General features: G+C 41.2%; 1 long non-coding RNA gene across 1 annotated transcript; it reads left to right on the top strand.

The window, feature by feature from the left end:
* The first annotated feature begins 6985 nt into the window (after positions 1 to 6985).
* Positions 6986 to 83375, top strand: LOC144584186 (uncharacterized). Its single transcript, XR_013538283.1, has 2 exons — positions 6986 to 13308; positions 81792 to 83375. It is a non-coding gene; the product is annotated as an uncharacterized LOC144584186 (long non-coding RNA).
* Positions 83376 to 121896: the final 38521 nt, after the last annotated feature.

Here is a 121896-nt window from a genome sequence, read left to right as displayed (position 1 = left end):
AGTAGGCATGAAGCAGGATTTGCAGGTGTTGACCCAGTTTTTAGAAGGGTTTAACAGAGTCTCCTTTTGGACATCCAAGATGAACCTCAGGGCTGATTTCCAGGTCTAAACTGATGCAGCAGGCTCATTGAGCTTTGGAATTTATTTTATGGGTGGGTGGTGTGCAGAAGTATGGCCAGAAGAGTCGCATGAGCAAGGGATCACCTGGGACCTAATGTTCCTGGAATTTTTCCCTATAATAGGTGCATTGTGGTTGTGGGCGCACAAATGGGCTAACTCAGTTGTGAGCTTTTTGTGTGACAACTTGGCAGTAGTTTACATCATAAACAACCTCATTTCACATTCTGAATGTGTGATGACCCTAGTACATTGTGCCCTTTAAGATTGAACATGCCTAGTTCAAGCGAAGCATATCCCTGGTCTTGACAACAGCTTACCAGATGCCCTATCCTGCCAACATATTGATCAGTTCAGGGAATTAGACCCAGGAGCCAACGAATATCCAGAGACATGTCCCCAGAGGTTTGGCACATTGGCAGGATGATGCAGAAAGAGCAATAAGTTTGGCTTTGGCCCCGAGGACACGGAAGTGGTATGTGGCAGTGAGCATAGAATTTCAGGAGTTTAGAAACCTAATAGGTTTGGAGCTCATATGGCCCACTCCAGTCGAACACCTGCAGCAGTTCATAATTTATCTGCACAGGAAAGGGCTGTCTCCTGGTTCCATCCAGGGTAGGATGTCCATGTTAGCTTTTCACACCATAGTTCAGGGATATCAGGACCACACCTCTGACTTCCGTATTCAGAAGATGATTGAGGGATGGCATAAAGAAAGGGGCTGGGTTCAAGATATAAGGGCACCCATTTACCCAGCATTGTTGGAAAAAAATTGCCAACAATGGCAGTTTCTTTGTAGGGATGAGTATGAGGCAACATTATTTAGGACAGCATTGTTACTGACATTTTTTTTTTGGTGCCCTGAAAGTAAGTGAAGTGGCGGAAACAGGAAAAGGTGATGAGTCTAGGGTTGCATTACAGAGGCATGATGTCAGGTTAGATGGTAATAATGTTTGGATTCATATCTGTAGATCCAAGGCTGGTCAGCAGGGCAGGGGAGCCGACATTACATTAGCCCCATGCAGAATAGGGAATTTATGCCCAGTAAAGGCAGTAGAAAGCTACTTGGGAGTTAGGGGAGAGGAGCAGGGCTTGTTTTTTGTTCACAAGAATGGCTCCCCCCTAATGAAATACCAGTTCTGGAAATTGACAGATCTGGCCTTGCCAGAAGGTGGGAATACAAGGTTTAAAGTTTGGCACATATTCCTTTAGGATTGGTGCAGCTTCAACTGAAGCTGCCCTAGGTTATGATCCTGAGGCCATTAAGAGGTTGGGACGGGCCTCGGAGCCAGAGCCCAGATCGAATGGAAAGGCCATAGAGGAATGCTATGGGGTCAGTTTTGCAGGGCGGCTGCATTTGGCTCGCGGCATCCAGATGTGTTGCTAATACATCTTGGAGGGAATGATTTGGCCAAGTATAATGGTACGGCCTTGATGCTGGACATAACTGGGACCTCAGATGGCTGAGGGCAGCATACCCACCAATGCAGATCGTGTGGTCCAAGGTTATCACTCAGCTTGAGTGGAGAGCGGCCTGCCAGGCACAGTGTGTTAACACAGTGAGGAGGAGTGTTAACAGATAAGTGTGTCGGGCACTATGTGACAATGTGAGATTGGTGATCGATCACCAAGAGATCTGTATAGATAGGCCTGAGTTCTCTAGGAGTGATGGAGTGTACCTCTCAAATAGGAGCCTGGAAATATTCCTTAAAAACATCTGGGGGGGGCTGCTTTTGGAGTTAGCCGGGCATGCTGTGGCGGGTAGTGTGGATGGAACAGGTTTTGGTGAGTCCCCTTGCAATCACAGATAACTTATGGCTCATCTAACCTCCCAGCATTGCGGATCATGAGATTAGAGTGTGTGTGGGAGAAGATGTGCTGGGGCCACACCCGGACTGACGGTCACCAAGGGGAAGGTGGCTTGAGGTCCAGGGGTGGTCAAATTTGGGCCATCCGGGCTCTCGCTGTCTTCTGCTGATTTTTTTATGGTTGGCAGTGAGGCTGTTTCTCATTTAAGGCTTCAGACAACTAGTTTTCTATTAAAAAGCTGCTATAGAAAAATAACATGGAAAGGTACTTAACAGTCTAATACCCTGTTTTCCAGAAAATAAGACCTAACCTGAAAATAAGACCTAGTATGATGTTTCAGGGCACTCGTAATATAAGCCCTACCCTAAAAATAAGCCCCAGTTAAGTGAAACCCCGCCCTCCACCATTGCGCAGCAACCAAAAGAAGATGACATGACTGTATTTGAATAAATGTAGATTGTTGTACATGAAAAAAATAAAACACCCCCTGAAAATAAGCCCTAGTGCATTTTTGGAGCAAAGATTAATATAAGACCCAGTCTTATTTTCAGGGAAACATGGTAGTACAGAACATCAAAAATCTGAACAGTAGTTTTGCAAAATATATCATACTTCATATGGCAGAATGATTCCATAAGAGAGATCACCACATTTCTCTTTCCATCTGTTATTCTTTTCCCTTACTTTCAAATAATACATGCAGGAATTGCCTAATTTTTTGTTATACATAGTTATTTTTCTGTACAAATGCTTTTGAAAAAGATAATAGTCTGAACCATTAAATGAGAAAGCAGCTTCACTGCAAACCATAAAAAAGATTGGCAGAGGTGGGAACCTCATGCCCCAACTGCCTATACCACCAAAACACCATCTACAGGCATCTCCTTGTCTTTACAAGAACGTATCACAACAACTGCATGAGGAAAAACTCAGTTTGGCTTGAAAAGGTAGAAGGCCCCCAGCAGCGGAGGAAAAAAGCCACTTTGGGAGCAAAAAAATTCAAATCAACCTCTGCCTTAAAATACTTTTGATTTGCCCATTTTATAAGCAGAGAAAATCCTGCAGTATTTGATCATGTTTTCACACTCTTAAGAAGCAGTGTTTGAGCAGACTTGTCTGGATTTCAGTGTGTTCACATTGAGGTTATAGAAGAGTTTAATCATGTCTTTACTTTCTCTAACCAGTGGGTACACCATCACGTAGAGTAACAATGTGAAGACACTTTGAATTAATGTTCTTGGTATTGATCTATACACTATCAAGGCAATTCATTATATGTAAGGAAAGTTGAATAAACAAATGATCAGGAGTGTTGCAGAAGCATTAAGTACATACTAATGGGCATAGTGATATGGCTCTGCTACTCTCAGAGGGGATGGGAAATAGGACATTGACATGAAATAGCGCACATGTATTCACTGTGGTTGACCTTTCTAGATGATCTCCTACACAGTGAATTTAAAGCAATTACTTTTCTCTTTGCTTTTTAAAATCATACAACCGTGTTTCCAACAAAGTGGCTTGCAGGGGAACCATGGAGCAGCATGTGACAAACAAGGAATGGATTTAAGTAGAGAAGATTCATGTACGTACTCACAGCATTGCTACATACAGAGCAACGGTCTCAATCCGTGTATTCGCGAAGGCTTTCATGGCCGGGATCTGATGGTTGTTGTGGGTTTTTCAGGTTCTTTGGCCATGTTCTGAAGGTTGTTCTTCCTAACGTTTTGCCAGTCTCTGTGGCCGGCATCTTCAGAGGAGAGGAGTAGGAACTCTGTCCATGCTCTGTTGGTGTATATTGGATAGTTGAGTATTTATATCTGTGGGAACAGCTTTTTGTCTTTTTTTCAGGAGACAGAGTGATGCAGCCAAAAAAGCCTGCTTTCCTGCTGCCAACCTCCTCAGTGCCCGATGGAGCCAAAAAGCCTGCTGTGTTGTCAAATACCTCCTTGCCTCCAGTCCTCCTGAGGGCAAACTCTACTTCACTGGCAAATGTAATGTTGTGCTGAAGAAAAACTGAATGCCTCATGCGTGCCTCTGCCAAAGGGACCTCTCCTTCTGCTAGTGCCAAATATAACTCCCTCAATGCCATGGGCTTCTGTGCCATGTGGTAAACTCTCCAGGGGGGGACCCAATTTTTGGGTGAATAACTCAGTTCCGCTATCCAATCTTCACCAAAGTTATTAGGTGTGTTGGGGAAAGACATAGGAATCTCTGTTGTGATTCTGGATTCTCTAAGTACCTGGGGGGAGCTTTCCTGGGGAGTCCTCTTTGTGACTATATAACTCAGGGGTCCATGATCACCAAACGTTCAGCCATTATAGAAAAGCATTGGAGGAAGCTTCCCTGCAAATATGGTGTCTCTAGGTCATTGGGGGCCAGTGTTATAGCCATCTAAAGTGCAGGTGAATCGACAGATTGATCTGTCAATTCGTCAAAGAATATTTGTATAATTGTATTGGTTGATCCATTAACCTTGATGAATAACGCATCAAAACGAATCACCAGGGTTTTTTTTTTGTCCCCATCTCTAGTTTCAATCATTTCAAGATTTTGTCTCCACTGTTAGTCCCCAAAACTGCATTTGGGGAACCATTGTTTCATTGTTTTTAAAGCTATAGTAGTATTCATTTATTTTTGTAATGTCCTACACACACCTGACTGGCCTGATGAGCTTTAAAGAAATGCTCCCCAGCTGAAATCCTGGTCTGTGATGAACTGCATGTGATTCCAAGGGCAACTAGATCTTTTAAAAGTTTACACTCACCATCAGGGTGTAGTGGTGAATTTTGAAGTGTCGACACTCAATATGAATGGTCTCCCAAGTACAGACCAAAAATACAGGCAGTGGTCCTCACATATATTAATCAATATACATGTTTTATATCTATGTCCACCAGTAGCAGATTTTTGTAAAGCAAACAGCTCTTAATTGAAAAATCAGCCCCACCACAGTGTCTCCACAAGCTATTGTTGAGTATGACAGGCAATCAGAGAGTGTGTGGACAATCTGTGTGGAGGCAGAAAGAATATGTAATTGCTGCTGCTATAACCTTGTGACTAGAGATGGGGATGAAGTATCAAAATGGTGCTTTGTCTTGGTTCATGGGTCATCAAACTTGCAAAGGCAGTGGGGCTGGGGAATCACTTTTAATCCCTTTCCTCCTCTTTCAATCTCCCCATGGGGGCATAGCAAGAGGAGGAAAGCCCGACCTAAACCATCCTGCAGCCCCACTGCCTCTGGAAAGGAGTGGGGGTGGGGGATCACTTTGATCCTGCTTTGATCCCTTCCCTCCTCTTCCTATGCTGCACAGGCATAGGAAAAGGAGGAAATGGGAACCAAGCCATTCCCCAGCCCCAGGGGTGGGATTCCTTCCTGGCAGGCTTTAGCCTAATGTCCTAAGGGAAAACCCCTTTCTGCTTATGCCCCCGAGGAACAGCTGATCCGCGGGAGCATAAGCACATAGGGAATGAAGGGATGAATATAAAAGGATTATATTCGTTGTTTCATATTCGTCGAGGTCTCTGAACCCCAAAAATATGAAGCAATGAGTATCTGATGAATCAGGGATATTTGTTGAATATCCTGATTCATTTTTATATTCATTCCCATGTATACCTGTGAACACCGGAATCACTGCATCAATGTGAGGATTTTTAATTACGTTTTATGCCACCAAAGAGCCCCAAGGCCCTCCAAAGTGGCTCACATTTTGTGGAAAATCCATATGGCCACTAATAATTAGAATACGGGGTGTAATGATGGATTGTTATATAAGGCAGGTCCTTTAATTATAAAACTATTAATACAACTTTCACTAATATTACACCCTTTCAAAAAAAATTAATTGTTTTTTTAGATTCTTGCCCTTTCATCCCCCATATCCTTCTGAAGTGGCTCACAAGAATTAATATATACGCAACATTCAAGCATTGTGATAATACATCATGAAGCGATGCACATGCTGGCCATGAACCAGTGGGGCAAAAGCGTGCAGACCCGCTAGACATTATAATTTGTAAATTACTTGATGCTTCGGTTGCATGTAGCTTGTTCAGCCATGTCTGCAGCTGAACTCTATGAAAAGACCCAATCATGGTGCTAAGCAGATGAGCAGTGCCTTGCTCTTTCCTAATGCCATGTACAAAACAGAGAGCAAATTAGATGCTTCTGTTACTAAACATTTCAGCTCAATCATCCCAGTTTAGGGTAGCTTCACCTGCTGGCAATTTACAGCCATGAGCAGAATGCTATAGATATGCAGTGAGGTTTATTTGTTTGTTTGCTAGATTGGAAACAAGTCGTCTTCTACCATCATCCCTACCATTAATTGTTTTCACCTCACAGTGACCTGGAAGATCACTGTGGTAGCAAAGAGGCAGTGCTGTGTACTATCAGAGACAGCACCAAGCATGGCCATCCGCCACACTACCTTGAACACACCCAATCTCCTTTAATTTCAGAGGCAGGATCAAGGCTGGTCAGGACTGAGAAAAGGGGGGGGCTACCAGATACCTCCAGATAAGCTTAGGAAATAATCTCACTTGAACTCTGGAAGATCCACTGACAATCAAGTTGACTGGCCTAGATGAACCAACTGGCAATCTAAGGCCATTCCTTATGTTCCCTTAACAAAGAAAAAAACATCCACTGAACTCTTAAATTCTGTGCTATCCTTGGGCTGGACATTTGCTTTCACCATACTAGTGGTTCGAAAGCATGCAAAATGAAAAAATGTGAGTAGATAAATAGGTACCACCTCGGTGGGAAGGTAAACGGCGTTCTGTGTCTAGTCATGCTGGCCATGTGATCATGGAGGATTGTCTGTGGACAAACACTAGCTCTATGGGTTGGAAACGGGGATGAGCACCACCCCCTAGAGCAGTGGTGTCGAACTGTGGCCCTCCAGATGTTCTTGGACTTCAAGTCCCAGAAGCCTTCACCACCACCTCTGCTGGCCAGGATTTCTGGGAGTTGAAGGCCAAGAACATCTGGAGGGCCACAGTTCGACACCACTGCCCTAGAGTCAGACACGACTGGACAAATTGTCAAGGGGAACCTTTACCCTTACCTTTTTTTTATGGTTTACTTCACAGGGTTGTGGTGGAGATCAAGTTGCAGAAAGCAGCCTTGTAAGGCACCGAAACTCCTTGGAAGAAGCATAAGATTAAAATGTAATAATAATGACTCCCTATTTGAGAAGAAATGGAAATCTGTAGGTTTTCTGTATTACTTCAAAGCACTCTACCCATTAGAGTGCTTTGAGACTAAGTGATGTGAAAGAGCTGCAACACTTTAAAGCTGCAAGTTATGTAAAAATTGCCCCATTCATCTCATTGCTCTAATCCAGAGTCTTAAAAAAAAAGACCAGCTTCAAAAAATCATGTTGATTCTTGTTCATTGGTTTGATTTGGCACATAGCTCAATATGCAGCCATATCCTGAAAAATCATTCAGAAGAGCCTGAACAGAATATAATGTGATCCATATCCATATCCATATCCATATCCATATCCATATCCATATCCATAATCATCATCATCATCATCATCATCATCATCATCATCATCATCTTAGACGTGTTGGCGCTGTGGCGCAGAAGCCTATGCTGCAGGGTCAGAAGACCAGCAGTTGTAAGATCGAATCCATGCAACGGAGTGAGCTCTCATCGCTTTGTCCCAGCTCCTCGCCAACCTAGCAGTTTGAAAGCATGCAAATGCAAGTAGATAAATAGGAACCACCTCGGTGGGAAGGTAAACAGCGTTCCCTAGTCACGCTGGCCACGTGACAACGGAAACTGTCTTCGGACAAGCGCTGGCTCTACGGCTTGAAAACGGGATGAAAACGGCCCCTTAGAGTTGGACACGACTGGACTAAAAATGTCAAGGGAAACCTTTACCTTTACCTATAATCTTAGAACTGAGGAGCTGGAAGGGACTCTATGGAGTCCAACCTCTGTCAAGGAGGCCCAGTGGGGAATTGAACTCCCAACCTCAGACTCCATAGTCAGAGGCCTAAACCACTGAGCTTATCCAGCGGTTCTAGTGCTGTGCACTGTTTGCCCCCAAGTCTGTATCAAAATTAAGAACACAGTTTAAGACTCAGTTTACTCTCAGCCCTTTTGGCAACACTCTGACCTGATCTATGTGCAAGTATTTGTGTCTCCAGATATCTGGGGAAGAAAGCCATTATCTTGAATAGGGAAATGAATGTAACTTGGGGGAGGTGTTACAAAGCACCATTGGAATTAGTTTTGATAGAATTATTTTCCTACCTCCAGTTGAGAGAACTAGAGAAGGAGGAGTCAGCTAGGACGCCAACAAGAGGATCCAAAGGGAGAGGCAGAGGGGAAAGACAGATGATCGTAACATGAAGTTCTGCCCTAACTTCACTTTTCCAGATGCTAAACTACACACATTAACTTACAAATAACAGATTAAAAGTAGAGCTGTCTCAGCACTAAGTCTACAGGGCCATGCCAAAATATAATAAATGTTTTAAGCATTACTATTTTTCCAAACCAGTTGCTATCTGTTAAACAAACTAGAATAATACTACATTTATGAGTATCAACAAAACATTACATTGGAAGAAAAACTGTCTTTGCTAATTTATTTATTGTATTTATTTAAAATATTTTTACCCCGCCTTTCTCCTTTAAAAGGACCCAAGATTGCTTACGACAATGAAGCACAATATTTAAAGTTGAAAACAATGGGTATATAAGGGTGGTTAACATAATTAAAAGATTATTTTTAAAACTATGAACTATGAATGCGACGGCATCTTACATCATTAATAGGCAATATTAAGCAAAGATGAATAAGTATACAAAAAAATTAAAAATGTCACTTGAGAAATGAAAAACATAAAAATGGAAAACACAAGTAATACTAAAAATCCAGTCAAAGCAGTAATGCATAACAATCTATCTAAAACTAAAACAAGAGGTAGCTAGTTACTGAGGGAAGGCTTGCCTGAGGTGAAAGGTCTTTGCCTGCTTGCAGAAGGATAGCAAAGTCTGGCATCCTGTGGGAGGGAGTTCCACAGTCTGGGGGCAGCAACAGAGAAAGCTCTCTCCTGTGTTCCCATCAGATGCATCTCTGAAGGTGGTGGGAGAAAGGCCTCGCCTGATGATGTTAACACCTGAGCTGGCTTGTAATGGGAGATACAGTCTTTAAGATAGCTTGGAGCCAGGCCATTTCAGGTTTTATAGGTTAAAATCAGCACTTTGAATTGTGGCCAGAAACTGATGGGCAGCCAGTGGAGGTGCTGTAAGAGGGAGGTTATATGATCCCTGTAACCAGCCTCGGTCAGTAATCTTGGCCCTGTGGAGTTTCCTGGCACTTTCCAATGGCAGCCCCACATACAGAATGCTACAGTAATCTAGCCGGGAAGTAACCAGTGCATGTATCACAGTGGCCAGATGAAATCTCCCGAGAAACAGACATAACAGACATAACTGTTTCCATAATTTTAATTCTGCAAAGGCACTCCTGGCCACCACCAAGACCTGGGCATCTAGGTTCAGGGGTGAACCCCCAGGAGCACCCCTAAGTTGTGCACCTGTTTTTTCAATGGGCATGTAATCCCATCCACTACTGGCTGCATCCCTATTCCTTGATCTTTCTTTCGACAGACTAGAAGCACCTCTTATCTGGATTAAGTTTCAGTTTATTCACCTTCATCCCGTCCGTTACTAATACCAAACACTGATCTAGAGCCGAAGCAGCTTCCTCAGATTTAGGTGGCAAGAATAGGTAGAGTTGGGTGCCATCAGCATACCGGTGACGCCGAATCCCAAAACTCGAAATAATCTCTCCCAGTGGTTTCATGTAGATGTTAAATAACATAGGAGACAAAACAGAGCCCTGAGGGACTCCACAGGTCCCTCCACATGTCCCACAGGACAGGACTTTGAACAGGAGCCCCCAGCACCAATGTCTGAGTTCTCTCCTCCAGGAAGGACTGGAGCCACCCTAATACAGTGCCCCCAAATTCCATTCCAGAGAGATGGGTCATGAGGATACTGTGGCCGATACTATTGAGAGCTGCTGAGAGGTCCAGGAAAGCCAACAGGGACACAGATCCCCTACCCAGTTCCTGTCATAGGTCATCTACCAAGGTGACCAAAGCCACCGCTCTCCCATAACCAGGCCTGAAGCCAGATGGAAATGGATCATCCAGGAATCTCTGGAACTGATGGGCCAGAATCTGCTCTAGTACCTTTCTGTAGTAAATGTTATTAAAATTATTGAATGAATAACCCCAAGGTTGTATTGAATAGGGATGCTACAATAATCTATCAAGTTCAATTTCCAATGCATAGTATAATTCAGCTAGTACATAAAAGTATACCCCTTTTATCTTAAAATGCTGATTTCATGTCTATTTATTAACAAAGGAAAGTGTTGGTGGCTTAACTCAGAAACACTTGTGCATGCTGCTCAAAGAATTAGGTGCCTAGTCTCCTGTACCAACTCAGAGATAAACACCATGCAGAGTCCCAATGAAACAAACATGCCTTCCATGTATTTTAAATAAGCTCCTTCACAGTCCAAGTGAAATGAGTAGAAGTTTTCCATTTCCTTTTTATGATGAAGGCTGCATAGAGTGGTAGAGAAATGGCCAGATATACATTATCTGAGCTATATGGGATATTAGCCACATGTACAGTATTATGAATATATAATCAGATACATTGAGGCTTGCACATACATACATGCACACTCCAATAAAGAACCATGAATGCTGTTTGGGCTGGAAACCAGCACATTACAGCTGTAGTGAAGAAGTCAGAGTAAACTTTAGACAACAGAGCTAACTCACAACTTGTGATGGTCTCTTTAAAAAGGAAGCTCAGCTGTTAATATAGGGAGGCGCAAAGGAGGAAGTGAGTTTTCTTTTGAACTAATTCAATGTGTCAAGTTTCTCGTTTTTGTTTTGGGGTCTTTTCTTCCCAGTCTTTATAGTTTATCCAAATGGAGACCACCCAGAGCTAGAAGCATCACTTGCGTTGCCTGACTTGTGTACCAAGAAAACTTTTATGTCCTCTCTTCACATCATGCAAACATAGAATAATGGAGTTGGAAGGGGGCTAAAAGGCCATCAATTCCAACCCTTTGCTCAATGCAAGAATCCAAATGAAAGGAGATCTGACAGCATTTTCTCTTGTAATTGGTTCCATTTTTGTACTGTGCTAACAGTTAGAAAGTTTTTCCTGATAGTTGTTGGTTGTTGTGGGTTTTTCGGGTTCTTTGGCCGTGTTCTGAAGGTTGTTCTTCCTAACGTTTCGCCAGTCTCTGTGGCCGGCATCTTCAGAGGACAGCACTTCTGAAGAACAACCTTCAGAATGTGGCCAAAGAGCCCAAAAAACCCACAACAACCGTTAGATCCTGGCCGTGAAAGCCTTCGCAAATACATTTTTCCTGATATTCAGCCGGAATCTGGCTTCCTGAATTTTGAGCCTATTATTATGTGCCTTGCATTCTGTTAAGCTTAAAGGTGTTGCAACATTCTTTTCTTTTTTGCTTTACTGAAATGGACTAACAGAGCTATCTCTTTAAAATCTTTGTCTTGTGTAGAATGTAGAAGGGCATTGCTTTATGGAAGAGGAACAAGTTTATGGAGCCCTAAAGATGAGAGTGACATTTTTCAGTCCTATAATGTGGCTTGTGCCAACCTCTGAGTTCCTAGTGGGCTGTAGGAACTGTGTTTGCATCTTTGCTGTATCTTTTAATGTGACCCATGAGTTTGTTTTGGAGTAATAGTTCTCTGTAAGCAAATACAGGTCTGAAGCCCAAGGCCCATGAAAGGGAAGTATTGTCATCTAGGATATGCTCTATCTCACATTTAAGTCATTGCATAGAGGGGGCACCAGTGGAAAGTGAAAGCAAGCACAGCATGTATAATGTTGTATCATTGTACTATTTCCCCCTGATGTGTTAGTCATCTGTTCAGATGGAGTATTATTGTTGTTGTTGTCCAAGAGATGACATTAAAAATACTATCAACTTCTCCAAGGTCAATCAACTGTTCTTTTCCTCTCCTTTCTTTAATCTTTCCCCATGTCATTTTTTAGCATGCTGGTTTCCAGAATGAAGGGAGCTGTTTTCTTGTGCTCTTGGAAGCATGTGCCACTATCTCTTGCACTTGCATTGAACAAAGCTTTTTCACTGCATTCTGTGTATGTGCTTGTCTATTTTAAGATGTCCTTGTCACCTCCCGATGACTGTGAAATGGCCACTATTAAGAGAATCTGCAATGTTTTTACCTCCAGACATGAGCAGAAATATCTGCCTACTTAGATAACATGTTGTGGGTGCATATGAATAAGTGAACTGCAGCCCATGAAATAATATGCCAGATAAAACTTGTTAAAATTCAAAAGGCTACAAGACAGTTTGTCATTTTTTGCTGCAACAGACTAAGGGTGCGACAACATTGACAAATAATGCAGGAAATGATCCAGGGTTGGGACAGTCTGATTCAGATTATTTTCCATTGACTACATGGCATGAAGGTCAATGAAAATCAGCTAGGATTGCTGTACCCCCATCTATAATTTTACCCTCTGCCATTGGGGCTTCTACATTTATAGAATCAAATGCATTTGCATTTCTTCAGGCAGTGTGATTGCTTGAGCTAATGTAGAGAGTTTGTGCTATTGTACTTAAAGCAATTCCAGCCAGCTACAGCAGCAGTGAGAGAGGCAGGGGGAGAGAAGAATTGGCCACTGTACGAGTCCTCTCCTTACCACACCTGGTGCTGGGACTTTCTTTCACCTTCTCTTTCCATTTCTTTATTGTCCTTTGAATTTTTGCCTCCAGGTTGACTCCTGAAGCCTTTTCCATCTGTGGATATAGCCACAAGGCAGTGGAGGTTTGAAATCTGAGTTTTCCCTCTCCAGCCTTCTAAGGCTGATGAGCCTCACCTACCTGGCCTGCTCCCTCACAGCATGAAGGACGATGGTAGCGCCTCAGTGGCGGTTTGAAATCAGAATAAAATGAACAGTGCAAAGAAATAGAGGAAAATAATAGAAAGGGAAAAACTGAAGAAAGGAAGGAAGGAAGGAAGGAAGGAAGGAAGGAAGGAAGGAAGGAAGGAAGGAAGGAAGGAAGAAAGAAAGAAAGAAAGAAAGAAAGAAAGAAAGAAAGAAAGAAAGAAAGAAAGAAAGAAAGAAAGAAAGAAAGAAAGAAAGAAAGAAAGAAAGAAAGAAAGAAATGGAAGGGGAAGTGAAAACATACTCAGATACCAGGTGTGATGAAAGAGAGGATTCATATGGTTACCAAGCTGCAAACAAGGCTGATTTCCTCTGCTCTCTCTGCTGATTCCTGTGTGATTGGCTGAAGTGAATTAACCCGAGGAAACCCAGTATCCAAGGTGAGGCTTCACAGTGGATCAATGTATATTTTTCCTGCTGTGCAGTTGCACCCTAACACTGCTGCCCTTCGGGAAACCATAGAGAAAAACAATAGTCCATTACATTATTTGGCATTATATTTGTCAACTGTGTAGATGAGGCTCAGGGCTTGTGTGAAAGTTAGCCCATGCGTATGAAGTTAATCTGTACCTACTGCCGGTGTGCGTAGGATGCGTGTTCTTTTTTTTTTTTTTTTGGAAGTGTAAAAAGAATGTAGGAACTTATTATCATATGGGATGCTTGTTCTTGAAGGGCCTAAAATGCTTCTGTAGAAAGACTCATAAATCATGACATTCATTGTGCTTTCATTTTCATACGTTGCCTCCCTTTTCAGTATTCTTTTAAAAACATCTTAGAGTTGCTATATCTTTTAAGGAACATCTATTTAATTCCTGGTTTGCAATTTTCTTGATTTTGTCTGATTAACAGAGACCTTTAATGACATTTCCAGGTTTTTTTTCTTTTTTGAGGGGGGGGGGAAATGTGACAATTTAAGGTAACAGCCTGTTTGATATACTGAATGCAACAGAGACAGAACTTACTACATCTAATTATGCAGTTTGCAAATGTGACAGCTCTGATGTTGCTGGTGTGCAAGTCTCTGTGGTTAAATTAAAATTATAATGACAGTAATTACATTAATTAGCCCTTTTTGAGTTTGTTCCCAGCAAAGTTTTTTTTCCCTTTTGCATATTTACATGAGTAACATCTACTTTGGTTTCTCCTGGAAAAGCCTACTGTAACTAAGGAGCTGATTTATCATAGGCCTTTAATTCGCAAGATATGCTCAATGAGAGAAGGCAGATGCCAAAAAAACGTTAAAAAAAGAAAAGGGGGAAAAAAGAGGAGGGATTAACATCCCTACAGTTGTTTTCATAAATTATTGAAATGCACAGTCTGGAATCTGTTAGCACCTCAGATATTTAACCAGTCATGTAGTGGAATGTATAAAGAAAGCCACAGGCACCGTTGCATGTAGCTACATAACACACACAAATCTCCTATACGAATTTATGAAGTAAAACAGTGGTTTCTAATCTTGGGTACCATGATTGTTCTTGCACTGTAGTTCCAAGAAACCTTCGCCACCAGCTGTGCTGGCCAAGGTTCCTGGAAGTTGCAGTCCAAGAACAGCTGGGAACCGCTGAATTAAAATATGCATGAAAAGGTGTCTTGTTTACTTGTACCTGCATTCTAGTGGTTGGGAGGAAACTGACTTTTACCATTGACCTTCCAGTTTAATATTCAAAGGCTATCCATGGCTCCTGGAATCCTCCAGTCTTCAAAAGTCATTGGTGACGAAATGGAAAATCACACCTCCAAAAGATATCAGTGATTCTAGTCTAAAACACAGTGCACCCACACTCAATATCTTGCATGGAAGTCTGTGTGTATACTGAGGATGGAAGGCTGATGAACCAGCCTTTATCACTATTATACTGGCTCTGACAGCAGCTCCTCAGAGTTTCAGACATGAATCTTTCCCAACCTTAAGTAGAGACAATGAAGTTTGACCTTGGGATTTTCTGCATACACTGTTTTGAAATGTTGTGTGGCCTCCAAGAAGTTGAAATTGGATTAAAAAGAGGGGGGGCGGGGAAATGAACCAGCTAAATTTGCAGAGGGATGACTTCATTCTGCCCTTGCTCACAAACTCGAAAGCTTTTGCAGCAGCATCTATAGATCTATGATTTCACAGGCAGAAAATGACAGAAACTGAAAATAAAACAGTCAGATTGATGATTACTTCAGAATCCAAGAATTATAGAATAATTATGTAGGAAGGGACCTATAAGGCCATCAAGTCCAACACCCTGCTCACATCTCCTTTGCTTAGAATTCAACCCAGGAATCCTAATCAAAGGAGATCTGACAGGTGGTTGTCCAATTTTCTTCTTGAATGCCTCCACTTCCTGAGGTGATTAGTTCCATTGTCATACTGCTCTAACAGTAAAGAATTTATTTTCTTAATCAAATCGAATTATCAATTCAGTCCTGTCCAACCCTTGGCAATTTCATGAGCCAGCTTTCTCTGTGATTTTGTACAGCTTCCTTCAGTTGCTTTATATTTTGGACAGTGCCTGTTTTGATTACATCCAACCAAGCATAATGTCTTTCTCCAATGATGTTGATCGAATGACATGGTGGAGATAAGTAAGTTTAAGTTTTGTTATTTTGCCTTCCAGTGACATGTCTGGTTTTATGTGCTTCAGAACTTCTTTATTTGTTGTCTTTCCAGTCCATGGAATGCACAAGAACCTCCTCCAACACCATAGCTCAAAAAATTCAATTTTCCTTGGGTCCATCTTCTTCATCGTCCAACTTTCACAGCCATATGTACTTATGGGGAACACGATGGTGTGAGGTAATCTGCACTTTCCTGATATTCAGCCTAAATCTGACTTCCTGTAGCTTGTATCCATTATTACGTGTCCTGCACTCTGGGATGGTAGAGAACAGATCCTGCCCCTCTGTATGACTACCTTTCAAGTATTTGAAAAGTACTATTATATCTCGGAATTAAGAATTAAGATTGCCAGAAGAAATATCAACAACCTCCGATATGCAGATGATACCACTCTGATGGCAGAAAGTGAGGAGGAACTAAAGAACCTTGTAATGAGGGTGAAAGAGGAGAGTGCAAAAAACGGTCTTAAAATCAACATAAAAAAAAAAACTAAGATCATGGCCACTGGCCCCATCACGTCCTGGCAAATAGAAGGGGAAGATATGGAGGCAGTAACAGATTTTACCTTCTTGGGCTCCATAATCACTGCAGATGGAGACAGCAGCCACGAAATTAAAAGACGCCTGCTTCTTGGGAGGAAACCGATGACAAACCTTGACAGCATCTTAAAAAGCAGAGATATCACCTTGCCAACAAAAGTCCGAATAGTCAAAGCTATGATTTTTCCTGTAGTGATGTATGGAAGTGAGAGCTGGACCATAAAGAAAGCTGACCGCCGAAGAATTGATGCCTTTGAATTGTGGTGCTGGAGGAGGCTCTTGAGAGTCCCCTGGACTGCAAGGAGAACAAACCTATCAATTCTAAAGGAAATCAACCCTGAGTGCTCACTGGAAGGACAGATCCTGAAGCTGAGGCTCCAATACTTTGGCCATCTCATGAGAAGAGAGGACTCCCTGGAAAAGACCTTAATGTTGGGAAAATGTGAAGGCAAGAGGAGAAGGGGACGACCGAGGATGAGATGGTTGGACAGTGTCACCGAAGCAACCAACATGAATCTGACCCAACTCCGGGAGGCAGTGGAAGATAGGAGGGCCTGGCGTGCTCTGGTCCATGGGGTCACGAAGAGTCAGACACAACTAAACGACTAAACGAACGATTATATCTCCCCTTAGTCTTCTTTTCTCAAGACTAAACACACTCAGATCGTTCAGTCTTTCCTCATATGGCTTGGTTTCCAGTTTTATTGTGTTTGTTCATTTGTATTCTATTCTGTTCCATTCTATTTCATTTAATTCATCTTTAGAATATAGCGATGACCAGCATCTTGGACAGTTTTAAAAGATCATTAGGCAAATTCATATGACTGAGCGGTTGGCTGTGGCCATCTCACCCCCACAGATCATGGCTGATCTTGCCCTGGGATTAAGATCTGAAAAGGCCTGTGCATGTGTTAGATACAGTACATAAGAGTGGTCTTAACCAACCAGATAGGCGGGATATAAAATAAATAAATAAATAAATAAATAAATAAATAAATAAATAAATAAATAAATAAATAAATAAATAAATAAATAAATAAATAAATAAATAAATAAAATAACCCTCAGGTTCTAGATTATGCCTTTGCATCAAAAGCAACTTGAGCTGGGAAAGGTTCCAGTGGGCACAAGGAAAATGCCCCTGCCCACCATGTTTGCCACTTTGACATTATGCCAACTATGTTCTTAGAAAGAGGTTAAACAGGTGGTGGTTTTTTAAAAAAAGATTTAAAGGGGGTTTAGTTTTAAAAGAGGTAGCCATGTTAGCTTGTGCTAGCATATCAGACAAAAACAACAACAATCAAAAGTGAAAATAGAGAAGACAAAAATGTTGTGGTACCTTAAAGAAATCTCCCCTGCCAGTTAAGTATTATATTTTAATGTGACCTTTTGCAGACCAGTTGGTTAGAAGACTTTTATCTACCTGGGCTCTGCAGAAGTACTAGCACAGATTTTCATCTGCTAGTTTTAAAACAGTGTCAGTGTTCTTCATCTTGCAGTGACAGGACAGGTTTCCTCATTTTGCTTCCTTTGGCTACTTCAGTTCCAACCTCCCCATCCCCAAGTCCTCTAAAGGTTGCATTGTTCTCTTTTTTTCTTTTTTTGAGACTATACCAATTTGGCCTCATTAAGATCCACCCCTGTGAATGATGCGAGACCTGGGAAAACTTACTTTACGGGACTACTGGGCCAAGGATATCCCAGCCAATATTGCCAGTCTGAGCTGCAGTCCAGAGAAAGTAAATCTCCATCCCTCTGAATAGGGTTTCTATAAGTGTTTAATAAGAGAATTGGGGCCAATTACGGCTTTGTTTTTTTCACTCACTGTGCCTTTAGAATATTTATTTGGAAATCTGGTAACTCTCCAAGGTAATCTAAACTAATGCTTGATTCTGAATGCCCAGAAGGACCCCTACATCAAGCAATAATTAAGCCAACAGAACTGAAACAATGTATCTTTATCATCTGAAGCAAAATTTATCAGTAGGGTACACAGCACAAGCAATTTTACTCAGATTCATGCCTGTCAATTTAAACGAGAGATGAAATGCAACTGCAGGAAGGAGCCGGGACCTTCTTTTCCCTGAACACTCATAGAAAAAGCTAATCAGCAAAAGAAACATGTGTGGCACCAACTGTTTAGAAATTCAGGTTTATTAAAATAAAAAATGAGAATGGTCAGATTTAATAGGCATTTGTCTTTTTTAAAAGAACAGAATTATGAATGGCCCCCTCGAGGACTTTGTTTGCATCATTTGAAGTATATTAAAAACCACACATACCTATTTAATTATTTATTTCTCGGCAAACTCCTCCTGCCAGCACCGTGATTGAGGATAAAAAATGAGATTTTAAAATACAATGGCATCTGCTTCAATTGCATCTGGAGGTAAAATTTAGTTCCAAACAAGCTGTTCTGATTAGTTTCCTCTTACTTCATAATTAAATTGAATGATATGGTCATCAGTCATGGCAAATGCAACAATGTTGGAGTATAGATTGTCTCATACATGTCATATTTGCTACAAAGATTTTAACAGAGATACATAGTTACACTGCTGTGCCGAAATCAAGCACCGTGTTGGATCTAGACTTTTGGTTAGAGCAGATCCAATGAAATCAAAGGAGTGTAAGGGTAGGTAGGTATCGATCTAAGTTATGAATATCCTTGTCCAAGCTGAAGCTAATGTGGCTCTGACCCTCAGAACTGGCCTGTCCACTCACATGCCAGCACACCACCAATGACCCACTCTTCCCGCCAATTATGGAAGTAGCTTCATTGTCTCCCTGCCCAGCTCGGCACTCAGCAGCCATGCAGGGAGACTTGTCATCCTGCCCCCTGCCTGGAGTGGCCAGCCAAGCCAGAAGATAGCAGAGCTACTTCTGTGATTGGTGGGAAGAGCAGGTCACTGGTGGAGTGGCAACGTGTTAGTGGCTGGGCCAGTTCTGAAGGCCAAACCTGCATTATCTGTAGCTGGGACAAGGATATTCATATTTGCAAATGAATACAAATATCCCCATCTCTCTCTCTCTCTCTCTCTCTGTCTGTCTGTCTGTCTGTCTGTCTGTCTGTCTCTATGATTGCTTCAAAGTTATTATTTGCCCTTATTTTTGTGCAGGGTTTTTGTTGAGATAGTCACTCCTACAAAATTTCAAAACAACACACACACAATATTATACATGCATATTTCTGCAATAGCATTGGTACAGCACTGCACACAAATATCTTCTGGCAATCAGTCATTCATACAAGTATGTCAAGATTGTTTTTATGGCTTTAATTCACTGTTTTATTCAGCTGCCTTTGCACGTTGATAATTTATTGGTGGCAGGGAGTTATGAATGAACTGAAGGGATTGAAAGCTGCAGGAAAATGTAAAAGTATTTCAGTGTACACAAAAATTAGAAACAAACAAATAGTCCAGTGGGGAATTCCACACTGCAGAATTCCTGATATAGGGATTTGGAATAAGGCAAAGTAATTCAGGACTGCAAAATCATGGGAGAAATTTAGATGAGGTAAAAATTGGGACACATCCCGTAGTTCCACTGAATCATGCCTGTGATTTTGTAATGACCCAGATCTGCCATTTTTAATCTTAATAGGCTGGAATGCCCTGGTAATTTAGCAGTCCAAACTGACAGGATCATGAACCTACTGCATAAGCAGGTTTCTTCAAAGCCAGTATTAATCAAGCCAAACCAGAATACCATTGTCATGCAATGTCAGATTATTTCTGCCTGTCCACAGTACTGGATACCTGATGGCCAGCAGCATTGAATGTCAAGTCTTTGTGATGAGAACATTGGAATTTGGAGAGCCAATGTGGCTCAGTGGTTAGAATACTGGGCTGGGATCTGGGGGTGTCACAAATCAGTGAAAATCACAGGGTTGCAACAGGAATAAAATGTGGAGAGGTGACCTCAGTGAACCTTGGTTCACTTGAAGAAAGGCAATGTATAATTAACATGAGTGAAAGGACAGACACAGAAAGAAGCTTGCAGAATCACACTGAACACCTTACCTGGTACAGAATTGTGCTCTCCAAGTGGCCAAAAAGTCCCTGTAGGAAGTCCCATGTGAGCACAACAGGTCTGTTATCTTCATTTGTCCCTAAATTAAATTGCCAATGTGAACTAGAGTAGACCCATTGAATCACAATTCAGTGGGTTCCCTCTTGCTGAGACTAACGCCGATTTGCCAGATTGTTTGTGTTCTGTGACGTGGTGGCGCTGTGGGTTAAACCGCAGAAGCCTCTGTGCTGCAGGGTCAGAAGACCAGCAGTTGTAAGTTCGAATCCATGCAACAGAGTGAGCTCCCGTCGCCTTGTCCCAGCTCCTTGCCAAACTAGCAGTTCGAAAGCATGTAAATGCGAGTAGATAAATAGGAACCACCTCAGTAAAACGGCGCTCCCTAGTCACACTGGCCACGTGACAATGGAAACTGTCTTCGGACAAGCGCTGGCTCTACGGCTTGAAAAACGGGATGAGCACCGCCCCCTAGAGTCAGACACGACTGGACTAAAAATGTCAAAGGGAACCTTTACCTTTACCTTTACTTATGTGCTGTGAAAGAAATGCTTCCAGTTATCAATCCTCCAGGCAGCTTCACCGGATAACCCAGGTGTCCCCGTTATGATAAAGGAAAAGAACTTTTCCTTTTTTACTTTTACGGCACTACGTCCGATTTTATACATCTGTACCACACCCTCCCCTGGTTTTTCCCCCCATGGGCTTAAAAAAAAACAGATTTACTGTTAACAGAATACTTTTATTCTGTGAGCAAATTCTACTCAGTCTTTTTGCTCCTTTGGGAATTTTTTTTTTTTTTAAAAAAGGCTTGTTCATCATTTCTAGGGAAATAGGTATGCTCTCCAAACAGACTTTCACACACTCACAGTCACATATAGCTATGGAGAGCTATGACGCTCAGACGAACAGAAGGCAAAACCCTCTAGGCTCTTGGGTATGTAAGTAAGCTCAGGCCTAAGATTAAAATTTTATTTGTAATTCAAAACCCTGTGTCATCAAGGGAATAAAGATACAACTCCTGCTTAAAACAGAGAAACAATAGAAACTAGTAACAATCATTTGAACAAAATTGAAAATTTTTAAAATTTAATTACAGTAATAAAATTGAAAAAAGAAAGCAAGGTTGTAATAAGTTTGGCACGACTTGGGGAATAATCATGTTTCTTTTTTTACATATATATAAATGGGAACGTTCACACAAAAAAGGTTAAGAAAAATAAACATCTACAGAAAATAAGTGAAGAAACAGTAAAACAAAGTTAACTGTCCTGGTGTGAACTTCAGATATTTATTAAAGGATTTTGGAAAAGTCCCTTGTCTGACTAAAGTTCCCAGAGCATCCTGCCATTTTGGCTCAGAGACTTTGGGAGGTATAGTCCAAGAAAGGCATTCTTCCAAATTCTACTAATTAGCAAAAGGATTTAAACAGCATGGGCTGCAATATTGTAGAGTATTTCCCCCCCTACTCTTTTGATCAGCCCTACTACCTAATCCTGATAATGCCCCCTGGTTTACCTCTTGCAGTAGAAGCTGGTTTTGTCTCTATTCCTTTGAGGACTGGATCATGATGAGGGCAAATCTGGGTTGGCTAACATTTGTCTAGCACTAACCAATCATTCCTTCTCACCTCTGAACTCAAAGAGAACCTCACCTCTCTGCTAAGAGTTCTTTTCCTTCTCTTTCGTTTGTTGGAAGCAGTGAGTTTGTTAATTTGCTGTTGCTCTGTTCACAACTGTAAATAATGAGATGTTTTTCTTCTTTCTCATATAAGTGTCTCAGAGTGAGTTATTGCCAGTTAATGAGAAAGGGGTGGACCATCTGGGAACTTGTAGCTATTCTCCTATGTAGATCTCTCTACTTCTGCTGTGTAAGAAAAGGCATTTTACCAGAAATTCAAGAACCTGTGACAGGTCTTTTCCTAGGTTGTCCCACCTTTAAGTCACCAGGCAGCTGGTAATCAGGGATAGAGCCTTTTCTGTAGTTGTGGCCAAGTATAGAACTCTCTCTCTGGGATAGTCACTATTCATCCATTTTATTATCTTTACTGTTGTATCAAAATAATTTATTACTGTTAATTAGAGCAGTAATTTTAATTTGTTTTAATAAAAGCTGTCCTCTGTCTTTCTGAAAAAAAAATAAGAGTATCGGTGTTGACAAGGGGTCTCCCCTTCTTTTGTGTTTGGTTGCCATTTTGATCAAAATGCTAGGGAGCCAGGGGTGTTGATCGGCCCTAAGCTTTTCCTGTAAATCCTGCCCTCATTGTTCAAATTCTTGTTCTTTAGATGGGAAAGTGCAAACATTTTCTCCCAAGCTGGATTTCCAGGGATCTTTCAAAAAGCAAAACAATGGTTATAGATTGGACATTCAGCATTTTATAATGAGCAGTACCACCTATTCCTCTAATACCATATTGTTACTTTAGGTCACAGTATCTGACAGCCTACCCACAAATCCTATTTGCTTTTGTTTAAGAGTGGATTCAGTTACCCATCGATTCAGATTAGTTTGATATATCCACTTGATGCTGCTGCAATCTTGAATCAATCCCTCCTTGCTTTTCTTCCATTGCAGGATTATTTTCTCTCCTTTGGGAACAAAGTTTTATTTTAATTTTCAGTGCTTCCAGATCAGTTATCCCTTTCTGCTTTCCATCTTTTGACTATGCTTTGGGGGCCCACACAATTACAAATCTTTTGGCCAGTGATGGGAGTGTTCCCCTCATCATGAAGCAAAGCTGCCTCTGGCTGCCTGTCTAAATGGTGTGTGGAGTGTGGGGGGGGGGGGTCTCCCCAGCAGAGCTGCCTCTAACCTTCTGCTTCACACCTGGCAGGATTAATGTAGCACACTGTTTTCTCTCTTCTCTCCCCCCCCCCCTTTGAGCTAATGGTTCTAAGCTCTCCTTCAAATTCTGCAAACCTTTTTGCAGAGTTCTGATTTTTTGGATGAAATTCCTCTAGCTGAACTGCAGAGAGTCACAGGGCAGGAGAGCTTCATGTTTCTCAGACTAGCCCACATCTTTCTTTTATCAACTGGCTTTTACAGTTGATAAAACTCACTCTGACGCATTAGTAGGAAAAAGAATAAAAGCTTTCATCACTTACAATTGAATAGATCGAGCAGCAAAATCACAAACATGGCTGCTTTCAGCAACAGACTTTGACTTAAGAGAGGGAAAGGAGACAAAGGGATCTCTTTGAATTCAGAAGCAGGGAATGATTCGTGCCGGATAGATTGAAAGTCACCCTGGCAGAGAAAGGTCCCTCCCAGCCAAACCTACTAAAGGCAGCATCTGAGGATGCAAAACCACTAATAGACTTTTTTTTCAATGTTAAGAAAAAAGCAACACCTCTTCTTCACAAACTTTCACTACCAAATTGGGCAACATCAAGGAAGGGAAACAGACAAGGGGTCAAGACAGGGCAGTGAATAGTGAATGGTATGAGAAAGAAAGGGGAGAGAGGTGGGAAGATGGAGGAGGAAGGAAAGGGATGCCTTGTGGTGTGGAAACTTTTTATCTGGATTACGTTGAAGGAAAACTGATGAGAGGCACAGACGTTTGCCCCCCTCCTTTGGCACCGGCAGGGTCAGGGTCCCCCGCCAATAACTCCGGGGGTTCCAGCTCAGCGTCTTGGGTTAGGACAGCTTTTATTAGCGGTACAGCCTCACTCACCCCTGCCTTTCCCCCAACAGCCTCATAGGACTGAGTTATACTCTCTAGTCCGTTGCCAACTTGGGACCTCAGTGAGTTTCACTGGAGTTCCCCAGAGTCCAGGTTCTGGAAAGCAGGAGGGAGGGAGAGAGAGAGAGGCTTCATTCCAGGGTGTGCCCCTTTGAGGGAGGATTTGTAGAGACAAGTGAAAGAAGCCAAACTCTGTGACTGACCTCTTCTTGTCCCCTCACCTGGCACACTTGTGGTTACTTGCCTCTCCCGGGGCGGTGGTGGTGGCGGTGGTGGTGTCCAGGCACCCACTGCCACTTGCAAGCATGTGGCTGGAGCCTCCAGTGTCTGGCCTCTGTCACAAGCAACCCATCGGGGTGAGAGGAGTCAGCTTTCTCTTTCCTGGTTTCCCTGGTATCCTCCCAAACATCCTCTTCCTTGACCCCAGCCTCCTCCAGCTGTTCCTGAGCCAGATGTCTTTCCTTCAGCTGCATGAGCTCCTTCCCGCTGGCATGAGCCTGAAGAAACCTGCCCTCATCCTGGCTGTCCAATTCTTGTGCCTGCACCCCCTCACAAGTGGATAGTGCACGGATTGTGAGGGGAAGATTGTGTCACGTTCCCCAAACTGCTGGCTTTCTCATTCCATTCCAGACAAAGCCCTTGTCTGAACATACAGAGACACAGCCACATCCGGCATCGGAGCCGCATTGGGGGCTGGAGAAGTGGTCACACAGGAGGACGTAGGGGGAGGGCAGCGGCCACATGGCTCTGTGCTGGCTGCTGGCATGGGGGACATCTTCCCATTGGCCAGCTGAGGAGTCAAAATGTTGTCCAGGGCAGGCAGACTGGGGTGGTGCAGTTTCTGCTCTGGTCCATCCTCACCACATCAAAGCAGGAGCTCAGAAACTCTCCAGCCACTGTGGTTCGCCAGTCTTCCCTCCCTCCCTGCTTGTTTTTTTAAAATGCTTATAGATTTTTTATTAAAGAGGTGTTTTGGGGGTGATGGTGTAAGAAGTACATTATGATTGTAACAGAGTGTCCTTTTTCCTTTTGATTCATTCCAGCAGAACTTTGTGGGTGGCTGGGGCACTGGAGTGGATTCAGGTGGTGCCAGAGGTAGCAGTGAAGGACCTGTCACCTCTGGATATTAAGGGATCTCCTTAAGGGAAGCTAGGGATGGACCATGGCCTGGCCTAGCTCAGGGTTTAAAGACCCAGGGCTGTCCCCAGGAGGCATGGAGCCATGGAATAGCATGGGCCTGGGTGGCCCCCAGGGGACTGTCATCCCTGGTGTGATCCTCAGCAAATCGCTGATGGCTGGTGGTGTCATTGAAAGGCGTCTGGGTCTTTCGATGCACTGGATCCTTTCCCAAAGCTAGGCCAGAAAAGCTACTGCTGTAACCAATAAAACCCTGCCCTTTCCAAAAGCGAGTCAGTGCGTTTAACATCCTTATAGGTGTTTCATTGTGGTGCAGGCCTACTCAGCCCTAGGAAGTATACAAAGTATATTTTGCTCAAATTGCAAAACAATAGCAACAAAACAAAACAAAACCACTATGAAAAAGAAAACGTTTAGTATCTGGGTCTCGCCTCAGAGCTCAAATCTCTCAGCAGGGCTGAAAAAGGAGCCATTTCACGGGGTTAAAGCAGCCAGTCCAGACTAGAAGTGTAAGAGTGCAAAGAATTCTTTCTACCCTGTGCATATTCAAATAAGTAAATAAATGTTCCCTCTCTCTTTCCCTCCATGTTGCTGTGGGTGATTAATGAGCATTCCCATATTAGAATTCTGAACTCTTTCTTGAAACCGCAAGAAAACAATCAGAGCCGGTTCTGATCCTTAAAAAGAAAAAGAGGAAGGCGTGGATCATTGGATTTGACATTTGCCCGGTTTTCCTGGCTGCTTTCTTTTCCCCCAGGCCCTCCGCTTTCCCCATATACCGCACTGGTGTTTTTCTTTCAGTCTTTGGCAGGCATTGTTTTTCTCCCAGGGGGTGCCCATTGCCTGCACCCTTGGAGCTCAGACAAATCCGCCATTTGGCAAAAGTAGCCACTTAATGGGGAGAGAAAGCTCCTGTCCTGGGAATATGTATTAAGGCCCAGCAAAGCAAGCCGCCGCAGCAGCTTTATTATAGTGTTTCTGCTGAAGCTGGCTGAGCCAACAGGAGGTGCAAGGTGGTGATTAAAGCTCAGGGAAAGGAAAGAGCTGAATTTCGTCCTGCTCCTCATGGCTGGACCATTGCCGGCATAAGCTTTATGCCGTGTTGTTCCTGAAGCTCTGTGTTGGCTGACAAGCCCTTTACTGTTTGCCTGGCCCATCGATCACTCGCAACCTGACAGATCAGCAGAGCCTACCGAGTTGAAAGATTCCCTACATTTTACCTGGAGGCCCCTGACAGCTCCAACAGCTAGCGTCTTCCTAAAAGTCCTGCTTCCCTGCAATAACTGGGGCTTCTGCTGCTTAGAAGCTGCAATTATTCTATACAGAGCTCATTCTCTGGATAAACAGTGTTTTTCTTCTTCAGACTGTGCTCCCAGGCCAGGCTGGACCAGCTAGCTTTTAAATGGTATCATGCTCTTTGAGTCAGGGATGTCGTGGGTACAAGTTATACTCATGGTCAGGGAGGACTCTCAGATTGCTTCCCCTCCATGCAATAGGGAGGCCAGAAGCTTTAAAAGAAAACACCAAGCTCCCCATAGTTTGTGCAAAAAGTCTCTGCACAAACCAGTTTTCTTTTCCTTCTGAGAAGCAAAGTCGTGCATAGAATGGTTAGCCAATCATTTTTAAAGTCACTAGGAAATTACTCTGATGTTCCTGATCCTTGATTGTTCACAAAACTATGCAGCAGCAATTGCTGTTTTGTACAAATTCTGGTTTGTTTGTTTTTTTGCAATAAATGTGAAATACATTTATTTGGCAGGAAATCAATGTACAAACCCCCGCCCCCTGGAAGTATGCACAGGATTGCAGCCTGAAAGGCCATAAATCGAGGATGGAAAAGGTGCAAAGTGGGCTGCATGTTGATCTACTGGTCCCCAGCATCCTTGATTCCTTTGCCCTATTTTTTGAAAAAAACATTCATGCAAAGTGCCTCCTTCTGCCCCCCCCCCCCGACCCCGTGTTCCCAGACCTCTTTCCTCATTAGCGGAGTTTAGAAGTAACTCAAGTTGCTTGTAATTAATTGCTTTTCAAATGATGAGATATAACAAAGTGATATCACCACTGTAACCCTGAAAACATTTACCCATCCCATGCACACCTTTCATACTGGGATGTTTCAAGTGCCCTCCCCCCCGCCCCCCGAGGGAGGTCTGGAAATCTCCTACTCGAAAACAAGCCTTCTCTGTGGTGGCCGTGTTGCTTTTGAATTCTTCCCCATCAGAGGTGCAACTGGCCCTCCATGGTTTCAGGAGGCAACTCAAGACTTGGCTCTTTTCACCAGCCTTTTGATAGCCTTGCCCAGATTAAGCATTTTTTGACTGATTTTGATTAACTTTCATAATTTTGAAAGTTTGACTGGTTCCATTCTAAATCTGTGTGCTTCTCTCTGCCGGCCCCCTATTATTTGTATATATCATATTTCTGTGCTTAATATTATTGTATTTTTACCATGATCCTGTTTCTGAATTGTCTGACCTTTTTGTATTTTTGTTGTTGTTATTTCAATTATTATGCTATTCTGATGTTCCTCTGTTAGCTGTCCAGAGTAGTGGCTCTGCTCCTAGTTGTAAGGGACAGACAGGAAGGCAGGCAGGCAGACAGGCAGGCAGGGAGATAGATCACTTGTTGGGGAATATCCTCACTTCTTTTGCAGTGCAACAGTAACATTTTATAGTTGATGGGAATGTGGCCTTACTAAATGGTGAAGGAGTAATATCATATGATTGTTACTCAGATCCCCTTGACTTTCTAAATGAGAAGTACCCAAATGCTGAGGTTATAACTATGTGTTTGCAGTCTGTAACTCCTCATCACAAGTTTTCCCTTTTATCAGGGGTTGTCCAGAGGGAGATTCTAGAAAAGGTCAAGAGTTGTAGGCTTATTGCAAAATGTTTGCTCCATTCCCCTCTGGGTCCATCAAGCAATGCATGCCAGATTGCCTGGGAGGAAATGCCTTCGGCATATACCCAGATGTGCCTAGAAAAACAGCATGAGAGACGAGGTCAAAAACAAGGAAAGATTTGCCATGGGCAATGTGAGAGATACTGGATGCCCATTTGCTGCAGGTAAAATGCAAAAAAATATGCTTTCCTGGAATTTTAGGGACGGGGGAGACATTTTTGCTGTTTAAGAACTGAGGCTTTGCTACTTCTAAATATATTCTTCAACACACCTTGTTTTGATTAGTTCTATTCTACTTTTGCTGCATGCAACAGATTATGAAATGACAATTTTCTAGAAAAGCTGCCTAACTAACCTGGAATTTTAACCTGCTTGAAAACAATGCCGATTTATGGCTCTCCAGATCAGGGACTGGGAGGTCATTCAAAGCAGGAAATCTCATTGGAATCTAGAAAAGAGTTTCTTCAGATTTTACATACTTCCCATGATGCAGTGAAATAAAAAATGCACCTTACCTTGAGAACTCTTATCTTTGGGGCCTTCATTTCTCTGAAACAGGATGTTTCAGAGAAATAAAGTGAGCCTTGTGATATTTGATGTCAAGCAGGTCACTCTCCTTTGTGATGCGTGAATGTTCATTAAGACCTACAAATGAAGCCTGTGCTTATATTTCGGTGACTGAGTATAATTCCTCTCTATGGCTGCCATAGACACATTGTGTTCAATCTGACAGATGTTTGCCCAAGGAAGAAGAGGCTTCCCATTGCAATGGAGTCATTGGCTCAAGAATTGTGGGCAGGAAGAGGTGGAATCTGGATTTACCTGTCTCTCTAACTTTTTCAGCAAAGCACATTTTCATTCTCTCAGGGCAGCAATGGAAGATACGTCTTTTCCCTTTTGAAAACACAACAATGAAGGAAGATGGGGGCAGCACTTGCATAGGTACACTGATGCTTTTTGACACGCTGCCATTTCTCTGTATGATGAGAAACGGAGATGCATGATCATATGCCTGAAACAAAACCAGGAAAATGGAAGATGCAATGTTGTGAGAACTAATGCGCTTCTACAATCAGGTGTTCCAGAACCTGAGGGATCCTGCTTTTGAGATTAGTATAAAGCTTGCCTCTGCACACAGCAAAATCACTAATGGGAGATCTCTATACTTTCATCCTCAGAGGGATGCTCACCCCTGTTCATATGTCTGCAAAGAGAATCCTTGCATCCAAGCAAGCTGCTTTCTCCGTTCTATTCACACATCTCATGCAGGCTGATCCTTCCCATTCTCTAAGCATGTTTGAGTTCAGTTGCTTTTGATTTGTCTCTTGTTTAACACTGCATACTGGTTACCTCACAAGAAGTGTCCTCCCATATGATCTCTTTGCTAATTAAGGTCAGCAGATGGTTCCAGCTTGTATCCTTTCAGCAACTGTCCATATTCAGGTGTTTTTGTGGTATCACCAAGAAGATAAAATAAAATATAATCTTAGAACTACAGAGCTGAAAGGGACTCTATGGATCACTGAGTCCAGCTCCTGTCAAGGAGACTCAGCAGGGAATCAAACTCCAAACTCTGGCTCAGCAACCAGAGACCTAAACCACAGAGCTATCCAGCAGCCCATGTGCTTCATGTGAAGATCGTCTCTATTATTCTTTGAATGTGTATTGAATACCTTTGTTTGGTTATTTCTGGATATATTTGACTATTTAATATTCTACTTCTAAAATACATATATTATTAATTTCCTCTCATCTGCTGCTCTTTCTGGTGGGTTTGCTTTTTTGATATGATTGTCCAGAGTGCCATTGTCCAAATTATACCTGCAATAAGTTTTGGTTTTTGGTTAAGGGGGGGATTTTCGTTTCTTGACTAGAGATGGGCCCGAGCTGCAGGTTCAGCTAACAGCTGGTCTGTGGGTTTGGTGCCCCATCCCCTCCAGTGGACACTCATTTAGAGATGGAGCCTGGAAGAGGTGGGGCAGAGAAGCTGGGGCGCTCCCTCCAAGTGGCTGCCCAAACTGTCACAAACTGTTCAACTGGTGGTTCTTGCCAGTCTCTATTCCTGACTCTACATTTAAGAGGGGGAAAAGGGAAAATTTGAAGAAAACTCCTGACCCCTTCTTGTCTTCTCTCATTTTTGGAAGCAAGTTTTCATTTTTTTTAAAAAAAAAATTCAAAGTGATGCAGTGCATCAGTGCTGTCATAATACAGTTGAAAAAAAAATCTGGAGCTGAGGAAGTGTTTAGTTTGTCCATGTCATGAAGTGGTTGATCTCTCTTCTTAAGTGATATTGGCAAATTGACAGCAGAAGGCAAAGTGACAGCTACAGGTTTGCTTTACATCATTTCTAATGATCACACAGTGGAAACAAACCAAAATGGAGGATCCCATCACACCTAAAACGTTGAAGCCACTGACATGAACCCAGAACAAAGAACAAGTACAGAGAAGGCAACAAGGATGGTCAGAGGACTGGAAACCAAACTGTGCGAGGAAGGACTGAAAGAACTGGGAAGTTTAGCACGCTTCAAAATCTGGAATGGTTGTCTGTGGAGGAGGAGCAGAATCTGGTCTCGATCACACCAGAGTGCAGGACACATGATAATGGGCTCAACCTACAGGAAGCTAGATTTAGGCTGAATATCAGGAAAAACATCTTAACTGTTAGAGCAGTACAGTGGACCCTCAACTTATGGAATTAATCCATATTGGTCGAAAATTCCGTAGGTCGAGGGTCCATTTCCCATAGGAATGCATTGAAAACCATTTAATGTGTTCCAGCCAAAGAAAAAAAATCCTGAGCTTCCAAAGCTGCACCCAGTGCCCTCTGCCTTCTGTTCCCACTGCCCTCTGCCTCCCGTCCGTGCAGGGACAGGAGGCAGAGGGCACCGGGGACAGGAGACAGAGGGTAGCGGGAGCAGCTTTCAAAGCTTTCGGCTTGCAAGCACAAAGCTGCTATGCGCCTGCTGCCGGCTTTCAGGACTTAGAAAGCTGCACTCACTCCCCTCTTGTCTCCTGTCCCTGATGCCCTATGCCTGAGGCAAGAGGGCACTGGGGACAGGAGACAAGAGGGCAGCGGGGGGCTGCTTTGAATTTCCTGCCCTTTCCCCCTGCGTTTCGTAGGTCGAAGCTCCGGGCAGAAGTTGAACTAAAATTTTGTGGCCGGAGCTTTTTGTACCTCGAAATTTCCATAAGTAGGGACCTTCATAAGTTGAGGGTCCACTGTACAACAATGGAATCAATTACCTCGAGAGGTGGCAAGTGCTCGAAAGCTGAAGACACTCAAGAGAAAATTGGGCGAACATCTGTCAGATATACATTACTTCCATTTAGATTCCAGCATTGAGAAGGGGGTTGGATTCAATGGCCTTATAGTCCCCTTCCAACTCCATTATTCTATGATTCTATCAAAAAAGCTACTGTAGTGGGTAGAACATTGGACCAGGACTAGGACACCTGCGTTTCATTCCTTATGCAACCATAGAAATTTGGTGAAACATGGCAATCATAAATCACTCCTTAGCCTTCTCACCCCACAAAAATCTGTTAGGATCACCATATGTGACAACATTTTAACAACAGCAAGAATTTAATTAAAATACATTTTAATTTAACATTTAAAAGTAATAAAAATGAATACATTAAACTTCCTTTAACATCTTCTGTTTCTCTAGGGAGAAAATATCAGCATTTACAGTTGTGGAACAGTATCCCCACATAGAGACAATTCCAACATGTTGGTAACAAGCTGCTAAGATCTTTTTTTAAATCCTGAAGATTTTAACTTATAACCTAGAGTATTAACTGCTGGAAGTATTATTTTCTAGGGGGATTTCCTCTCCCGATTTTAGATTATTTTCTTTAGTAGCCCCTTTAAACAAAACAAAAAACAAAGCAATTCAGCATCTTTTCAGAACTATGAAACTCTGTGGCCAGCAGAACTCCCTAGATCTAGACCACTTCATCCTTCTTATCTCCATCCCATCTCTAGAGCACTGATAGGTGAAGAAAAGTGTTGATAATCTGTACTGAGTAGAGTTTTCTGCAGTCACAACAATAAAGTCAGTGATGATGATGAACATTGTTCCTATCAAGAGATGCTTGGCTGGTGACCTCTACTCAACTACATCTTCTTCTTTTTTTTTTTTGTATTTTTTTTTTTTTATAAGGGATAACAAAAAGGAAAAGGGAATTGGGATTGATGAGGAAGAGGGGAGACAATAACATACTTTCATCCATTCTGTACCTATTGCCATATCAAGATTTTAAATTATTCTATTTACTCTTTTCTGCCTTCTAGATTCAGTTCTCCTTTCAATATGTACTGTTCACAAGCTGCCTGTTGATTCTGTCCACTTGTTAAATAGATCCCATCTTTCTGTTGCCTTTTGCAAGGGATAGTCCTTCATAACTTCTGATAAAATGTCCATTTCGGCTATTTCCCGTATCTTTTCAATAAGATCTTCTTGTTTCGGTACCGTTGATCGTTTCCAATTTTTAGCATATAAAATTCTAGCTGCCGTAACTATGTATATAACTATATAATTCTTTGACTTATCTATATTTTCAGGTATCATACTCAATAAAAACAGTTCTGGGGTTAATGGCACTTTACAGAGCAATATTTGTTCCAACATTACATGTACTCTTTTCCAATATTGTTTCGCTACTCCACATGACCACCACATATGATAATAGCTTCCCACTTGTGATTCACATTTCCAACACTTATTTGATACATCTGTATACATCTTTGACAATTTTTCTGGGGTCATGTGCCATCTATAAAACATCTTATATATATTCTCTTTAAAGTTCACCGATCTTGTAAGCTTTATATTGTTTTGCCATATTTTCAGCCATTGATCAATATCAATGTTATGCCCTATATTTTGTGCCCACTTAATCATACATTCCTTAACCATTTCATCTTGCATCTTAATTTCCAACATATAATTATACATTTTCTTAACAGTTTGTTCTTTTGAACCTAATAAAAGTTTGTCAAAAATCGTTTGCTCTAAGTAGAAGCCTTCTATTTTATCTTTTGTATATCTAGATTCTAGCTGTGCTCTAGGCCACCACTCTATATATATATTCTGTGACTCTAGCTCTTCTTTAGACTTTAGTTCACCATCTTTTTTTAATAGATCTTGATATTTTAAAAAGTTTGTTTTTGTCATAAGACTGGGTTGGATAAAGGCCTCTAACGGTGACACCCATACAGGTATTTTGTAATAAATTTGTTGTACAATTTTTCTCCACATTCCCAGTAAAGCTCTTCTTATCATATGTGAATTAAAAAATTTTTGTTCTTTGTCCTTTTTATACCATAAATAGGCATGCCAGCCTAATTGCAAATCATGTCCCTCCAAGCTAAGTAATCTATCATTTTCTAGAGTTATCCATTCTTTTATCCAATCTAGAATACAAGCTCTATAATACAGAACCCAGTCAGGAAGGCCAAAGCCACCCCTCTGCTTAGCATCTTGCATTGCCTTAATTTTAATTCTTGGTTTTTTACCTTGCCATATAAATCTCATGATTATCTTATTAAATTCTTTGAAAAATGACTGTTTTAATATTATAGGGATTGACTGAAATAAGAATAGGATTTTTGGTAAAATAGTCATTTTAATTGCTGCAATTCTTCCCAACAACGATAGTTGTAATTTGTCCCATTTCTCCAAATTGTTCTGTATCTCCTTCATTAGTTTCATGTAGTTATCTTTGAATAATGTACTTGTCTTTTTTGTAATTTGTATTCCTAAATATCGAATTTTCTTCTCCTCATGAAAGTTCGTCTTCTCTATTAGCTCTTGTCTTTCATGTTCTCTCATGTTTTTGGTAAGTAATTTAGTCTTCTTTTGGTTTATTCTCATTCCTGCCATGTCACCAAAAATTCTTAACGTTGTCATCAGGTCCTCTATTGAATCCAATGGTTCTTCCAATATGATAACTAAATCATCCGCAAAGGCCTGGAGTTTGTAGACTTGACCTTTCACTTTTAATCCTTTCAATTCTTTTTTGTTTCTAATTTGTTCGTTTAGTATTTCCAGAGTCAAAATAAACAGGAGTGGGGAGAGTGGGCACCCCTGTCTAGTACTACTCAACTACATCTTCATCTGGGCTCCTGGCTTTTGAAAGATTCCCAGTTTTTCACTCTCACAAGTTACACATATGTACACCCTATTCCATCTTGAGATGATGCAATCAGAGCTTGAAAAAGTTGCTTTTCTGATCTACAGGTCCCAGAATATCCCAGCCAGCAAGCACCCTGGCCATCTTGGCAAGAAAAATTTGGGTGTTGTGATCAAAATTTTAACTTCTCCAAGCTCTGATCACGGTTCAAATTTCTTCCTCTTTGTATACATCAAAAGGAAAGGTGAAAGGAATAAATCTGTGCTTTCTGTTCTCACAAAGAATTATAGAATTCAGACCATGGCCTAACTGTTCTCTCTTTTGGAATAAAAAACAACCGCACAAGCAAACAACACTGTGAGGGGAATAATGTGCTTATTTAAAAATCTTTTATCTCCCTTTCCAGTTTTGACTTCAGTGCCAAAAAGCTGTTGCTTGATGCTTTTTGATTTTTCTTTCTTTCGTTCTTTTTTAAACATTCAAAGGCTGAAAGTTTGGCTTTCAGGTGGTGCTCCAACGTCTTCCTTTGAAGCAACTGGAAAAATCCTATTTAATCTGTCCTACTAGGAGAAAGACCACCCAGACTAGTTGGAGCGGGGGGGGGGGGAGAGTCTTTGTAACAATAGCATAAAATGAGAGCAGACATGAGACTCCTTTGAGAGAGATGGGGTGGTTAATTCCCTGTGGTTAATGAAGAAAATTAAGTGCACTTCAGTAGAAGCCCATGTGGCAACACCAATTCAGAACTTTCTGTTGTATACCTGCCCTCTATGGGCAGTACCTAAACATATGGTCCCAGGAAGGAATGGATACACCTGTCATTGGCACACACTCTTTTTGTCACACTCTTCCTTTCTTTTTCAGTTTCCTCACCATTCCATTTTGCCATCCATTTGCAATTTTAAAAAGGAAGTCTGAACAAAAAACACACCTATTTCTGTGGACATTTACTCTAGTATATCATTTTTGCACACATGTTTGCCTAACATGTCAATTTCTGAAATACAGTTCTGTCTCGTGTAATTGCATTCATTCTCATTTGTATATCTATGTGTACTTCAAACTAATGGACACTTTTTGTATATATTCTCCCCAAGTATATACATTTGTATATGCATTTGTGGTTGTTGCCCAGAAAAATGCATCATACAATTCTGGGGACTATTAATACCCGAGTCTTCCTTTTTCCATATCCGTGAGTTGTTTCCTTCATGAAATGCTCTTTCTTTCCTTCCTTCCACATATTGTATACATAGCACAATAAATCCCAGGCTTTACTATAACATTGCTTTGCACAAACCTTCTGGTCTCATTGGAAGAATGGCTGCATCTCTTTGCAGAGCTAAGGATTCCAGAGAAATTCAGGCTTTTTGGGTTGCAAAACCAAATAATCAGCTCTACATTTCTCAGACTAATGTTTTGATTGAAGGACAGCTAGATATCTGCTACATTTGTTGTAATGCAGTTTCTAGCAGCTTAGATGTATCAGCTGGAATCCCATTGTTTATCGTGTAAGTGCAGTGAGATAAATCACAGCAGTGGAGTGCCGTTATTTAAAGATTCATTGCTTGTATTCCTCATTGTGGGCCATGCCACGCTTCGATTCACTGCTTTGATTTATTCATTGTGTTTGTGCCAATACATATAAACAATAGGATTCTGGCAATCAAAATAGATTTAAGTATCACAGTACTATTAATGTTGTTACTAATATTATTTGCTGTAGTATTTATATACTATCTTCCCTTTGGTGAGGTCCAAGAAGTGTACTTGTGGTTGTTATGCTCACAACTATGGCCAGAGATAGATCTGGCTGAGAGACAACAACAGGCCCGAATTTCTTGGCTCATTGGGAGCTTGAACCTGAATCTTCTTGGTCCAACACTCTTCCCCTTACCTTTCTGCAAGTGTAACTTGGGTAATAGGATTTTGGACACTATTTAAAAAAAAAACCCCAAGCTAATCTACCAGAAAAAGCAGCAGGTAAGAAGAAACCCAAGAACAGTTTTTTTTAAAAGGTAGAAAATCAAATATATTATGAAAAAAACAAACATGTATTCAATACACATCCAAACAATAACAGAGACAGTGCCCCATGTATCTTCACATAAAGTACATTTTGTGATTCTGGTCATACCACTGAAAACATGCAGGCATACAAGCTGGGGCCATAAATTGATCTAGCAGACAGATTATACAGAAGCACTGTATTACTCTCATGGAGAGTAATGGTTGGGAAGCTATTTCACCTTTTATCATGTCATTAACTTGATAATAAGTGGGCTTTTGTGGCAAGAAGCATCAGATTCATAGCAGGATGTAGGACATTTAGAAGGAAGAGCAGAGTATGTGAAAGTAAGAGTGGAGTAACTCTATTCCGAGGGATGCTAACCTACATCTACTTAGGGTTTGATCAGATGGTCTTTTTTTCTGCAGTCTTGTTCCAAGCTGGAGATGAGCTGATCTACTCCTTTTCCCAGTGACTACATACAAGATGTACATGCCATTGCAAACCAGCCTGTTTCTGATCAATGCCTACCTGTATGAGTATCTGGGGCTACTGTTTTTTTTGGTGTGGGTAGGATCACTCCATTTTGGTTTGGTTCCAGCATGTATGATTGTGATTGAATCAAAGTAGCTGGCTGGCAGTCCCTTTGATGAAGGCACTTAGGCTCCATGAGAAATTGGCATCTTCCTGCCTCTTCACCTGCAGAGGGGGAGAGGAAATTTTGCATTTCTTTTTAATTATTGTGAATTCTTCAACTCCTTTTTAACAAGCCCTTTCAAAGTGTAACTGATGCACTGTGCCCATTAGCAACACTTAAAAAGAAATCAAAAGCTTAGTTTCCCTTCACCTCTGCAGCTGACTGGAAAGGAAGCTTCCAATTTCTCAAGGTTGTTAAGCAGCTTAGGCAAAGAACAGAGGAGGAGACAAGAAAGGGATTTTTTTCCTTTCCCTTCAAAGGGAAATAAGGTTGGTCTAGATCAGGGGTGTCCAACCTTTCACCTTCCCTGGGCCACATTAGAAGATGAACATTTGGTTTGGGCTGCACATAAATTTGGTTTGGGCCGCATGGGGGGGCAGGCCTAGCAGTCCTCCGCAGCCCCGCTCCAAGCGTGCTTACCGGCAGCTGCGGTCTCAGACAGCAGAGGCTACCAGCTTCAACTCTGGCGGCTTTATGTCCACCTATTGACGGGGATGGCGCAATGCAGTCACGCAGCCCCCCTCTCTCCTCCCCTCCCGCTCCTTCCTTCCCTCTCTCCCCCCCCACCGTTGTGACGCGCCCCGGCCGCATTGTGGCTGCAAGCACTGTAACCTGAAACTTTGGAATTTCTTTAAAAAATAAAAAATTGCACTGGGCCGCATTACGAGCTGACCTGGGCCACATGCAGCCCACGGGCCGCGGGTTGGACAAGCCTGGTCTAGATCATGCTAAACAGGGTCACTTGAGGTGTGGTGGGGTTTGATACTTGCATGTGGATGAAAGGATCGCCCTAAATGACATATGAATGTGTTCTATGCTATCAAGTAGGAACCAACATATAGTGACTAGACATGGGGCCAAATAAAAAAATGGATTGCTATATTCATCAGAAATTGCTGATTCGTTAAATATTCATCCCTTCATATTTGTGGGTTCCAGAGACTCCTGACGAATATGAAGGGATGAATATTGCCCCATTTTTATTCATCCCCCATATGAAGAGAGGGAAGGCTAGCCTGCCTTAAGGGAATCCAGGCTGCCCTTTGGAAAGATGGCAGCTGAGCTTCCCTACCCTAAATGAAGCCGAAGTTGCCATCTTTGCAAAGGGCAGCCTGGATTCCCTTTCCACAAGCCATGGCTGCAAAGGCCTGCTGGAGATGGCAGCGATGGTGGTGGTGATGCAGGGGGTTGGGGGGGATCAGGTGGTTTTTTTTAGTACCCCCCTACAAATCAGCAAAGAAATCTATGCTTCGTTGGTTCATGGGGGCAGCTTCGTGCTTCATGAGTCATTAACTTTTGACGACTCACGAAGGAGGATGACTCACCAAAATGGTGAGTCGTCCCCATCTCTAGGTGACTCTAATAGGTCTTTCAAGATAAGTGAGATATTTAAGGAGTGTTTTTATCAGTTCAGCTTCCCCATTGGGTTTCAATGGCTGAGCGGGGATTCAAATCCTTTTCTCCTAGTCTGTCACTATCCAGTACATCACACCAGGAATCCCCCAAATGACACACTGCACCTCAAAGTGACCCTGTTTAGCATAATCTGGATTGATTCAGGTCAGGATAATGGGGCCATCAAGTCTCACTCTTAGCTAGGAAAAAGCCCCATAGTGGGAATTAATCCTAAATTGAGATGGATTCTATATTTGTAGTTCTGTGTTTGCACTTCTACTGAAAAATTGACATTTGTTGTTTCAGGAATAAAGAAATCTTAAGAGGAAATTAGTTAATAACAAATCACTGTGCATTTCGAAACACACTTGCTTGAAGACGTCTTGTACAATATATGCTAATCTTCATGACTTTTGAAAAACAGCCTTTTCTTATGCCTTTCCTTTCCTTTACCTTTCTGATTTTATTCAGTATGTACTCTAATTTGTTTGCAAGTGAGAAAAAGAACATTACTTACTTGGAGAATGTGCTAAGAATGCAGAATAGTGGTATACTGTTATGGGGATGATATATGATCATTATCAAAACCTCAAAGAGAGAGTCAACTGTAACGGCTCTGATTTATGATTGTTCATTCAAAAGTTCAACAAGGAGGTCAGATAGACCCAACCAAACAGTTCTGTTAACTGGTGTCTCTGAAGGAATGCACTACAATTCCACTCTTATCTCCCTTTCTTTTACCAACTTTTAGGCAATAGGATTTTTCCCCCTAGCAGTTTATAAAGGCCATCAAAATCTGATCACAAAGAGGAAGCTAGAACTGCTCTGCACAGCTGCCTCACCTCTGTCAGTTATGTTCAGCCAGACCTGGGCCACACTAGCCTCTTTGCCACATGAATCAATAGAACTTCTTGTTCAGTTATTACAGTTGGCTTGATAGTGCTACTATCTGTCTCCATTGGTTCAGAGAACTTTAGTTCTGAGGACATGAAAAAACATGTATTTGCAGATACTGTGCAATGCGGTGTAGCTAAACTATTCATAATGATCATGCCCAGGATATATGTTTTGTACCCAAGGTATTCTGTAAGAATAACAAAGAAACAGAAAAGGAAAATGGCAGAATTAGGAAGGAATTTTTGCTCAGTTCAGGAACTATAATGCAGTCCAGGATAAGAATGTATATCAATATTGGTTTCTCTTAGATTCACATGTTCGAACCTTGGGTTCTTTATGTTTCAGATATGTGATCAGCCAATTTTTGCAAATGACCAGGAAGAAAAATGTTACCTATTTGCAATGGCCAAACTCAACATAGCTGTTGCCGTAGGCAGTCAAGTCATTCCAGACTTACAGTGCCCCTATGAACTAATGACCCTACAAAGTTTCTTAACAGCCTTGCTCAGGCTTTGCAGATGAAAAAAAATGTGGCTTCCTTTAATGAATTCCTGTACTGTACATATTTATCCAGAAATATGCACTATAGTTCAACAGAAACCAGAATTCAGATGGAACGTGTTTGAATGCAGAAAAGATTATGACAAATAAAAATGACTTAATCTTAAAGACACTACAGAATTTCTGGTTTTTCTGATATGATCTTTAAAGCCTCTTTCTTTTCTGAATCCAGCATGAAAAATTCTGAATCCAACTGCAACATTCACATTTTTGCAATCTGTCATCCTTGCATCTCTTCTGTATACTTCTTTATCATATTGTTCTCACTTTCTTTTTATTTTATCCTGATCAGAAAATATATTCTTTACAGATATTTCAGAACCCCTAGTCTTGGTTTAATTTCCTCTTTATAACTTGAATGGTGTGCAAGAGATCTCTTGTTTTTCCATTTCTGTTATTCTCATGATGCAATGATTATTACAATAGTTGTCATTGTCCCTATGTGCCCATCATCCAAAAGTTGTGTTTAGGATTCTGGCCATGTTTCTGTTACCCTTTATTTTTGCTTCTCGCCTATTAACAATTTTAAGAGTTTATCCACAGAGGCTTTCTTTCCTTTTGATTGAAAATATAGTAAGTTCCTCTGGTTGATTTTCAATTCAAGTTTAATGGAAAGTTGTTCTTTATATACTCTTTAAATTCTTCGGGAATGCTATCTAAGAATACTTTGATGCTGTGATTGTTTTATTTTTTTTTCCTTCAGCTTTATTACAATTTTTGATATTAACAGTTCATGGTCCATAGGTTTTATTTTTGCAGAGAGAGAAAAATTTCTAATCTTCTGCTTCTAGTTTTGTAGTTTATTTGATTTCTATACCCATGTATACAATCATCTGCCCATTTGCTTGAAGTATGTGTTTGTGATAAATAAATTGCTGGTTTCACAAAGTTCCTACTTCATTTCTTATTCCTAGACTAAATTGTCTAATGCTGTTTGGTTTTGCTTTATTTCTGATATTAGCATTCCAGTCAAAAATGATTATCAGATCATACTTAGGTGTGAGGTTAATTTCTCCTGGACAGCTGCATTAAAAGTTTTAAATTTTCTCTTCTCTGTTATGTATAGTTGGAGCATAGACTTCAAGGAGTTGACGGGCTTCCAATAAAATCTCATTAATAATATTTAGTCAGACTTTGCATTGTGACTTCAATTGCTTGCACTATGTCTCACCTTGCCATTGCAGCCTCGTGGCTTCCTCCTTACATCTGGTAGTATGCAGCTGGATAGGAGGGGGAGCATCCCCCCAGTCCAGTAATGGAGGCAGAGGCAAATTGTGTGATGCAATTGCATCACTGCACATGTAGTTTTGGAGGTGCGGACAGAAACCTTAAGAGGCTGGCATCACTGCAGTGCTGGCCTTTGTGCGTCGCTCTGTAGGCCAGATTGGCATATTGAAGAAAAGGTGCTTGGGTTATTTTTGCCCACCCCACTGTGATTCCTATCAGACATAAGGGGCAGATCAGGGTGGTGTCAGCTTAAAATGGTCAGAATTAGGAGGTTATTGCAGAGAAGGGGTGGTATTAGTGAGCCTCGTAGGGGGATATTCGGTGACTGGGCCCCTGACTGTGTAGTGTGAATTGTGATATGCATGTCTACATGGCCCTCTGACCATACTAAAATTGTTGGACGGGCTGGATATGGATGTGGGTTTGTCTCTCCAAATTGACCAGCTGGGGTAAGTGAGGTATAGCAGGACCCTGGGGCAAGGGACTTGTCTTTCTGGGCAGGAGTGGGCCCAGGTGACACACCTGTTCCTTGACCCAGGTTGATGCACTGCCTTAGGCCTCACTGCAGGTTTGGAGATTTAAATAGTTAAATAAAGCTGTGTCCCATTTGAAACCCATGACTTATATCTCATCTATTTATGTAATTATCGAGGCTTCAATCTTTCCTTTGAGTTTGTTGTTTCCAGAACAAAACACTTTTGCCACAGTCCTGTCGCAAATGGGAAGATTAAAGCTTCCATTCCCAAAGCGCTCCACGTTTGTTCCGGTGATCTCCACCTAGCATAACTGTCGAGAGCACTGAGGATTTCCACATGTCAGATTGAATCCTTTGTTCAAGTGGTGGCCAAAGAGGAACCAGGCACGGAATAGACTGGTTTTTTTCATGCTCTTCATGAACAACACGATACTGGTGTCCGTAATTATCAGATGAAAAACGTATTATTCCAGGCCACTTCAATTTGCTGACATGTTAAATGCTCTACTTTTTGTTTTATGATTTCATGCTCACCTTCATTTGTGCTTCTCACAATCAATATATGCATCATGCATCACTGAATGTTCATTTTGCCTGTGGGCACTTCAGCAACTAGGCTTCCTTTCAGCTTTAATCCAGTTGCTTTATTAGGAAGAGTGCCATTTGTATTGATGGTTTGCTCTTTCACAGTTGCTAGTTGAATGCTCTCCAATTTAGGAATCCTCTGTTCCAGTACTGCATCTTGTTTTGATTTGGATTTCTCATGATAAAGGTTTTTTTGTTAGAAACATTCAGAAACTATTTTCATTTGTATAATACTAACAAGAGCTAGCCTGATTGTCACTTCTGTTGTCTATAACAGTTCTTTAGGCATTGTAATCTTCTGTAATTGGTGCTTCTCACTACCTGCCCTTTAACCTTTTCTCCACTCTCATCATCCTTGGAACAATCAGTTCTCTTCTGCTAATGTAACTTTTAATGTTGTCTACCAAATATTTTGTGCTAAACCATGTTGGGGTCAGGGAACCCAAATTCTTCCAAACTGCATCAAAACATTTCTTTAAATGATTACTTTCATGGTAATGTTGGGTGTGAAAATTTGGCCTGTGGTCCAATCAAAATTACTCACCCAAGAACAAGTCTCCTCCATCTTTCCTTCAATAGTACTTGAAAAGTGTGAAGTCTACTATTGCAGCTCCCTTGTCTCCCTCTTTCCTTCATTGTGGGAAGAGTTTTGCTTCCAGTTGCTAGGGAACACAGGAATACTTGTTTTCCTTCCAGAGCTGTGTTGCACAGCTACTGCACACTGCAGAATTAGCAATGTACGATCATGGTCTCAGAAATAGTAGCACACACCAGAAAAGGTAAGAAATAGACCCAGGCTTTATTTTATTCCACTGTGACCAAAAACATGTTGTGCAGGTGTGCTAACAGAACGGGAATACTGTCATTGTCAGCGGCAGACTGACTAAAGACTTTTTTTTTCCATTTCAAGTGTTCACAACCTGCACTCAATGCAACAAAGTCTTATATACCCTGAAACTGAAAAGGGGAATCTTTAATCAGTGACAACCTGCCACTGACAGTGATGTCACTCCAGCTGCTCAGGTAGAACTCATACAACAGGATGCTGGCCAGTTAAGATGCTACTGCAATGCTGTACACAAGGCTGCTACTATAACTGATTTGTCCATGAGGCTACAACTACAATATAGAACAATTACAGAACAACTAGACTAGACATGTCATCATTACTGAGGTGAAGGATAAAATGCTCCTCCTTTCTACTTACTAAACTTGGCCAGATTGGCAGGTGAATCATTTTTGAACACTTGTGATGGTATGGCATATCTTACTCCACTGCAGAGCAGCAAGCTAGTTCTGTGAGTGCAGAGAACAGGCTGCCTGAAGCACACAGGTCTGCTCTCTAACATCATTCAGCATCTGCCAGCCATGATGACTCTCTAATTTTGCTCAATGGTAAGGGCAGCCATGCATTTCACATTAGCCGACTGCATATACTGACACCTTCAGAAAAAAGGGACAGCTGGTCCCTCTCGCCTCTAGGTGGACGTATGATCTTCTAGACCTTTATGCTCAATCCTAACAAGACTTCACTGTAAATGGATTGATAACAGTGGAACCAATCAACTAGACATGAGTAGAAGACCTCAACTCAACCTGCTCAAATACTGGGTACACAGACTGGGGACAACACACCTTCTCCCGCATGCATGGTTTGGAATTCAATTAAAAGGAAAGGGGGGAAATCTGATAGCTTTCAAAAAAAAAGAACAGAAGAGGAAGGAAAGAGGGCCACAGATGTCATTTTTCAGCAGGGAGGGGAATGGGAGACCTGTAGTGAGTAACATGGGAGTTCCTGTCTTCTTGTTGTTGGAAGGCCCATCCCACTCCTCCCCTAGTGCCTGAGGAGTCCTAGAGCATAGGAGAGCCAGCCACCATTTGTATTGCCTCCATCCTCCACAGAGGCTTTGCATTCAGCTGGAAAGCTCCGGCATGCATGCTGGCTGGCCAACCCATAGGAGGGAGTGGGAAGGGCCTTGCCTGATGGGCCAGAGCGCAGCAGTCTTTGCGCCACTCTGTTGTATGAAGCAAGCTTGTAAATCATAGGAGAACTTGACATCAAGCCGATAAGCTTCCAAGTGCCAGACAATAGGTAATCCACCTCGAGACCTGTCTGTCAGCAGCAGGCAGCAGCAGCATTGCTAGGGAAGGAATAATTCAGTCAAGGCATGTCTACTGCCCTGCCACTTTTGGTTGAGAAAGTTGGGCAATTGAGGTGTTGTGACAGTCAGCAACTGGCTGATGCCATGGGGCTGGAGCAGGCCCCGAAGGGAGTGGCTGTAGTAAATCAGGCCCAGGCCCATCTGGGTGTATCCAGGAGTCCTAGAGCACTTTCCTCCAGATCCAGCAAGATCAACTGCCAAAAGGACTCTGTGACCATCAGCACCAATCCAAGAGGCCGTAGAAAGGGGACACCGAGGGACAGGAGTGGTGGGTCTGACAGTAATGGAAGCGAGGGCAGTTTGGGTGAGAATCAGTATGGAGCAGCGAAGGCGCTTGGGCTGCCAGCATGAGATGTTAGGAAGTGCAACAGGCAGCCCTTGAGGTGGTTTTGCTCATTCGTCCATTCTGCATAACGAGGATCCTCCTAGGATGCCTCTTCCTTTAAGACTTAGGGAGCACATTCTTAATGGCCTATATGTCAATTTGTTTGCTCTGTCGGGTCCTGATATGGAGGTAAGGACTCCTCTGGAAAAGGAGGAAGAAGATAAGCAAGGGAGTAAGAGGAAGGTGGAATATGAGGAATGTAATGGTACAATAGTTAAACTGCAGTACTGCAGTGAAAACTCTGCTCACGACCAACATTTGTTCCCAGGCTCAGGTAGCTGGCTCGAGGTTGACTCAACTTTTCAGTCTTCTGAGTACCCAGTTCACTGTGAGGGCAATGTGTTGCCTGTATAATTAAATTGAAAACCACTCAGAGGGTGCATTAGGTGTTATTGGACAGTATATAAGCAGCACACATTTGCTTTGCTTTCCAACAATTCTTTTGCCAATTGGTCAACAGCTTATATGGGAGTGATGTGGGCAGCATACTTGAAGGTGGCTAACATTTAATCAACCAGTTGTCCAATGTGCTGTGGGCCTTGTCTTTAGTAGGTACTATTGCTATCATAAATAATAGTGAAGCTTTTAAAAAGAGGGGTTCTCAAAACAGTAGCACAAGATTTGACTTGCTTAATAACAAGTTGAGGCTGATAATTCAGCTTGGAGAGAACTATCTCCTAGAATGGAGGAACCTCAATTTGATGCTGTCAATGGAGGAAGATTTGGCACTACTTTGTCTTCAGCTGCCCAGCACATGCCTGATTTGGTCGGACTGGCTTGAAAAGGAAGAGTGGCTTGAAATGCCAGAAAGATCAATTTGGCCCAACGTAATGTGACAAGGACAGCAGTGTTGGATTGTGGAGACATCGTTGGGACATCATCCACTCCAGGGCAGAGTTATTTAGGATGGATGGTGTGCACCTGTCAGCCCTTGGGCAGGATAGATGGCTGGCAGACATCGCCACTGGCCTCCTGGAATGGCTGCAGCAGAAAAGTTTGGAGGGGTGAGGAGATAAATGGCCCAGAATTCAAATAAGTCATGACAAGATAGCAATCCAGAGCCAGGAAGTGAAATATTTTCTTTGCCCTCTCTGTAGAAGGCAAACTGTGATCAAAGGTGAAAGGGTTGCTGTAATGACTGCTGCTGCTTGCCCCTACCTGGCCTTATCTCCAGCACATATAACACAAGGGGAGCTTTTGAGGGCTCTGTTGCACTACTGACGGGGTTTCTGAGGGGCTTGCTACCGGCTCACAGGGGCCTTCCTGTTCCCAGGTATTACTCACTCTGAGATTTGTTATCCTTGCTTGGAGACTTGGGGAAGCATAACAGTTCCCTGAGATGTTAGATGGGAGTTTGGCAATCCTGAAAATTCTTCAAAAAAGACCTTAAAAGGCCAATTCTAACCAGGCAGCAGCAGTAGTTTTGCTGCTGGTGCAATTTTATACGATTGTGCTGTTTCGCACAATTGTTCGTTTACACGAAGTTCAGCTTTGTAAAAAAATGAAAAGAAAAGAAAAGTGTTTTAGCCAATCCAAAACTCTGATGAAGAGCACCAAGAAATATCATGCTGTGGGTTGTTTTTGTTTTGTTTTGTTTTTTGCCAATGAAGGCAACCATTTTGCAGCTCCAAAGAAATGAGGATTTACACTCCTATGTAAGAACACCCTTCTGGCTAGGCAGTAAAGGAAATGTCTAGTTTAAAATAGTATATATCTCTTTTTTTTAGTTCCCTTCAGCTACTTAATTCAGTATTTCTAAGATATATGCCTTGTTTCTTCTGGGTTTAGTAGATATGCTTGCTAACCATTCTTCAGTATTTCCTTTTTCTGTTAAATGCTCTTATTTTCCATATTTTAGCTTCTCATCTATTTACACTTCTTTTAGGTCTGAGCTCAGCTGCTTGCCTGATCTTGAATTGCTGGCACTCGTCCTTCATTATTCCTTTCTCTTCACTGGATTTCTTTTTCTACCTCTATGGGGTGGAAATGCTTTTTACAGTTAAGCCACAATTTTATTCCTTCCCATCTTTCTTTATAGCTTGTAGTCTCTTCCTTTTGAATATATTCCACTTATTTCATTTTGGAATATTTTAATATTGGAAAATATGCTGCAGTTTGGCTTCCTACAGGGGGAAAAAATCCCCAAATCTTATTTCTTCTTCTTCTTCTTCTTCTTCTTCTTCTTCTTCTTCTTCTTCTTCTTCTTCTTCTTCTTCTTCTTCTTCTTCTTCTTCTTCTTCTTCTTCTTCTTCTTCTTCTTCTTCAGACTCAGTTGGTATGATGAAGATACAGGGAAATAGTACCCACATCAGTAATGATTGTCTGTAAAACAGCAGTACTTTCCCCTAAATAAAAAAGCATACGGTAGCATCTCCAGGCTATTTCTTGCTAGCTTGCTCCCCAAATCAGATGTCTTTGTTTTGCTGGCTTCAGGCCAGATATCAAAGTGTTTCTCAGACAGCTGTGAGGAGAGATGTTTTTTAAAGTTTTCCCTATCAATTTTCTTTCCCAGGTTTTTGGATGCCAAGTTACCCAACCCCCTTCACACAGCAATGCAGTTTCCTTGGTGACTTCATCTCAGAGGAACACAGGGACCTGTCTGAGACTGCATTGTTCTTGCTAGCTTGCTGTTGTCAACTCTGACTGACAACATTGTCTGTGGCTTTCGGGAATGCACCTTCTCTTGACCTTCGAGAAATGCCAAGCATTGAACATAGCCCTTGCATGTAAAGTTGTCGAGCTACAGCCCTTCACGTATATCTGTTGTTGTTGTTGTTCTGGCTACATACACACAAAGTTTACCATAGTTTTCAATTTAGAACTTTCTTATTTTCAGATTATTGGCTGAAACCCTGTTGCTCATTTATTTATTTAAAATAGTTTTACCCCACCTTCCTCTTCAAAAAAAGGTCTCCAAGGTGCTTTACATTTTTAAAAGACAATATTTAAAGCAAAAAACAGCACATATGAAAGTACTAAAAAGGGATCAAACAAATACCACACAAAAAACAATAAACAAAGCCAATACCAAAGACACATTCAAAGTTCATTCAAAAACCCCACTCAGGCAGCCAGATACTGAGGGGAAATGTGCCTGAAGAGAAATGTCTTTGCTTGCAGAAGGACAGCAGAGATGGGGCCAGCCTGGCCTCCTGGGAGAGGGAGTTCCAGAGTCTGGGAGCACCAACAGAGAAGGGTCTCTCCTGTGTCCCCACCAAACACATCTGTGAATGTGGTGGAACCAAGAGAAAAGCCTTCTCTGATGATCTTAACACCCAAGCAGACTCATAAATGGAGATGTGGTCCTTGAGATAGCTTGAACTCAAACTGTTTAGGGCTCTGTATGTTAGAACTGGCACTTTGAACTGTTCCCAGAAATGGCCCAGGAGCCAGTAGAGCTGCTGCAATAGGGGGATTATGTGATCTCTATGACCAGCACCAATAATTTATTTGCCGTATTTAGGACCCACTGAAGTTTTTGTACACTTTCGAGAGGCAGCCCCATGTACAGTAACCTAGCTGGGATGTAACTAAGGTGTGTGTCATCATGACCAGATCAGACTGGTGCTCTAGTTCTAATGGCATAGGAAGTTGTACTAGAGTAGGCCCAATGAATTAGTAGAGATTTAGTGAGTCTAGGACTTGACTCACTAAATCTCCATTGATTCTGTGGGCCTTCTCCAACTGTAACTTACTACACTAAGCAACAGGATTTCAGCCATGGAGACAATATTGATTAAAAATATTGAATCTCAATGGCACAGTGATTCCTCTGCATGCATTTAGGACCCAGAAAGAATTCTTTCCCCCTTCCACTTTTCCCCTTCAGGGGACAAAAGAAAATCAATCAAAGGGGCATGTTCTTTATAAGCCAGGCTGACAACAATAGGATGCAGAAATCTCAGAGATAGTGAAGCCGAATAAAGAGATAAGTAACAATCTATTTATAATACATTAAACACATTTCTTCTTTCTGAAGTATATATCAAAAATATTTAAGTGCTGAGGCCCCTGAGGTTATAGAAAAATACTTGTAGTAAATATCTACAAAAGGTTCTATCATGTTTTCAGAAGATTCTGTATTAGTGTGCTTTGGTGGGACCTCTGAACTGCACAAGTGTTTGGATTTTATTTGCTTTCAAGTTTCCCTGTTATCATTCGCTATGAAGATGGGAGATTCCATTAAGAGGATGTTTTTCAGTAGGGGTTCCCAGTTATCTTCTTGTCTGCTCAGCATGTCATCTAGACATACATCAACACATAGCCATATGCTACAGTTTTAGCTCTTACTCATTACTCTTGCTGAAGGTCACCCAGAGAGCTGATGAAACAGTTTGCAGGTGGGAAGAAATGACTCACATGGAGACTACCATGGGCCCAATCCATAAAGGAGCCAGCAGAAATGGACAAATCTGTTCTTTTCCAATAGCTTTGTTATACCCTTTAGCTCTGAAATTCCAGCTGCTGTTTTGTGCCATTAAGTCATCTCTATGTTAAGGTGATCCTAATAGACTTTTCAAGCTATGTATGATGTTCAACTCTGTAACTTTCCATGGCTGCTTGGGGATTTTGAATCTCCAGTGCCTCCAGCACTCTATCTACTACACCGCCACACTGGTTTCTATGATTCCAGAAAGTTCCATATACCTGCTGGCATGAATTCTGATATGAAGAGGCATCCTTCCATCAGGACAGATCCTTCCCTGTGTGGGGAAAAAAACTACTAATCACCTGAAAACTTCTTGTCACATTTCTGCAGATGCTTTACAAAGCAGAACTTCCAAAGTTGCTGCTGACTTCACTGCAGGTGAAAGTTAATGGGAAAAGCATGTTGATTGTGTAACTGGTGCATATGTGATTCCTTTTAATTTATAAGCATCACAAAAACTATTGAGAAATGCAGAAGCATTGCACAGATTATTAGCTCTTCTAAAAATTACCCATGTAGTTTAAAAAACATACTAGTAATATAAGGTACGCTCTGTCTGGAGGTAAAGTTGACAAAATTTGGTTTTCCAGACATTATTGGACTGCAGTGCTCATCATTCCTTAGCATTGATTATTTATGTATTTATTTAACTTGTAGAGTCCACCAATTAGTGGCAAACATTGCTCTGGGAGTTTTACATTCAAAATAAAATTAAATAAATCTTAAATAATATACTAAATTCTAAATAATGACACCAGATATAGACAAACAAGGCAACTAAAATCAGAAAACCAATTGATAGTGAACAAGAGACATTATGATGGTCAATCAATGAAACATTAAGAGAGGATGCTCTCAAAATCTTCTTTTTACGTGTGAGTTTCCCTTTTGCTTTCAGGACCTTTCAGATATCGTGTGTTTTCAGGAAATCTGATAGTGTCAAAATCTTTCACATAAAATTTGTTCCCATTTTCCTCATTCAAGTATTAGACACTTACAGAAACCTCAGCACTATTCAAAAATTCAGGGTCAAGGCAATGTAAAACAGTGTCTGAAAAGCAAATATCACCATCAGACCTATGAAGCAGAACTTTACATCACATCACATCCGAGTGAGCATCAACAGCAGGAAACAGTATATTTGAGAAGGAGAAGCATCAACAGGTTCATCGGATCTCATTGTCAGCATTGAGGAAACCCAAATGAAATACAATAGTTTCTATTTTGGAATCCTGAATCTATTGTGTTTGGGGGGGGGGGAGCTCTGTACAAAAGATTCTGAAAAAGAAAGTGCCCCTTTCAATTTTTGCTAATTTATATTAACTCAAAACTCCCAGTCCTACCAAGCATAGCTGAAAAATTAAACCATTTTCAGTGACTCTCCTGTATCTGTATCTACAGTCTCACTTCTAATTGTACAATACTTCTTACTCACTCATTTTTGACTGTAATGAGAACGTTTATCTTTGTGTTATCTACCACAGACACAAAGAAGAAATGCAATTTATTTATTTAATTTATTTATTTTGAAGCTTTTCTCTATCACACCTCACAGAAAAATCTCAAAGCAATCTACAAATAACAAATACTATAAAGCCAGTCGGTAGAAGGTGAAGGGAGAGCAGAATCAATAAAATCTATTAGAAAGTATTAATTAGAAACAGAATAACTGATGGTTTTAACAGGAGAATACTCAGGAAAATGCCTAGGTAAACAGAGAGATCTTGAGTTGTTGCTGGAAACAGCCAAGCCTGAGACCCTGTTTGAGTTGTATGGGGAGAGCATACCAAATACTCAGTGACACAAAAGAGAAGAGCTATTATCTACATGCACAATCCTGTAACCAACACAATCCTATTACCTATCCTATTACCTATTATCTGGGATGTCAAAGAAAGAGATATGAACTTGGAGTCTATCCAGACCTGCTGTTGCTCTGTTTGCCACAAAATCATCATCTTTTTCTTATGTATCTGCAATAAACCCCTAAATTTTACTTTCTCTAAAAAAAAGAATCAAATTAGCCCTCCTCTCTTTTTTTATTAGGATGTCTTCTTTATAAAACATCATCAGATGCCAATAGGTGGTCACAGTTCCTCTTCAAACCAGGGCAGAAACTTCCTGCTCCGTGTTGTAGATAAGTACAACTGGAATTTCGTCTGCTAAGCCCATTTCTCTGTACCAAACAGACATTGCCTTGAAACATAAAGTGCTAATCAAATGGAAGTGACTGAAATTGTCTTTCCACCTTCCACAGATGATAGCAACAGCAGATTGCTGACAGTGACAGAAGCCACAACAAGAAAAACAAAGTGTGTTAAAAACTTGTAAAGCATACTCGTATCAGTGCCTGGAGACATTCATTCACAACAGATACCTATTTAGAGAACTGATAACACATAAAATGGTAGCTTTCGTGCAATGTCTCTTTTAAAATCGTGGTTGCCACTGCCCTGTGCAATGGCCTGGAGTGACACTACATCCAGTGGATTTATCAGTTTGCCAAGGCAATAACAGGTAATAAGTTAGATGGGAGGACAAGAAAGAAACCGTTCTAAAGATGGGAATGGGAAAAGCATTTGCAGTTTTAAATTTGTTGCATTTCTTTGAGACCCACTCATCATTTCACAATTCAGAACTATGTTGCTTCTTTCCATGTGGACGTTTGTATGTTCCTCTGCACACATTTTCCATAATATGCTCATTTATTTCCACACTTTTCCTGATTTATTTTTTGCTAATGTGTGTAGTTTTGCACACATTGCTCCCACTGAATAAAGCATGTATGCAGACAGCTTTAAATCATATTCATTTTTCTGTTTCCCTTTTTAAAACATCTGCATTATTTTGTGTGCATTTTGTTTCTTGTCAAGTACCAAAAGCCTTGCAGATTTTTATTTACTTACTTGCAGATTTCTGAGGCAAGAGTCATTTTTCTCTTGAAACAGAAATGATGGGGAGGGGGTGCAATATGGATAATTTCCGTGAGAATTTTGAAACCACTGAAATTCATTTCTACCTCTGTTTTTATTCATTTACTTCTACTCATGTTTCCCAGTGTGGTGTAGTGCAGTGGTTCTTAACCTTTGTTACTCGGATGCTTTTGAACTGCAACTCCCAGAAACCCCAGTCAGGACAGGTGGTGAAGGTTTCTGGGAGTTGCAGTCCAAAACTCCTGAGTAACCCAAGGTTAAGAACCAGTGGTGTAGTGGATATAGTGACAGGCTAGGACTCTGGATAACAGGGTTCAGCCATCAGGGAATGGAGTTGGTAAGACCTCTCTTTTAATATCTCACTTACCTTGAAAGCCCTATTAGGGTTGCTGTAAGTCAGTTTCAATTTGACAACACAGAACACAAAGACACATCCACCCATAAATCCCTCCCCAATGTTTTTGGTTCTAAAACTAGATGCGAGAATTTTTGGAGGCCATTTTGCACAGTTCTATAGTACCAATATGTTACCATTCTGATTCAGTTTCCTTATTTTTTGCTAAAAGGAAAAGAAGTTGTTATTGTGGGAGACACTCAAAAAGGTTCAGAAATTAGTGAACCCTGATTCTTATGAAAGCACTGAAAGGGTGTGTATGTTAAAAATTATTGTCAGCTAGAAATCTCATTGCATAATGAACTCATTCCCTGAAGAAACAAAGGCCAAAATACTGAATAAGATGGCTTTTCCGGTTAATCAGTTTTAACTCAATAGATTATATGTCTCTGATAGAACTTCACTGCTTCGTTAGAGTCCAACGAATAAATGGTATTTATGATGAACATTTACTGTATTATTTCTATAATTCTATTACTATTACCCAAGTGCAGAGCAGGTTTATGGACTGTAAAAACCTCAGATGCAGCCAAGAATGTTTGATTTTCTAAAGCAGAATATTATTCCTATAGAAATGGTACTGTGTTTGGAATTATTATTGTTCTTCTTATTATGAATAATAATCTAATGGCTGACTCACAGACTGAAGGAACACAGGCAACTAAATGAAAAATGAGATGCTTACTGATCCTGTTGGTTATTTCATCCCTCTCCCCCATAAAGTGTATTGGCTTGTTCTTATGAGTTTCCTTGGTACGTAGTCACAGGTGACAGCATCTGTTAAAATAGATAATAAACTGCTGTTAGCTGTGATTACTTAAAGAAATGGTTGGCTTTTATTTTATTTTCTCTTGTTTTTTTAATGTCATTCCTCCTCTGCACAAATCCTGGCAATATGACTCATATTCTGCTGAATTGTTCACTTTGTCATTTCTCTGAAATCAGGCTATTTCAAAGCTGATGCAGATATTCTTAAGCAGTTAGCCTCACAGAGTAAAAAAAAAAATTATTTATTTATTGCATTTATACCCTGCCTATCTGTTCATCGCGAACACTCTAGGCAGTTTACAACATAACATATAAAACAAGCATATATATAACATAATTAACATAATTAGAAAAAAAGAAAGATTTTTTTCTCCAAGATGGTGAGAGAACAAGATAAATTATAATAGATAAAGAGGGAAGAAAAATTAAAAATTAACTGGAAGGGGGAAGGCCTGCCTAAAAAGTCAGACTGGCTCTGCTTTCTGCTAAAGGCAAACCTAAGACACATTTCTTTTCCTGAAATGAAGGTTGAGACAGGACTCCCCTCTTCCCAGTTCCACTTGCCAAGCAGAAGCTATCTGGGCTGGCAATTAAATAGCAATAAGTAGGCAGCATCATCCATCTGCAGGATGTAGCCAGGCTGCAGTTATAACAGTTAACTGCCATCTTATTGAATCCTGGGATTTGTTGTTGGGTGACCTACACAGAATTCTGTAATAGAGAACTCCACTGCCCTTCCATGAACCACAACAGAGAAATCTAACTCCGAATCACAAGATTCGGTAGGATGGAGCCGTGACAGTTAAAATAGTATCAAGTGGTACAATTGTGAACTGTAGATGTATTTGAAGACAACTAGCTGATTTAGGACTGGTGGCATGGCACACACCATATTTTTCTCTAGCAAAGAATGCCAGAAGGACGCAGAAAGAAGTCTTTTCCAGGGAGTCTTCTCTTCTCATGAGATGGCCAAAGTATTGGAGCCCCAGCTTCAGGATCTGTCCTTCCAGTGAGCACTCAGGGTTGATTTCCTTCAGATAGGTTTGATCTCCTTATAGTCCAGGGGACTCTCAAGGGCCTCCTCCAGCATCACAATTCAAAAGCAACAATTCTTTGGAAGTCAGCCTTCCTTATGGTCCAGCTCTCACCTCCATATATCGCTATGGAAAAACCATAGCTTGGACTATGCGGACCTTTGTCGGCAAGGTGATGTCTCTGCTTTTTAAGATGTTGTCTAGATTGGTCATCGCTTTCCTCCCAAGAAGCAGGTGTCTTTTAATTTCATGGCTGCTGTCATCATCTGCAGTGATCATGGAGCCCAGGAAAGTAAAATCTGTGACTACCTCCATATCTTCCCCTTCTGTTTGCCAGGAAGTGATGGAACCAGTGGCCATGATCTTCGTGTTTTTGATCTTGAGCTTCAGACAATATTTTGCACTTTCCTCTTTCACCCTCATTACGAGGTTCTTTAATTCTTACTTTCTGCCATCAGAGTGGTATCATCTGCATATCGGAGGTTGTTGATATTTCTTCTGGCAATCTTGATTCCGGCTTGGGATTCATCCAGTCCAATTTTCGGATGATGTATTCTGAATATAAGTTAAATAAGCAGAGGGACATTATATGGCCTTGTCGTACTCCTTTCCCAATTTTGAACCAATCAGTTGTTCCATATCCAGTTCTAACTGTTGCTTCCTGTTCCACATATAGATTTCTCAGGAGATAGATATGGTGGTCAGGCACTCCCATTTCATTAAGGACTTGCCATAGTTTGCTGTGGTCCACACAGTCAAAAGTTTTTGCATAGTCATTGAAGGAGAAGTAGATATTTTTCTGGAACTCTCTGGCTTTCTCCATAATCCAGCGCATGTTGGCAATTTGGTCTCTAGTTCCTCTGACCCTTTGAAATCCGGCTTGTACTTCTGGGAGCTCTTGGTTCACATACTGCTGAAGCCTGCCTTGTAGGATTTTGAGCATAACTTTGCTGGCATGTGAAATGAGTGCAATTGTGCGGTAGTTGGAGCATTCTTTGGCACTACCCTCCTTTGGGATTGGGATGTAGAACAATCTTTTCCAATCCTCTGGCCACTGCTGAGTTTACCATACTTGCTGGCATATTGAGTGTAGCACCTTAACAATGCCATCTTTTAAGATTTTAAATAGTTCAACTGGAATCCCATCACCTCCACTGGCCTTGTTGTTAGCCATGCTTTCTAAGGCCCACTTGACTTCACTCTCCAGGATGTCTGGTTCAAGGTCAGTAACCACACTATCTGGGTTGTCCTGGACATCCAGATCTTTCTGGTATAAGTCCTCTGTGTATTCTTTCCACCTCTTCTTGATGTCTTCTGCTTCTGTTAGGTCCCTCCCATTTTTGTCCTTTATCATGTCCATCTTTGCACGAAATGTTCCTTTAACATCTCCATTGTTCTTGAAGAGATCTCTTTCCCCCCTTTCTGTTATTTTTCCTCTATTTCTTTGTACTGTTCATTTAAAAAGACCCTCTTGTCTCTCCTTGCTATTCTTTGGAAACCGGCATTTAGTTTTCTGTACCTTTCTGTATCTCCCTTGCATTTTGTTTCCCTTCTCTTCTCTGCTATTTGTAAGGCTTCGTTGAACAACCACTTTACTATCTTGCATTTCCTTTTCTTTGGGATGGTGTTTGTTTCTGCATCCTGTACAATGTTACGAGCCTCTATCCATAGTTCTCCAGGCACTCTGTCCACCAAATGGAGTTCCTTAAATCTATTCTTCACTTCCACTGTGTATTCATAAGGGATTTGGTTTAGATTATACTTTATGAGCCCAGTGGTTTTTCCTACTTTCTTCAGTTTAAGCTTGAGTTTTGCTATAAGAAGCTGATGATCAGAACCACAAGCAGCTCCAGGTCTTGTTTTTGCTGACTGTATAGAGCTTCTCCATCTTTGGCTGCAGAGAACATAATCAATCTGAAAATCTGGTGATGTCCATGTGTAGAGTCGCCTCTTGTATTTTTGGAAAACAGTGTTTGTGATGACCAACTTGTTCTCTTGACAAAAGTCTATTAGCCTTTGCCCTGCTTCGTTTTGAACTCCAAGGCCAAACTTCCCTGTTGTTCCTTTTATCTCTTGACTCCCTACTTTTGCATTCCAATCCCCAATAATGAGAAGAGCATCTTTCTTTGGTGTCAGTTCTGGAAGGTGTTGTAAGTCTTCATAGAATTGGTCAATTTCAGCCTCTTCAGCATCAGTGGCTGGTGCATAAACTTGGATAACTGTGATGTAGAAAGATCTGCCTTGGATTCGTATTGAAATCATTGTATCATTTTTGAGATTGTATCCCAGTACAGCTTTTCCCACTCTTTTGTTGACTATGAGGGCTACTCCATTTCTTCTATGGGATTCTTGCCCAGAATAGTAGATATGATAATTGTCTGAATTGAATTCACCCATTCCCACCCACTTTAGTTCACTGACACTCAGGATGTCAATGTTTCTTCTTGCCATCTCCTGTTTGACCACATCCAGCTTACCAAGGTTCATAGATCTTACATTCCAGGTTCCTATGCAGTATTTTTCTTTGCAGCATCTGACTTTCCTTTCACTTCCAGGCACATCTGCAGCTTAGCGTCCTTTTGGCTTTAGCCCCCACCACTTCATTAGCTCTGGAGCGACTTGTCCTTGTCCTTTGCTCTTCCTCAGCAGCATGTCAGATGCCTTCCGACCTAAGGAGCTCATCTTCCAGCGTCATATCTTTTAGCCTTTTGTTTCTGTCTGTGGAGTTTTCTTGGCAAAGATACTGGAGTGGCTTGCCAGTTCGTGCTCCAGGTGGATCACATTTAGTCAGAACTCTCCACTATGACCTATTTGCCTTGGGCATCCCTGCACGGCATAGACCATAGCTTCTCTGAATTACTCAAGACCCTTCACCATGGCAAGGGAGCAATATGTGAAGGGGAATAAGTCATTACATAGCTATTTTTTTTCATGTAGTTCATACTAGTTAGAGGTACAGTAAGTAATGGACAGTGTTTTACTCTCCCCCCCCCCATGCTGTGTCGCTTATTGTTTTTATGTGGCAAGGGAAATAATTGCTTCATTTAACCTTTTGTATTTTGCATATTATTTTCAAGGTACACTTTTAAAATTTGCTAGTAGAAGGGAATGGGAGTATTTTATTTATTCATTTTTATCATGCTGGTAACAACAACAAAATGCATTATTCACAGGACATCCCATTAATTTTGCAAACTAAGAAATAATAATGATCAGTTGACCACCTCAGCACAAGTTCTTTATATATATACAAAGCTCCAAGCACCACGTCTTCTGACTGAAGTGCCGAAGTGTGGCAGCCCTGGAGGGGTGCAGTTTGTCCACCCTCTGAAGGTCATAATCTAAGCATCTCCAGCTTGCAATGAAATTGTTCACCAAACAGAATGGCTGTTGTTAACTCTTAACAGCCAATTAATTGTGGACAATGAAGAACAATGATATGATAAGTATTCTGCCTGTGCAATATCAGAACGGTGGGGGAAGCCACTGACAGCTCTACACATATTGTAGCTAGGGATACCACCAGCATTGTTAGAGACAGATCTTCAAAAGCTTGGTAAAATTATGTCAAGAGAGATGCATGTATTGGAGCCTTCTAAATCCTTCTCTGGGCTTCAGTTATTACTATCTGAGGTTGTCAGGATGGAAGGACATGCACAAGGAACTGTGTACTTATTGTAATTAAAGACAGTGAATACGTTCATCAGGTTCAGACCTTTATGAGTTATGTCTACCTCAACAGAAGAATAAGCATGGGAATCCCTTGAATTCTATGGCTCAGATTTAAAGGCAAGGAAATGAAGATTTCTTGGTTGATATTCCAGTTTCAGGAAGTCTTAGCCTACTGCAGAGTCATTTCACCAAGATACGAATGAGTCTCCTCTGCAGAGCAAAAAAGAATAGCATCCATAATCTTCCATAAGAGGCTGATTTGAAGGGTTGCCCACCTTGGGAAAAGTTAACCGCTTCTCAAATTGGTTTGGAAATCAGTCAAATTAACTATTGCATGATGGGGAGACAACTTGGACAGCCAAGGTCGCTTTCTAGTTATAATGACCAAGATGCTATTGTGGAACTATGCCACAAAAGTGCAATTGTATCAACTGCAAAGGTGAATTAGCAAGTTGCTGCTCACATTCCTAGTCACGTATCAGCCATACAACTGGATGCACAACTAGGAATGAAAGCAGCAGTTAATTAGAAGCAATTCTCTGGCAGAGATTATGCAACTATACTTACACTAGTGTAAATGCCCAATAAGATTCTAACCTATACATTGTTCTACTTTAGTTATTGAGATACTGAGAAATGTATGCAGCTTTCCAAAACAGGCACACCTAGCCACCTTTAACTCCTCTTGACCTCTTTGTTACAAAATGGTTGGAAATTTCAGTCTAGTAGGTTCATGAATAAAAATATATTACACAGTAGGATATTAGTTTTATAATGTCTGGATGGATTGCTCTTATTTAAGTGGGATGCAGCCAAGCATACCTTTTTCCATCACCAATATTAAAATCACAGGGCCTCCATTGAGTAAGCCAGGTGCACTATCAGAAAGCACACCTTCTTTTCAAATGAACATTCCTTCTTTAAGAATCTGGCTCAATATAGTGATTGTAGGTAACTGTATGAATGTTACTTTCAACCTTAGAGCCTAAGTTACGAAGCATATGGGAATGATCTCTCTTACTTTGGATGTTTCAGTGTTGTTATATATTGTTTACATTCTCAAATAGAGAAGATAATTGGGGAAGACACTCCACTGGATTTGCTTCCCTGCTATATTTGTTTGACTTACACATACAAGCATGCATATATTAGAGATGGGATTAGAGTTAAACAGTGCAACTCAGTTCATGTGTTATTATGGCTACGCTACTGTATATATTTTGTGCAAGCACAGCAAAAAGCATTCTACAAGCAAAATCAAAAGATGAAGTGCCCATCTGAAACTGGACCTCAGATCAGCACTGGATTTTTCACAAATGTAGCAGAAAGTCTGCACCTGATGTGTGCCAAATATAGGGATTTTTGAGCCAAGGGTTTTTAAGTTGTGGTTTTTTAAAAAGAAAAGTAACACTGTTTTACCCCCATGAAGACAGAGCAACCATAAATCTAAAGCTGATAGAAAAGATACAATATATGGGGATAATATGAAATTTTCATACCTGAAAAAAGCCTTCTCTGTCAAAGTACTTCCCCTCTCCCCCTTTAGGATGATGGAGCTATTCATGGCTCTACTTCAGACACTTTAATTACTGCTTTTTAACCCTTAATACTTCTGAAATTGCTGCCTTTTAAAATAACTTCCAAAGGAATTATTTGCGTAGCATAGAATTCTGCTCAAACAGAATGCGTCTCCAGTCAGCCCACCGGGCAGCTGTAAGTCTGTCACTTTTAACCCTGCCATGGTCTTCAGTGTGAAAGAAAGCATTTAACTCCTTCCTGCCCAAACATTTTTAGCTCCTGCCTGTGAAAATATTTTAAAAGCTATTTTTAAAAATAGATATTAATATACAGCAGTTCACTCATTTAAGCTGTGAGGTTACTGTTTTTTTCCCCTTTGTGACTCTGAATGAATGCAAAGCAGGCTTTCCCCAATTCACTCACGAGTACGTTAACCCAGTTTACTCATGCGTTTATGGATCCATATGATTTTTAGATGTTATCCTCCTTAAACCACTGTCAAATCATAGATCCTATTTGCACTCACAGACTACACCATAGAAAATCACGGGTCCATTAGTGCATGTCTTTGCATTGGTGCAATAACAAGAAGATGATGCATGGATCTCATGGATTCACATGATTTTTACACAGGATCATCCTCAAACCACTCTCCAAACATAGGCCCCATCTGTGCCCACAGACTACACCACAGAAATAATGGGTCCCCCAGTGCATGGCTTTGCAGTGATGCAGAAACATGGATCTGAGGCATGGATCCCCAATGAATTCACATGATTTTGACGTAGGCTCATACCCAGCCACTGTCCAATCATAAATCCTATCTCTGCCCACACACTAAAATGTGGAATTTGTGGGATCTTTCAGTGCATGCCTTTGCAGTCATGCAATAACAGTAACAACAATAACAATGTTAGAACTGCAGAGCTGAAAGAGACCCTACAGATTACTACAGATAAAACTACAATAAATTATAAAAGCAAAAAATTATAAAAGCTAGAATACAGACACGGTTCTAACTCCTGTCCTCTGAAGATGCCGGCCACAGAGACTGACAAAACATTAGGAAGAAAAATCTCTAGAACATGGCCAAACAGCCCAAAAAACCCACAACCATCACCAATTGTACATATAGTTTTATTTCAGAAAGCTGGAAATACAGAATAAAAATATTCAGAGGCATAAGTACTAGTATGGTCAGTTCAGTGTGGTAACAATTATTTGGATATTGTAAATATTGTAAATGCTTTAAGTAAATTTAAATCTGTAGCTATTTTTCTCAAAACCTCTCTTCGCCTTCCCTCATTATTTCTGTTAAGAGCCTTGTGGTGCAGTGGTTAAACTGCTGTACTGCAGCCAAAACTCTGCTCATGACCCGGGGTTCAATCCCAGGTAGCCGGCTCAAGGTTGACTCAACCTTCTATCCTTCCGAGGTCGGTAAAATGAGTAGCCAGCTCACTTGGGGGGCAATGTGTAGCCTGCATAATTAACTTGTAAATTGCCCACAGAGTGCTTGAATCAGTATGGGGAGGTATATAAGCAGCACGCTTTGCTTTTTTCCTTTCCTTTGCTTTAATTCTTTAAAAAATATGTAGTTTATGAAGATGGGATATTGTGCTTCTCTATACAAGAACGGCTTGGGCCCTGGATACTTGAAGGACCGCCTCCTTCCATATGAGCCTACCCTGCAGTTAAGATCTAGCCAGGGGGCCCTTTTGAAAGAGCCATCCCTCAAGGAGGTAAGAGGGATGGCTTGTAGGTAAAGGGCCTTTTCGGCAGCTGCCCCCAGACTATGGAATGCCCTCCCGACTGAAATTCGTCTGGCGCCATCGTTGATGACATTTTGGCGCCAGGTCAAAACCTTCCTGTTCCAGAAGGCTTTTAATTGAAATAACATCAAATGTGGGTCCTGATGGCAATTTTAATTGTATTTTAATTGTATTTTAATCATTTTACCTTTTATTGTATCTTAACTGAATTTTAATTGTTGTAAGCCGCTCAGAGACCTTTGGGTAGAGTGGGCGGCATATAAATTTAAAAAAAGAAAAAAGAATGCCAGGAAATGGCCCAATATTGCTGTGGAATATTGTGCCTGTGTTGCCAGCGGGAAAAAGGATGGCAAATTCTGCAAAGCAAAGGGCAGTCTAAATAATGATACCAATGGTAGCAGTCAAGTTGGTCTACAGGATACCTTCTTGTGCTCACTACCATTCAGAAAGAAGGGAAAATCCTGAAACCTGACTCCTTTTTTAAATCAGTTAAAACACTGAAACACTAAGCAATCAGTTAATTGAGTCCTGATTGATAAATTCAAAAGTTCAGATTGACCCAAGCATAGAAAGTTCAGATTGACCCAAGCATAGACCTGATTAGCTAACAATGTACCCTTTCTCAAGTTCTTCTCTCTGGCAAGCATGCTCAGTGTTATTAGAAATCACTGTTTCTCCTACTTGAGAGGCCTTTTCTTAGGACCAGCATTTCAACTCCACAGACAATGTACTTGTTCCTTCCAAATTAAAAAAAAGGGGGTGCAGCTAAAAATTCTCCTTCAAGGTAAGCAAGATTGGTCTTTTTAATTTATGTGAACTATTTTCAATCTGGAGGAGCTTGGGGTTACCTATTTCTGAATAGGGAATAAAACAGTTCTACTATTTAATAAAAAGCACAACTTCAAAATCCCTTATGCAAACTTCCCCGCATTTGGCAAAGCACATGAGCAGAGTGCCTGCTACCATTCTGCCAAATATACTGCTGATTCAAAGCTCAGTTTCAAAATTATAATTTTTTGTTCGGACAGCCCCATTTTTAGAATTCCTTTATGGAATATTGATTCACTCTGCCTCCTTTATGCAGCTATATTGGCTGTTCACCTTAACTGCCCTAACACCCGACTCCATCTCATTCTCTTCTATTTCTCTGGTAACCCAGAACTCATGACACCTTGGTACTCCTAGCTGCCATTTTTCTTTTTCACTCATAGACCACCAGATGATACTATGTAGCTTGCAAGTGATCCAAAGCATGGAGAGTTACTTTTTAAAATAAACTTGTTGCTGTTATAGCTCTAAGAGGAAACATATAATTATCATTATAGCTAATTTTTTGTAAAGTAGCTCTTTTCTGAGATACCTAAAAGTAACTCAAATAGTTATTTTAACTACTTTAAAAGCTGAATGCTGTAAGCCACTGGCCTGTGGTATAAAATGCATTTCTTTCCCGTTTACTTTATCATTTCCTCAGTACCCATAAAAGAGAGTGAAGATACTCCCCTGTCAATATAAAAGTAACTAAGAAGTTACAGTTATACCTCAAAATAACTTGTTATTCTTTTTTAAAATAGAATTATTGTGTAATTTTAAATTATTTGAAAAAAATTAATTACAAGTAACTTGTTATTTATAGCTAGTTCCTTCGAAGCTCTGAATTCAACACGGACAGTACAGAAGTCAAATTAATTTCAGCAGTACTGCTTCTGTAGATGAAACATATAGGAGAAGGATGATACCAGTCTCCCCTCTGCCATTTCCATCCCTCTCTGTGATGGATCTAAAGACATGAGGCTTTTGGATCCATGGGGGCTCCTCACATGAGTTAGAACTCTGATGAGAACAAAACTCTTGGCTTCATACCCGCTTTGGTGTAGAAAATGCCATAAATTACAATAGAGGAAAGCAGGACTCGTATCAGTATTCTCTTCACAGGTTTTATTTACACATATATTTCATGCCTGAATAAAGCTTTTACAGAATGGGGGAAAGGAGACATAACCTTTTCAGCAGGGGGAATAGTATTTTTCAATGCCTTATGGGAGAAACAGATAGTGTTTTTTATTCAGTGGCTCTCCTAGGAAAAGAAGTCCATGCCACGCTTTCAGTGTCTGTATTCCTCTGCAAGTGAGACTCACCTGAAGTCTGATGAAATGGTGCAATTCATGCCCCTAGCCCAGAACTCTATTGCCTTCTTATGCTGCCTCAGCAAACAAGGCCTGGCTTACCCCTTTCCCAAGAAGAAATGAAGAATCAGATGTATTTTCTCATAGCTACCCTGAAGTGCATTTCCACATGCAAAATATTGCACTCTTCTGCCATACTCTCCATTTTGCCTCATGTGCCCTCAAATTCACAAATTGGGTTCATAATATATTTATCATCCACAGAATTCCAATGTTCCTTTGCTTTTAAAGAAATGTCTGAAATTTAATTCATATGGTCTCTCTGCTTCAGGCGTCATAACAACAAAAATATCTTCGCAGCAGGATTAATCCTGACACCTAGCGTTTGTAAGAACCTTTATGTGTAGCAAACGCTCTCTGTAGAGATAAGAGAAGCAGCAAAAAGAAGAAAGTTAAATTTAAAGTACACGTGGCATTATATCTCAGTGACCAAAAATCACAAGAAAGATTTTACCTGAAATAATGCCATTTTCACTAATATGCATGTAAAAACATGGGTGTTGCTAAATATTAGTATCCCTTTTTTCAGCATATTAATTGGTAATTATTAATTAATTCACACCAGGACTGGGGTCTTTCAATCCAAGCTGGAATCTTCTTAGGGCTAGGAGCTGCAGCACATAAGGGGTCTGAGGAGTTATAAAAAGAGTCTAAAAATAATTTTGGTTTTCTTAAAGCTTCAAGACCTGTAAAATCATTACTAGCCACTGACAGCCATTCGCCATTAACATGGACCTAAACCATTTGAAAAGATCAGTCTAGATCCCAGTCCCAAAGAGGGGCAGTGCCAAAGAATGCTCCAACTACCATACAATTGCACTCATTTCACACACTGGCAAGGTTATGCTCAAAATCCTCCAAGGTAGGCTTCAGCAGTATGTGGACCGAGAACTCCCAGAGGTACAAGCTGGATTTCTATCACCTTACCTATCTCCTGAGAAATCTATATGTGGGACAGGAAGCAACAGTTAGAACTGGATATGGAACAACTGATTGGTTCAAAATTGGGAAAGGAGTACGACAAGGCTGTATATTGTCTCCCTGCTTATTTAACTTATATTCAGAATACATCATGCGAACGGTTGGACTGGATGAATCCCAAACTGGAATTAAGATTGCCAGAAGAAATATCAACAACCTCTGATATGCAGATGATACCACTCTGATGGCAGAAAGTGAGGAGGAATGAAAGAACTTCATAATGAGGGTGAAAGAGGAGAGTGCCAAAAAAAAATCCAGCTCAAGATAAAAAACCCTTAGATCATGGCCACTGGCGCCATCACCTCCTGGCAAATAGAAGGGGAAGATATGGAGGCAGTGACAGATTTTACTTTCTTGGGCTCCGTGATCACTGCAGATGATGACAGCAGGCACAAAATTAAAAGACACCTGCTTCTTGGGAGGAAAGTGATGACAAACCTAGACAGCATCTTAAAAAGCAGAGACATCACCTTGCCAACAAAGTTCCGCATAGTCAAAGCTATTGTTTTTTCCAAGTAGTGATGTATGGAAGTGAGAGCTTGACCATAAAGAAGGCTGACGGCCAAAGAATTGATGCTTTTGAATTGTGGTGCTGGAGGAGGTTCTTGAGAGTCCCCTGGACTGCAAGGAGATCAAACCTATCCATTCTGAAGGAAACAACCCTAAGTGCTCACTGAAAGGACAGATCCTGAAGCTGAGGCTCCAATACTTTGGCCATCTCATGAGAAGAGAAATCTCCCTGGAAAAGATCCTAATGTTGGGAAAGAGTGAGGGCAAGAGGAGAAGGGGATGACAGAGGGAGAGATGGTTGAACAGTGTCATCGAAGCTACTGACATGAATTTGACCAAACTCTGGGAGGCAGTGGAAGACAGAAGGGCCTGGCATGCTCTGGTCCATGGGGTCACAAAGAGTTGGACATGACTTAATGACTAAACAACAACAACAAAACCATTTGAAGAGAAACCAGAAACTTCAAGTTTGTTCTACAAATAGGTGCTCCCTTCCCCTGTGTTGGAAGTGACCGGATATAACTCAGCTTATGTTCAACAAGATGTATGTCTTTGCATGGGGAATAAAGACAGATGACCTTCTTAGTTTTCATAGAATCACAGAATAATGAAATTTGAAGGGGCCATAAGGTCATCAAGTCCAAATCCCTGCTCAATGCAGGAATACAAATCAAAGAATATCTCCTAGGTGGTTGTCTAAGTTTCTCTTGAATGCCTCCAGTGTAGGAGCTATCACCACCTCCAATGATAGTTAGTCCTATTGTTGTACTGCCCTAACAGTTAGGAATTTTTTCCTGATATTCAGTTGAAATCTAGCTTCCTGTAACTTGAGCCTATTGTTGAGTGTCCTGTACTGTGGGATGATCAAGAACAGATCCTGCCCCTTCTCAGTATGACAGCCTTTCAAGTATTTGAAAAGTGTTATCATATCACCACTCTATCTTCTTTTCTCATTTCCTTCTCCCTACATTGGCCCTTACCTGCTCTGACCTGTGCTTCATATAACCTTACATTGCTATTCTTAGGCTGCTGATATCACTTCCTTCCCTCACATACCTTTCTGTTGTCCTTCCAAGGAGGAGGAGACATCCTTCTTTTGCTTTCTATAGATGAAAGGGGTAGGCATGACTCCAGACATCTCCAACTTAGTCTGAGAGAACTGGGACATATTTCACCATTCTTATCACAATTCCTCAAATAAACACCAGCTTCTGTCTACTTAGAAACAATGGTGGATGTGATTTCTTTACAAGGGAGGATGTCTGCTCAGGTAATCACTCTGAGTTTCAGAAGGCTTAATCGACAAATCAGAATTGCTCTTGTACTGCTATACTTACTTTCCAATACTCTAAAGGTTTTATTTCACAGTTTGCCTTGGCCTACAATCTGAAGAATGTAAAGAGCCAGGCTAGATCAGGTAAGCTTAATCAGGCATTCTGTTCTCATAGTGGCCAAGAAATTGGTGCAATTTATGTACAACCTTTGGGGATGTGTGCAATTCTACCTTGTATTCCTCAGCACTTGCTATGCACAGGCACTCTGACTCTGATAGCACTGAAAGTTACCGATGGCCCAATCAAGGAAAAGATGTGGAGGAAATTTTTGAAAAAATGAATGGTAAGAATTTCAGTGACACAATGTGGTAACAATGGAAGAGTTCAATTGTCCTCTTGGGAGGCAAATTCTGCCAAATTTGGCTCCCTCAAGAAATTTGAGTCATGGAAATCCTTATTATTTTGAACAATTTCAAATTTCCAGGATCCGAGAGTATTGAAGGAACTGGTTTAAAAAAACTCTCAGAACTATTGTCCATTATTTTCTTGAAACCATGGAGGATGAGTGAAGTGCTGAATGAGTGAAAAGATCAGTCTATCTGCAAAAAGGGCAAAAAAAGAGAGGAGGAACTGGGGAAACTACAGACTGTTCAACCAGGGAAAATTCTGGAGTGGAATGTAAAATGGTCTTTCTGCAAGCATCTTGAAAACAATGCTGTAATAACTGAAGCCAACATGGATTTGGCCAAGAACAAATCCTGCCAAGCTAATCTTTCCTCATTTTTTGATTGGATAACCTCACTGGCAGATGGTGAGAACGCTGCAAATGTAGTATATCTGACAAAGTGCCTCATGATATTCTGATGATTAACAAGCTAACTAGGTGTGAGCTGGATAGAACACTTATCAGATGGATCCACAGTTGGTTACAGAATCATACCCGGAGAGTGTTTATCAATGGACTCTTCTCAAACTGGAATATGATAACAAGTGAGGCACCACAAACCTCAGTCCTGGGTCCAACACCCTTCAACATTTTCATGAATGACTTGGATGAGGGGATGTAGGGAATGTTTCTGAAATTTGTGGATGACACAAAATTGGGTGTAATCGCTAATACCCCAGAAGACAGTAACAACATTAAAAAAGATTTTGATAAGCTCAAGCCCTGAAAACAAAAGAATGAAAGTTAACAGAGTTAAGTACAAACTTCTATCATTGGGGAGGTGGGGGTGGGACCAAACACACAGTTACAAGAGGGGGGCTAGTGGGTTCAATTACAAGGGAGAGGGATCCTGGAAATGTTGTAGTTTCATAAACGGAATATGAGCCAATAGTGCAATGTGGCTGCAAAAATGGCAAATGCTATTTTAGACTGCATTAATAGAAATTTAGCCTCCAAATCACATCAAGAATTTGTTAGCCTCTATTCGGTATTGGTTAGGCCTCAGGGGTCTATAGAGCAGGGGCAGGAGCTGTACTCAAGTATCCCAAAGTGCAGGATACGCAATGATGAGCTCGAGTTACAGAAAGCAAGATTTTGGTTGAATATCAGGAAAAAACATACTAACTAGTACAACAGTTTTTTTCCCTGGAATTTGGTTGAATAATAGAAAAAAAACTTCCTAACCAGTACAACAATTGAACCAATTTCCTTGGAAGGTGATGAGTGATCCAATACTGGAGACATTAAAGAGAAAATCAGACAAGCATCTGTCAGCTATACTTTCATTTGGATTCTTGCATTGAGCAAGGGGTTGGACTTGTATGCCCCTTCCAACTCCATTCTTCTATGATTCTATGATTTCTCAATCCCATACTAGAAGTGCATTGTTATGAGAGAGAAAAATGAGGCTAAACACTGCATATTTTTATTGGTTACTTGTTATAATGCTTTTAAATAGTTTTAGCATTATTTTGGGTTTGTTTTGTTTTGTATTCTAAAGTGCCCAGAGTAATGCCTCAGCGCTGATGGGGAGCAATATACAAATTAAACAAACAAACAAAATTGTATCACAGGTTTTGAAATGCTTGCTTAAATAACCAGGTTTTTAATGACTTTTAAAAAGATCACCAGTGAAAAAGCCAATGAAATTGCAGGGGAAAGTTTATTCCACAGCTGAGGAGAGACTGGCGAGAAGGCCCAGTTTCTTGTCTTCTCCCTCTGGGCCTGTCTCTGGGGGTTAGTATTCTCTGCTTGAGATGTTCTTGTAGGATGGGCAGATCCTGTTGGAAGCAGGCGTTCTGCTAGGCCACTGGTTCTTAACCTTGGGTTACTCAGGAGTTTTGGACTGCAACTCCCAGAAGCCTTCACCACCAGCTGACCTGACTGGGGTTTCTGGGAGTTGCAGTTCAAAAGCATCCGAGTAACAAAGGTTAAGAACCACTGTGCTAGGTAGTGAGATCCCAAACTGTTTAGGACTTTATAGGTTAGAATTAGAGGCATTTTGTCTTGGTTCATGGGTCATCAAACTTGATGAACCACAAATTGCCAGCCATTGGTCCAATGAACCATAAATCAATTTGTCAGTTTGTTGGGTCATTTTTATATACAGTCCATGGGCAGAGAAAGATAAGGGAAGTGGGACCCAAGTGATCCCCTACCCCCACTGCCTTTGCAATGAGAGTGGGGGTGGGAGATCACTTGGATCAGGCTTCCCCATCTTCCTATACTTGCCCAGGCATAGGAAGTGGAAGGAAGCCTAAGGGACCAAACCACAGACTCTGTCTGAGTGTCCATAGATAGTGTTAGGTCCAGCAGGACACCCAAGCAAATAAACCTCATCCTTTGCAGAGAGCAGCACCCCAAAGGAAAGAGAGGCACCCAATACACGAACAGCCAGAGCACCCATCCAAAAGACATTCATCTTGTCCAGGATCAGCCTCATCTATTGGCACTCATCCACTCCAGTACCACAGCCGGGCAGCACTCAAGGAACAGGACGACATCCTCTACAGAAGTGTGAAAGGACAGATAGAGCTGCATGTCATCAGTGTATCGGTGACATGCCACTCCAAGTCTCCAGATGACCTCCCCCAGCAGCCTCATATAGATATTAAACAGCAATGGGGAGATGATTGATCCCTGAGGGACTCCACAATGGAGAGTTCAAGGGGTGGAGATCATTTCCCCAAGTTGCACTCTCTGAGGGCAGTCCTCCAGGAAGGATCAGAGCCAGGAGAAAGCTAGGCCACTCCAATCCAGAGAGCCCCCCAGGGAGATATCGTGTTTAACAACATCAAAGGCTGCTGAGAGGTTGAGAAGGACCAGAAGAGACCTTTTGCCCCATCAGCCTCCCTCAGAAAATAATCATGCAGAGTGACTAATGCCATCTCTACGCCATGACACTGCCTGAACCCGGACAGGAATGGGTAGAGGGTATTGGTTTCATCCAAGTGTTCCTGAAGCTGGTCAGTCACCACCCTCTAGCTTGCTTTAAAAAGGAACTTTGGCAACAGGACAGTAGTTGTTACAATCATCCGCCATCAAGTTGTTGTTGTTCTTGTTGTTGTTGTTGTTTGATGGGCCAGATAAGTATCTCCTTGAGGGTTTGTGGAACCCAAGCCTCAAAGAGAGATCCATTTATGACAGAGGTAGCTCATTCCATTATTATTACCCTGGTAGCTTTTAAAAGCCATGGCGGGGTAGGGTCTAGGGAGGTTGCTGTGGCCTGGCAGCGATCTAGCACCTTGTCAACCTCAGATGATGAAACAGGCTAAAACTGATGTAATATAACCAGACAAGCTGGTGCAGTGGACATCTCAATCTGATCAACTGCCCAAATGTGGTGGTCTAGGTCCCAGCGGATAGTCTCCACTTTGTTTTTTTAAATAATGCCACAAAGTAGCTATTGAGGTTCTCTGTTTTTTTCATAAATGTGATCAATGCATTTGAACAACTATCGAATGACTACAAGATGAAGCTGATCACCTGTGGGACAGAGCAACACTCCAGTAGATGCTTCATTTTGGCATTTGTGACGTTCAAAAGCTTTTTCCCCCCACCAAAGACAGACAGCAATGTGACCTGAGAAAATTGAAATAGAGGGAAAACTGAGCTGATGATGCTGAAGGAGAAGGTGAATAAAGACCAAGATCTCCTCTGAACAATGCAACCAACTAGAGAGAGCACAGACTATGTTTCCCCTTGTGGATGTTCTACCAGCCATTTTGCACAGCTGCATGATGGTGAAAGATTTGCATCAACAGCTAGTGTCAGTGTTCTAGAAATTCCTTTTTTTCTCTATCTGATCTAGCATACTATATTGTGGCCTACATTGCTCTTGCCTAGACTTTGACTGGCTGCCTCAGAAGTAGTGTGTTACGATTTGCATAATTGTTTTTGTTGTTTTGTGTTATTAGATGTTCTTTGGTTTGCATACTTTTGTTATGGTGTTTTTCAAAAATAAAAATATTTTTTTAAAAAAAGAATTAGTGAATTAGGGCCTGTCTTTTCTCCCTACCACCCTTCCATTTTTCTTCTTTGTGGGGGGGCCCCAGTCCCACTGCCTGCTGGCCTTTGAGTAACGGCTGTTGTCTGGCTGTTGGCAGAAGTAAAATGTTCTGTCGAATGGGTAGCCCTGCCCTACCCCAGGTCAAACCCATGTGCACTTTCCTCATTCACAAGTATGTCTCTTGCCCCACTGAGATCCAGAAATGCATGATACCATCAGAGACCCAGGATCAGGTCAGCTGATCTGGATGTCCTTTTTTCTGGCTTAAACCAAGTTAGGAGGCTGCTGCTGATTCCTAGTAAATATTAATAAACTGTTCACAAGCAGATCAAGTTTCAGGATACTTATGATAACTTCTGGATGTTGTTTGTGTGTGTGCCCTGTGCCGTCAAGTCAGAACCCACTTCTAGCAGCCCTAATAGGACTTTCAGGGAAAGTGAGATATATAAGGAGTGATTTTACCAGTTCCACTCCCTCAGTGAGTTTCCATGGCAAAGTAGGGAATTGAACCCTGTTTGCCAGAGTCTTAGTCCATCACTGTATCCACTACACCACTCCGGGTGTTGTGGTCCCCCAAAATACACTCTCCAAGCTCTGTGTCTAGAGCAGCAGGTATCATCATTTTCCATTCCTGATTTGGAGCTTGACGCTTGCTGAGCAGGCTGCATCTCTAACAAGGACCAGGTCTGAAACACTACATTTTCAACCTTCCTTTCACTGTCCATTTACTGAACTCATCAATGAGCATGAATTATTTATAAAAGTAAGCACCAGTTAATTCAATTGTTTCTCTTGGCATCTACTCCCTGTATTATTCCCTTTAATTACTTTTCCCACAAAGGCATTTCTAAAGTTCCATTCAATTTAACTGCAAGCCCCCCCCCCCCACCTCACACACACTTTACAATGGCCCTGTTATTTTACTGGCATTGACTACTTTTTATATTTATCACAGCCACATTCATGCAGGTAATTGCTCTGCTTGAAATCCACTTAATTTTTTCCAAATTACCATAGATGATGTCAAGAAGTACAGCACTTTTTCTAACATTGCCTGAGCTGGATTGCAATTGTGTGCAGTGGTGTGATTTCGGTTTTTGCAAAATGAATGCTTGACACTTTTCCTTATAAATAAGGACCTGACAGTGAATGTTCAACTCTGCATGACAGAATCCTCATGGGAGAGTGCCATCATCCATGGCTTTTAGCCTGACTTTTATCCTCAATATGCCTCCTTCAGAGAAATTTTGACACAGGACATTTTTCATGAAGCTAACAAGTTGGTGCATGTCAGTACACTAGAGGTACCACTGACCCATTCTCAACTTTCCTTTACTATGGCTGCAACTCAGCTTCTCTGTAGTAAGAGAAATTCGGAAAAGTTACTCTTTTGATACGAGACACTAGAGCTAGTACATGAAGACATTTTGAAAAATTATTCTGAATGAAACCAAAACAAAATTCTCTGTCATTTCTCCTGGCCATATTCTATAGTTACAGCATGGGCAAAACAATCACCACCATTAATGATAATCTTAGGACTGCAGACTTGGAAGGAACCCCATGGATCATTCAATCCAGTCGCCATCAAAGAGGCACAGTGCGGAATCAAACTCCCAACCAGATGCCTAAACCACTGAGCTATCTGGCAATTCAATATTGCAGCTTCCTGCCATGTAGTTCTTACTGATGGGAGAAAATTGTATCTGTCATCTGTAGGCATCAGTACCCTTGTGAAGAGTAAAAAGTGGTGAAAACCCTAATTCAGACCCACTAAAAAAGATGAATATACACACTTAACCATACTATTTAACAATATATAGTTTGCCTTTTTAAGAAAAAAAAAACCGTAAGTATTGGTGACAGGAGACTATCCTCTTCTACACCTAATTTAGGGCTTGAATATATATTAAAGATATTTGATCAATAGAAGAGAGAATTCTTTAAGTACCACTTCTGTGATTGTCACAGCAGTAATTTTTCTTACCTCTCAGCATTTTCAGGTTAGCTTGCCTTTTTGAGTTTGGTACATTCTTCTTTTTAACTCAGTCATGTACTGTATATTGAACACTATTCAATTCTTCAGAACAAAAAAAACACCCCAAAATAAAAAAAACCCAACTTCCCATTTACAAATACAGTAGGAATATTGTACTTTCAAAATGCCAGGAAATGGTTGAATATTGCTACGTTTTAAGAAACTGGAAATTTAAAAGATCATGGACTCTAGTTTTCCTTTTGGAAAATTCAGAGTTTGTAGTCAGTGCCTGGAATGGGCTGGGTGAGAGAAATGGGCGAGCGTAATGTCTAGCAGAAATTAGAAGAGAGTAACACTTGCAGTTTATCATTGTGAAAGTGGCCTCCAAGACAGGCTGGCCCATTCTAGGGCAATGAGCTAATTGGGAAGATGGTTTTCAGTTGAGTGATGGGAAAGGGCAGAATCTGCTCTTCCTTTCTAAATGTTTGAGATAACTTGATGCCTGATTGAAAATCCTATAGGAAAATCCTAAAGTAGAAGCTTTAAGTATTTAAAAAAAATGGGTCAGAAGTTATCTTAGTTATCTCTCAGGAGAAGTGCTATGTTCATTTGCTGTTCTACACTTTGTAAATGCTTTGAAGATATGCTGAAGAGTGTAAGTACTAAAATCATTTAGCTAGCTTTCTTATTTTCTCTTGTGCTTGCCCTGTATTGCCTCTTTCCTCAAGCTCTTGATTGATTATTTGCTCCAAAACTACTTTGACTGGTTTTCCAACTGAGAGTGTTTTTGCAACTCTTTTGCTCTTTTTTTACCATCTTTAAATAAAATATAAAACTTCTTCATACAATTGTTTGGCTTTTTAAGAGAGTTTGGGATACTTAAAACCCATTCTTGCCTTTACCATCCACCAGGAACCTGTATGTTCTTTGACTGTAGCTGCATTTTTACCTTTTACATTTTTACCAAGAACATCTGGAGGCCCAAGTTTGGGGACCACTGCTTTAGACCATCTTGACTGCTGACATTGATGCCATCAACATTCATGCTGCCTATTGCTATGAAAAGTTTGGCATCATTTTTCCTATTGGAAACTTAACATAATGTTGCATAGCAATATTAGGTCATTTACTGACATTTCAAATTGTGGATTAAGAAGCACAATATCCAACATGCATAAACTTGGTGTTTTTTTTTCAAAAAAACAGAGCTCTAATTATATATACAGTCAATACAAATTCCAACAGCAACTTTTTAAAAATTGCCTTATAGAATGTTAATTTACCGTGTTGCACAATCTCATGCACTTCTTATTGAGACTGCTGCCCCTATAGTCACCCTTAGCAATTATCTTCTGGATGAGGTGTCTCATTTCTACTGGTGGCATTACCCACTTGAGGTGATCTTGGGGAGGGGTGATAGGTCATCTGCAGAGCGCATGCTCAGCATGCACATAGCCTTGCATAGAGTTCCCTTAAACATCACCCCAACAGAGGCTGAGGGACTGTATGATTTCCAGAATGACTAGGCTTCAGGGGACTGGAAGAAAGTACAGAGCACACAAAAAGGGGGCTGAAAGTATACTTCTTTGAAAGGCAGAAGTATGCTTAAATTTATTTAAATTCAAAATCTGATTCATATTTTAACTGTTACTTTATCTTTATAACTCTTGCATAAATCATTTTTTCATCCTCCACTAATATGACACTTTATCACCCCCCCACAGCTTAGTGTTTACTGAGAAGCAAACCATTAAACTATGTATTCTTTCTCTTTCATCAGCAATGGTGACACCAAAATCTAGCATATGAAGGCATTTCCACACTGCAGGTTCTTTTGAGAGAAAAAAAATGCAATTTGCAAATATTGTCAAATGAAATATGCACTTCCAATGCTAATAGGATAGCAAATATGTCTTTGTATGTCCTGTAGAGATTTAAACATCCTTCATGGATCGGGGGGGGGGGGGGATATTGAAAAAAAATGCTAGCAGCTTTTCCCAACATTCTTCTTCTTCTTTCACCATCACCTACAATGCATTATTCAAGTAAACAAACATTGTCCCCTTCAAAAAAACCTGCATTCACAAACTGCTCTGAGTCAGTACCTTTATTTGCAGACAAATGACACCTGATAACAAGAAAAAAATGACCAACCTCTTGGGAAAGTGATATATTCTTCTGGAACTCCATTGTCTATGGCTGAAAATGCATACTGGTAGCAAGCTTTTAAATTACTAAGGCCATCACACCATTCCCCCAGCAGACATTTTCTGAGCAGTCCTGTTTTAGAGTCAGAACATGAACACATAATGAATTCAGTGTAAGAAAAAAAATCAACAAAGCACCGTGTCTTGCGGTACTTACAGCTGGATAGACTAATGTGAGGGGAAAAGAAATCATAAACTTTGTGATAAGAACGCCTCAGCCAGGTTGTTTTTACAGAAGCATTGAAACAAGACAGAACAGAGATTCTGCAAAAAGAAAACTGAGAGTGGAGAAGGATTTGTTCTGCTGACTGACAGTGGAGTAATGTGAAAGTGTCCTGGGAGACCATGTCAGAGAAGTAACCACATATTGGATACCCAGGGTGTTATAGTGGATAAAGTAACTTACTAGGATTTAGGAAACTTGAATTCAAATCTCCACTCAGGCCCTGGTCACATGAGGGAATGTTCTCTGCTCATCCCCCAGTTAGTTCATTGCCTTTTTTTCCTGGTACATGACACAGAGGCAAAATCAAGAGATTTTCCCAGCCAGTGGTATAACTGCGGAACACACACACACACACACACACACACACACACACACACACACACACACACACACACACACACACACACACACACACACACACACACAATGTGTGAGTCTGCTTCCCCCGAACACACACATAGGGTTCTGTTGTGACCAGAATGCAAGGGGCTCGAAACAATTGCCATGAGTGCACAGAGGAGGAGGAAAGCTGTCTGGGGGGGGGGGAGGCAGAGGCAAGCCTGTTCATGCAGTTATTTACCTTGGAGGGAGGTTTGTTTCTGATTCAGTGGTGCCTTGCTTTATGATTGCCCTGCATTACGACGAAACTGCATTACGACGATCTTTTTGTGATCACAATTGTGATCGCAAAACGATGGTCTGAATGGGTTTTTTTTCGCTTTGCAAAGATCGGTTTCCTGCTTTGGGAACTGATTCTTTGCAAAACAACGATTTTCCTCCAGCTAATCGGCGGTTTCAAAATGGCCACTGGGTAAATAAAATGGCTCCCTGCTGTGTTTAGGGACGGATTCCTCGAAAGACAGCCGCTGAAAATGGCTGCCCTATGGAGGATCTTCACTGGACAGTGAGTTTCCAGCCCACTGGAATGCATTGAAGGGGTTTCAATGCGTTTCAGTGGGCTTTTTATTTTCGCATTACGTTTTCGTTCTACAGCGATTTCGCTGGAACGAATTAACGTCGTAATGTGAGGTACCATTGTATATCAATGAATTTATAAGCTAAATTGCCCCTGAAGCAAGAGAAAATAAACTGATACCAAGGTTTAGTCAGCCATAACAATTCAAATAGGAGGAAGAAACAAATCAATACTGTTCTTGGGATGTTCATCCTGGATATAAACCACCTGACCATGTATTCTCGAAGGCTTTCATGGCCGGGATCTGATGGTTGTTGGGGGTTTTTCGGGCTCTTTGGCCATGTTCTGAAGGTTGTTCTTCCTGATGTTTTGCCAGTCTCTGGCCAGCATCTACTCCAGTCCTCTGAAGATGCTGGCCATGGAGACTGGCAAAATGTCAGGAAGAACAACCTTCAGAACACAGCCAAAGAGCCCGAAAAACCCCCAACAACCATGTGACCATGGTTCAGTACAACAGAGGAATAGAAAGTATTAGAAGAACTAGAAAATATTTCTCTCATTTGAGCAGGGCTTCAGTGAAAGAACCACATGAAGGTGAACTTAGTGAATCCTGTCCTTAAACATCTCATTTACATTGGAAGGCCCATTAGTGTCACTGTAAATTGGTTTCAACTTGACAGCATGTAAAAAACCACAAAGTGCTGCAAGAGGATGTGTAAATTGTGGGCTAAATTTGCTTCCTAACAAGATCATGAAATTGGACATCCTCCAAAAGATTTACAAACAAGTAAAAAGAGAAAAATTATGTAAAAGCTACTCATAGCGTAGCCTACAATCTTCAAGAAGAAGCAAGAAGAAAAATAAATGCAAAGAATAAAACAGTAATGCAGAAGCTCTGCAGTAAACCTCAGTAGTGTGGGATGGTGAACTCTTGAAAGTCTGCTTTTTAAAAAGCACATGCAAATAATTGAGGATAAAAGCGCCTAAAGTGGAAGGCACACAGTGTTTGTTGAGAATGTCCTCTGGGTTCAGTTGCAGAATTCCTTGAAAATTCTAAAGCTTCAGCAGTGAACACATTCCTCAGCAGTCACCACATTTAAACCAGACAATGTACTTTTTTCAAATTTCCTGCCCAAATGGCCAAGAGAAAAGCAATTGTTTCTGCGAAACTAAGTGTACATCCACTTACAAGTACAGAGGAAAGTAAAGTGAAACGTTTACTAAGATAGAGGTAAAAAATTGTTGCCATCCAATTAATGCTGCGGCAAATCTGTTGGATTCACGTTTCAAAGGTATGAATGCAAAGGTATGATAATAGCAGCACTAGTGTTGCATTTGATTGCACTACAAAACAAGCAGCACACTTCAGACTTGATGGTGCAAAGGGACGTGCCAGTATTGTAGAATGCAGAACATCATGAGGAACTTGGCCCAAGAATGCAGTCCAGTATTCTGCCAAACACATCCCTTTGCACAGCACAATCTGTGAGTTATCTTGCTTCCAGCCTCCTTCAGATTCTACCATCTTCTGCATCATGTGTCAAAACCCGGTCAATCTTGGAAAATACTCACACCAGATCAAGGGATAAACTGAAGTGTGAATGAGTAGCAAAGCTTGGTTAAATCTAGACAAACTTCAGGTTTTAGCAATCAATTATAGCAAAATGAAGAAGCAGAAGAAATAAAAACTAAAACTGAAACTCAGCACTAACTCATAAAATGAAACTGACTGCATTTCTCATATAGTAATCAACTCTGGTATCAGCTCCCCTCACCTTTCTTTCTTTCTTTCCTTCTTTCTTTCCTTCTTTCTTTCTTTCTTTCTTTCTTTCTTTCTTTCTGTGAGAATGGGTGTTTTCTGTCTGCTTGAAGCTGGGCAGGAGAGGACTGGATGAAACAGAATTTTCTTTGTTTAATTTTCCTAATATTGATGTTTTCTTCTGTTTTTACTTTTTCTTCACATTACTCCAAAACTGGCTAAATGAAACTACAGTTCGGGTTCCTTACGGTTCGTGACATGAACAACATTTTTTAAAAGTAAATTAAACTTTTAACTTTACTTTAAATATGTTTAATGTTACAATTTTATGTAAAGCCAAGTTATACATAAGACATTTTGTGTTCCTAAAGTCTTCAAAATTACTGGAAATTTTACGTCTTTAATTCTGGGTATACTTTTAATATGAAATTATAAAACCAATATACAGAATGTGATCCAATTCTTAAAAAAAAAAACCCACAACCCTCCTGCTTATGAATGTGGAATATCGTGCTTCTGTACCCATGATTCAAAACATAATGTCTCAATACTGCTGCACAATATCATGTCTGCATTACCAGCAGGAAAAAGGATGCCAAATTGTACATAGTAAATGGCTGTCCGAATATTCACAACACTATGTCAGCAGTCAAGCAGAACGCAACTATCAGGGTTATATTTCAATAAGTGCAAATAGTATCAGCTCAATAAGGTATCTTGCAGGCCAGCTGGACAGCTGCCACTGGTGGTCATAGCTAGAGATGGGGATGACTCACCATTTTGGTGAGTTGTCCTGCTTTGTGAGTCATCAAAACCTGATGACTCACGAAGCATGAAGTTTCCCCCATGAAATGACGAATAATGAATATATTTGTTGATTTGTGGGGAGGTTATTTAAAAAACACCCCTGCCGCCCCCTCTACTCCCCTAGCCCTGCTGACACCCCTTCCTATTAAAAAACAACAAAACACCATTCTGCCTACCAGCCACCGATCAGCTGATCAATGGCAGAGAGGCCCCCACCCACCCACAGCCACCCAAACCTACAGCATAACCCCACCCCCTTATTTTCCCTACCTTAGCCTTCCCCCACCCCCACCGACACCCCCTTACCTTAATCACTGCTGCCGAGATCTCCTTCTGGCCTCCCAGCCACGTCATATAAAAAGGAGACTGTCTACCCTTTGCAAAGTTGGAGGCTGCAGCTTCATTTAGGGTAGGGAAGCTGCAACTGCCATCTTTGCAAAGGGTAGCCTGGATTCCCTTAGCCTGCCTGTACATGGGCACAGTATTGTGCAAAAACATCAGTCCATTTCCTGGTGTTTTCAGTCATAAATACAGAAGCACAATATCCCACATTTATGAATACATGGTATGTATTATGGTTGCTGGGAGGGGACAGAAATAAGTAGAGAAATAAGTAGTGTGACTGTAGTCTCTCCATACCAAAATATTTTGAATGACTGTTTTGGACTTAATGAAATAATGAAGCAAACCTGTGAGTCACTGCGACAGATACAATGGAGAAATATACACACCCTTTAACTTCTCAAGTAAACTAATGTTGCCACATCCACCCCACAGAATGCAGACTAGAAAACTATGTTCCAATTCCTAATCTCACTCCTCAGGATAGGCAACCCAAGGAAGAAAAGCTATATTGGATCAAAAGATTTACAGACTTGTTATCTTCATGTTTTCTAAAAGATGTCTCCTAGCCTTTTGGAATTTTTAAAAAGTGAGAGCTCGGAGTTAGCAAAGATTGTCACTAGAAACTAAAGTTAAAAGTGCCCATAAATTAATGAAAGAAAGACAGTGAAGAAAGAGAGTGACAAAAATCAAATCATTTGAAATATAATATTGAAGGAGGGCCATACAGATAACCCAGACAGCCAGAACGGCAGAAAAGTGGGCGTTCAGTTAAGTCAAGCTTAAACTCTCACTAGAGCAAAAATGAGTAAACTGAGACTATCCTACCATGCACACAGAATGAGAATACAGACCTGTCCAGTTGGGTTGCCTCAGTGGAGATGTCACAGCTCTTAGATTGCAAGACCTGCTATTGAAGAAGACAATATTGCTAGCTGTGGAGGCAGTAGGAGGGCAAAGAACCTAACATGAGTTGCTATTGCTTTCCAAGATCTGAGGAGAGCTATTAATGATAGGACATTCTGGAGACCATTCACACATAAATTCATCACACATTAGAAGTGACTTGATAGCACATAACATTTATGAACTGTTAGATAGCTCAGTGTATCTGGCTGTGGAACTAGAGATTGAGAGTTTGATTCCCCGCTATGTCTCCCTGACAGGGCCTGGACTCGATGATGCCTACGTTTTTTTCCAGCTCTGCAATTCTAAGATGGTTGTGGTTGTGACTTGCTTTGGAGTTTTCTTAATTACCAAACAATTGTATAGTGACAAGACAGGTGGAATTGGTTATTGATGTCTTTTAAATCTGGGGATATTTAAGATTGCTTGTTTCTACATGGGCATAAAAGAGCTTCACTTTTTTAAAAAACTCAAAAACTATTTACCCACGGTCCCCCATATTTGGCAAACAGCAAGAACTGACTGCCAGTTACATCTGTGCCAAATCTGGTGCTGATCCAAAGTCCATTTTCAAATTTACAATTTATTGTTTGGGTCTCCCCCCATTTTTAGAATTGCCCTTAGAATATTGATTTGCACTGCTGCACAGTAACGTCACTTCACTCTTCTGCAACAACAATCTCAGGAATAGAACACCAGAGGGATGCCCGCTCTCACCTGGACAGTAAACTGCAAAATTATTGCCCTCATCCTGCAAGATTGTAGGATATTTATTAGCACTCTCATAGCCTTTCTCTCTCGAAGGAAAACTGAGGGGGTGAGGGAAAATCACTCTTTTCTCCTCAGAATTAAATTCTATGGCATGTCCATCCTCTGATAAATCTCTCAGGAAATTGCATGGTATTTCTTAGAGGTTGGGAAGTGGTTGGTTTTGATTTTGGTTGTAATGGAAGCAATACCAAATTGCATACAGTTGTTATGATTTCTGTGCAGAATAGCATCTTTCAGAATTTTGCTGGAAAGGAAGGAAATACTGCAGAGGAAAGTCTGGATTTCCAAATCTCAGTCAGGATTTAGGGTCTGGATTAGGGCCACATTAATCCATACTGATTTGGGATAAAAATAAATTGATCGGTTGATCCCCAACTTGAAGGGAGGGTATGCATGGCTTTGCCTTAAACTGTTTAATGGACAGCATGACTGTAACAACGTTGAGAAACAGATGGACCCTAAGAATTACTGGAGGGACAGAGAGGAGTACAGATAGTGTTACAGAACCCAGGAATTATCCGTACTTGCAGAATGCAAACTGTACTAGGAACTGAAGTTCCAAAATAATATCCTCAATAAAAGATACAAGCTTGTAAGCCACTGTTTGACATAATTTTGCACATTTAGTTGGCATTTGAAGAGATTTAGTCCTGCTGGGTTGTGCAGGAATTAAAAGGTTAAATTAATTCTACTGTACATTTTAAACAACTGTGATTCTGATACGTTTTGAAGCTATTGATTTCATCTTCTTCAAGCATGCTTCTGAAATGCTTTTTTTTAAAATAACGCACAATAGGAGCCTTTTGCTGGTGCAGAAACGCAAATCAAGTAGCTGTGATCAACATGAATTGAGCTAGCTCCTTAGAGATTAAAGCCCTAGGAGCAGAATTATCCTCTGATGAATTTTTCCAAGACTTATTCAAAGGCTTTTGAAGACTTGCTTTCATGGGTGGAGGGATTTTTCGTTGCTGAACTTATACCAAGGTGAACTGGGAAGAAGCCCATCTCTCCCCAAAAGGAATAAATTAGCAATTTTCAAGGAACATCTGTGATTACTACTGAAAAGATGAAGACTATGAAAAATAGCTTTGATCTGCAAAATGTGTTATGTTAATACTCTCTGATATGCTTAGTGAATACTGTGCATTTCAGCCAGACAGCTGTGGAACTGTTATAGTGGGCGTTGCAAGCTAAGGCATAATAACTGTAAAATATTAATTTGCTTTCCATTTGCACTTAGTTGGTTTTTAAAAAAAACATTAGCAACACAACAACATGCTATTAATTGCACAAAAAGTACAATAAACTAGTACAGCAAGAGGCAGCACAAACAAAACTGCAGCTGTGAAATCAGCACAATGAACTAATTGCTTACGGGAAAGATGGACTTGGCAACAAGGAAGTCTAAATACTGCTGGATGATTTAAAAATTCTTCCATTCAAAATGATTACCCAGGTTTCGCGGTACCAAATTAGATAATTTTGTCTTCCAAAGTGGTACCATTGTATTGGCTGTCTGCCATTTTTATGATTTTGCTTTCTCAGCCTTGATTGGAATGCTCAACATGGCGGTATCTTTTTCCTCCTCTTTCCTTCCCTGCAGGTTAGCAAAGAGCACACTGATTCAATCACAGAAGAAGCAGAACTCTTGATATAAGTGCACAGTTGGACCAAGATGCGGATGAATTGATGCACATGTGCAACTGAATCTTGCAGACAACCTCACATCTGCCAGTTGAGAAAAGCAGCCGAGAAATTCTCCACATTAAATCAGAAAGAGGAGCTTGAACAAATAGAAATGTTGCAGAACAGAATGGAGGAAAGTGTTCTCATTCCTAGCCTGGAGCTGTAGTTGCTGAGGACAAAGGCTTAATATGCAAGAAAGGGAGAACCCTTTTTCATTAAGCATACACAAATATCTTTGATGGCCATGCATCATGCAGAAATCAACTGGCTGAAAGATTCCCATGACTTTATCTGCATCTCTTCACCTCTGCCACATAATGGGAAGGAGCCATAGCTGACAGATAAGGCATGCTCTTTCAACAGAAGGTCCAGATTTGAGTTTTTAGCACAAGCCAGTAAACGCTGGAAAGCTGTGACTGCTCAGTGTACAGAATAATGAGCTAGATGTTGTTACATGTCACAGTTCACCTCCGACTTATAGCAACTGCATTAATGAGCGATCTCTAGAACATCCTGTCTTCATTTGCCCTGCTTCGCTCTTGGACACTGAAGTTCATTTGGTCTTCCTCTTTTCCTGCTGCCTTCAAGCTTTCCAAGCATTATGCTACCTCTGGATTCCTGCTGCTCAGCAACTGAGAAGGAAGGGGAGCATTCTCCTCTCCAGTAATGGGTAGGTGGGGCAGGTGCATGACACAAGGGCTTCATAGCCTTGCCAGCATTAGGGGTGGGACAGGGGTAATTAAAAGTCCTTCCTCGCACTAGCACTGGCCTTTTAGGTCACTGGATTGTGACCCAATTTATGCCACCCTTCTTTTTGCTTCTTGCCTATCTTCTATAATTTTAAGTGTTTCGTCCACCACCCATGTAGGTTTTTATTTGCTTTTTACTACAGGGATTGTCTTTTTGCATTCTTCCCTAATGATATCTCTGGTTTTAATTCACAGTTCTCCTTGTTCATGGTAATTTCAAGTAATGCAAATCTGTTCTTTATATTACTTTTAATTCATCAAGAATGTTGTTTGAATTATATTTTGGCACTAAGATTCTTTTAGTGTTCTTTTTCAGCTTTAATTTTGGATATTAGTAGTTCATGATCAGTACCACAATTTGCTACTGATCTTGTTTGTCAAAAAGAAAACAGTTTCTCCATCTTCTGCTTCTGATTAAATAATCTATTTGATTTCTACATTTACCATCTGCTGATGTCTACATGTATAGCAGTCTGTTCAGTTGCTTGAAGCATGTATTTGCAATAAACAGATTGCTGGCTTTGCAGAACTCTAATTCTACCACTATGATTATGAACATGTTTTGTTTTTGGTGTATGATTAATTTTCTCCTCAATGTTTGCATAATAACTTTAAATATCATCTTCTGTAACATCTGTAATTGGAGCATAGACTTAAGTGATGGTTATGTTGATGGAATCTGCTTGATATTATTTGGTTAGACCTCACATTACAACCTATAACTGCCTGTGCTACACTTTACCTCTTTATTAGAGCCACTCCATTTATTCTGAGTTTGTCATTTATATAGAATTTGCAGTTGTCTGAATGAAAATATCTCTCAGTCAACTTAGTTCACTTAAACGATCGCACCCAAACGCCCTCTCAGGAGCAGAACTCGGACAGGACCCTGGTATACCCAGGATGTACGAGCAATGAAGCGAATAAGGAGACGGCTAGAGTGCGTATCGAGAAGGAAACCGACGGATTACAACAAAATTGCTGTCAGGATCGCAACTAACCGTTACCTGGCTAAGGTAAAGGCTGCTAGAAGATCTTACATCGCTGACCGGATAAGCGATGCTTCTAATCAGCAGGCGGAACTCTTCCGTATAGTTCGCGATCTATCCGGAATTGGTCTGGGTGAAGGGCCTCCCGCTAGCATCTCATCTGACCAATTTGCAGCGTTTTTTAAATCTAAAGTGGAGGCCATCCGCCGTGATCTTTCTCCTTTTTTAAATACAATGGATCGAGCTGAGATGTCCAGTACCCCGCCTTGCCCGGTAATTCTCGATTCCTTTCAGCCTGTGACGCCAGATTTGGTGGACAAGGCGTTTGATCGCTGTCGGGCCTCCACCTCTTCTCTCGACCCTTGCCCGGCCTGGCTAATCAAAGCAGCCAGGCCTGTAACAACAGAATGGGCCACTGCAATAATTAATGGGTCTCTCCAGGAGGGCAAGGTTCCCCTTGCCCTCAAGGAGACACTCATTAGGCCCATTAGGAAGAAACCAAACTTGGCGACGGATGACATTGGAAACTATAGGCCCGTCGCCAACGTTTCTTTCTTTAGCAAGGTGGTTGGGAGGGTGGTGGCAGATCAGCTCCAGGCGCTTCTGGATGAAACCAATGCTCTGGACCCATTCCAGTTGGGCTTCAGGCTGCGCTATGGTACGGAAACGGCACTGGTTGCACTGATGGATGACCTGTGGAGGGAGGCCGATGGGGGCAATATCTCCTTGTTGGTCCTCCTTGACATCTCAGCGGCCTTTGATACCATTGACCACGGTATCCTCCTGGGGAGGCTCTCTGAGTTAGGAATAGGTGGCCTAGCGCTTGCTTGGCTCCGTTCCTTCTTGGTGGACCGGTCCCAGAGAGTACAGCTTGGAGAGCGGGTTTTGACCCCGTGAAGCCTCAATTGCGGAGTTCCACAGGGATTGATCATCTCTCCAATGCTGTTTAACATCTACATGAGGCCGCTGGGGGGGGGTCATCAGGGGGCGTGGAGCCTCGTGTCACCAGTATGCTGATGACGCGCAGCTCTACATCTCCTTTTCATCTACCTCAGTGGATGCCGTTCTGTCCCTCCAGCACTGCCTGGAGACTGTATTGGAATGGATGCAGGAGAATGGGCTGAGGCTGAACCCGGACAAGACGGAGGTCTTGAGGGTGGGTGCCCCCACTGTTGGCGGCTTGGGTAACTCCCTCTCATTTGGGGGGTGACCCTTGCCACAAAGAGTGGGGTTCGCAGTCTGGGGATCCATCTGGACCCGGCGCTCTCCATGGAGACCCAGGTGGCGTCGGTGGTCCGCTCCGCCTATTTTCATCTATGGCGGATTGCCCAGCTGCGCCCATATCTTGATCAGGGGGCCCGCACTACTCTAGTACATGCGCTCGTAATCTCGAGATTAGACCATTGTAACGCACTCTACGTGGGGCTGCCTTTGAGGCTGATGCAGAAATTTCAGATGGTCCAGAATGTGGCAGCCAGGCTACTTAGTGGGGTGAGAAAACACCAACACATCTCCCCCACTCTGCCTGCTTTGCACTGGTTGCCCATCCGTTTCCGCGTCGACTTCAAAGTGCTAACGATCACTTATAAAGCCCTAAACGGTTTGGGACCTCAATATTTGGCAGATCGTCTTCTCCCACCCAGATCTACCCGGATCACCCGTTATAGCCAGCAGGGATGGCTGAGGGGTCTGATGCCGAGAGAGGCTCGGAAGGAAAAAACTAGAAACCGGGCCTTCTTGGCGGTGGCCCCTCGGCTGTGGAACACCCTTCCAACAGAAATTCAGCTGGCACCCTCACTGGGTGTTTCTAAAAGACAGTTAAAAACTTGGCTATTTAGCCAGGCCTTCCCTCCAGTCAGCTAAGTCTTTTTTAATTATTATTTCTTCTTTCCTTATCCTACCCCATCTTGGTAATCCTTTCTTAAATTAATTGTTTTTAACTAATATAGTGTTTGTATTTTTTATGATTATATATATTTTATATTGATATATTTTATGTTGTAAGCCGCCCCGAGTAGACATGGTCTAGAGGGGTGGGTATAAATAAATAAATAAATAAATAAATAAATAAATAAATAAATAAATAAATAAATAAATAAATAAATAAATAAATAAATACACCAAGCACTGTAAATGCAAGGGAGATAGGGAAAGTTACAGAAAATTGAATGCAGAGTTCGAAAGAATAGCAAGGGGAGACAAGTGGGCCTTCTTAAATGAACAATGCAAAGAAATAGAGGAAAATAATAGAAAAGGAAAAACCAGAGATCTGTTCAGGAAAATTGGAGATATTAAAGGAACATTTTGTGCTGAAGTTTCCAACACTTTCCAAAGACACTTTCCACATAGAGCTTGCTGTAGTAGTCCAGATAGGATGCAATTGAGATTTATTTATTTATTTATTTATTTATTTATTTATTTATTTATTTATTTATTTATTTATTTATTTATTTATTTATTTATTTATTTATATACCCCACCTATCTCACCCACCGGTTACTATGGCCAGGTCAGACATTTCCAGAAATGAGCACACCTAATATGTACACTAGTTTTAACTGTACAAATGATCTCCTGCCTGTTGCTGAAACCTGAGCATCCAAGCTACAGTTTTGTGTTTTCAGGGGAAGTACGTATAACCCCATCCAGCACAGGCTGTATCCTTATTCCTTGATCTGCTTGATCTGGGCAGGAGTATCTCTGTCTTGTCTGGATTAAGTTTCAGCTTATTCACCCTCATCCAGTCCATTGCTGATGCCAGACCAAAACAGATTCCTCAGATTTAAATGGGAAGGAGAGATACAGTTGAGTGATATTTGCATATTGGTGACACCAAGCCCCAAAACTCTCCTAGAGATATCATGCAGATGTTAATTAGCATAAGGAACAAAACAGAACCATGAGGCACATCACAGACCAACAACCAAAGCATTAAACAGCAGTCCTGCTGTACCACCTTCTGAGTTCTGCCCTCCAGGAAGGACCAGAGCCACCATAAAACAGTGTCTCCAAGTCCCATCCCAGGAAGACAGATTAGAAGGCTATCATAGTCACTAGCATAAAAACTGCTAAGAGGTCCAGCAGAATCAACAGGGACACTCACCCCTGTCCAGTTACCTGTGTAGGTCATCCACCAAGGCAAACAAGGGAGTCTCCATCCCACAATCAGGGCTGACCCCAACACACAACTTCTACTGCAACTCCAAATGCGACACTAAGTTAGTGCAACACTGAGGCATGTGTAGAGATGCTGTCTCTGGCAAGGAGCTTAGCCTCATGTACCTGCAAAAGGAGGACTGCAAACATAGTCAGGGGGCTCAGGGACTCCAGTCCTTGGCACCATAAAGACTAACTTTACGATTTTTTAATGTGAACTTTTTCATCACACATAAGAGAAGGATATATAACATGGAAAATATGTATACAGCCATCAACGTTGTGGTTCGTTGGTGAGAAAGTTGGTGGATATTGAACATTGTTATGATGGTGACTTTGATATGCAGGTCTTTGTAGACGCTTATGTTGTAAAGATATATCTGTGAAGATTCTTAGTCAGAATTGGGATTTTCACTCACTCCCAGTCCTTTGTCCTTCTAATGAGCCTATTCAGACCAGGAAGGAGTGAAACTAATGTGGAGGATATATCAGGGATCTCCTGCCAACTCTCCTCAGACTGAAGAAGTTATTTGGATGAGTAAAAAATGTTTCAACCTAATAAGAAAGAAGTCTAGTTGCCATGACTCAACTTCCAGATATGTTGTAAAGAATGTGAGAAATTTTGTTATAGATTAACAATGGTAAAATAATAATGTTAAGATAACAATAGTAGAGTAACAATCAGATAGGCTATTTGCAATTGTTGTTTAACTTTTCCCCTACAAGCTTTTCTTTGTAGCCAGTTGTAAAGTGTGTGAATTCCCCCAGAAAATGGATGATCATGGGAGTAGAGTCAAATCTGTTTTGCCTTAGAAAAAGGAATAAAAATATCTGGGAGATTCAGTACAGTACAAATTGTGTAGTCTGTGGAACTCCTTGCCACAGGATGTGGGGATGGCATCTGGCCTAGATGCCTTTAAAAGGGGATTGGACAGATTTCTGGAGGAAAGGTCCATCGCAGGTTACAAGCCAGATAGCAGGCATCCTTCAGCCTCGAGAGACTATGGTAACGTGCTCTGAACAGAGGTCTTGGAATAGCGTCTAGTGTGGCTGAGAAGGCCAATTTGAGAGTGGCAATCCCTTCCACACGGAAGACAAATACAATCTATCCCCTGTTCAGCTCCCTGATTTTGCTGGTTTCAGGACTGCCTCTTTGCCTCAGCCTGCTGAACAAGTGTCTCTTCAAATTGTGAGAGGCCATGCTGGACCGCCTGCCTCCAAGCTGAAGGCTCAGATGTCAAAGTTTCCCATCTGTTGAGGTCCATTCCTAAGGCCTTCAGATCCTGCTTGCAGATATCCTTGTATCGCAGCTGCGGTCTGCCTCTGGGGAGATTTCCCTGCACTAATTCTACATAAGGGAGATCTTTCAGAATCCAACTGTCAGCCATTCTCACGACATGCCCAAGCCAACATAGACGTCGCTGTTTCAGTAATGTATACATGCTAAAAATTCCAGCTCATTCTAGGACTAATTTATTTGGAATTTTGTCCTGCCAGGTGGTACCAAAAATGTGTTGGAGACAAGGCATATGGAAGGTGTTCAACTTCCTCTCCTGCCATGCACAAAGGGTCCAGGACTCGCTGCAGTACAGGAGTGTGCTCAGGACACAGGCTCTATAGACCTGGATTTTGGTATACACCATCAGCTTCTTATTAAGCCATACTCTCTTTGTGAGTCTTGAGAACTTGTTTTGACAATGTGTTTATCCAGCTCGACATCTAGAGAGTGTGTGTCAGAGATCGTTGAGCCAAGGCACACAAAATCATGAATAACCTTCAATTCCTGCGTGGAGATGGTAATAGAAGGAGGTGAGTCCACGCCCTGGCCCATGACTTGTGTTTTCTTCAGGCTGATAGTTAGTCCAAAGTCTTGACAGGCCTTGCTAAAACGATTAATGAGTTGTTGGGGCTCTTCAGCAGAGTGGGCATCAACAGCTGCGTCATTGGTGAAGAGGAAGTCCCGCATGCATTTTAGCTGGACTTTGGTCTTCGCAAAGACCAAGCCATGATGGGGATGTATATAATCTCCAGGCTTAGAAGGAAAGTACCTCAAAATGCCAGATACAGCGAAAGGGTATCAGGAGACAGGTCTCTCGTTGGCTCATATGCTCCCAGAGACATCTGATGGGGCCACTGTGAGGTACAGGGAGCTGGACTGGATGGGCCTTTGGCCTGATCCAGCAGGGCTCTTCTTACGTTCTTTTGTACTGTACTGCAGTTAATCTTTAAGGTGCCACCACTTTTTTTTGATTTTTTACTTTTTATTTTTACTTTGTTTTCACCTATAATGCTTGCACAGACTAACATGGCTACTCTGTCTACAACTAATACATACATTTCTTGACCATCCTGTAACTCAGGGAGCCCCCAGCCCACCCCACCCCACTTGGGCATCCATAAGAGGTTTACTGTGATTTCATTTGCTTTTTCTCCCTGCAAACCATTACTTTTGAATCAGATTCAGTAAGCATTATTTAAATTTTGGGTACAGTATGTTCTAAAGCAACATAGTAAAGTAAGAGGAAGATTTTGCTATTGTGATGAAGCAGGTTCATTCATCTCTTAATGAGACCTGAAAGTTTTGTTTTTTTTTGATGCTTCCTTATTAGTCAAATTTTGCAGAAGAGCAGTAAGAAGATAATAAAAACATTACAGCTCTCAATGTCTTCTTCATTAAGTCAGTGCCTGCTTAAATGTGGCCATGCCCTGTGCAAGAAGATGCATATACATGGGGAGCAGATGGACACTGAGGACCTGGTCAGTAATTGTAAAAGTAGAAAAGATGGGCTATTATAATAATTGATGCATACTATGATCAAATACAGGAGACATTGGACATCTCTCTGATATGGAGGGAGGGAAAGCAGAATAAAGAATATGTGTTGAGCTTAAAAAACATAAAACAATAACCCTAGTAGATGGTGTCAAGAAGATTTATGGACGATAGCTCACCACCAAGAGATTGTAGCTGGTAAGGAGCAAACTACAACTGTAATTTATTGAGCCCTGTTATGAGAGAGTTCTCAACTGGAAATGAAAAAGGCACTATTAAAACAAAAGCAGGCTATCTGGACTGCTGTTGTAAACAATGGCCTCCTTAACCTACTTCCTTTATAGTGGCACCAAGAAGGACGTTGTGCAAACTGAAGAACTGGTAGATTATTTTGCAGTCTTCTAAGTCAGAGGTGAATAAAATGGATGTCAGCCCCCTGAAGCTGAGGAAACATTTGTTAGGTAAAGACTTCCAGAGGAGCTGCCATGTTTGCTTTGTAGTAAAAACAAGACTTTTGTGGTTCTTTAAAATTGTATTATGGCATTAAAATTCATACACTACTGTTAACTTTAGTAGATGCAGGAAGTGTTATCTGTTGGCAGGTATATATATTCTGGCATGCCAGCCTTGTCACGCTCAGAGGCACTTCTCATGTTGATGTGAGAGAGAGTGTGCCAGGCTGTGGAATTTCCTTCCTCTAGGCCTTCTGTCAACAAGCAAATGTTGTTTTATTCAGCCAGCCCTCTGGAAACTTACTGGCTGCTAAATACATGTCTTCTAATGAGCAAGTGCAAATAATAATAATAATAATAATAATAATAATAATAATAATAATAATAATAATAATAATAATAATAATAATAATAATATTATTATTATTATTATTATTATTATTATTATTATTATTATTATTATTATTATTATTATTATTTCCATTTATACAGCTTTTAACGGTTTTAGGGCTGCACAAATGGAAGCTTCTGAAACTGACTGTGAAGATGACTGTGCTGACTGCTTCAAGGCTGTCCAGACCAGTATAGAGATCGATGTATGGATTGCTGTTGGTACAGTTTGGTCCAAACCAAATGACAGCATGCATATGTGTTTCCGTTTACATGGATCCACCTTGCCCCTCAGCTGCTGCGCACCTTTCCAGGGGAGCCTTAGGGCATGCATTCTTTCTGGCATAATTCAGCATGATTTTAATTATCTCATTGTATATCATCTGGAAAAGGGACGTGGTGGCACTGCGGGTTAAACCGCTGAAGCCTCTGTGCTGCAAGGTCGGAAGACCAGCAGTCGTAAGACTGAATCCACGCGATAGAGTAAGCTCCCGTCGCCTGTCCCAGCTCCTGCCAACCTAGCAGTTCGAAAGCATGTAAAAATGCGAGTAGATAAATAGGTACCACCTCGGTGGGAAGGTAACAGTGTTCTGTGTCTAGTCATGCTGGCTACGTGACCACGGAAACTGTCTTCAGACAAATGCCAGCTCTATCGCTTGGAAACGGGGATGAGCACTGCGCCCTAGAGTTGGACATGACTGGACTAAAGGGGAACCTTTACCGATATCATCTGTGTGGACAGTTAGCTTGCAACCCAAGGAAACTGCGGGTGATGTTCTCAGAGGTGACAGTCCTATAATGTAATAGGTGGGCTGTGGCATTGAAAGGGAGAACATAGTAATCCCCTCAATTATTTTTGTCTTTTAAAAGATATTCCCGTAACTGATGCAGCTCAGTTCTAACACCATACTAGGTAGATGGTGTTAGAAAGGTGGATGGTGTTGAAAGTCTTCCCCTTATGCATTTAAAACCCAGGCAGGCCCATCAAGGAAGATGCAATCTTTCAGGTACCTTGGATGCAAATTGTCTAGTCTGCATGGTCTGACTTAAAAGGTAGGGAGTGTTTGGTCAGGTACAGAACAACAAGTGGAATCTGTGTTTCTTTATTGAACATTGATGATCTTCTTCTGCTTCTGTCTAAGGCTATTGCCAGTCCAGAGCTAAAGCAGAGCAAGGGCCAGGGATATTTGGAGCTGTCCAGTTCGCACTTAAAAGGTTTTCTCTTCAGTGCAGTTTATTTTCTTTCTCACTTGAGAGATCCTTTTGTTCACACTGAAGATGTTTATTCTCCCGTGAGAAGGGTCCACACAAGTCATTCAATTGGCAGTTATATATAAGTGTACCAGGTATACTTGTGAGTAAGGTTTGCCTGGTTTAATCGTGAGTCAGTTTCCCTAGTTTACTCACAAGTCAGGAGGCGACCAAATTGCTAATAGAGACCAAATTGCTAACATGGGCTGGATTATGGAGAAAGTCAGAGAGTTACAGAAAAACATCTACTTCTGCTTCATTGACTACACAAAAGCCTTTGACTATGTGGACGACAGCATGAATTGATGCTTCTGAATTGTGGTGCTGGAGGAGACTCTTGAGAGTCCCCTGGACTGCAAGGAGAGCAAACCTATCTATTTTGAAGGAAATCAACACTGAGTGCTCACTGGAAAGACAGATCGTGAAGCTGAGGCTCCAATACTTTGGCCATCTCATAAGAAGAGAAGACTCCCTGGAAAAGAACCTGACGTTGGGAAAGTGTGAGGGCAAGAGGAGGGGATGACAGAGGACAAGATGGTTGGACAGTGTCAACATGAATTTGACCCAACTCCGGGAGGCCGTGGAAGACAGGATGGCCTGATGTGCTCTGGTCCATGGGGTCACGAAGAGTCAGACACGACTTAACGACTAAACAACAACAACAAAGGAGGTGACAGCAGCAGTGAGGCAAGCTCACCACAGCAGTACTGGTGAAAGATGTGGGTGCATTTGGGGAGAAGGTAAGGAGTTAACCCCCTTTCACACCTTTTTCCTCACCTGGGGCTCTGCTGGGGCTGCACTACCTTGTGGGGGTAAAGCCTATGGAGGCAACATAGCCCCCTACCTGCCAGCTGCATTGGATTTCTTTTTTAAGTCAGACCATGCAGACTAGACAATTTGCATCCAAGCTACCTGAAAGATTGCATCTTCCTTGATGGGCCTGCCTGGGTTTTAAATGCATAAGGGGAAGACTTTCAATTCTGTCATCCTCCACACATGTGTTTGCTCTTATGTTCCCAAGCTGCGGCGCTTCCTCTGAGGGGAGAGCAAGCGGGTCCCGTCTTTGCTGTCCTTGTGAAGACAAGCAAAGACCTTTCTCTTCAGGCAGGCTTTCTCCCTAACTGGCTGCCAGGGGACAGGTGGAGCGGCTGTGTGTTTTTTCCTTCCAATTGTTATATTACATGGTTAATATTCTAAACCATCTTCAGTCTTCTTGAAGAAAAAATTATGGTATGAATATTTAACATATTTTTTAAAATACTGATTTAATTATATTTTCATACTCTAACTTGTTTAATTGTGTCTAATAACTTATTAAAGTTATTTAAATTTCTTTAAATGAAGTGTCCCTCATAATCAACAAAAGAGTGGGAAAAGCTGTACAGGGATACAATCTCAAAAATGATAGAATGATTTCAATACGAATCCAAGGCAGACCTTTGAACATCACAGTAATCCAAGTTTATGCACCAACCACGGATACTGAAGAGGCTGAAACTGACCAATTCTATGAAGACTTACAACACTTTCTAGAACTGACACCAAAGAAAGATGCTCTTCTCATTCTAGGGGATTGGAATGCTAAAGTAGGGAGCCAAGAGATAAAAGGAACAACAGGGAAGTTTGGCCTTGGAGTTCAAAATGAAGCAGGGCAACGGCTAATAGAGTTTTGTCAAGAGAACAAGCTGGTCATCACAAACACCCTTTCCTAACAAGACAAGAGGCGACTCTACACATGTACATCATGAGATGGGCAGTACTAAAATCACATTGATTATATTCTCTGCAGCCAAAGATGGAGAAGCTCTACAAAGTCAGCAAAAACAAGACCTGGAGCTGATTGTGGTTCTGATCATCAGCTTCTTATAGCAAAATTCAACCTTAAACAGAAGAAAGTAGGAAAAACCACTGGGCTAGACAGTTATAATCTAAACCAAATCCCTTAAGAATACACAGTGGAAGTGAAGAACAGATTTAAATAGCTAGATTTGGTGGACAGAGTGCCTGAAGAACTATGGATGGAGGCTCAAAACATTGTACAGGAGGCAGCAACAAAAACCATCCCAGAGAAAAGGAAATGCAAGAAAGCAAAGTGGCTGTCCAACGAGGCCTTACAGATAGCAGAGAAGAGAAGGGAAACAAAATGCAAGGAACATAGGGAAAGGTACAGAAAATGGAATGCAGACTTCCAAATAATAGCAAGGAGAGACAAGAGGGTCTTCTTGAATGAACAGTGCAAAGAAATAGAGAAAAATATTAGGAAGGGAAAAAAACAGATCTGTTCAAGGAAATTGGAGTTGTTAAAGGAACATTTCATGCAAAGATGGACATGATAAAGGACAAAAATGGTAAGATCCTCACAGAAACAGAAGACATCAAGAAGAGGTGGCAAGAATACACAGAGGAATTATACCAGAAAGATCTGGATGTCCAGGACAACCCAGATAGTGTGGTTGCTGACCTTGAGCCCGACATCCTGGAGAGTGAAGTCAAGTGGGCCTTAAAAAGCATGGCTAACAGCAAGGCCAGTGGAGGTGATGGCATTCCAGTTGAGGTGATGGCATTCCAGTTGAACTACTTAAAATCTTACAAGATGATGCTGTTAAAGTGCTACGCTCAATATGCCAGCAAGTTTGAAAAACTCAGCAGTGGCCAGAGGATTGGAAAATATTGTTCTACATCTGAATCCCAAAGAAGGGCAGTGCCAAAGAATGCTCCAACTACCATACAATTGCACTCATTTCACACGCTAGCAAGGTTATGCTCAAAATCCTCCAAGGCAGGCATCAGCAGTATGTGGACCGAGAACTCCCAGAAGTACAAGCTGGATTTTGGAGGGACAGAAGAACTCGAGACCAAATTACTAACATGTGCTGGATTATGGACAAAGTCAGAGAGTTCCAGAAAAACATCTACTTGTTCTTCATTGACTACGCAAAAGCCTTTGACTGTGTGGACCACAACAAACTATGGCAAGTTCTTAAAGAAATGGGAGTGCCTGACCACCTTATCTATCTCCTGAGAAATCTATATGTGGTACAGCAAGCAACAGTTAGAACTGGATATGGAACAACTGATTGATTCAAAATTGGGAAAGGAATATGACAAGGCTGTATGTTGTCCCCCTGCTTATTTAACATATATGCAGAATACATCATGCAAAAGACAAGACTGGATGAATCCCAGGCTGGAATTAAGATTTCCGGAAGAAATATCAACAACCTCCGATATGCAGATGATACCACTCTGATGGCAGAAAGTGAGGAGGAATTAAAGAACCTCGTAATGAGGGTGAAAGAGGAGAGCACAAAAACCGGTCTGAAGCTCAACATGAAAAAAAAAAACCCAAGATCATGGCCCCTGGTCCCATCACCTCCTGGCAAATAGAAGGGGAAGGTATGGAGGCAGTGACAGATTTTACTTTCCTGGGCTCCATGATCACTGCACATGGTGACAGCAGCTACAGAATTAAAAGAGACCTGCTTCTTCGGAGGAAGCGATGTCAAACCTAGACAACATCTTAAAAAGCAGGGACATCACCTTGCCGACAAAGGTCCACATAGTCAAAGCTATGGTTTTTCCTGTAGTGATGTATGGGCTGGACCACAAAGAAGGCTGACCGCAAAAGAATTGATGCTTTCGAACTGTGGTGCTGGAGGAGACTCTTGAGAGTCCCCTGGACTGCAAGGAGAACAAATCTATCCATTTTGAAGGAAATCAACCCTGAGTGCTCACTGGAAGGACAGATCCTGAAGCTGAGGCTCCAATACTTTGGCCATCTCATGAGAAGAGAAGACTCCCTGGAAAAGACCCTGATATTGGGAAAGTGTGAGGGCAAGAGGAGAAGGGGACGGCAAAGTACGAGATGGCTGGACAGTGTCATCGAAGATACCAACATGAATTTGTCCCTACTCTGGGAGGCAGTGGAAGACAGGAGGGCCTGGTGTGCTCTGGTCCATGGGATCATGGACATGACTTAATGACTAAACAACAACAATAATTTATTTGTAATTTTATGTGTACTTGCTTTTTAAATCATGCTATGAGTTTATTTAGATGGTCTGTTCTTCAAGAAAGGTAGGAGAGGAATAAGATAGATATACAAACAGACATATCAACTGACTGACGGACCAACAGACTGCAAAGAGGTAAAATAAATTATGACATCAACAACAAAGGAACTGCGTAATATACAGCCTGTTACAATTTGTTAGATTTATGCAAAAGCAAACAGCAATCAGCAGTAGTTGGATATTACAATCATAATCAGAATATTGCTAAGTTGAGTGATACAACCTTGCCTCTAATCATGCCAGAATGACTTAGGACCTAACTTCTTAGTTTAGCAGTTTCATCATAGAATCTACCCTCTTAAAATTCTTTCACTGAACAATGTCCACATTCTAATCAGCAAAAGACAGTGTCCAAAGAGATGTAATAATATTGTTGTTGATTTGTGCCTCAGCTGTTTGACACGTGAATCTTGAATCCATCATGTTTGGGACAGATTTCTTCCACTGGTTACACAAAGGAGCAAGATTTCTTTTGTCTTAATCAGTGTTTGTGATGCAAGAAAAGGCAATAGTCGTTGTTCAGTTGTGCCATTTACTTAACCAAGCAAACTAAACAAAATATGTGTGATTACCTAAGGGAGATGAATGCAGAATTTGTGGCCTGTCAGGCATTTTGTAGATCTGTCAAAGAAGTACTTAAATTAAAAAAATCCAAGAAAAGCGTTTTCTATATTAAAAGTATTTTATAGGGGATTAGAAGCAAAACCTTTCTTAAAACTCCAGATGGTTAAAAAAAAAAAAGACCAGCAAGAACTGGCAATATAGTGATTCAAATCAAACATAAGTTTAAAGGATATTAAAAAAACTCAGAATATATTTACTCCTTGTTTTCTTTGATATAAAAATAAGCCTTGAATCAATTTGCATAGATACTGAACAAAATTTGTAAATTACTCTTCACTCTCAATCTGAAATGTGATCCTGCCATTCATGGCCTCAAAGAATTATCTTTTAAAAATAAATTTCTGACACTGGGGTAGAAATAATGAGTTAGAAGCAATGTAGCTATTTGTGTACCAGGTCACCTTTGAGGGAGGGGTAACCACTGTATAATAAACATCTCTAAAGAAATTATATATTTGTGCTATGCGTTAATAGTGTACTGGATGTGTGGTGATTTAGCGATATGTTTAAAAAACATGCATAATGCAATGCAACAAGCAGAATCGAATGCACACTTGTCTATACTGCGGTTAATGTGATGAGTTATTACGGTAATGAGTAGAGATAGGCACAAACCAGGAAAACAGCAGTTCATGATGGTTCATAGTTTGTCACTATTCATGAACCACAAACCGTGAACTTTCACAAACTTTCTGATGAAATGAACTATTTCATGGTTCATACAATTTAGGACTTCTAGGAGCATGGCCCCTGCAGGAGTTAGAGAGGCTGAACTTACAGCAAGCTTTTAGATAACTATCCTTCATACCCCTTCCAAGTTTAGAGAATATTAGATTTGAGACATCCAAATTATAGGGGGCCCCAATCATATCTCCTAGGAAAGGAATGCATAACTTTCATAGTTATTTTTAAAAGTTACATTAAAGGACATTTTAGGATTTTCACATTTGCTACCATTCTCTTATCAATCCTATAGCTCACCCACACAGAAATTAAAAAAAATTAAAATGGAATAAGCAATACAATAAACACTGTCACAAGGTACTTATCCCATGCTCTAATAAATAACAGTAATGGCTCACTTTCAAAATACTGTAGCAAGTATTAGGAAGACATTCCTATTTAAAATATTGTAAAGTATTTTTGTTTTTTAAAGGAATGCTACGTTTTGGGACTATAGCTCCGGGAATCCCCCAGGCAGTGTTTCTAAGCTTGGCTTTGAATTTGGAAGCATTAAAATATGGCCAGAGTCTTCAGACTTCTCAGAAAGCTCGTAACTGATGAGACCTGAGCACTCTGGTGGATTTGAAACCTGGCTTTGATGCTTCCCTCCTTCCCTCTTTTTAAGAGAAATTTTATGGATTCCCTTCCATTGCTGAGAAGAAGGCAGATGGCCATGTGGTATTTTGGCTCCCCTGCTCGAAGTGTTGAAACGCAGCTGGGTGGCATATTGTGTGCCAAATTAAAACCCAGCATTGTGCTGCATTGTGCCAATAAAACTTTGTCATCGCTCCACAAAGTCTGCCTTTGGTCTCGGTTTCTGTGCGTGTCTGCTGCAAACTCAGTTTGTACCAATCTTTGCGGAGATCAGTGCTCCATCTCTTTCCTTTTTCGTTCTCCAAATTCTCCAAATGTTTTTTTCAAAGTCATTCCCCCTTTCTTTGTAGGATATCCCCTGAAGACGAAGGATTAGAAAGCCAGATAAGAGACAGTATCTAAAATAGGCCAGCCTACCAATGGATTAGAAATAAAAGGAAATGAAAACTGCATGTAATCTCAAAATCATATTTCCCCTTGCGGCATCTACAGATGGCCTCTAGCTTTGCCCCACCATCTCCAATACTGAGTGCTTCCTTCAACACCAGGCTAAGATGATGCTCAGACTGCTTTCTTGTGGTCTAGTTAAAGTCAAAAAGTGATGATTACTTGTAACATCGAATTAATTATCTACTCTGCTTGCATAAATCCCCAGCCCTTGCTCATGCTTTTCTTAAAATCTTCATTCTACCGACAAACTCTGGAGTCAGTTGAAAGACTTTTCAGACTTCATACATTTAAAGCTCATTCTTGCCTCTTTTCACCTTTTCCTCAAGCCAGCTAACTATTTAGTCAAGGCTGATAGACTGACATAGTAGGACAACAGAGATTCTCCAATCCCCTTGAGAAATCTGGTCTCCAGTGTGATTCCAAAACACCCAGTGGAGATACCCCTATCATTTTTTCTGCTACTAGCACAAAATATTCATGGAGTAAATTCATGTTCCTGTGCCATTTTCCCTTTGTGAAGCTAAGCATACCTATGTGTGCGCACACACAAACATAGAGAGCATGAGCACAAGACACAAAAATCCACTTAGATTACTGCAGGACAAAAGCTATCAGATTTTTCACCGTAGCAAAAGCAATGTTTTTGTGCAAACTGCCATTAAAAAGAAACCTGGAACAAGTTATTAAAAAGAAACCTAACTTGTTCCGTCTGTGCAGTTTACACAAATTTGTGTAGAATGCACAATTTGTGTAGCTGGTGCAATTTGTCTAATGCCAGGGTGAAGGTTACTCCATTTAACAAACCATCTGTGTGCTTTCTTAAAGATAAGGGACAATAGTTTGGTGCAGATACATTTTGCATAATTATGGCGTGCTTCACAGGAAAAAGCTCCTTGTTTTACTGTCTGCTGGAGGCAAAGAATCAAATTTCTCTTTGACATGCTTCATGTAGTCCAAAGAGCCTAGGGCAAGGACAGGGAATATAGCATGAATTTTTCACATCCCTATTCCTCACCAACTTGTCTGAAGCTGTGTATTTCTTATCAGTTTCCTAGCAGAACATCTCCCCTTTCTCTCTTTCACTTTTGAGAAACTATTATTTATACATAATCCCTTGAATTTGGCAGAGGATTCGGAAAAACCTGTATCCAGGGCTGTAACAGAGAGCCCGTGCTTCATAGGCCTAGGTGCATGTCAGTTTGGAATAGATCACCCAGAAAAAAAAAGGCCTGCTCGTGTTCCTATTTTCTCCCCCAGGGCTGTTTCCGTGCTGTTCCACTGAATGCACACCTAAGAAATGCTTGAAGACTCCATGTGAGTTTGATAAATAGGAAGGGCACTCTGAAGCTGACTAAAAATAATAGGATAAGGGCCAGCATCCATGTGAAAGCAGCAACCTGGCTTGATTGATGACTATCCTAGGGAAAAGAATAGGCTGCAGGGAGACAAGATTGCTGGGGCTACTATGGAAATGAACAGATCAGCTGCGATACATACCCTCCAGAAAATAAACCAGAGAACAGGCTAAATGCATGGAGATCTATGTGAAAAGAAAAAAACCTTGAAATGTATTCTGTGTGAAACTAGTGATTCTTTCTTTCTTTCTTTCTTTCTTTCTTTCTTTCTTTCTTTCTTTCTTTCTTTCTTTCTTTCTTTCTTTCTTTCTTTCACAGCATTTCACAATTTAAAATTATGGATGTATATGAAATATAGGTAAAGGTAAAGGTTCCCCTTGACAATTTTTTGTCCAGTCGTGTCCGACTCTAGGGGCGGCGCTCATCCCGCTCTTCAAGCCATAGAGCCAGCGTTTTGTCCGAAGACAATCTTTCCGTGGTCACATGGCCAGTGCGACTTAGACACGGAACGTTGTTTACCTTCCCACTGAGGTGGTCCCTATTTATCTACTCGCATTTGCATGCTTTCAAACCGCTAGGTTGCCGGGAGCTGGGACAAGCAATGGGTGCTCATTCCGTTGCGTGGATTCGATCTTACAACTGCCGGATCTTCTGACCCTGCAGCACAGGCTTCTGCGGTTTAGCCCGCAGCGCCACCATTAAAAACGAAATGTTAAGATTTTTAGACTGTTTGTGACCAGATGTGGGCTACTTCAATAGCATTATCTTGGCCATTTGCTAGATCTTCTTTTGTAAATGTAGAGAGGCATAAATTGCATGCACAGAAGTGCTGCGTTGAATACATTTTCTCCAGAGACACATAAAATTTGCACTGTTCCCCATTTTACTTGATTATTCTTTGATCCTACTTCAACTTGAAGTCTATTAAGTGAGTTCTAAATGGTCTAGTCTTGTCCTGGTGGGGGACACTACACAGCATTTATCCATTCAGCAAGGTGTGTTGCTTTTGTCCTCTATAGGTTAAGATAAGCCTTTTCTGGTTTGAGATATGTGCAGAAAACCTTTCCTTCCCCTTTGTCTAGGGTGCTGCTCTCCATGAAGTGGATGGTTTTGGTACAGTCTTACCTTATTTCAGTCATTATTTGCTAACCTCTCTCAGTGTACTTCAGGAGGGGCAATGCCAGCCAAATGACTTTTGCTGTGGGGCCAGGTTTCAGGCAGACAGTAATAATTCTGTCTAATTCATTAAGAGCTGCATCCACTTGTCTGGTATGTGCTGATTTATACCACACAGCACTAGCATATTCTGCTGTGGAGTAGCACAGGGACAAAGTTGTTCTTACTGTTTGTGGGTGTGCACCCCAGTCTGACCGAGCTAGTTTCCTAAGTATGTTATTTCTGGCAGCAACTTTTGTTTGGTATTTAGACAATATGTGAGAATATGCCACTTACCCAAAGCCTTCTGACCAGCAACTGATAGTGGACAGTATCGTATGCCACTGTAAGGTCAACAAATGCTACTCCAGTTATTTTATGTGTTTCAAAACCATCTTCTATATGCTGGGTTGGATTTAAAATTTGAGCCATAGAGCTTTTGTCAGGTCTAAAGCTGCCTACTCTGGAAGCAGAAGAGATTCAATTTGGGGGGCCGAACAGTTTAATATCATTTGTTGGAATCACTTAGGGCAGCACGGTTCGCTCTTTGCCCCCCCCCCATGGATAATACGAGACACTAAGGACTCATGAGAGTTGGTTGAGTGGGGGGGAGACGCCAGGTTTTATAAGGGGTGTTCCCCCCTACAACCGCCCTCTTCCTTTTTCTGGTTTGTCTGGAGAAGGTTGACTTCGCACAATCTCCAATATTGCTATGTCATCCAAACCGATGTTTTGTGTTCTTGGAGGAGGGTAGGGTAGCATTGGCTCCCTCCACATGGTATTGTTGCATTTACTTTTACTTTATCCATTTTTGTACAGTGTTGACAGCCGCCTTCTTTTATGTATTAAAAGTTACCAGATTGTAAGGGGAGCAGATGGCAGCGGCGGCGCAGCCTCACACTGGCTGTGCTTAGGCGCAAGCAACTCTGCACCGATTTCTTAATAATAATAATAATAATAATAATAATAATAATAATAATAATAATAATAATAATAATAATAATAATAATAATAATAATGATGATGATGATGATGATGATGATGATGATGATGAATCAATTCAACTTAACAGTCTAATAGTTGATTTAAATATCTGATTAACTTACTATATATTAAATTAATTTAACTGATCAATTGATTGTCACTTAGCTTAGTATTTAAGTTTGATCACTTCTGTAAAATATTAACTTGATTCCGGGTTGATATTAATTCAATTGGTGTATTTAATACTAATGATTTATCTATGTATCACTTGCAATTAAATGTTATTAATCATTTTTAGTGGCAAATTAATTCACAACGTATGATACAGTGATTTTTAATATCTAAGCAGCAACCATTTAACCACTTCATCTTAAGTTCATTAAGGGAATATAATTTTTAATAAATACTACTACTAATAATAATAATAATAAAAAGAAGGATCTAAGATAAAGTAAGACCCCCAATTTACTGCAGCCGACATTTGCCATTATAGAGGGCACTATGCTGGAATATTAGTATCAGCCTCTACAGTAGTGCTGATAATTTTATTGCTGTGCTACAAGGGTTCAATTAATCAGTAAAGGCCTTGATCCATAATGGTGTTGATGAAAGGCCAGGTAAAGGTAAAGATAAAGGTTGCCTTTGACATTTAGTCCAGTTGTGTCCGACTCTAGGGCGTGGTGCTCATCTACGTTTCCAAGCCATAGAGCCAGTGTTTGTCCATAGACAGTTTCCGTGGTCACGTGGCCAGCATGACTAGACACAGAATGCCAAGGAAAGGCCAAGTTACCAGGAAAGGAAAACAGCCAGCCAGCCAGGAAGCGGCCAGCTTCACAGGTGTTGCCTCCTCAGTCCTCTTCAGATGAGGAATCCTGGCCCGTGTGGCAGGAATGCCAACAAAATTTTTTGTTTTGTTATGTCTTCACAGGTCCTGTAAGGTTGGTAGGACAAAGACACATTACAGTTATTAGCCACAGTTATATGCACTGGGAAGAGTGCTATGCTGCTGCCTCCTCTTGGGGGAGCGACTTGGGCCTTGGGGCCAGAGTGCAAGTTACGTGGAAAAGGCTGAGAGGTATGATGTGGAGCCAGCTGTGCAGGTTGACAGCCTTTGCCCAGAATCCACCAGATGTAATGGTCATACACCTTGGCAGCAATGATATAGCCATGTACCCGGGTAAGGCTCTGATTCTGGACATTATTCGAGACCTGAAGTGGTTGAAGGCCAGGTACCCTGCTCTGTGGATCATGAGGTCCATGATCATTCCTCGATTGGCATAGAGAGGCACCAGGTTTTTCCTCAGTATTAACACTGCATGCAGGGGTGTTAACCGTGAGTTCTGCAGAGCAATCTGCAGTGGCCTTGGATCGGTGATTGGCCACCAGAGGATCTGACTGGATAGGTCTGAGGTTTTTTGGCATGATGGAGTCCATCTGTCTGATTTGGGTTTGGATGTCTTGCTGGAAGACATCAGGAGGGGGGCTGCTTGTTGAGCTTGAGCAGCTTGATGGTGGGCATGGGACATAGCCTGCCAGATAGTGCAGAAAAAACAGGTATTTTCCGTTGAGTTCCACTGTAAGCTAACAGCGCATCGGACCTCCCAGTGCTGCAGATCATGCAATTACAGTGCTTGAGGGGAAAGATGTGCTGGGCCACTACCGGACCAACAGTCATCAAGTAAAGATGGCTTGAGGCCCGGGGGTGGGCAAATTGCGGCCAGGTGGGCTCCTGCTGTCTTTAAGACCATGAGAACCTGGGGCTGGGGACTAGCCCATTTGTGGAGTAAAGGGTGTTCGGATACGCCTGTGATTTACCTGTTTCTGCACTACAGCAGGCCCCCCTTTGCCAAATGATTGGCACATTTTGAATTACAATAAATGTGGCCCGTGATTAACCCATATGATTTGTCTCGCATCTTTATTCCGGGGTTGGGGGCAATGTTCCAACAATTTGCGTAAGTGGTATAGTAGGAAAAATGCTCTTGTAGCTTTTGAGGTCTGATGGCTCTGTGCCTGGTTTTAGTATAGTGATTATTTCTGCATTCCAGCACATTTTTCAAATTTGTTTGCCCATCCAGCAGTTATTAAAGATTTGAAGAAACCATTCCTTTGTGTTTTGTCCAAAATGTTTAATTTGCTCAATTTGGATATCATTGAGTCCCACAACTTTGCCGTTCCTACATCTTCTTATTGCTTCCTCTAGTTCCACCAATAGGAAGGCACTGGAAAGTTCAGTGGATTCATTCTGAATATCCCTTTGATGTTTTATTTTTACTGTGCATTGGTTGATCTTCCTGGATGTGAATGAATCTCTCCATGCATTGCATAGGCTCTCTGAGCTACTCCTGCCCACCATTGCACCGTCACCCCCAACGTCTTACTCAGTTTGCAGTTCTGTGACAGAGAGATGAGGAGGGCACATTATTGTCTTTGGACAACAGTCTGGGCATTTCCAGGAGCATTCATGACTCATCAGAGATTGAACATACCCAGCTAGGACTAGGCAGGGCTGGAGACTTATTGCATAATCTGGAGAAGCACAGTCTGCTATATGATTCTTTACAAGACCATAAAACCACTCCTCTGACATTCTATGCCATCCAGTTGTTGCCGAGACTTTAGAGGAGGAAGAGAGAAGCACATTTTAAATTTTCCTGATATTCAACAGAAATTTGTCTTCCTGTAACTTGAGCCAAAAGAGGACGAGGAGGAAGAAGAGGAGGAGGAGAAGAGGCAAAGCAAGAGAGAAAGGAGACAAAGGGAATAGAGTGGACAGTATGTATGGAAGGAGAGGTGGTGACAGGGATGATGAAGAAAAAAGCAGTGACAAAGAAGCAGGAAAGAGAAGGCAGCATCACTGTGTCTGTGGGATGCATCAGGCAGGAAGTGGTTGCTTCCTGGTAAACATCATCCTCTCCACGAAGGTGATACTATTTGTGATTGGGAGTGCCCATGTTCAAAAAGGAATGGAAACCAATGAGTTAGGAGGACCCATTCAGAATGGAAACCAGTGGGGCCAAGGTATAGGCAAAGAATCTTTGGCTTGATATGGGGCTCAATGGGTAGTGCCTGATCCTCTTATCCTGGTAAATTAAAGCATGGGGTAAGAGCACAGGAGGCAAGCCTATCATTATACTTAATCATAAATTTGAATCATTTTGGGTGGGACCAATGTTCGGAGAGACCTCTTGGCGGATTGGTCCTTCTGACAGTCCACTAGTCTGGTGAGGGTTGAAGAGGCCATTGATCAGAAGGACATTGTGTCACATCGAAAACATTCTTTGGGGCCTTATTTCATGCACTTATAGGCTTCAAGTATAGTTAATCATTAGAGGGGCCACTTGATAAGACACCACAATTTTTTGCACCTAATAAGTCCTGGGAGATCTGACAGAATCATAGAATAATGGAGTTGGAAGGAGCTTATAAGGTTCAACACCATGCTCAGTGCAGGAATCCAGATCAAAGCATATCTGACTGATGGTTGCCCAAATTTTCTCTTGAATCCCTCCAGTGTTGGAGTAGTCACCACCTTCAGAGTTAGTCCTATTACAGTGGTGCCTCGCATAACGAGTGCACCATTTAACAACGAATCCGCATAGCGATCTATTTTTTTGATCGCTAATGTGATTGCATTGCGATGTTTTAATGGGCAAAACATCGCATTGTGATGATCGGTAAGTGTTTCACTTACCGATTTTCGCATTGCGATGTTCCTAAAACAGCTGATCAGTGGTTCCAAAATGGCCGTCGGGTGCCCAAAATGGCCACCGCAACCATTTTCTCATGGTTCTCTCACTTACTGAGGGCGTGAAAATGGCGGCGCTATGGAGGAACTTCGCTGAACGGTGAGTTTGGGCCCCATAGGAACGCATTAAACGAAGTTTTATGCATTCCTATGGGTTTTTCCATTCCGTTTAGTGATGTTTCTACATAGCGACGATTAATCCGGAACAGATTAACGTCGCTATGCGGGGCACCACTGTAGTTCTTTCTGTCTTTCCCCATAGGGCTTGGTTTCCAGTCCCCTGATCATCCTTGTTGCCCTCCTGTGAACTTGCTCCAGTTTGTTGGCATCCTTTTTAAAGTGTGGTATCCAGAATTGGACGCAGTACTTAAGATGAGGCCTAGCCAGTGTTAAATAGAAGAGAACTAGTACCTCATGGGATTTGGAAACTAGACTTCTGTTAATGCCTCATAAAATAGCATTTGCCCTTTTTGGAGCCACATTGCATTTTGGCTCATATTCAGTCTTTGATCTACAATGGAGATAGAAAGATCCTTCTTACCCATAATATTACTGAGCAAAGTATCCCCTGTCTTGTAACTGTGCCTTTGGTATTTCCCCCCCAGCACCCCCCCAGAAGTAGAATGTAGCACTTGTCCCTGTTAAATGTCACTCTGTTGTTTTCAGCCCAGTGTTCAAGCCTATCAAGACCTTTTTGAATTTTATTGCTGTCTTCCATGGTATTATCCATTTCACCCAATTTTGTGTCATCTGCAAATTTAATAAGTATCCCCTGCACTCCCTCATCCAAGAAGACTTATCTTCTTCCACATATATCCAGTAGGGTTCACCAAGTACACTCAATAGCAAGGAATCTTACTGTACATCTGATTCTTTCCAGCTTCAATGATGCCTGACAGGAAGAGACTATGGCACAGCATGTGTCAGTCCCAACAGCCAGTTTGATGTAAGAGATGTATTCGCTGCATAATATGTTCAGAGGGTCCTGAGGTCAGTTCTGTTCTGCTTGTGGCAACAATCCAGGCCTTGACGAAGGAGTTTTGGGTTATGTTAATCCATGAGAAGACTAAGGGCCTAAAATCTCAGCTTGTTTACTTGGGTATTGGACTCCATTAAAGGAGCAATTTACTGGACAACAAGCTGGATTGTTTTCAGACCGTAATCAAGCAGGCTTTAAGCAGGAAAAAGCACACCTTGGGGGAGCTTCGGGTTATTCTTCAGCATCCCAGCTTTGCTGGCAGAATGGCACCTTCAGAAATGGCCTGCACCAGAGCCATGATTGGGAGATCTGCACTGCAGTATCATATTGGTATAAAAATAGGCATGAAGGAAGACTTGGAAGCCAGATAAGTCATGTTCAGTGACTTGTGGCTGACTCTAAGAGACCTTCAACCTAGCAAAAAGTACTTCAGATCTAAGGCTTAGACAATGCCGAGTAGATCCTTCCATCAGTGTTGGCTTTGGTGTGTACAGTTAATGGTCCTTTCGTGTGTTTGATGTTGGCTGGAGCAATAAACAGGCTGGCAGACGTATTCTGGATTATCAAGAATTCTTCCCAGTTACAGTGGCAGCTGCAGTCTGGCCGAAGGAGTTCAGAAACAGGAGGGTGCAGTTTTGGTGAGAACCAGCTGATAGCCTTGTTGATCAAGTAGTAGACGTCAGGCCGGTTCATGAACCTTGTGTTGTTGACTATCTGCTAACATCACTTTTTCAGCCCATTACATTTCAGGTCTTGCAGTCACCTTGATGTGATTTCAGCAAGAGCATTCACAGCCAAGCCTCTGGACCAGCAGTCAGACTTTGTTCCTATATAAGCCATGCAACCGCATGAACGTGCAGGGAGCTCATGGCCATGGCACTCCAATAGTTTGCTTCCTTTAAGGAGTGCAACATGACCACCAAAACTAAGACAGTAGTAGACTCACAAATTTTTTTCGTCAACAGAAAAAAAACCAAGAACTGATTAACCTTGTCAAAACAAACACAAAAACAAAATAGTCAATAGTGTCATTTTCACACAAAACCAAAAAAACCCCCAATATTTTTGCTGAGCAACATCATTATACAAAACTTGCCCATAACACTTCATTTTGCACTATAATGTGTATGCTGAACAAAGTACAAGGCTTGCTTTGTAAAATACATTTTTTTGTGTATGTGTGCGTGTGCGAATTTTTCCACAAAGCAGATAAAAAATGCACAAAAGTTTTGGAAGCAGGAAGAAAACATTTGAAAAGCTTTGTGCTTGCCTGTGACAACTAAGTATCCCCAACAAAAATTACAGCAATCCACTTCAATAGTTGTTTCCTTTTTGGAAGAGGTTCATGGTTCTGTGGACTCCAGCCCTTTTCTCATTGTAACCATGTAGTGGAGGGCAGTAGCATTTTATCCCACCCAGACAAGAAGTCCATCAGAGTTCCCATATCCCAACCAATAAGGTACCTGCAAATGATTTTCTAAGATGGCAATAGGCATGTGATGTTCAGGGCTGCTGGAATACTCATCTTTGCATTCTTTCCCCTGATTGTCCTTCATTTTTAATTTTATATATATACGTATATGGTGTTATGTTAGTATGTGTTAAGAACTTTTGAATGCTGCCATCTTTTCTGAAAGACTGTATAACCCTTTCAAAATCAAGAGGCTTGGCAGAGAACCATAAAATAATTTGCAGAGGCAAGACCAGAGGAAGGGAGGCTGTGGACTGAAATGAGAATTGCCTTGTATTGAGTGAGAACATTTAACACCCAAATCAATCCATAGCCCATGTGTGATCACTGACTGTGAATGCAGCTGTAATATAAGCTGCAAATAAAATGTCAGCAAAGTTGAATCAGAGCAATTCTGATCCTCATTTCTCCTAGTGTAGCCACAGCCTCAGCACAGGGGTAGCACCAACAGATTACCTGGATCAGTTTAATAGACATGCAGTGGAAATCATTACAGCTTACTATTTTGCAGGAAGTCCAGCAGTTTGACCATCCCCTTCAGATATTATAATTGTCTCATTGGGAGAAAGTGTCCTGCTTAGATGATCAGCATAGGACCATGTTTGGTTGACTGAGGCAGGTTTGCTCAAAAGCCAAATGTAATAGGATGTGAATAATCCAGGAAAGATCAAAGCAATATGAAAAACTTCAGCAACATTATGGGAGAGTTCACTCTGCCATAGGGGTTGCAGTTGAATACACCACTGGAGTATTTTCTTTAGGAAAATGACATTCTTCAGTCCGTCCTGATGGAGTGATACCGGCAGACAGTGGGCAGAGTTGATTATAACATGGACTCTACAATGAATTTTTATCTTTGCAGCTGCAGCTGCATTGGTGGGAGTCAGTTAGGCTGCTGTCAATGTTCTGTCATCTCCTCTGGCAGCTTCCGTGGAGAATGGGGACTGCATGCTTGTATTGCCAATTTCTGTAAACCCTTCTTATGGATCTTGGGGTAAAGCATTCCCCCCCCCGCACTAGGGGCAGCTGGATACACCTTACAATCAGATCACAAGGAATCCGTGCAATGGTCTAGTGTCTATGGGGCATTTTCACTCATCTTGCTGTAGTCCCTTGGCTTCCCGGACAGATGGGCTTATAACAGTGATTCAGTGGGAAGCAGGCAGGTCATCCTGATGCGTGGATCCCTTACCCTATGCTGTGCCAAGGGTGTTTCAGCTGTAACAATTCCTCAGACATTGTGAGCTTACATGCTACTAGGATTGCAACCCCTATATACAAGGAGGAGCACTAGTCAACCTGCGGGCTGTCCCCTGGTGTCCTCATATGGACTGTCCTCATTCACGTCCATCAGCCAAATGGGGCAAAAACTCATATTTGTTCCACTCTGTGTAAATTTCTCCTTGAATCAGGACAATGATGAAGGGCAACTGACTAATATTCCTCTGTCTCCTATTACATTGTCAAAAACCCAATGCAGACCTCCTACTGAAGAACAATTGTGAACTGAAGGAAAAAAATATATTTGATTGATGTCGCAAACAATTTGCCTCAAGCCTGAGGTATTAGATTGATTATAACTTTTGATAAAATAGTAATAGGAGGCAACATCACAGAGACGGCCCCACAACCTAATCTACTGGCAATAACACTGATAAATTGAGAAGCAAGAATTGCATTGTAAACAAGTATCACAGAGAGTTCAGTGAAGTATTATTAATGGTGCAAAGCAGAAAGTTTTAAACCGTATGGAACTGTTAAATGAAATATTAGGAAAGAAAATGTAGGTGGAGGGGAAACTATCGTAGTAGCAAAATTAGTAAATGGGTTACTATCAAAATATTTTGAAAGATTCACTGAAGAAATTCATTCACTTATAAGACATATACATCAAATATGCAGCTATTATCTTAGAGAAAAACTATTGGATATTTTGTCATTTCTATCAGATGTTTCTAGATTTACCCATTAATTTAGGAATGCACATATTTGCTTTATTCTATTCCTTTATTATTCTTGACATTCATTCAACTTTGTTCTCCTCTTTTCTTAACTAGAAGAATTTCTGCAATTAATGCCAGAAGTTGAGTACATTGTTTTCTGCAGGTGTCAGTTTCTTTAGTTGATTTTCACCTTTCCTGCAGTGCTGATGCATTCCACAGTATGCTTAAAGTCCTGCCCCACATAGTCAAGATAAGGACATTTTCTTTGGTCAGTACCTGGAGAATTTGCCTGGCTTATAACTTTGCCAATGACATCTTGGCTAGGCACCTTTATATCTAATTCTAGATAAAAATATCTTACCATTCATGTGATCTTTGCAGGACAACTTTGCCAGACTCATGTGGTCCTTTGCGGAAAAGGTGCCTTATGTGTTTGTTACTGGCATCTCACCCAGATAGACTAACACCTACCTAAGCACCTAACACCAACTTGACTCTTTCACCTGCCATTTGTACAACATCTCACTTGACCTTGGATGCTCATTTCACGAAGGAGCAAGGGTTAATGAGCAGATTCCTCCCATCTCTCAATTCAAACTACTAAGCCAAATTCTAACACCCCTTAGGACATTGCCCATTTCTTAATAATCTCTCCTATAGCATCACAATTGGCAGTAATAGTTGGACTGGGCTTCTGGGCATAGTTACACATTCAATAGAGAAGCTGTTGAGTTCTCCCACTCAGGTACAGTCAAGAAGGCACAATGAGCCAGAAAAGTGGGCATATTTCCACAACCAATTCCAGAAGGCTTCTTTTTATCCCACATTGGCAAATAGGAAAGGCAGGAGGCTGCAACTGGCCTGAGCAGAGGACCTTGACTATGACTATGGTGCAGGACTGTACTATAGTGGAAATCAGGGATGGTGAAATGAGTCCAGTGAATAACCTCTTTATTGTGGTGAAGCAGATAGAACTCCACATTTAGGAATATAGGAGGAGGAGGAAGGCAATGCAGTTGTCCTTGCACAGGAAAAGAATGCAGAGTAGGAAGATGCAATAGCAGCAGACAGATCCCTCCTGCTCCCCAGAACCTGGGATACAACAGTGACCCCAGAGAATGAATTTGAGAGTTTTTACCCTCTTGTTAAAATCCTGCCCTTTAGCGGTTATGGAGTCAAGAGGTCAAACAAAAAGCAATTGATGGCTGTTTTTCAACATGTGCGTGTTAGTGAGCAGAAGAGGGTATTTTTTCCTGTGTAGACCATATTGACTCTGCCATTGGTGTTGTCAACAGAAAAAAAGGGCAACATTCAGGTTGCCCTTTGTTCCGTAGCTTCAAAGTTTTTTTTTCCCTTTGGGCCACTATATTTCTTGACTTGGCTGATAGATCTTGAATTTTGCTGTCACGCAATATCTATTGGTATACTCCCGTGCACATATAATGTTGTGAATATAGTTGAGTTATGCTATACAGAGGTTGTCATTCTGGAATACAGTGGCGCCTCCCTTAACGAGTGCCTCATTTAGCGATGAATTCGCATAACGATGTGTTTTTTAAGAAAATAATATGCACCGTATAACAATGTTTCCTATGGGCGATTTTCGCTTAGCGAAGTTTGGGACCATGCTTCGCATAACGAATGCGATTTTAGGTCCCCTGCTTCACTTAACGATGTTTCTTTTTTCAATTTAAAAAGTGTCTTAGAAGGGTCAAAAACGGTTCTAAATGCTTGGATTCGTTAGAGGACCCCCTAAGTTGTGTGCAAACCTGATTTGGCTTTGAGCTGACTTTTCATTAATTTATGGTGAATTTTTTTTTCAGCCCATAGGAACCAATGGAGCTGTCAAAATCTGAAAAGAAATTCACCATAAATTAACGAAAAGTCAGATCAAAGCCAAATCAGGTTTGCACACGACTTAGGGGGTCCTCTAACGAATCCAAGCATTTAGAACAGTTGCTGAGTCTTCGTTAATTTTTTTGTGAATTTTTTCTTCCCCCATAGGAACCAATGGAGCTGTCAGATTTTGACAGCTGTCAAAAGTTGGGGGAAAAATTCACCATAAATTAACGAAAAGTCAGATCAAAGCCAAATTAACTTTTGCATCCGTTTTAGAGGGTGCAGAAGCTAATCCAAGCATTTAAAACCACTTTTGACCCTTTTATGACACACTTAAATTTGCAAAAATTGACTTTGCAAAGCCATTGAAATGCATTGAGTCAGCTTCAATACATTCCAATGGAGGAAACATTGTATCGTTTAATGATGTTTCCTATGGGTTTTTTCGCTTAAGGATGGCAATCCGTGCCTATTGGAACGGATTAACTGGTTTCCAATGCATTCCTATGGGAAATGGTGTTTCACATAACGATGTTTCACATAACGTTTTTTTTTTTGAACCAATTAAAATCGTTATGCGAGGCACCACTGTACTTTGTTCTGTTCTTGTAGGGTTTGGGGGTATAATGAAGTTAGTCTTTATAGTGCCACCACGGTTTTGTCTTTTTTAAATATTTATTTCTATTTTGCTTTTATCTATGTGCATAATAAAGGGTTAGTGAAAGAATAAGATTAATTGGGTTTGAAATCTAAAATATTGTGCTGATGTTTGTCCATCACATCTCACTCTTTTTGGCATCAGTTTTTCTTAAGAAGTCCTCATTAAGGTCCATTATATTCTGAGTTTTACCTGTTGTTGTTGTTGTTTAGTCATTTAGTCATGTCTGACCCTTCGTGACCCCATGGACTAAAGCATGCCAGGCCCTCCTGTCTTCCACTGCCTCCCGGAGTTGTGTCAAATTCATATTGGTTGCTTCAATGACACTGTCCAACCATCTCGTCCTCTGTCTTCTCCTCTTGCCTTCACACTTTCCTAACATCAGAGTCTTTTCCATGGAATCTTCTCTTCTCATGAGATGGCCAAAGTATTGGAGCTCCGGCTTCAGGATCTGTCCTTCCAGTGAGCACTCAGGGTTGATTTCCTTTAGAATTGATAGGTTTGTTCTCCTTGCAGTCCAGGGGACTCTCAAGAGCCCAAGAAAGTAAAATCTGTCACTGCCTCCATATCTTCCCCTTCTATTTGCCAGGACTTTTATCTAGTCTCCTAAAAACTCAGAAGGCAATTACATTATTATTATTATTATTATTTTAAAAATCCCCACTCTATTTAGGTTTATCTCATTTTTAATTGCTGTAAAAATTAGTGAATATATGATGTATGTCTAAGTATGGATTAATTTGATGAAAAATTGTGTTTTTTGGAGCAGCAGTGAGGTTTTTTACTCCTCTGCCAGAAGTCCACATAATATTTTATTATGGATGTGGAATCATTCATATTATAAGTCAACTCCCGCTATGTGAACATCTCTATCTGAGTTCATTTTTTAGGAGCCCTACCACCATCTTTCTTTCATGGCTATTTGCCCCTGCTATTGTTGTGTTAAAAGTGGTGGGTGGGGTGGGGAGTCCAGCCTCAAAATAGCCCGCAGGAGCCCACTTTCACTTGCTTGCTTACCCCAAACGTCTTCCAGTCCTGGGATGGGGTGGGAACAAATAAGGCAGGAGCAACCCAAGGAGGTGTCTCCTCAACCGAGCCAGCATGTAAATGTCAAAACTGGGATCTGGAAAGCAGGCAGGCAGGCAGGCAAAATGTCACTATTGCCAGGTATATATATATACTTGATTGCTGCCTTTTTGAATTCCGGTGTTAGGTTGGAGAGAGAGAGAGATTGCACATATCTGGCAAGGGTCTCCCTTCAAAAACACTGAGTCAAGGAAATGCAAACTGCAATTTAAACACCACATGACTGTCACATGACTCAGAGTCAATTTAAACTTGTTTTCATTTACACTGACACATGTGCTAAACTATTGCTTTACTATAAATGAATGCTTAGTTTACCTCTCCTACTATAGTTCCACTTCCAAAGCTAAAGTGAATTGGTTAGCATTCCACTTCAAACCTTGCCTAGTTTCAATGTCTTTTCTCAGTTTTTTCCAATGCCTATAGCCTGAGGAAGCTCATAAGGTACACCACTTTCTCTAATCTTATTTTCTATTTCAACCATGTGCTTTAAAAAACACACACACACACACACACAAAAACCTTATTTCTTTAGATAACAAAGTCCAAGTCCCTAGTCATTGTAATTATTAGCATATTCCTGGGAAGAAATTGCAGCAGTCAACATAAAAGAGTTTGCTGCAGAAATTTACACAGTAGGTATCCATTTTTTTTCTTTAAATAAAATGTACTCAAAACTGCGAGGGGTTTAAAACGAGAAGGCAATGGGAACAAACAAGGCTTTGAGGCACAGCAGGATGCTTTTTCAGTGGTCAGGAGCAGAAAATCATGCTGTATTATTTGGATAATTAGTCTTGTTAGCAAATTGGAACAAATTATGATGTAGTGCTAAGGTTGCATAATATGCTGACTGATTTTTTTAATTGTGTGGGTGTAGGTGTAGGTGTGTATGTATTGACAAGCACTGGTGGGATAATCTGTTTATTTGCTAGAGAAAACTGAGTATATTGCAACTCCTTTCATCAGAAGTAAGTAACCATACGATGCAAGCAAGCTGTGCAACTGGGCACTTCTGAGTAAGGTCCAGTCTTCTGGAACACAAGACGTTCTTATCTGAAGTCAGTTCATTTTGTCCATTCAACGCACCTTTGCAACATTCCAGGATTTCAAGCAGAGGTATTTCCTAGCCCTATCTGAAGATCCTAAATCAGTTTTTTTTTTTTAAAAAAACATTACTTTCTTCTGGTTCAGAGAAGAACAGAGATCTCAAGGCAGCACACATGACTCTATGCCTTTCCATTTTTGCCATCAAAACATTTCTGATAACCAAGAGAGAATGATGAGCTCAAGGTCACCCATTCTGTTTCATGAACCGGGGCCTCCTGCGTGCAGAGCATGTACTGTACCACTGAACTATAGCCCTATCCTTACAGACGTCTATGTTGTTTGGTCTGCCCTAACCCACAGGGCTAAGGGGCAGCATTTATCATGACAGCCCTCTCCTAGTTGTTGTTGTTGTTTAGTCGTTTAGTCGTGTCCGATTCTTCGTGACCCCATGGACCAGAGCACGCCAGTCCCTCCTGTCTTCCACTGCCTCCCGTAGTTGGCAGAGGATGAGATGGCAGACACTGTCCAGCCATCTCGTCCTCTGTCATCCCCTTCTCCTCTTGCCATCACACTTTCCTAACATCAGGTTCCTTTCCAGGGAGTCTTCTCTTCTCATGAGATGGCCAAAGTACTGGAGCCTCAGTTTCAGGATCTGTCCTTCCAGTGGGCACTCAGGGTTGATTCCCTTCAGAATGGATAGGTTTGTTCTCCTTGCAGTCCAGGAGACTCTCAAGAGCCTCCTCCAGCACCACAATTCAAAGGCATCAATTCTTCGGCGGTCTGGTTTCTTTATGGTCCAGCTCTCACTTCCATACATCATGACAGGAAAAACCATAGCTTTGACTATGTGGACCTTTGTCGGCAAGGTGATGTCTCTGCTTTTTAAGATGCTGTCAAGGTTTGTCATCGCTTTCCTCCCAAGAAGCAGGCGTCTTTTAATTTTGTGGCTGCTGTCACCATCTGCAGTGATCATGGAGCCCCAGAAAGTAAAATCTGTCACTGCCTCCATATCTTCCCCTTGTATTTCCCAGGAGATGATGGAACCAGTGGCTATGATCTTAGTTTTTTTTTTTTTTTTTTTTTTTTGATGTTGAGTTTCAGGCCGTTTTTGCACTCTCCTCTTTCACCCTCATTACAAGGTTTTTTAATTCATCCTCACTTTCTGCCATCAGAGTGGTATCATCTGCATATCTGAGGCTGTTGATATTTCTTCCGGCAATCTTAATTCCGGTTTGGGATTCCTCCAGCCCTGCCTTCTGCATGATGTATTCTGCATATAAGTTAAATTAGCTGGGGGACAATATACAGCCTTGTCGTACTCCTTTCCCAATTTTGAACCAATCAGTTGTTCCATATCCAGTTCTAACTGTTGCTTCCTGTCCCACATATAGGTTTCTCAGGAGACATATAAGGTGGTGAGGCACTCCCATTTCTTTAAGGACTTGCCATAGTTTGCTGTGGCCCACACAGTCAAAGGCTTTTGCATAGTCAATGAAGAACAAGTAGATATTTTTCTGGAACTCTCTGGCTTTCTCCATAATACAGCGCATGTAACCAATTTGGTCTCTAGTTCCTCTGCCTGTTCCAAATCCAGCTTGTACTTCTGGGAGTTCTCGGTCCACATACTGCTGAAGCCTACCTTGTAGGATTTTGAGCATAACCTTGCTAGCGTGTGAAATGAGTGCAATTGTATGGTAGTTGGAGCATTCTTTGGCACTGCCCTTCTTTGGGATTGGGATGTAGAACGATCTTTTCCAATTCTCTGGCCACTGCTGAGTTTTCCAAACTTGCTGGCATACTGAGTGTAGCACTTTAACAGCATCATCTTTTAAGATTTTAAATAGTTCAACTGGAATGTCATCATCTCCACTGTCCTTGTTGTTAGCCAGGCTTTCTAAGGCCCACTTGACTTCACTCTCCAAGATGCTCAAGGTCAGCAACTATATTGTCTGGGTTGTCCGGGATATCCCAATCTTTCTGATATAATTCCTCTGTGTATTCTTGCCACCTCTTCTTGATGTCTTCTGCTTCTGTTACGTCCCTCCCATTTTTGTCCTTTATCATGTCCATCTTTGCACAAAATGTTCCTGTAATATCTCTAATTTTCCTGAACAGATCTCTGGTTTTTCCTTTTCTGTTATTTTCTTCTATTTCTTTGCATTGTTCATTTCTCCTAGAGCCACTGCTAAAGCAATGCGTTGTGGCTTTTCTGGGGCCAAGTGAAGACTATTTTATTCTCCTTGGCTTTTTATTCTTTCACGTGTAAGATAATGTGTCCGTGCTTCTACCCTTGCATAGCTGTTGGGATCTGAAGATGGTTTTACCATGGTTTTCTTCAGTGACAATAAACATGTGTTTTAGTTTACCCTTACATATATTTGTATATTTACAGATTCAGACTTTATTTTGTGAAACATCTAAGGCAGTGGTTCTCAACATTAGGTCCCCAGATGTTCTTGGACTAAAACACCCAGAAGCCTTTACCACTAGCTGTGCTTGTCATGATTTCTGGGAGTTGTAGTCCAAGAACATCTGAGGACCCACAGTTGTGAACCACTGGTTTAGAGAATCTTGGACGTTAAGTAGCACAGGAAGTCAGTAAATAAATCCATTCTTGTTGGAGCATTTCAGCTGTGCCTCTGCATATGTTCCACAGATCTACTGTAACTAGAGATATTTTTAAAATGCCAATGACCCTCAGTGATCTCCTAAAGAAAGCAAACTGTGGATAACTGCCGTCTGTTGTAAAAGTTACTGCTAGGCGAATAAAGTCTCTGTGTCCACAGCTGTAGTGATTAGTGATCTAGAAAGCCAGGTCCTCAGTGGTATAATTAAGGACAGTATATTATTAGCCCTACATCCAAATGAAGTACAAAAATGATTATGGAAAGCAGAATGATGCAGTGATTAGATTGCAGCAGAACAGTGTGGTACAGTAGTTAGGCTTTCAGACTAGAAATGCAGAGGTCTAGATCCTAGCCCTCTCTGAGCCATGAAATGCATTGGATGACGGGCTGGTCCCTGACTCCCAACCTCATCTACTTTGCAGGATTGTGGTGAGGTTGAAATGGGGATGGGAAGAATCATGTACACCAATTTGGAGGAAATGTTTGATGTAATAGTAAATAACACATATTTATAGAACTTCTGGTGGATAATGGCTCTGTCTCTCTCTCTCTCTCTCTCTCTTTAAACTTCAGACTTTCATCTATCCATGCAGTTATGGCCTTCACACCCAGAAGAAAAGATTCTATCATCATTATTAATGACAATCTGCAGTGATAGGGATGCCCGTTTGCATCAGAGATGTTGGGGAAACCAACACATTTGCTTTGTGCAGACCAGAAATCCCAACACCAGACAGAACAGTTTCCTTGCTGCTTGTGGGGCCTCCTTACATCTCTGTGCTGCAATTCTTGGCACTCAGAAACAGTAGGGGACTTTTATTTCTTAGCCAAATGTTGCAGATAGGGCAATTATTATTTAATGTGGAAAAAGTCATCTCTTTTTTATGACAAAAGTGTCATTTTCCTCAGTGCAATGATGATAATGCATTAGAAGGAGGTGGCTGAAATGCAGGTATTTCTAATAGAAATGCCAGCAAACTTCTCCATGATGAAATATCTATGTTTGTTGTTACAGCCATTGAAATAGTAATCCATGTGTGTTTGGAGGTGGGAGCTCAAAGGCAAGATGAAGTGCTTCCTTTGCCAAAGGTCCCAGGCAAAATCCCTCGGTGGGGCTGGGGAAGACCCTTTGGAAAATATCTGCTGATCAGTATAAACAATATTAAGGGTAAAGAGACTAGAGCAAACCAAAGTGTGTTGCTTATATACTGTCTGAAAGCACTTAAAGCACTCTCTAGGCAGTTTACAATTTAATTATGCAGGCTACCCTTTGTTCCCATAGCAAGCCTGGACACTCAATTTACTGACCTTGGAAGGATGAAAGGCTGAGCCAGTTACTTGAGCCTGTTGGGATTGAACTCAGGTGATGATCAGAGTCCTGGCTGCAGTATTGCAGTTTAACCACTGTGTCATGAGGCTCCTAACTTCCAAACTAGTGTCTGAAGTAATGATGAGGCAACATCCTGATAATTCTGAACCCCAAACCATGTTTTTTAAACATTGCTTTATTCTGGTTCAGAGAATGCCAAAGATCTTGAGGCAGCACACCTGACTCTTATTTCTCTCCATTTTTGCCTTCACAGCAGTTTGGATAATTATGGCAGACCAAAAGAGAGTGACTAGCTGAAGGTCACTCACTCTGTTTCATTACTTAATGATAATTAGAATCTGGATCCCCCCAAGGCTAACTTTTGTTATCACAGAAGACATCACAACTTTTTTTATTCCCTTTTGCATACCGCATCACACTACCTCCCTTAGACTTTCAAATAACAGGTCAGGTTTCAACCCGTCACTCCAAGCCAGAAATACCAGTATCAGATTTTGTAGAAGATAAATTTTCAGAGTAAGTGCATTTCTGTATAAACTGCACTAACTCCCGGCCTGTCTCATTAGTCTCTCGGTGTGTTTGGTGGGCACAAACGAGAGGGCCTTCTCTGTCACAGCCCCCCCAAAATGCTAGAACTCTCTCCCACTATGCTGTCATTGCTGTCCTTCCACAAGCAAGCAAATACTTTTCTATTCAGGCAGCCTTTCCTCACTGACCGACTGACTGAGAGAGGGCTTGATTGTCCCTGGCTAGTTTTAAACATGTTCCTTTTAAATACACTTTTAGTACTGTTCTCATTTATTTTTTAAAAAATATATATTTGTTTAATTCTTTTAAAATAATTGTAGTAATTTATTGTTTTTGCCTTTTAGATGTAAGCCACGTTGGGTCATTTTAGGAGAAAGGTGGAATATAAACACTTTAAATAAATAAATAAACAGACTATGCCAGCCACTGGAGAGAGAGAGAGAGAGAGAGAGAGAGAGAGAGAGAGAGAGAGAGAGAGAGAGAGAGAGAGAAGCCCCCACTGAATTACATTTTTCATATAACCAAAGACATTCCATTTTGCAATGCTAACGTAGCTTCTTTACCCTTTGTGACAAGCTTTGCTTAAAGCAACTACTGAAGTAGAAGTCTTTCTGTGCATCCTTGGGATTTTGCAGTGAGTCAGAGATGAATTTTAATTGGATAGTATTCTGGGTTGCTCTTCCTAGAGATGGGTGAATCTGTCAAGTTTACTTTCACTCAGTCGGTTGGGTTTCCACCATTAAATTCATTTTATCCAGTTTTGCATTAGTTTGAAATTTTCATTTTTAAAAAGCTGGAATACTGGTTCATGTTTCCTTTGGTATACATTTGTCCTAAGGTATGCATTTATGTATGTCCTTCTTTTAATTATACATATTTCTCCCACATACTTATGTAGTGATTTTGTGCACATATTATACCAGCCTCTGCCTTTTGAGAACTCCTTCCATTATACACACATTTTTCTGGGCATTTTTCCCAAGCTCAATTCTTATGGTACTGTTTAGTATAAACTGTGGATTTTTAAAATTAAAGCTGCATTCCAGTTTGCATATACGTCCAGGAACTGTGTGCTAGATATGTTTGCAGAAGTCGGAGTGACAGTCCTCCAGAAATGGCTATGTTTCTCCAGGGAATTAGCAAGGTGTATTCAAAGTATTTCTGCATTGTGAAAGCACAGAGCATTTATGTTTGTCCCAGTCCTGAGTGCTTTCAGTAAACATTATCTCAGGATTTCTGAGACCAGGCTCCTGATACAAGTCTTCAAAGATCAGCCCCAAATCTGGGACAATCTGAATTTTTGATCCTGTCAGTCAGGACCCAATTAGCTGACTCTCTGGAGGTTAACTCCTTCCTGGCCAAACAGGCATTGGTGTTGGCAAATGGATTTTGTGTCTGATTGTAAAAATATTTTTTTAAAAATCTTTTAAAAGAATACTGAAGAAATATTCAAAAACTCACTCATCCATATCCTGTCATAGTTTGCACCATTCCACCCATCTTGTTATTTTGCAATTCTTTCGTAACTAAGAAAAAAAATCTCCAAAGATGTTATTTGTCACCAAGTCACTTCTAATATTTGGTGACTATATGAGTTAATGACCTCCAAAATGCCTATCATTAACAGCTCTGTTCAGATGTTCCAAGCCAACAACATCTCATATTATATTGATACCTCTTCCTACTGCCCCTGCTTCCTGCCAGTACTGACTTTTCCAGTAAGTTCCGCTCAGTTATTGCAAACTAACAACTCTGAGTTCTTTTATAGACACAATCTGCCTCATGTTAGACATTCCTCTTCTCCTACTGTTGCCTACCCACTTCTCCCAGCAACATTGTTTTTTCTGGTTAGTTCTGTATTCTCATTGTATGTGCATGGCAGGGTAGCCTCAGTTTACTCATTTTGTTGTTCTGGTGAGAGTTCAGGCTTTATTTGATTGAGCACCCACTTTTATGACTTCTAGGCAATCTGTAGTATCAGTAAGACTCTTCCCGAACAGCACATTTCAACTGAGTTGATTTTGTCCCTATCTTTCTTCATTGTCTTCCTTTTAGACAGTACAGTGATGCCTCGCTTAGCGATGTTAATCCATGCAGCAAAAATCACTGCTAAGCGATTTCATCGCTAAGCGATATTAAAAAGCCCATCGAAACACATTAAAACGCCATTAATGTGTTCCTATGGGCTTAAAAACTAACCTTAAGCGAAGATCCTCCATAGGGACGGCCATTTTCAGTGCCTCTAAAGCGAGGCAAAACAGCGGGCGGCCATTTTGTTTACTGGGTGCCCATTTTGTAACCACCGATCAGATGTGCAAAAATGGGGGTTTTGCGATGATCGCTTCCCTGCGATCATCGCAAAGCAAATTTTCCCCATAGGGAACATCGAAAAGCAATCGCTATTCCGATCGCAAAAACATCGTCACAAAGCAATTTCTTCGTTAAATGGAGTGATTGCTATGCGAGGCACCACTGTATAGCTAATTTTGACCTTGGTTTCCAGTGACAATCTTTGCTAACTGTTGTGGTGGGTTGCAGTTTACTGTTGTTTTGATGGACCAAAGTAAGTAGATGCACATTGAAAATAGGGTAAGTCAAGTCTATTTTGGGACTAATGTTATGAAGTTCTGGTGAAATTTCAATGGTTATTATTAAGATTGTATTATTTCCTGCTTGAGAGTAATATGAAACTGTACTGTCTCAGAAAGACATTTTAAAACTCATTGGAGAAAATGATGGCACCAAATTATTGAAAACTGAAGGATGAAAATGTATTTTTACAGAAGGAATGACCAGTATAATATTAATATCCATAGATTTATTGCTAGAATAATTAAAATCTATAGAATAAATAACAGTGAAAATCTGAGTAGGGACTACATGCAGATGTGGTAGCATTGTCCAGAACGTCAGACATTCAGGGTATAATCTAACTTCAGGGCATGATTTAAATTCTTTCTCTCTCTTTCTCTCTTTCTCTCTCTTTCTCTCTCTCTCTCACACACACACACACACACACACACAGAGAGAGAGAGACAGACAGACAGA

This window comes from Pogona vitticeps, chromosome 8, assembly GCF_051106095.1.
Source record: "Pogona vitticeps strain Pit_001003342236 chromosome 8, PviZW2.1, whole genome shotgun sequence".
Lineage (NCBI taxonomy): Eukaryota > Metazoa > Chordata > Lepidosauria > Squamata > Agamidae > Pogona > Pogona vitticeps.
Note: the sequence above shows the minus strand (reverse complement) of the source record. Positions and strands in the feature narration are given on the sequence as shown.